Source organism: Schistocerca serialis, chromosome 6, assembly GCF_023864345.2.
Source record: "Schistocerca serialis cubense isolate TAMUIC-IGC-003099 chromosome 6, iqSchSeri2.2, whole genome shotgun sequence".
Lineage (NCBI taxonomy): Eukaryota > Metazoa > Arthropoda > Insecta > Orthoptera > Acrididae > Schistocerca > Schistocerca serialis.
Window position 1 is genome coordinate 60,268,951 of NC_064643.1, and position 144,179 is coordinate 60,413,129.

Consider the following 144,179-nt stretch of genomic DNA (forward strand, 5'->3'; position numbering starts at 1 on the left):
TTGAAGGGTTCTGTAATATCCTCAGAATTCATTGATAGCATCGTTCAGACAAGATTTGTCCTTCAAAAACCAAAGTTATTGGATGAAATAACGTTTCCTACAGAGACTGCATACACAGGAAAAATACACATAAATGAAAAAAAATCAAGACGTAGAGAAGATAATCACCTACATACCTACAGAAAAAAAAAGACTTCTACGAGGACTTAATTACCTGGTCTACCACCTCAGATCCAGCTTATCATGATGATGAGTGATTTTTTGTGTCCAACTTTTTTCTCTAAGACCTTCTGCGCATTCTTGGGGTCAAATAATCGATGCCCTTTTAAACTTTTCAACTATATACGTTTTTCCAATAGCTTACAATGTTTTCACAATTTTGGATAAAATTTGAAAGACATTATTGACTTATTTCTTTATTTTTAGTCACGTTTTCAATCAATTGGAAGAAGGAAACAAATCCATCAATTTTTATTTTATTTTACGAGTCCAACTAGAATACCTGGAAATTGTCTGAACACTGCAAACGGATGTAAATGTCGTTCTGTATGTGCAGTAAACAATAATTTTCGGTTCAATGAAAAGTGCATAAGACATACAGTCTTTTTTTTTTAATTTCCCAACAAACAGGTTTATGGAGTTATTTCCTTCTTCCAACTGCCGATTCAGTTATGCAATTAGGAAATGTAGTTGCAGGATGTGTGCTTTTCCAGCCAAATAAAAAGATCCAGCCACTGAAAATCGAATTTCCTAAATAAACAGTATATCCTCTGTTATGTAATTGACATTGACTTCAGTATCGTATAATGAAGTCCTCCCTCTCCAGCACAGACTAAATCATTTTCCCGCCAATTTCCAGATATGGGAGAGTGAGGGGAGTGGGGGATGGCTGGGGGATTTTCAAGAGGGGGATAGGTTAGTTAATTGATCAATTTATTAAATTACTCAATTATTTGATATCAAATGTGTGGCTGTATTATCGAGGTGGAGGGTGACGGATTGGAGATTTCTCAGAGGAGGGGGTGAGATGGAGGGAGAAGGACTGATTATCCTAAGGCGGCTTCAGTCAACCCTCAGGGGATCAAGAAACACTTAGCAGAACTGTAGGTTAAGTGAAACGGAAGAGGTTGCATGAAAAGCACTAAGCAGAACAATTGGTTAAGATCATAAATCAATCAGGTGTCGCAATTTAATTAATTTGCTGATAAATTTGATATCAAAAGTGGCACAGAACATAGTTTACCCCACTGCTGACAGTGAGTTGGTCGAGAAGGGATTCATCCAACATCACAGGGAGAAAACGAATGGCGCCAGTGATTTACCGACTCACGACCATGCGACATACTACTATCCACTGGAAAAAACACTTCAATTGAAGATTTTATTCACACTCTTCCAACGACTGGCCTGAAGAATTATTAATGATCACTACAAATATGAGACGAACCAGGAACTGGACAGACTTAAATTGAAACGGCAAGTCGGTTGGAATCAGTGGTATTATTGGACTCAGAACATCCTCGCTTTTGTACTTATCTACAATTATCGTTTTTTCAGTCACGTTGTTCATCAGCTTTTAACACCGAGTCTCGTTCCACTGCATAGTTTTGGTCGCAACACAGGAAATTACCACGAACTCACATCAGTTCAATCTTTACAACACGCCAAAGATGTGATCACCACGCTAACATGCTGAATTATTGTTTTCAATCATATTTTTGGTTTCGCAAAATATCAATATTCAATGCGTAGTTTGTTGTTGTTATGAAAACATGAGATAGCAGAACTGTCAAACTTTTTTTCTGAATAAATGTGGCAGCAGAACTGTCTTTTGTTGAGAGTTTCGTGCATAAATACCATATAGATCCCCAAGTTTTTCGGTGAATTTTCCAAAAATTTTCTTTCATACACTCTTTGCCCTGACATTACAGGGAAAAAAATTCCAAGGTGCACTGGTTAAGGATGTTCAGTTTGACGTTACAGTATCGTATACATTCACTAGAAACTACGTTAAATATTTTACATATTTCATATAAGATTCATTGTGTGTTTCAACACATAAAATTTCCGACATTTCTGTTTCTCAATTTATTACTCAGATTTCTTGAATAGGAATCTTTCTGTAGTGCATGGAACAGATTTTTTTTTTTAATTCGCAGAAAACTGAAATCAAGTCAGGGGCAGAAAGTGTGTTTCAGTCTTTACTTATACATGTTACGCTTACACAACATTTGCAGGCAAACAGACAGATCATTCTGAATTAAAACTTCTGCATTCTGCATTCTGAATTAGATTATGGATTATATAAAAAAAATTTTTTTCGTTTGTGGTAATGATTTTATTTTCTGAGCAAAGAAATTAAAAACAAAATGTGTAAAGCATGATGCTGCTTTGAAAAATCCGGCATAATACATATAACGGGCTGGATTATCAAGTTTCATTTATTCGTCAGTGGAACTTGGTCAGTCAGTATTACAGAGTGTTTCCTAGCGAAATGTAGCCAACTTTCCGAAAATATGACTGTTCTTGGGAACTGCTGTTGAAAAAATCTCAGGTGATAACTCAGTAACTGTAGCTTCAACTCTAACTCTGTACCAGAACACGCCCAACCAACAAGTATCATTGCACATAGGCATCGCCTCTGGATGTTATACGTGCGACTTTAGCTGGGCCGGAGGACCAGCGCTGCCCTATGTCGCTCAGTCACTCTTGACCTCCTGCCGCCTCGCTGCTCCGCCCCTCCAGAGAGCCCCCAGCAGGCAGCGCAGGCCGGCGTAGGCGGCCGCCAGCGCGAGCAGCAGCGTGGCCAGGGCGGGGGCGGCGACGTCCAGCAGCAGGTGCTGGTGCCAGGCCAGGTCCAGGGAGGCGGGGCGCAGCTGCGGCGCGCCCCGGTGCCTCAGCACGTACTCCACCCAGTAGACTGCCTCCTCCAGAGGCGGCCGGGGGCGGTCCCGGAAGAGCACCGACAGCTCCATCATGCGCTCTCGGTAGCTGAAACAGCGCCGATACGAGTGACGGCGTTCTACGAAAGAGAGGAGGCAAATAATTCTACATTTACATCTACACCTACATGGTTACTCTGCAAATCGCACTTAAGTTCCTGGCAAATGACTCATCGAAGCACCTTCACAATAATTCCCTATTATTCCATGCAGGCAGTTTAAAACGAACCAACGGCCTTGCCGCAGTGCATACACCGGTTCCCGTGAGATCACCGAAGTTAAGCTCTGTTGGGCGTGGCCGGCACTTGGATGGGTGACCATGCAGCCGCCATGCGCTGTTGCCATTTTTCGGGGTGCACTCAGCCTCTTGATGCCAATTGAGGAGCTACTCGACCGAATAGTAGCGGCTTCGGTCAAAAATACCATCATAACGACCGGGAGAGCGGTGTGCTGACCCCACGCCCCTCCTATCCGCAACCTCCCCTGAGGATGACACGGCGGTCGGATGGTCCCGGTAGACCACTGGTGGCCGGAAGACGGGGTGCTATGTATCTCTACGTGCGAGTTCCGATTCTCCTTTTATTATGTTGCTGATCGTTTCTGCTTGCATAGGCTGGCGTTAACAAAACATTTCTCCATTCAGATGAGAAAGTTACTGACTAAAATGTGATGAGAATATTCCGTCGCAGCGAAAAACGCCTTTATTTAAATTCTATACACCCCAGTTCCTGTATTATGTCAGTGATACTCTCTCCCCTATTTCTCGATAAAGCAAAACATACTGCTCTTCGTTGAACCTCCTCGATGTACTCCGTTAATCCTATTTGGGAAGGATACCACACAGCGCATCAGTACTCCAAAAGAGGACGGCCGAGCGTAGCGCAGGCAGTCTCTTCAGTAGAGGTGTTGCATCTTCTAAGTGTTCTGCTAATAAAACGCAGTCTTTGGTTTGCCTTCCCCACAGCACTTTCTATGTGTCCTTCACAGCTTAAGTTGTTCGTAACTGTAATTCCTCGCTATTTAGTTGAATTTACATCCTTTAGATTCCTTTTATCACTCATGTCGATGGTGTAAGACTTTTATTATTTAGGGACAGCTGGCAACATCCGCAACATAGAAAATTGTTTTGTAAATCGTTTTGGAATTTCTGTTGATCTTTTGATGATTTCGATAAACCATGAACGATAGCACCATCTGTAAACAACATAAGATGGCTGTTCAGATTGTCTCCTAAATCGTTTATATTGATGAGGGACAGCAGAGGGCCTATAACACTACTTTGGGGAACGCTAGAAATCATTTCCGTTTTATTCGATGACTTTCCGTCCGCTACTACGAACTGTGATATCTGTGACAGGAAATCACGAATCAGGTCGCATAACTCAGACGATATTCCACAACCACGCAATTTGATTACGAGCCGCTTGTGAGGCACGGTGGCAAAAGCCTTCTGGAAATCTAGAAATATGTAATCAATCCGAAATCCTTTGTCGGCAGCACTCAACACTTCGTATGAGTAAATACTCGTAGCTAGTCGTGTTTGACGAGAACGATGTTTTCCAAATCCGTGTTGACTGAGTCCAAATAAATCGTTCTATTCGAGATAACTCACAATGTTCGAACACAATATATGTTCCAAAATCCTGCTGAATTTCGACGTTAATGGTAAGGAGCTGTAATCTGAAGTGCACTGTTCCTGCTACATTTCTTCAATACTGATGTGACGTGTTCAACTTTCCAGTCTTTGGGTACGGATCTTTCGTCAAGGGGGTGATTCTGTATGACAGTTAAGTATGGAGGTATTGTATCAGCGTACCCTGAAAGGAATCTAATTGGTATACAGTATGGACTGGGAGACTCGAATTATTAAATGTTCTAATGCGTACTGTGACACTGTGCTGTGTATTTTCCTTTAGTTATTTACTGTTGTAAGGGAACTTGCAGTTTCCATCAGTACAGTGGAAGCTGCAGCTTCCGCGAGAACACTGGAACCCACAGTTTCTGCTAATATGACGAAAGCAGCGGTTTATACTAGTATGTTGAACCCTCCCGCTTTTGCCAGTACATTCCAAACCGCAGTTTCTGCTAGTACGACTGAATCAACACATTCTTTAAATGGTTCTGAGCACTATGGGACTTAACATCTAAGGTTATGAGTCCCCTAGAACGTAGAACTACCTAAGTAACCTAAGGACATCAAAAACATCCATGCTCGAGGCACGATTCGAACCTGCGACCGTAGCGGTCGCGCGGTTCCAGACTGAAGCGCCTAGAACCGCTCGGCCACACCGGCTGGCAACACATTCTCCAAAGGCAGTGTAATCCACAGTTTCTGATAGCAGCATGGAACCAACAGTCTCTACCAGGTTGTTGGAACCGGCAGTTTCTGATATTATACTTTGCGATGGAGTTTCTGGTAATATGTCTGAACCCACAGTTTGTGTTAGTACACTGCAACCACACTGTCTTCCTGTACAACCTGAGCCGTGTGCGAGGTCAGTGTTGCCTCTGGCCACGTGGAGAGCCAGGACGCCGTGACGGAGGGACGGTGGAGGTGGGAGTCGAGCAGAGCCTCTAGGACCACGGCGCACGGGGCAGAGCGCACTCGTTTCTGCGTCAGCGTGGCCAGCTTGCCCGGTGTGCGCACGTTCCAGCAGGGGGCCCCGTGCACTGGCGCTGCTGGTGCACACCTCTGGGGCAGTCACTGTGGCGCGGCGGCCGTCTGACAAGCAGTCGGAGCGAAAATTTGCCCGGCTTGCTCGCCATAGTCGAAAACAGAGTTTGTGATCTGCCGCTACCTGTTTTGATGGCGAGCGTTCTTTGACACTTCTATGACACTCGTTCCGGCCGGTGGCTTCGTGTTCAGTTCTCCGCCACCCATTTTGTACCCCTGCTTTGATAATGTCTATTTCTGAACTTTTGTCGCGTATGATCAACCCTCTTCCTCGTAGGCAAACTACTGGAACTATTGTAGCTGATCACTCTGAAACTAAAAAGGCAGATACTGCAGGGAGATCAGTCTTTTAGTTTTATTATTTCTTAATATTTTGTGACCTGTATGTGTTCTCTTATGTTAACTGTTCAGTTTTTGTTTATCAAGAAGGGAGCTTCCGCTGGTAACAATAACAACGGTTGGGTGGAAGCATTAGTGATTTGTAACTCTTGTGAAGTTTTAGTTAATAATCGCGAGAGTGATCCTTTGGACGTACTCAAGTGCTCGATACTTGTTATCCTATTTAACTCAGATTCTCTAGCTGAACATTTGTTCACGGTTAGTAATCGGTAGCAGTTGCATTGCTCCCTGGATGCCTGATTAATAAGAAATTTCTTGGAGAATACGGTTTAGGTTTGGATGCTGCTAAATTCCTCGTCCCAGCTTCTGCTCTAGCCTTGAGCAGATGTTTTCTGACATGAGCCAGTTTCATCCCTGCTTTATTTGATCCTAAAACTGTCGGGCTTGGTCTGTAAGACCCACTTTCATTGAATTTATTTCCGGTTAGTTGCCGGTTTGACTCGAGCACTTTTCTAGCTTCCTATAATATCCGAGAGAAAGAGTTCACGTCCTCAGTGAGGTGTTCTTTGCTTCCAAAAAGCACACGGGTGTGCCAGACCAAGCCCGACGGCTAACGTTACTGATTTCTGCCAGTGCTGTCTCATTTTTAATTTGGTGTAGGTCGGTCATTGAGTTACTTTGCGGACTATTTGTGATGTCCCAAAACCGAATTATCATTGTCAATAGTTTACAGTTTGAAACGGCAAGACAAAATTTTCATACAGTCAAATTTACAAAATTTTATATGATGATGAGTGTGAAGTAGACGATTCTGACACGCACTCAGACTTCGAAATAAACAGTGAGCATGACAGTAATAGTGTAATAACTGGTGGTGAAGAGGAAGATGTTCAGTTATATTGCCCAGCATCGATGCACATACTGTTGCTGCATCCGGTTCATCTGCAATAACTGACTCAGATGCATCACGTATGCGGCTTTATAAAGGAAGGAACGGAGCAACTAGCTGGAGAAAAAGTTGTTTCCCACAAAGTGTTCGAACAAGACGTCAGAATATAGTTATCATCCATTTTCCTGGAAGCATTCGAGCTGTGATGGATCTAGATTTGCCGTTAGAATCAGTCTACTGATTGATTTAGTTCTTGCATCAACAAATGTTCAAGTGGCCCAAATATGACTAGGCCTACACATTTTGATGAATTGAAGGCATATTTTGACCTATACTTAGCCGTAAGTAACAAATCTTTCGAGCAAGTATGTCATTGAAAAGGTTCAGATTTTTGACTCGCTGTCCCCAAACGAGGAAAGAAAGAAAAGCGCAAGACAATCTTGCTGCCATAAGATTCGTTCTTAATATACCTGTCTCCAACTTCAACGCATATTTTTCTTTATCAGAAAACGAAATGCAAGTTCCATACAGAGGTAGGTGCAGGTGGTTCACGTTGTGTATGCCAATTAAACCTGCCAATTATAGGATCAACGGTTTCATCATGGCTTGTTCTAAAACATACGATGAAAAATATTTGGAAGTCTGTGCGCGTGCACAGATACGAGAACCGTAGAAAATCAGTAATAAGGCAGATGATCTTGTTTTGCGTCTTGTAAACTCAGTAAAAGGGTCTAGAAGAAACCCGACAATAGATAATTGGTTTACTGCTTACTCAATCGTCAAAAAAGTGTTATAAGAAAAGAATACTACTATTCATGTTAAAAAGATAAGCCGGAAATTATAGCTGATCTTTTACCCAAAAGATCTAAAAAAGAGTACTCAAGTAACTTCTTGTAATACTTTTGGAACCTAAGGCAAAATTTGGATTTTCACTGTGGGTTAGCCTTTCCTAATGTAGCACTGTTTCAATAGAAAAAGAAACAAATTCTTTGAGCTAGTAAATGTTTTTTGCCAAAAGAAAGGAACTTACCAAAATTTGTAGTACATTTATTTGCAGTATTGTAGTAATAAATTTGTGAAGATGTTGTTTTGAAGAATCCAGCAATGTTTAATTTGTTACCCAGTCCTTACATTAAGACGTGTTGATTGTGTCCTCTCATTAATTAACGTCCTTGTTAAAGCCATATCACCACGGAAAGCACAGTGTCTGCTAGTGTATTGGAACATTTTGAATCTGCTGTTTTTGCTAGCAGAATGGAATCTTCAGATTTTTATACTACATCTGAAACTTCAGCTAGTGTAATGGGACCTTTAGTTTGTGCTAGTACATTGGAAAGTGCAACTTCTGCAAATACAGGTAAGCCTGCAGTATCTTCTTGTACGGTGGAACCCACAGCTTCTGCTAGAGCGATAGAACCCGGAGGTTTTATATACATCCACAGTGATGAATTTCTTCAGTAAGTACAACGGTGTTGGTTGTATCGTTCCCAGGGACATTCCCCGGGTATGATGACAGGTGTGGGAACACTTGAACAACGCATGCGATCTTGAATTTCAAGAGAAGACGACGCCGACACAGGAGTGTCATCCTCAAAGCCATACTAATCCGTTTTCCGTCCCACAACAGACTAAGAATTGTCATTATTTTCATCACACACCCCGTACAAGTTTTCTTTTCGTTTATTTTTTTAAAAAAATGAGAGATACGGTGGTGCAGCGTAGCCTGAGTTTCTAAAAAGAATGTTTTCGTGGCATCAAGTTTTCCAAAATTCATCGCTGCTGCGAAGCAATGTAGTACGAATCGTCTGAGTAGGTTAGCCAATCTGAATCCCGCCGGCACCGCCCCAGGTCGGAAACGTTGGCCCACAAAGCTGATGGTACGCAAATAAGGACATACTGTTACGTGTACATTTACGTCATACTTAGATGACGTTTTACATTGTGTTGCGGAGGGTACTTTTGTTGCTCATATCATCTGTCGCCTTCCCTGTTGCATTCGTAAATAGTCCGTGCTATGCACAGTTGTCGATAAGGGTCTGTGCGCAGAGCCCTGACTTATCCGATTTTCTCGTTGAACCCACAACGCGAGATGTGCTTGTGTGGGAAGAATCAACAGGTTTCCTCATTCTTAGCGGATTTCGAAATTTCAAAAGTAAACGTTTCTGTGCTGCATAAAAACTGTCTCTGCACGACGCCTCTCGTTTAGCATCAGCCAGAGGAGTTTGTTGAGCAACTTCGTAAAGCCCTTGTGCCTACTAAACGGGCCTGTCATGTAAGTCTCGGTCCTTCGTTGGATCTTCTTCCTCCATTAGTCCAACCTGGCAGGGCTCCACCAATGGTGAGCAGCACTCAAGAATCAGTCGAACTAGTGCCTCGTGAGGCATTTGTTCAGTGGACGCATCACACTTACTGAGGATTCCTCCCACCAATCGCAGCTTGCATCTGCAATTCATACAATCAGTTTTATGTGAGTATTCCAGTTTAAATGGTTCCTAGCTGTTTTATGGTTTGTTTCAGTGGCTTATATGCAGTAGTGTAATCGGACAGCAACAGACCTCTTTTGTCTCCAAATGATCAGTTTGCCACATTTATTTTCCCTCAGCATCATCTGGCAGTCATCTTTACAGTAATGTTTACAGTCATCTGCAGTTGTCCACACTGTTCTGGCTTTGTAGCTCATAGACAACATCATCGTCTGCAAACAGTTTTTTGGAGTTTCTGATATTTTTCACATAATCATTTATATGCAATATAATGAATTACGGTACCATAGCCGGCGGGTTAGCTGCGCAGTCTTAGGCGCCTGATCACGGTTAGTGTGGCTTCCCTCGTCGGACGTTCGAGTCCTCCCTTGGGCATGGGTGTGTGTGTTGTCATTAGCGTAAGTTAATTAAAGTTATATTACGTAGTGTGTAAGCTTAGGGACCGAAGACCTCAGCAGTTTGGTCCCATAGAACTTATCATATTTTTTTAATGGTCCCATTGAATAGCGCGGTGTTACCACGTACTTTCTTTCCCGTTTGTCAGTTTCTTCCTGTCAAGAACGATGTTTAGAGTTTCATTTGTTAGGAAGTCCTGGATTCAGTCATAAATCTCGTCCGCTTCGAATTGCACCGTATTTTGTTGCATCTGCAGACACTTGAGTGTGAATTGCAGTGTATTCTTGTAGACAGTCTGTTGGCGCCTGTCTCGGGATCTTCAGCTGACTGTCATTTTCAGTTTTTCCTGTCGATTCGCCTGCCATCGCCAGAGGTTCACCCTCTATTACTGGTGGCTGACTAGCATCGAACCCGCGGCCTGTGGCAATACGTACAACAACGTCTGAGAGCTCTTCGCTGATCATTACCACTGTGCTTCTCGCCCTGCTACCTGCAACGATAGTTCGCTAGCACAGGGAACCGGGATTCCTTTGCCCAGAGACTTTCTTACACCTCTTTGAAACTGTTGTTATGTTTTTGAATTTGTACTGCTTCCGTGAACAAGTGGGCGTTTTACTCTTCTCCACAGTGGGAACCTCTGTGTCAGTAAATTTTATCATGCGGTCGGCTTCAGAGAGCGTATGCTCTGCAGTAGCTTGTTTCCTCGTTTGCCCCAACCTTTAATACTGTTTATTTTCGGTGAACTGGTTCTGATGGATCCTCCAGGCGTTGCATTACAGACTTTCCCACATGTTCTCGGTATGTGGTATACTCTCAACATTCCCCTTATACTGATCTGAAGCACTCTTTGATCTTCTCGCTCTTTATACCACGTTTGCGAAACATACGACCGATTATTTGTCTCACCCTGGGATTGTGTGGTAGAATTGCCACCACTAACCAATAGAACGCCTCAGGGTAAATAGGTCCTGGGGCCTCATTCTGCAGTGCCGGGTCATTGCAAGAAACAAAGGAAGAGCATCAGCTGTAGTGATCGGGGAAAAGCCCTCAGGCGTTGGTGTGACAGGTACAGAAAATCTCTGGCCACGAGATCCACTCTAGCATACCACCAGCAACGGAGCACTAATCTTAGACAATGAGAGCCAGTCGATCCAGCGAAAAGACAGGAAAATCGTTAAACAAACGTTGGCAGAATGTCCTGGGACTGAAACTAACAGGCAGCACGTTAACAAGTGATCAGTATACTATCAACAATTTCGTAGTATCATATCAGCTAACGGCCAAATCATCAGACGTTGGCGTGATGGCAGCTTTTTGAGTTAGCGATGGTGCCCCAAAAACAGAGTGAAGTAATCTGGAGTTGTTGTCGAACCTGTCCAGAGTTTCATGAACTCAGGGCCCGGCCAGCTGTTACGAGGGCAGGGTCGAGGCCACAGCGCCCCAGTTAATAGTGCCGTCACGTAGTGTCATTGGCGAGACTGCAATGAGCTTCGTGCAGATTGTGCTCGGTCACGTGTCACGCGGCCAGGTCACGGTGGGCGAGTGGTTCTAGGCGCTTCGGTCCGGAATCGCGCGACTGCTACTGTCGCATGTTCGAATCCTGCCTCGGGCATGGATGTGTGTGATGTCCTTAGGTTAGTCCGGTTCAAGTAGCCCTAAGTTCTAGGGGACTGATGACCTCAGCTGTTAAGTCCCATAGTGCTCAGAGCCATTTGAACCATTTTTCGTCAGGCGCGCTCACCTGGTGTCGTTGATGAGGCTGTCCAGAGCGTCACGAAGGCTGTGCTCCGTCAGCTGGCCCACGGTCAGGGTGAGGGCGACGCCGCGGCGGCTCATGGCGGCGGCGTTGTGGCGCTGGTCGCACCTGACGGGCACCACCAGCAGGGGCACCCCTGCCCACACCGCCTCCTGCAGGCCCAGCTGCCCGCCGTGCGTGATGAACGCCACCGTCTTGGGGTGGTCTGCCACACAAGTACAGTCACGTGGTACCGTCTCTCACTCTTGATTCGAAGGTGCCGAATACTGTCGACATGAGTACTAAAATTTCAGTGCTAGGTTTAAGTGATATTTGTGTTAGACACCATCGAGGCTGAGAACGAAGTGTACGGATCGAAAAGGGTGTAAGAGTGGGAAAGCAAAAGAGAGCCTAAAACTGAGGGTGAAAAGATAACAATAAGACACTTTGATGACATTGTTACCATTAGTGAAAGCGAAATTGAACTATAAGACCCGTGGAATGGAATTGACAAGTTAATGAAGATAGAATTCAGCTTCAGAGGAAATGAAGAAAGAGGAAGTCATGAGAGGTAGCAGAAATGAGCTTATTATTCTAGTGATAAACTTCGCATTTACATAGGGGATCATGAAGTGCAAGAAGTGAAGGAATTCTGTTACATTAGAAGCAAAATAACATGATGTAACAAGGAAGCAGGACATAGGAAGAAGGCTTGCGCAGGAAAGAAGGGAATTCTTGGTTGTAAGAAGCATATTAATAACAAGCATTAGCCTTAATTTGAAGAAGAAATCACCCATTTGGTGAGTAGGTGTTTGCGTACCTCTAATGAGCCTCTGCATCGGAGTATTTCCGCACCCCTCCGTTACAATATTGTAAAATTAAGCGCAACAGAACCTAAACACGAATGAAAAACGATTTTGGCCGTGAGCAGTGGCACTAAGGCAGACATCATGTACTCTACTCCAAGAGTATTCCTACTGTTCCCCAAAAATAGGTTACTGAAATTTACAAAGGAATGCTGGCTAGTTGAAAAACAGATGACATTCATGATAACGACATTTTTATTTCCAAAAGACATGAACGACATGGGACATAGCTCAACATCGCATGTCGATTATATTCAAGCTCCCGTTTAATAAAATGAAGTGTGTATCGATGCACTGTTGACGAAGGGGTGGTAAATTGAATCTACTTCTCACTGTAACTGTGGATAATGGGCTAGTACTGCAACTAATTCGTTTGAAGTGTATGTGAACTGCCAATCGGGAAGCTACCACCATATCTTTAAGTTAAGACAGTGATTGCTGCTGTTGTAAGGGCACGTTGCAGTTGGTACAATTCACCTTAAGGATTCCTAATGCCGCTGCTGCGAACTGCTCGCCATGAGCATGTAGATGTCCAGAATGTGGTGACTATAGTGAGCCTCTGCGTCGGCTCCAAAAGTGGGTGTCCGCCTCTTTCTCTCATGTGAATCCACCTTCGCGCCCTGAGTCTCGATCGATCTCTCCTTGTTCAAGGCCACTGCCCGAATCTACTCACCGACTCTCCGACTGTCCCTCACATCCATCTGACCAATAGTGGAATCCTAACACTCCTCTCAAGTCCGAAGAACAATCCACATGAGGCATGCACAAAGAGCTAAAAATCACCAGTCGTAAACGGTAGTGCATCAGTCGCCTATGTCTTTACGGATCGTCCAGTCTCCCTCGAGAAGATGTGCAAAATCGGTTCCTCCAATTCTACCACATCTCATTGCGTTGAACAGGCAGTCACCGGTATGCTTTCTGGCATAACAACTAGCGGCAAAATTAAAACACTGATGTTATGCGCAGTAGGGAAGGAGATTGGCTTGGTTGCCTAAGTGCCCTGAAAAAACGCAATGGGTATCCCGGCGACACAGTGTTGGCCGTCATGCAATGCTGACCCATTTCTGCCACTGAGGCGAAATATTTTCACGAGCCTAGCTACAATAATGTCGCAGGAAGGTTCTCAGAAAACATCTTGAGAATACCCGCAGAATCGGAGGAATGTACTCCCCTTGGTCGAGAACAGGTGTCCGTGTGTCGGACCGTCGTCGTAAAACGTTCCGTTGCTGGCCTCTGAGACAGTGTGACATAGCCTGCTACAAAAGTGAAGGAAAGGTGACTCCAAAGGACTCCCAGTATTTCTAAGACTATATTCCGGGAGCACAGTATTGTTTGGTGGTGAATAGTGGACTGTGGGATAACTTGAAAAAGAGGAGAATCGAAGGGATTATTATGTACTGGTATTGAAAGATGTTGAAGCTCAGGAGGACCAATAAAATAGGAAATGGGAGGTTCTCTAGAGAATCGGCGAAGAGAGGAACATATGAGAACCATTGGCGAGGAGAAGGGGACGGACGATCGGACATGTGTTAAGACATCATGGAGTAACCCTCATAGTACTCGGTAAGCTGCACAGGGTAAAAACTGTAGGGAGAAACAGATATTCAAATAAATGCAACAAATAATTGAGGACGTATGTTGCCAGTGCCACTTGAGATGATGACGTTGGCACAGGAAAGGAATGTGTGGCGAGCTGCATCAAACCATTCAGAACACTGGTGTCTCAACAAACAACATTTTATCGATAGTGTCTTAAGCAAAGGACTGCTATCAGTAGTATCACAAGATATGGGTTACTTCTTTACAGATATTGTAGCTTTCTTTTCATTGTTACAGCACACACGATATATCTCTCTTGCCTTTATGCCATCCAAAATTTTGGAAAAAATATTTCCATCTCAAATTAAACAAAAAGTAATCCAATCTTTAGTCCTGCCAATTTTTTATTACTGTGATGCAGCTCAACATGGTACATGTAGTGGAAGACGAATCGACGTAGCTACGAACGCTTATGTAATATACGTGTGCGACATTCGTAGTTTGATCACATCAGCCCTTCCTAAAGTCAGGTTCGATGCGACTGGATAAGCAATATGATTTTCGCATGCTATACCATAACGGATAAAAGAAGAATCCTGGCTATATCTTCGCATAATATGAAATCCTCCTTCGTCTCCTTCTCTATTCACCCATACGACTAATAGAACCAACTACCCTGTGACATGTATCCTGATTGAAACTACTCTGCATTCAAGAGGAGATTAGAGCTTTCCCTCTTATCATCGCCGTAGCATCTCTTTCTGCACATGCAGGCTGTTTCCTTTCTGTCAAACATGATACCAGTATCCTTTCCGCAGTATACACTACATATTTTTTTTTTTTTTTTTTTTTTTTTTTTTTAGCACTCCTCCCCCATGACTGTCTGTCACGACAACTCAGCTTACAGTTTCGTCCGTCTTGTGACACAGAGGATTACCTTTTCTACTCGTTCACTGTACGCGGTATAAATTTTCGTATGATGCTTCTTGAAGTAACAAACACTCTGTTCTTGGTCACGGAGATACGGACCGTGGAGCACCGATAACTTGATCGTATTCGATTTTTCTTAGCTTCCACATAATGTACTCAAAACTACACAGAAGACTGCTCTGATCATGGCTGACACACTGCACAGATGTCGTTCACTGTCACATACAACAGCGCATCCTTCATCTGCATTTATGTTGTAGGATGTGTTTCTCGCGATGTTTCCACGTTCCCTCACCACTGTCGAGGCCAGCTGCAGCTCCACACCTCATCTCACCTGCTCCTACCGCTAGACTGTCTTCTGGAGTGTCATGAATGGTCCTACAAACCCTGATGTTTCCATATAAATTCTGCAAGGTGTTTATGGTGTCTGGTGTGGGGTTCTGCGTGTACCACTGTCAGTTCCTCCATTTGCGTCTCTCCCACGAATGGTGCGTGGGTAGAAAAACTGTTACTAAGTCTCGTATTGTGCACTAAGTAGTAAAAATATATCTGTATGGTCCTCTCACGAAATATAGGTATGAGGAAGCAGTAAACTGATTCTTCTAAAAGTTCGCTTGCGGAATATCAAAGTAAATCACAGTGTCGCGTAATTCCTTTCTTGTAGCATCCACCACTGGACCTGGACGAGCACCTAAAAAACGCTTTCGGGTTTACTATACGAATCCGTGGGTCTGTACTTTCCCTAACAATTCTGTCTGGTTAACATCCTATACCGAGGAGAAATATTTGAGCACTAATAACATTCGTTTCCTATACGTTCTGCATGTCACCCCACTACTCCTATGAGGGTACTTGGATTGTCTTACCAAAAAGGTTTCTTTTCGTACACTAACTTTTATATGCATGGAGTTTGGTTTAAGTTTCCCTCAGTGGTCCAAAGCTGTGTAGCAACATACACACACAACATATATACTGATAAGGCAGAACATAACGACCACAGCCCACCGCGAGGGTGAATGCCTACTGGTGGTGGTGTGAGTAGCTGACGCAGTAAGCGAACAGTGTTACCGGGCGAGACGCGAATGAGTAATCATTATAGTGAATGTACTGGCCGCGATAGCAGAAATCCGCTGAAAAAAGCAGTTTCGTCAAAGGACACAATGTTGTGGTTCTGAGGCTGGAAACGAATATCTCTGAAACGGCAAAGCAGGTCACCTGTTGGAGTACTATTGTCATGAGCACCTATGGAAAGAGATTGAAGGATAGTGAAATAAAGAATGGGCTGGACGACCACGTCTCATCACAAAACATGATGTCGGAGGATCCCCTGCAGGATAGGCAGCGATCTGTGGCATATCTGACCAGTACACTACTGATGCAGGTGCAAGTGTTACAGAACACCGTTCAAAGGCCATTGTTGAACATGGGGCTCCATGTCACACGACCCCTGTGTGTTCTTGAGTTGACTCAACGATGTCGTCAGTTACGACTGCAGTGGGCAGAGCTTCACTGAGTTTTCACCATGGATGAATAGAAATGTGTCGCCTGTCGAATGAGTCGAATTTCTTGCTGTACAAGGTCGACGGCTGAGTACTTATACGCTGTCGTTCAGGCGACTGGCTGCACGAAACGTGCACAGTGTCACAGATGCAGTCTGGTGAGGGTAGAATTGCGCTGTGGGACACCTTGAGTTGGGGTTTCATAGGATCTGTGGTGATAACTGAAGGCATCGTGACACCAGTGAACTGCCTGGAGACTATTGCGGACTGCCTGAAGTCATCCCCTACGATGATAACATCTTCCAGTAGGATAACTGCCTGTGTTGCAAGGTCAGGACTGCGCAACACTGATTTAAGGGGGATTATAATGAACTCACATTGATGTCTTGGTCAGTAAATGTACCCATTTGAACATAACATGTATCAGTTGTGGGCCGGTAAACAACTATCCCATAATCTGCGGGAATAGCTTTACCTATGTCTATTGTGTTCGCACAGTGGACCAGCAAACTATTAAACAGATGGTCATAATACTTTGGCTCATCGGTGTATGTACATCGATTTTTAAATAGAACTTGTAATCCTGGCTGTCACGAGCTGACAGGGGACAGGGGTGAGAAAACAGCTGATGCACAAAACTGGGCTATATCTGTGGTATCATACAGAGATCGCATTGCCACACCAAAGTTGGCACCGCCAGTGGATGTGACAGACAGCAATGAGGGCGCACTGCAGTCTGCAGCGAGGTATGAGAAGTGCTAGTGAGGACCACCACTCAACTCTCAGAACAGCCACGCCCTCACACTGAGGTCAATGTAGTGTCCAGCTAGCAAGGGCTCTGCCAAGTTCGAGATGTCAGCTAAAGCTATCGACGTCTTCATCTAGGACTAGTAAGTAGTTAAAGCTTCAGATGATACTGTATGGTTGTTAATGTCGAATATTGTAGAACAGTTTGTTAATAAGTGGATCAAGTGATAGATTGCTAGTCCGTGAGTGTTATGAATTGTGCAATACTCCTGTGGCAAAGGAGTTTGTCGAAGTTAAGTAAATCTTTTACTTACTTGTGTAATGAAATGATCTAATATTTCACGTGTTCTAGTGTGACGACCATTGTCCCAGAGAAATCAGAGAACCCACACTTGTGTCCGGACGAATGTAGTTCCGCCTGGTCACAACAGTATCCTATACGACTGTACAGCCCCGACCCGACGCCTGTGAGCAGTGGCGGCCCCCGTGTAGCGCAGCTGTCGGACTCACTGAGGACGTCGTTCTGCGGCAGCCAGTCGGAAGTGTGAACGTTGGGCGGGAGCGGCGGCAGCAGCGTGTGGTCGGCCCTCCAGAGCACCTTCTGCGGCAGCGACGCGAACGCCCGCAGTATTCCGCGCAGCTGCTCCTGGGGCAGGCTGTCCACACGCAGCAGCGTGCCCATGCTGAAGTACACCACGCCGTGCTCGCTCGAGTCGAACAACTGCTGCAGCTCCTGCCACAACCACGAACAGTAGTCCGACACTGAGGCTGCACCAACCACACCCCACGTAACGAAGATACAAGAATTATTTACATTAGCAATGTTTCTCTTGAGACACATGACGGGATATAATCTCGAAACTTTCTATTTACCTGGAAATGAGGCGCCGAAAATTTCGAGAATTTGTTACTCTTTCGCGACACATTCAGTTACAGGCAGCTGTTCTAAGAGTCCAAGTACATGAAAGGGACGCAGTAACTGGTAATGAAGTGTGAAAGGATCGTAGGCTATCCCAAATGTTTCTGTATAGCAGCCAGAGGTTAAAGAGAGAAAACAACCAACGAGGAATTTGGAAACACTACTAAAGTTCAGATAGGAGAAATAAAACCTTTAAGCTTTGCCGATGAAATCGTAATTCTGTCAGAGACTGCAAACCACTTGGAAGGTTAGTTCAGTGGAACACATAATGGCCTGGAAAGAAATGGGAAAATGGATGGCAGCAAAAGTTAAACAAGAGTGTAAGAGTGTAGTTCAATTAAATCAGGTGGTGTTGACGAAATCAGGTTTGGAAATGGGTCACTAGAACTAGTAGATCAGTTTTGTTTTGTGGAAGAAAACTACCTAAAATGGGACAAGTACAGACATTACAATATGTAACCTATCCAAAGAAAGAAAAACTTTCTTCAGAATGTACAACACATTTGCGAAAACATATTACATAAAAGTGAATGACGAACAGCAGAGAAATGTGACATAGTTCTCTCTAAGCATTTGTCTCCAGTGTCGTCTTGTGTTGGAGTGAAACATAACCTTTTGAAGGCACACTGAATCGAGATAGAGGGGAAAAGACCCTTTCGGCAAAAACTGACTTGTAGAACCTGTACTGAGGTACAAGGAAAAAATAATTTGATTATGGAGAGACGAGAATGGGGCGAAGAATTTTAGGAGACCAACACTTCATTACAGTAAACACGCTCATATGGTGTAAGTGGTTGTAGATACCCAGATATGAAGAAATCTACTCAGGATGGGCTAGCATGGCCAGCTTCATTAAACTTGTCTTCGAAATTGAAGACCCAAACAACAACAATTTTGTTACAACTGTCAGAGCCATCAAATGCAACAGGCTCATCAAAAGAGCTACGAATAAGCGATAGACGGTATTGACATGCTACTTGAAGGTCACACCAAGAAAATTTTGTACAAATTTGATTTGCGCAGAATAGTTACGTTTAAAGCTAAAACACTTTATACAACGAGTTCTACACAAATATGTGACGTTAACGCACAAAAACACGGCATACACTACTGCAATAAAAGGTAATTCTGGGGCGCTATAAGATCAAAATTAATGGAACTCGTACATCAGTAAAAAGGGAAATGAGTGAATACCGCAACAAGTTCCAAATTCAGATCTTAAAGAAATATTTATCTGGAAATCCTGGTCCTCTGTAAATTCAATGAGTGGAACTCAAGTCTTGTCTATCACAGTTCAGTCCGGCATTGATACTAACGAGAACAGACAGAACGTCGAAATACTGAATTCTATATTCAAGAATACAGTGTTGTACAAGAGAGTCGTACTACTACACTAAGTGATCAAAAGTATCCGGACATGCTGGAATTCAATATGCTGTTGGCCCACCCTTAGCCTTGATGACAGCTTCCACTCTCGCATGGACTCGCATTCGGGAGGACGACGGTTCAATCCCGTCTCCGGCCATCCTGATTTAGGTTTTCGTGATTTCCCTAAATCGTTTCAGGCGAATACCGAGATGGTTCCTTTGAAAGGGCACGGCCGATTTCCTTCCCAATCCTTCCCTAACCCGAGCTTGCGCTCCGTCTCTAATGACCTCGTTGTCGACGGGACGTTAAACACTAACCACCACCACCATCCACTCACGCAGGCGTACGTTCAGTCAGGTGCAGGAAGGTTTCTTGGGGAATAGCAGCCCATTCTTTACGGAGTGCTGCGTTGAGGAGAGTTATCGATATCAGTCGGTGAGGCCTGGCACGAAGTCAGGGTTCCAAAATATCCCAGTGGTATTCTATAGGTTTCAAGTCAGGACTCTGAATAGGCCAGTCCGTTACAGGGACGTTGTCGCGTAACCACTCTGCCACAGGCCGTGCATTATCCACAGGTGCTCGTTCGTGTTGAAAGATGCAGTCGCCATCCCCGAATTGCTCTTCAACAGCGGGAAGCAAGAATGCAGGCCTGTGCTGTGATAGTGTCACGCCAAAGAATAAAGTGTTGGCACTACACACGCTGGCATATGATTTTCACAGGGCATTCGCCGTACCCACACCCTGCCATTGCATCGCCACATTCTATACCGTGATTCGTCACTCCACACAACGCTTTTCCACTGTTCAGTCGTCCAATGTTCACGCTCCTTACGCCAAGCGAGGCATCGTTTGGCATTTACCGGTGTGATGTGTGCCTTATGATTATCCTCTCGAGCATAAAATCCAAGTTTTCTCACCTCCCATCTAACTGTCATAGTACTTGCAATGGATCCTGATGCAATTTGGAATTTCTTTGTGATTGTCTGGATAGATGTCTGCCTATTACACATTACGACCCTCTTCAACTGTCGGCAGCCTCTGTCAGTCAACAGAGGAGGTCGGCCTGTAAGCCTTTGTGCTGTACGTGTTCCTCCACGTTTCCACTTCACTATCACATCAGAAACAAAGCGCCTAGGGATGTTTAGGAGTGTGGAAATCTCGCGTACAGACGTATGACACAAGTGGCACGTAATCACTTGACCACGCTCGAGCCGGCCGCGGTGGCCGAGCGGTTCTAGGCACTTCAGTTCGTAACCGCGCAACTTCTACGGTCGCAGGTTCAAATCCTGCCTCGGGCATGGATGTGTGTGATGTCCTTAGGTTTGTTAGGTTTAAGTAGTTCTAAGTTCTAGGGGACTGATAACCTCAGATGTTAAGTCCCATAGTGCTCAGAGCCATTTGAACCACGCTCGAAGTCCGTGAGTTCCGAGGAGCGCTCCATTCTGCTCTCTCACGATGTCTGACTATTGAAGTCGCTGATATGGAGTACCTGGCAGCAGGTGGCAGCACAATGCACCTAACATGAAAAAAGTATGTTTTTGTGGGTATCTGGATACTTTTTATCATATAGTGTGTATGGCTGTATAACTGGTAAAACTCACAAATAATAGACACTGAAGCACTGCAGCTAATGAAAAATAGTTAAGCATTCTTAAATTTCATTCTACAGAAGAACCCATGGAATCCATTCGACATTTTAAATTACTCTCTTACCCAGCTAAAATCCAAATTCCAAGCCGTCTGTGTCATCATTAGCAGAACAATGGGCCATAAAGTACAAAAAGAAACCATCGTGAAATTCTACAAAGGAATGGCAGTTCCGGTGTTATCCTACGAAAGCAAAAGCTGGATTAGGACAGAAAAAAAATCAAACAGCAGAGATGAGGTTCCTAAGACGAAGGGCTGCACAAGAAGGGATCTGATTAGAAACTATCATATTACAACAGAATTAAACATTTTCAGCATGGATGAAAAAATTCAAAAATACCGTGGAGATTGGAAACGGCGTCATGAGATTATCCGGTCACAGAATTCCTCAGACGATCCTGAACTATAACCTGAATGGGAAAAGAGATATTGGAAGGCCTAGAAAAATGTGGGAATGATTCGGAACAGGCAACAGTCTAATTCTTGAAGGGAAAATGATGATGATGATGATGGTGTGATGACCTAGCTCATATTAGTCAGGTATATCTCAGAAATCGAAAACATTGGTATGACGGGCAAAGAGCGCACTTTCCTTCTCTCTGAAGTCAGGTATAATAACGTTTGTACAGGACTTCAGTGTAGTATCATAACCTTCATACGTTTATACGAGCTTTGAGTATATTCTACACTTGGCTTTACAGTGTTCTTGGAGGAGAGTATACTTCTCTCAGAGAATCGTTAATGCTTCTTTTTCTTATATTTTCTCATATATATTTTTAAAAACAGTACATACAGTTAAAGAAATAAATTTCGTTTTCATAGATCTCTGAAAGGGTTTCGAAACTGATTTTTTTAGGAGAAGTAGCGTATCTTTTAATATTCTTAATATATTACCTTGTATATTTTTGCATTTGCTTGATGACTTTTCTTACGTTTCGAAAGCACGAGCGACTGGAATTATCAGACCTCATTCGCCATTGCTGGTGGTGTACTGTCCAAGAACGGCGGAAGAAGCTTTGACAACTCCAGCCACTTGGCTGGCAAAATATCAGAAAAATCATCAAACAATCGTCGGCCGGAAACCCGAGACAGAAGCCAACAAGCAGCTTGTCAACAAGTGGTCACGGAAGCCTTAACAATTTCGTTCTTACTATACATAATTGATTTATCATGTAGCATCAGCATCGCTATCACACTGACACTGGCAGTGTTGTGAGCTGGGAAGTACCGCTGTAGAGGGTCATAAGGAAAGGCAGAGTTGCTTAGGTAGTAACCTCGATCAGTGTGCTAAATGTCAGTTCTCTTTGAATATGGATAAACGGAATATAACGTCCATAACAAAGAGAAACAACCAGAGAGTGTACTACCACATCTTTAGCGGTAACATTCCAGAGCCTCATTGCAATAATTAGGGTTAATGCTACAGGTCATGATGGAGTGGGATGAGCAAGCACAACCAGTATTAAGAATGAAGAATGGAAGAATTAGGTTCATTGGGAAGGTTGTGAAGAAGCGAGATGTATCTGTTAAATGAACGACATAGCAGATGTGTACTCCAAGGTTTCGAATCTTCAGCAAGTAGTGACAACATCACTCATAAGGACCACATAGAGATGGTGGAGTGAGAAATTCTGGATATATACTTCAAAATTTCGGGTCTTCAGCAAGTAGTCACGACAGCACACGTGAAATTAATTCAGAAATTCGGTGATTGTATTGTAACGAGGCGGTACAATGCACACAAAAATGGAAAGCAGATATCAGGAAACCCAAACTTAATGGGCCTCTCTGGAAGAAAGAAGTTGCTCTGGCGAAACAGAAAGAGATAGTTCGGTCGGGCACAGATGGTGATACGAATCTGCTGTTGTTGTGGTTTAGAGTCTGAAGACTGGTTTGATGGAGCTCTACATGACAACTTATTTTGCACAAGCCTCTTAATCTCTGAATATATGCTGTAAACTCCATCCATATGAAACTACTTACTGTAATTGAGCCTTCATCACACTGCAGTTTTTACTGCACACACAAATCTATCCGTTACCAAAGTGACGACTTCTTCATGCCTCAGGATATATGTATAGTGGCTGTGCTGGTGTGAGCCCAATGATTTATGAGTACCATCCTGCTTGTCACCTCCAAGGTTAACCTAATCCCTCTCACCCAATCGTCCAGACCTATTGCGTTACGTATAAATAGAGAGCTGTTATTCTACTGGTTGAAGAACACATACAGCTGTATATTTAGGGTCTTTATCGATATAATTTATTGCCCAATTTATTATCATTATTTCTATAATTTATTCCACAGTTATGGTGGGCTATTAGTCAGTCGGCTGGGTGTGATGTATATTTAGGATACCTATGACTATAATTTATTAGCACTCTCTTACACACCCCACTCCCCCTCTCTCACCCCTTTATACTACTGATTGCCTCACTTGTACATGCAAGAAACTTTTTTTAAACAAAGTACACTAATGAAAGATAACAATTATGCTTTGTACATGTTGTGGTTCATTTTTTATTGAAATTACACTTTTGCTGCTTTAGAAATTACACTGTGGAAGTGTATTAAAGCACACTTTTGCTACATAAAAATTACACTATGGAAATGTTGGGATTTATTTGTTCTAAGTACAACTAGCTAAGAAACAACCATAATGATAGGTTGCAGGCTTCATTCTTTTTAAACATATTACACTAATAGCTCCAGACTCCATATTTAAGAATTACCACTGGTGCTTTTTATGTGGTCGTGGTGTATCAGTCAATGTTGTAGGAAAGATATGATTACAAGCTTTTTATTATATGAACATTCGCTTGGTCTTACCTACCACTAACAATCAGTGAATGCAAACACTTGCAGGACTGTCCTCGCCCATGCTGTGGTCACTACGAGTGATGCTATATGTTTGCCGTGCAAGTGTTGCACCAGGTGTTGAGCCCATTTCAGTGCTCACCACACCACCTTGCCACCAGATCACAACACATATACCGCCCTGCAGTGTCTGTGAGACATCACGACACAGTCTTCGGGAGCTATGACATCGCAGAAAGTCACGCACCCTGAAGTGTATGCTGTGATGCGATTATTGTCTTGTTATATACTGAAGAGGCAAAGAAACTGGTACACCTGCCTAATATCATGTAGGGGCCCTACGAGACACGGAAGTGCCGCAACACGACGTGGCATGGACTGAAATACTTTCTGAAGTAGTGCTGACACCATGAATCCCTAAGAGTACGAAGGGATGGAGATCTCTTCTGAACAGCACGTTGCAATGAATACCAGATATGCTCAATAATGTTTATATCTGGGGAGTCTGATGGCCAGAGGAAGTGTTTAAACTCAGAGGAATGTTCCTCGGGCCTCTCTGTAGCAATTCCGGACGTTTGAGGTGTTGCGCTGTCCTGCTGGAATTGCCCAAGTCCGCCGGAATGCACAACAGGCATGAATGGATGCAGGTGATCAGACAAGATGCTTATGTATGTGTCACCTGTCAAGAGTCGTATCTAGACATATCATGGGTCCTACATCACGCCAACTGCACATGCCCCACACCATTACAAAGCCTCCACCAGCTTGAATAATCCAGTGCTGACATGCAGGGTCCATGGATTCATGAGGTTGTCTCCATACCCGTAGACGTCCATTCATTCCATACAATTTGAAACGACATTCGTCCGACCAGGCAACATGTTTCCAGTCATCAACAGTCCAATGTCGGTGATGACGGCCCCAGGCGAGATGTAAAGCTTTGTGTCGTGCAGTCATCAAGGGAACACGAGTGGGATTTCGGCTTCGAAAGCCCATATCGGTGATGTTTCGTTGAATGATTCGCACGCTCACAGTTTTTGATGGCCCAGCATTGAAATCTGCAGCAATTTGAGGAAAGGTTGCTTTTCTGTCACGTTGAACGATTCTCTTCAGTCGTCGTTGGTCCCGTTCCTTCAGGATCTTTTTCCAGCCGCAGCGATGTCAGAGATTTGATGTTTCACTGGATTCCTAATATTCACGGTTCAGTCGTGAAATGGTCATACAGGAAAATCCCTACTTCATCGCTACCTCGGAGGTGTTGTGTCCTATCGCTCGTGCGCAGAATATAACACTACGTTAAAACTCACTTAAATCATGATAACCTGTCAATGTAGCAGCAGTAACCGATCTAAGAATTGTGCCAGACATTTGTTGTCTTATATAGGCGTTGCAGACCGCAACACTATATTCTGCCTGTTTACATGTCTCTGTATTTGAATACGCATGACTATGCCAGTTTCTTTGGCACTTCAGTGTAGTGTGTTTTTGCATAAAGAGGATGTTGTTACGTTTATACTCTACTTAAGCACAGTACAGTCTTCAGCAGTTTCCACGCAGGGTGACATATCACACCTTCCAGTAACACGGCATCAGTGTTTCTCCGTTTTATGTGCAGAGACTCAGACAGGTCCTTTCAACTGTAATTGAATTATAATTTCCATTGTATCCAACGGCGAACAATGGCGGTCAGGTGGAAAATGGGATCAGATGCATAGCATAGATTTCTTGTATTCCACTAAGAGTATATCCTTTTGTCAGCAGTGATAACGCTCCTCATTTAAGTTAGTAATAAATAAATATAGATTCCTTAGTGTGTTTCATGTCCTAAATAAGATCTGTAATTACACATAAATGTGTCCTGTACAACAGTGTTCAGGTCAAGGGAAAGAGACAGCGGAAGACGAATTTTTGTTGCCTGAACACTTAAAAGATGCAGAAAATTTGCTGAAAGAGATTGTCGATACGACATACATCAGTTCTCGTTTACTGTACTCCTGCATAGTAAGGAATCCTTACCAAATAGCACTGATAGATACTTATAGGACACGACAGATTTTTCACCTACCTATTACTTATCTGCGCTAGCATTCCCTCTACTGTTTGCTGCAGATAAACAGCGTATGCTCTATAAAGCTTCTCCCCACAGGATTCCATCGTCAATGCGAAAAATGTTCTGAAAATCTGATGCCAAACACCCACACGTCAAGTTAAGGTATGTGGAGATGAGTATTTCTCGTATCTCCATCATTTAACTCCCGTTGCTCCTTCTTCCAACAACGGCTTGAGGAAAATGTTATCGTCAGTAAAATTGTGTATCGCCTCTAATTTCTCGTTGTGGTTATTTTGCAACTCGTATGTTGGATAAAGTTCCTGGAACGCTCTCATTTCTTTCAACAGTAAACCTCTGCGTGACGTACAACATCTCTCATATAGCGTCTATCAACGGAGTTTCTTTAGCCTCTCAATAATGCTCGCGTGTGACAAAATCGTCGCGTGCGTGTCGCTCAGTGTTGGATCTCATACAGCTACTCTTACTCGGCTCGCTAGAAGTCTGAGACTGACGAGTGATACTCAAGGTCGGTCGAAGAAGCATTTTGTAAACCACTTCTTTCATGGATGAATTGCTTTTCCTCCCATGTATGTAGCCTGTCACCTGTTTCCCTCCACATTGTGGTCACTGTGGTCATTCCACTTTAGTTCGCTCCATACTGTTACTTTCAGATATTTTACAATTGTTACTGTTTCTAATGATATTTGTCAATAATGTAAACGTACAGAACTGGATTTGTATTGCTATTAACGTGCTCTACGCCAGATTTAGTTACATTTCATATCTTCATACAAATCATATATTTTGCGCAGGTTTTCTGGCGTTGTTATCTCCTTATGGACAAACCCATCATTTGTGAACAGCATCAAGCAGCTGCCGACATTGTCCACCGGATCATTTATGTTGGTGCGGCTTCTTCGTGGCGATTTTATCAGCGGTGGCAGTTGATGATCTGTGTGTACCTTTTTACTGCTGTATAACAATCAAGTTACAATAGTAGTTTTATTATCATTTATTATGTATTTTGACAAATAATTTAATAGTTATTATAATAATTATACTTCATGAATCAATAATTTTATTTTAACACAAGAAGCATTTTTATAGTTTGCTCTCTGTGATCCGTAAACATTCTAGAGTAGTTACATATTGCAATATGTCACCTGCAGATGTCTTGTTCACATGCAGTTAATCTCCATCCCAAAATACCTACTTAAGTAGGTGTATATTCGGTGGTGTGTATTTGTTAAAGTGACATCACCCTCCACTTATACGCAGTGTATCACTCAAACTTACCACATTTCAAATACCAGGAACGATAATTACTGTATATATGATATGACACCATATCGCAGGGCATCTCAAAGATCTTATACTCGTATTCTGGCATCGGACGCCAACTACCGTCGCCAGAGGGCAGTACGATCATGTGGAAATTTTGATTCCAGAGCTATGCCTATGCGCACAAGCAATGGTGTGATTAGTGGAAACAAAATCGCCGGTTAGAGTTCAAAGAAATTACCCTAGGTTGTATGTATCTGAGCCTAATGTAAGAGCAATTAAGGAATGGTATTGTACGTTTCTGGCAAGTGAAACTGTTCTGAAACATTCTGGAGTGCACATCGTTGTGTTTCAGAACACACAATGGACAAGCATTTTTCAGTAGCTTGCGTAAGTCAATTCGGCAGGCGTCTAGGGAATTTAATGTACCCCGAGCAACATTTCATGATGTAGTACACCAGCGTCTTCAATTGTATGCTTGAAAAGTATCAGTTCTACAACATCTGATGGTAAATAACGAACCATGCCAACAACCATTTGCTACAGATATGTTGCAACTTTTTGGAAATATGTTTCTTTTCAAATCGAGCAATCTTTCACGTATCAAGAACTATTAATCGGCATAATGTTCCGATTTGGGGCTTGCGACATCGACACTCTCTTATTGAACACGCTTCTGATAGGCTTATACTGAACATCTGCAGTGCACCAAGGCACCACAGGATTGTGGGACTGCTCTTCTTCGCGGAAAACACAGTGAATGGGTTAGTGTACCTGGAAATGTTGTAAAAGTCTGTATATCATCAGATGCAAGACTGGCAACCCAACAACTTCTTTCGACAAGGTGGAGTTGTGCAATATTGATTAACCGCTAATCGGAAGTACTGGATACGAAATTTCCCATTCGCTGGATCAGACCCACGGCTTAGCCATCACGTTCCCCCGATGTTACCCCACTAGATCTATTCTTGTGGGGATTCGTGAAGGACTGTTTGTGTGAGACGAAACTGGACACTATTTCTATGTTAAGATATCGTATCACTGACGCGAATGCAACAGTAACAGAGGAAATGTAACAAAGAATACTGCAAGAAACTGAACAGACTCAATATATTTTGTGCTACAAATCATTCACATGTTGAGGTTTACTGCTGATTATTAAATAATTTTTTTGAGAGGCTCTAGTATATGGTGCAATTTCGCTATCGTAACTATTGTGGTTTTTGTCCTGTGCCTCTCGAATTTGGGAATTTTGGAAGATAACTGTTTATTGCAGCTTGACAGCTACTTTGTATCATACAGTAAAGTAATTCCTACTGCATAGCTGTATGTACGAGGCCTTTTCGGGAAATATGTTCCGATCGGTCTCAAAATGGAGATGCCTGTGAAAATCTGACGTAACTTTGCACATGTGTATTGGGTAGTGTTTCTAGCACGACTGTCAATCGCGGCAAGTCGCTCTTTTCAATTCTGAGCGCACAGTGAACACGTAAAAATTCCTACAAAATAGCGTCTCCCGCCAAGTATGAGAGCCTGCTGAAACATTTCGCCTAATGCCATGCAGCCCACGTAACATAACTGTCATGCGTTTCGTCCTTCGTGAAAATTCTTGTCAGGGAGCATTGAACATGCTCCTGCAGCGTTCCCGATGGAAGGTGTTTGACCCACAACACAGCCCTTAACTGGCTAGTCCTGAGTTTCATCTCGGCACACATGAGCCGCTGGCTATAAAGACAACATTTTGGCACAGACAACGAGCTGTAAATCAGCGTAGAGACATGGTGGAAACCACGGGCGGCTGCCTTCTATGAGAGGGTACTGGGAAGTTGATACAACGCTACTACAAATGTCATTTCGGAGCTGCGACTATGAAGAGAAATATCTGTAAGGTATAGCTTACTATTGCAAACAAAATATTTTCGATTTTTACAGTAGTTTCCATTTTGCGACAGATCGGAATTTACTTTCCGAATAGCACTCGTATTTTCAAAGTTTTTTGATAATTGTTATTTGCCATATTATGTGGTACCATCGTGTGGCACCCTACCAAATGTATCAGTATCAGCTGTAAAATGCCTCATCAGTGTTACACATTTCATGGCAGAAGTTTGACAGCTACATTGCATCCTTGTGCAGTAAAATGATACGTACTGTCAAAACTCAAATCAGGTTGCAACGTTGCTGATAGTTGTGATCTGCGATCCGTGAACTGTGATCAAATGTCTGTATTACGACAAGCAAATGTGTTCTTTATATACTTACTAACACGTTACGTACCAAAGCACCTGCTTAAGGAGAAAATTTAGTGGTGTGTATTTATTAAAGCGTCAGCCTCAGTGCCTTATTCATGCAAGATGTCACAGCCAGACAACTGAATAGAATAACTGCGTAAAAATCTAGGATACGTCAAATAACAGTTAACTGTCGAGTAGGTGCGCCGTCGTTCACAACACGAGTGGGCGCACGGCGTACTTTGTACACACGTAGAGAATAGCTGCCTTTATGTTATCAAGGTAACACTTATGTGCAAAATCACTGTTTAATCAAACAATAACTTCCCGTCTGGAGTTGCTAGTCTCCCATTGGGCCATTTGCAAGACAGGGGAATCCTCACCGGATATGGCGGTAATTAGGGAAATAAAATACCCGTGGTGCACCAAAATTAGCGGCTGCTGCTTTGTAGCGCGATATTGGCAAATCAAAGTGTTGTGTTTGGCAGGAGAGCCAACACCGTGTTACTAGAGGAAGCCGAAAGGAACGCGTTTTAGCTCACGCAGGCTGGCGTGAGGTCTGGAACAGGACAAGGAAATTAGAATTTAGAAAAAACGGACGTAGCTGGTGGAATACTTAACTTTAATCCATTAATGGTGAACGTCGCTCTTGACGGTACATTATTCACAGTATCAATAGTAACTGGTAATGGCGCCTTGCTAGGTCGTAGCAAATGACGTAGATGAAGGCTATGCTAACTATCGTCTCGGCAAATGAGAGCGTATTTTGTCAGTGAAGCATCGCTAGCAAAGTCGGTTGTACAACTGGGGCGAGTGCTAGGAAGTCTCTCTAGACCTGCCGTGTGGCGGCGCTCGGTCTGATATCACTGATAGTGGCGACACGCGGGTCCGACGTATACTAACGGATCGCGGCCGATTTAAAGCTACCACCTAGCAAGTGTGGTGTCAGGCGATGACACCACACAAAGGATAAAGAAATAAAACCTTGAAAATAAATTACCTGGTCCTCCAGGTTGGAGTTGTGCAATGGGCGAGCATCTAATTCACGTGAAGAAATGAAAATGCTAAAAGCCCTAATAATACACCTTCGAAGAAATGGAATCTTGGACGACAAACTGGCGAAGAAAGAAGCAAAATTACATTTGGATGCTGGAATGTGCAAGTTATCTCCATAAAACTGAATACATTATGAACAGGAGTTGACAGGTTAAAAATGGATGTGACCAAACTCTCTGAAACCAAGAGAATGGGCAAAGGAGAAGAACAACTTGGTAATTGTGTACATATTTGGAGTGGGGTGGCTAAAATGGTAAGAGCCAAACCAGGAGTCTCCATTATGATAAAGAAAGCATGGAAAAATAGAATCACAAATTGGAAATTTATTAATGAATGTATTACTGTGGTAAATATGATTCTATTTGCCAGGGAAGTTGCAATTATTGGTGTACATTCACCCACGATTGATGGAAGAGACCAGGAATGAGATTTTTCACTTGTGTGACCATAGTGTCCGTAGTTGCTTTACAATTCTTGAGGATATTTTTGTTCTGCCCTGCAGCTTAAAAAGCGAGTGATGTATTTTACCAGACGCCTTTCGCCTTATTGAGGTAAAGCATCATCAGTGGTCTGTGATTAAAGGGGTGGGGAAGTAATGGATTTTGGTCTAAAACCGATTTTTCAAAAATATTATTTTCTTGATCTACATAGTTTAATCTATGTTGGTGTGAATTTTATCGTGATAGCAGCTTTAGAAATGCCTGTCGGCCACTCCCACCTTTCCCGACATTTGAGGAACTGCTTGCTTCAGTGGAATTTTTATCAGTTTGAAATCTATTTGCTTTCAATGTCTTTGGCTGATATCTATATCTCTATCTTACATCCATATCTTTACCTAAAAACTTTCTTGCATGTGGTTTATTTACGTTTTGTCAATACTAACACATATTAGTAGGTTTAATTCGCAAACCTTTAAAGTGGAAGACAAGATTTATACATAATGGTGATGGAAAAACTATGTTTAGGAAATGGCGAGAAAAGTATGCAGTAGCATGCTCTAAAAATTATAGTGGCTCAAGTGGCGGCATGGAGGCTGCTGCAGTTGTGAGGATGTTCCCCAGATCTGAAGACCAGTATGGAGTTAAATATACTAAATACCTTGGTGATGGGGATTTTTCTTCGTTCAAAGCTGTAACAGATAAAAATCCCTAGAATACAACAATTGAAATGTTAGAATGGTAGGTTTCGTCGCTTGCTGAAACAGAAGAAAGGTGAAGATCTTGAGGATGCAAAACCACTAGCAGGAAAAGGCAGGCTTACTCTGAAAGAAATTGATTCTCTTCAGTTATTTGATGACAGAGATATCAGGAAAAACAAACATAATTTAGAGGCAACAAGGTGTACTGTGTGGGCAGTTCTTTTCCATGAACTGTCCACTGACCAAACACCAATGCACAATCCGTGTCTGAAAGACAATTAATGTAAGTTCAGTAACAGGAATGAGACATATTCACATAAACACTCATTTCCAGAACCTGTTGTAAATGCAATTAAGCCCACATTCAGGTTTGTAGCAAACCCTGATTTATTGAGGACGTGTCTTCACGGAAAGACACGAAAGCCTCAATAATTTAATTTGGATTGGATGCTCAAAATGGACATTCTGTGGATTTGAGGTACTCGTTATGGGTGTCTATGGTGAAGTTTTATTTTACAATAACGGAAATAATGGCAGAATTGAAGTACTGAAGAGAGTTGATATAGGTCATGGTGTGCTTACAATAAAAAAAAAATTGTACAGCATCGACGAGAACAGGGTCAAGAAAGTTAATAAATTAGTGTCTTAGCTGAATATACAGGCCAGGCAGATCCCAAGAGGAGAGAAGATAAACCTAGAGGATGACGAGTATCAGTATGGAGGATTTTAAAATTGAGATAAGCTTATTACACGTAGAAGTATGAGAAGAGAATCTTTGAACCTCATTTTCTCTGTTTCACATTTTTTGCTCTATTAGAAGTATTTTCTCAAAACGTATATGAGATAATGCAATGAAATTTTCAGGAAATGTTCGCAACGTGTTGCTGTCTTCCTAGAACTAAAAAATACGAGATCCTGCAAACACATTCTGATTTTTAGATGATTGTATATAGAAAAAAGTTAATTTTGGATGTGCAAAATTAGATACTCTGTTAATGCTACAATTTGTGCCATAAATTAATAACTGTAGTTCAGTGGGCTTATAGCCATCTCAAAACACTACAATAAAATTTTCATCTTAATTGCGTGATTAGAATTTGATTTATGGCTTCTTATAGAAAAAAAACAATAAAAACAGTAAAAATTCAAATTTATGGCAAAATAATAATCCTGCATTTTTTATTAGAGTTTGCCGTTAAAACAGATTTCTTTTGCTTTACACATGCAAAATTTTAGATTTGTACATTAATAAATATGGCTGTATTGATTTTTTAAATAAATGATTATATTTTCCGTAACATCCCTCCTTAAGCTATTTACATTTTGATTAAGTACAAATCAACATATTCTTAACGAACTGTTTTTCAATCTAAAAGCAAATCAAAATGTAAATAGCCTAATTACAGACCAATGATTATGCTTTACCTCCGTAAAGCGAAATGCGTCTAGTGAAAAAATCACTCATTTTTGTAGCTGAAGCGACAGAACAAAAATACCCTCAGGAGGAGAAAGACACTCTGGAAAACTCTTAGGGAGACTGTAGAAAAAATTTCAGAGAGGAGGGAACTGATTATCATGGGGTATATGAACGGAACTGTTGGAATTAAGGAATCATGTCCGATAGCGGGAAAACATGTACAGACACAATATAATCACAATGGAGAGCGATTTATTGAAATTTGTGAACAGTTTTTAAACACAAGGATATTCGTAAAAATACTTGGCAACAGAATACTAGATAATTTCGTTCTGTAATAGATTATATTACCATTAGGCAGACAGGTAGTTTCAAGGTAGCAGATGTCAGATCTTATAGAGGAAACCAGTGTGGGTCACACCATTATCTAGGAAAAATAAAGAGTTTTTCGCCATGGAAGAATGCAAAGAATGACCCTAACAACATTAAAACAAATTGTGATAGGAAAGCTCAAAATCTACACGTTAATATTGACAGACTACAAGATAAACGTATACAAACATCCTTTGCCGACAGAATGGAAGGAACATTGAAGAAACATTTGAAGAAAGTATAGAGGAAATACATGAATACATAAAATCCAATACTATAAATATAGCAATAGTTGTGCTGGACATAAGCGGAAACAACCACAGCCTTTCCGCAGAACAGCAGTCGGAAACAATAGAGATGACAGATAAAGAAAAGAGGAATGCATTCAACCAGCGGTTGAGTGGTAATTCGGGAACAAAAGACCAGTCTACAAGGAAAAGAAGAATGAAATGATAAAAAAAAATAAATCTAGGAAACAATGAAGCATGAGAAAGAACATGTGCCATTGTCAATAGTAAACTAGGATTCGTGACAGTGAAAGATACGTGGTCAATATTAAAAGAACATCGACAAGAGACAAAAGCCGAACATAGTCTTCAACTGATAACACCAAAGAATGGGAAGATTATTTCTAGAAGGTATTCAGTGAGGATGGAGAAGAGTATCTGAAGGAAGAAGCCGTGGACGAAAAGGAATAAGAAAGGGAGGAGATCCAAATTTTAGAATGGGAGGTTAGTAAGTTATTAAGAACAGGGAAGAATGGTGAATCACCTGGACTAGGCAGTATAAGTTTAGAGTTCTTAAAATATGGTGATGACAAAACTGTGAAACCAATAACACAGTTATTCAATTGAAAGTTGCATGGAGACTCAGTACCCAAGGAAGTGAAGCTGGGCTATGTTAACACTATATTTAAGAAAGGGGATCGCGAAAGATGCTCAAACTATCGAGAAATTTGTTATTAACACATTAATGGGAAATTTGAGAAAATAATTAAAGTAAACTGGAAATAAATTTTAAAACCCAGGAAGAACAACGTGGCTATACAGCTGGTAGATTATTTGTAGACCACATTTTCGTATTGCGACAGACTATAAACATAGGGAAAAACCAAAAGATGTAGGATTAATTTTCGTAGGTTTGGAAGAAGCTTATGATCCTGTCCTGAGGGAAATTACTTTGGAGAGCATTATATAAGGCTAACAGAAAGGGTTCTTCAATTAAAATAACACAATATAAAGATAATACAATATAAAGATAACATACATCAAGTGAAAATTGGTAGTACTCGTTCAGAGAAATTTAGAACAAGAAAGGGTCTGTTACAAGGCTGCTCCATGTCAATATCATTATTCAAAATCTGTATAGACGTAAGTCTTAAGACATGGTCTTGTAAATGCAGTGGGATGAAGCTAGAAATTAAAGATGGAGTTTATTTATATCTCCTGCTGTTTTCTGATGATCAAGTAGCTATAGCACAAGACAGGGAGCAAGCAAATTATATCGTAACCAGTTAATAATGGAATACAGAATCTGGAGACTGAAGATTAATAATCAGATACCAGAATACCTCACTAACGATCCAGATGACTTATACATAGAGGGAAAGAAAATTAAGAAGGACAATACTTTCTGTTATTTGGGATCCATTTGGAAGCTGTAGGGAAAATCGGAGGTATAACGTAATAAAACAATTAATAGTGGAAGAAAGGTCATTGGGACTCTCAGCTCAGTCTTATGGAGCAGAAATGTAATATATCGGACTAAACGAATCATATTGAAATCGATACTAAAGATCATAGTTGTGTGGAGAATGGAAACTTGCACTACTATACTGAAACACTTAAAAAAACTACAAGCAGTAGAAATCCATTTCTGGAGAAAATCAGAAAGAATTTCTAGAAAAGAGAAACTACTAAATAATTAAGAGAATGGAAGTAAGAGGAAGAATGCATGATGCGATGTATAGAAGGAAGCTAACATCGTACGCGCATGCAAAAGGAATGGGCGAACTCAGAATATCAAAAATGATCCTCGAATGGGAACCGGAGGGAAAGAAGAGAAGAGGTCTGGCTCCAAAACCTACTATTCACAACATCATAACATGGTACAGAAGAAGAAGACACACAAAATCGATGCACCTGGAAGGACATCCTGAGGAGATACATTTAGATCTTATGTAACAAATGTAATAATTTCTGGGTATTTGCTATGTTGGAGAGAAACCTCAATAAATACATAAAAATAATAAAATTAACTTTCATTACAAAAATGTTCAAATGTGTGTGAAATCTTATGGGACTTAACTGCTACGGTCATCTGTCCCTAAGCTTACACACTACTCAACCTAAATTATCCTAAGGACAAACACACACACACATGCCCGAGGGAGGACTCGAACATCCACCGGGATCAGCCGCACAGTCCATGACTGCAGCGCCTTTCACCACTCGGCTAATCCCGCGCAACTTTCTTTACACCTCTCTCTTACCACAGACAAGTGTTACCCTACAGTAATGAGCCACTCGAAGCACTTAACAGTGCAGTTGCATCAGATCACAAACAACCGCTTATTCGTTTACTAACGATCCTGCAGACATCTGCCTCTCTGTGGAATTGTGTTGCTAACTCGTAATTTGGATGATTTTCTTACAAAGGGTAGTAATTTCTTTCTAAGCTAGCTCGTTGTTTATTTTATATTACTGCTGCTGATTCCGACGTATGACAACACAATCTATCACTGCATTATATGAAGCGATAATGAAAGAATAGGTATGAGTTCACTATTGTAAAACAACAATGGTATGGTACAAGACACTATTATCTGTGATTGGCGCACTTTACACACAGGCGCGCCCTCCCGAGAGTTAATGTCACTCTAATGTTTGGTTGAATGTAATGTATGGACGGCTTTCATACTGGTTTGAGAAGAAGGCGAGACTTTTTGACAAAATAATACAGACAATTTAGATGTGAAAACAACATTTTTTACTTTGGTACAAAGATGAAGTATATGTTTTTCTTTCTAAATCAGACACGCTCTTGTATTACGATAAACAACCTTTATTTCTTTTTTATGCATGCTCTTACGCTGTACTATAAAATAACTGCTTGAGGGAAACTTTAGGATTTTATAGATTCTAAGATTCACATACAAAATGTAACATAAATAAAACTATTGCTTTTCCATGTATTATGCCTACACATACAGGACTTTCTATCTTTATTGAACTGGAGGACAGCATCCCTCTTCTAAACGTATGAGCTAGACTGGAAGTTGCGAAATGTTCATGTGACTGGAAGTGACTGCATCTTCGATGTTTACATTGTATAATAAACCTTGATAATCACAATTGTTCAGCCATTTGTGGTAGCAGAAAGTGTCAACACGTCTCAGACCAAAGTGCAAATATCCCTCAGCTATTAGGGAATAAGGTGAGACCAACTGACGAATGCTTTGGTTTGTGTCTATAACTGGAGAACCTGGACAGTTTTTCTACTGACGCTGGTTACATAAACTGCACAGAAAGTGGCACACTTCTTAGAAAGCAAAATTCAAATACGTGTCCATCCATTACCGAAGTTCTCTGTTACATTACGGAGGTTAAAATATGTGATCAGGCGCATTGACAAGAACAGTTAGGGAAGGGAAGATATTTAATATTAAAGAAGGACATTTGTCATGTGTTTAATAATTATCTGTGTGGTAAGTCTCCAAGTCTATCTTGATGAGACTCGGTGTCAAGGCAAAACCACCCTTTTTCGTGCATGGGAACAGTAATGTGACAGCAAGTGGCGTATTGGAAAAAAATTGGCAACGAAGCACTGGAAATCATTTCGAGAAAATATTAAAATCCTTTTGCTGTGCCATATAATATGATATTAGCCAACATTAGAGGTGTTCTAACAGGTCAAAAGACAAGAATATTGCAACAATTATGTGTACCTGGATATAAAGAAATATTTTACTGGAATTTTTAAGAAATTGGATTTGCTTGACTACCTAAAATAAACCCACAATTTTGTTTGCCAGAAGACTATTCAATGACAGCAACGTGATTCTAGAAAATGGTAAGAAAGTTAAAATAAACTTTTTGTTGTGAATGAGCACGAGTTATAATATAAAGCTATATAACAAATTTGTATTTCGTGTCACAAACTCAGGAGTGAATAAAGTTATCAGTAACCATCTCGTAGACTTTATAAAGTGTCCTGATAAGTGTCTGTGAGAAAGATTTTCATCTTCGTTACCTAAGCTACATAGTATTACAAGGCCATAAGATATTATTTATGACTGTGGTATGAATGATGTGTTTGAGCCTGTGGAAAAACATCTAGGTGTATCAAATGTTAACAAGCAGTCTTTACCGTATTCACCACTCTAGTCTGTTCCACTGACTTCTATGCTGTGTAAATCATCAGATAGCTTACAAAACATCTACTGCATTGTACTTAATACTGTTATGCAACTTGTCTACTGAGGCCACAAGAACACGCAGAAGTTGGCTGGTGTGTAGGTAACGCTTCTGGACAATCGAGATCGAGAAATTTATTATAAAGTACCCGTATGTTCCGTCTGCGAAAAGTTTCAATTACCTGTAAACTACGTGGATATTGTTAATACAGGCTCTGAGAAAGATAATGTCACATTCAAGTTGAAGAAACCTTAGCCACTGATCTGCACAACTCTGTGAAATATGTATGTTGTCGAAATAGGACTAGTGTCCATCAATAATGTTCGTCCACGGGTCTTAAGAAACAGGATCAGTGTACTGAACGGACTTAAACCATTACCTACCATATAGATTATTCTGTACACTACAGGTCACATATTGTGTACGGAAGCGAAAACAAGAAAACAAGCGGATCAAGTCAAAAACCGAAAACTGCAGTATATGTCGAAAACTGCAGCCGTGAAAGAAAGTCATAAACAGCTACTGGAAAAAAGGCAGGCCGCGGCAGGTGAAGTAGGGCTTACAAATCCCTTTGAATGCATTGCATGGAAAAACCTAGATACAACTCGGGAATACGACATACCCGTATTTACAATAAATAGCGATGGGAAGCACTTATATGTGGTTAAATGATGAATTCGATGACGTTTATTATGTTAAAGGATAAACGAAAAATCTATTTATCTGGATCAGCTTAATATCACATGCTAGTGAATCTGCTTCAAAAATTCGAATTTTTTTTCCGTCTTAAATCAATATTTAGGGTTTTGTGAACAAAATGGCAATTAAATGAATCCATTCGAACATCGGGAACATCTTTAAAAACAAATTTAAATATATGTCGGTATGCAGTAACGATCGTGTTTCCGCTGCGGTCGGATGTCAAATGGCGTCATTATTATTTTGCCACTTCGAACAGATACACTGCCTAATCGGTTTTTGAGTTTTCAACCCTGTTAGCACACACGTTTTCCGATGCCCCTTTGTTTTTCTTTGTATAACTATGGTTTTCGGGGGTTGTTTGTCTTCAAACTTCTGTATGTTGTTGAAATGGTTCAAATGGCTCTGAGCACTATGGGACTTAACATCTGAGGTCATCAGTCCCCTAGAACTTAGGGCTACTTAAACCTAACTAACCTAAGGACATCACACACATCCGTGCCGGAGGCAGAATTCGAACCTGCGACCGTAGCAGTTGCGCGGTTCCGGACTGAAGCACCTAGAACCGCTCAGCCACCGCGGCCGCCTGTGTTGTTGAGCTGTTGGTGCTGTGTCATTGTCGGAAGTAGTTATACCTCCAAAAATGTGTTTTGGTACGGAAAAACTTAAGTTTTATGGTAATGGGTTTACTTCGTCAGAGAGTAGAGACTGTTTAATTACACCCACAAACCAACTGGATGTTATGTCGACTCCACCAATTGCCTCAAGACAGAAGCTAAAATATTTGAGTACCCAGAGTGACATTTCTATAAAATATGATCAAAACACTATAACGGAGTTTGTTTCCATAATTGCTGAATTGAGTGCTTTATGTTCGCTTCTAAAGAATGCTGTTGTGTGTGCGCTTTGTGGAAAAAGTGGTATTAAAATTGTCGAAGATTTTGAAGGCAGGAAAGGTGTGGCTAGTAAGTTAAAAGTGTTTTGTGATTTATATGGGGTAACTAACACGGGGTATTCTTCTGGATTGTGCAAAGAAAAAGTTTATAACACAAATATCTGACTTTCATATGGAATGAGATGTATTGGGAAGGGTAGAAAGGCAGCTCAAACATATTGTGCTATCATGAATTTGCCGCCACCTAAAAGATTTGAGAAGTACACAGAGTTACTTCTTGAAAGTCTTGGTCAAGTGAGTGCCGTTTCAATGAAGATTGCATTAGAAGAAACTGTGTTATGCAGTGAAGGTGACAGTGATGTAGCTGCAGCCTTTGATGGCACACGGCAGAAGCGTGGTTACCTATCACCGAATAGTGTTGTCAGCGAAACATCCCTAGAAAATAGAAAGATGATCGACATAGAACATATGACAAAGTACTGCCATGGTTACAAAGGAAATCACCAGGATCATATTTGTGTTCAGAATATTTCTGGGTACAGTGGTGGAACGGAATCAGAGGGAGTTCTCAGAAGGTCAGAAGAGAATTATGGTGTACAGTATGTGAAGTACCTTGGAGATGGAGACTCGAAAGGGTTTGCAGAAGTGTTGGAAAATGTGCCTTACGGAAGAACTGTAAAAATTGAAAAGTTAGAGTGCATTAGTCATGTACAAAAGAGGATGGGCACACGTTTACGTAATCTAATAAAAGATGTGTAGGGGATGGTGATGGCAAACCAATTGGTGAGCAGGGTCGTCTTACTAAGGAAGAGTTATACAAACTGCAGCTCCATTATGGTTTAGCCGTATGAAGAAATTGAGACAATAATGAGACCACGAGGAAAGCAGCAGGGGCTACCTTTTTCCATAAAGCTTCCACGGATGACCAGCCACAGCATGCTCCCTGTGACAGTGACATAGACACACGGTGTGGCTACAAAAAAGCAACAGGAAATGGTGAGACTTATGCACACCAATAATCCCTTCCATTTGAGGTATTGGAAGCAATTAAGCCCATATACTGGGCTCTAAATGACACTAAACTATTTTCACGATGCTTACATGGAAAGACACAAAATGTTAATGAATGTTTCAACCACTTGATATGGGAACGAATGCCTAAAACTGTGTTTGTTGGTTTCAGTACCACGAGATCAGGTGTATTAGATGCAGTTATTTACTTTAATGATGAGGCAGTTAGCAGATGTGATGTTTTAGACCTTTTGGCACTAACTCCTGGTTTCAATATGAGACAAGCACTGATGGCAATTGATTCCTTGAGAGTGGCCGAAGGTGAAAAGTGAGCTCTCGAGGCACCTAAAGAGGCCAGAATAGCAAAGAGGAGCAAGAAAAGAAAGAGAGAAGATGAGGAACATACAAACCAAGAATATTATGCAACTTGAGGGTTTTAAGAATAACAGAGGTGAGTAACAGATGAAATGTACCTTTAAATCGAAATTCCCAAGAATCAAATTTTGTGACGTGTTTATTTTATGCAAAAAGAAACTATCTGAGCTATAGGTCTGAAATTTATTGTGATATTTCAGGCTACCATTTAGAGAAAAGTAGACTACAGACACCAGCTTACTGTCACCAGGAGGAAAAATATACCCTTATTAAATACAAAAAATTACCTTAGTTTTGATTATCTAATATACGTATTTATTGTATAAAAACTATTGATTGGAATCATTTGATTGTACTCTACGTTTTAGCTAACAATGTCATAAATGTGTGCACAAAAGTTTTAAGCATCTACGAAAAGTAGTTATTAAGTCTACAGACTTCAAACATAGACTGGCAGGAAAATTTTTAAATTACTGACTGACATAAATGGTTATTAATAAAGTTTATATCAAAGCTATTCTGATTATTATTATGCCAAAAACTTCATTCTTAAAACACTTTCATTGTCCTAAAATTTCTTTGCATTCAGAGTCCACATTATGTAGTTGGACCGTCATAAACTTTATGAAAATTCTTAGTGTTTTCCAGCCGTTCATTGGCAAGTTAGCTTAACAACATCTACATCTATGTTCACTGGACAAGCCACCATATGGTGTTTGGCGAAGAGTACCCTGTACGCCTAACAGTCATTTCCTTTCCTGTTAAAATAGCAAATAAAGTGAGGGACAAACAATTGTCTATATGGCGGGTTACATTGTCTCTAAATGTGGTGCACTGGATATTGTGCATCTAGAAGCAGAAAATTCGTTTGTGGAACATATAATTGAGGGAATGACGACATTTAATGACAGCTCTTCGCAGAAGTCGTAAACTTAAAGGTGTTCAGGGAAACTGCACAGGAACGTCAGGGAGAAGAGTTGCCAACGTACACCCAAGAGAATGTAGAATGCTTTAACGATAATGTAATGTAGGAAAGAAAACGAAAGTTAAAATTGCCGAACACTGTAGGCTTGAAGAATCGCAAGAATAAACAGAGCTAACAGTTAAGGGGGTAAGGTAGATAGTTTACATAAAAAATTAATACATGTCAGCAGTCGAGAACATACATTTTACGTATGCATCAAATTACTGCTTAGAAAGAGAATTAGATGATTGTGATATAGATTTAAATTATAGGCTAATATTGTCAAACTACGCGAAACAAACATTTCCCCTACACAGATTGCAAGAGGACACTGAATGTAACCAAATATAATGTAGTGTACATAGACTGGCCGAGAAATGCAATTCTGTATGATCGCGCACTAAAAAGAAGTGGGAGTAACCATATGGAGCAAACTAATGTGGAATGAGGACATAAACTAAAAGGTAGGAAAGAAACCGATAACAGCAGAGATACAGTGCAGGAATCCTGGGGGAATTTAATTCATCCATCGAAGAAGGGGATTACGAAATGTTTCCTTGATCGACTTTATTGCATTGCTCATCAGTCACAGACTCATACTAGGCCATACGTACAGAGTAAGTACACGATATCCAACACAGAGCAGCAAGCATGCGATCGTTCAGTTTGGAGTGATAGTGTCACAGAGATATTAAACAGCTCCAGTGGGAAACGCCACAAGAGAGGCGATGCGCATCACGGAGAGGTATACCGTTGAAAATCCGAGAGCTACGTTCTGGACATGCATCACAGCAAGTGACCACAACGGGGAAATACGGGAAATTAGAGCTTACCGACAATCTTTCATTCCCTGCGCCATTCTGAGTTGGAAGGGGAATGAGATATGTTGGGGCTACCAGACTTACTCTCCATCACACACCATAAGGTGGCAAGCAGTTGTTACACATCTCATTCTCAATACAGTCTACATACAGACAATATAATCGTGTAAGAAAAGCTTTATTGCTTATACAATGTTGTCTGTTGTAAACAGCTGGAGCCCAACTGCAGGTTTGGTAAGGATGCTGAGGAAAATTAGCTGTGTCGTTGTCAAAGGATCCATCAATCAGCTACATGTACAACTACATGATTATTCTGCAATTTACAATTAAATCCCTGGCAGTGGGTTCATCGAACCATTTTTAAGCTACATCTCTACCATTCCACGCTCGAACAGCCCACGGCAAAAGCAAACACTTACATCTTTCCCTGCGAGGCCTCCTATGTTATTTCTCCTATTTTATTATGATGATCATCTCTCCCTATGTATGAGGGCGCTAAAAAAAAAGATATTTTCACTCTATGAGGAGAAAGGTGTTGTCTTAAATTTAGCGAGACGTACTGTAGCAGCGAGAAACATCTCTGGTTTAATGGCTGTCACCCCAGTTCGTGTATCATATCCGTGACACTCTCTCCCATATTTCCCGACAATACAACAGGAGCTGCCTTCCTTGGACATTTTCGTTGTCCTCCGTCAATTCCTATCGAGATGTGGATCCCACAAAGCACAGGAATACTCCCAAAGAGGGCCGACAAGTGTCGTGTAAGCAGTCTCTTTAATAGGCCTGTTACATTTTCTAAGTGTTCTGCCAATAAATTGTAATCTTTGGAATGCTTTCCCCACAACATGATCTATGTGATCATTCCAGTTTAAATCCTACGTAATTGTAGCTCCAAAGAATTTAGTTGAGTTTAGAACCTAGTTATTTGAATGGTTTATCGTGTAACCAAAATTGCCGTTCGGAGTGGCCGAGCGGTTCTAAGTGCTACAGTCTGGAACCGCGCGACCGCTACGGTCGCAGGTTCGAATCCTGCCTCGGGCATGGATGTGTGTGATGTCGTTAGTTAGGTTTAAGTAGTTCTAAGTTCAAGGGGACTGATGACCACAGCAGTTAAGTCCCATAGTGCTCAGAGCCATTTGAACCATTTTTGAACTAAAATTTAGCGAATTCCTTTTACGAAAAAAATTTTTGGTAAGGTCTATGGCACCAAACTGCTGAGGTCATCGGTCCCTAAGCTTACACACTATGTAATCTAACTTAAACTAAGTTACTCTAAGAATGACACACACGCCCATGTCCGAGGGAGGACTCGAACCTCCGATGGGGGAAGCCGCACGGACCGTGACAAGAAGCCTCAGACAGCACGGCTACCACACGTGACGAATTCCTTTTAGTACTCTTTCGGATAACTTCACAATTTTTCATTATTTAGAGCCAACTGCCACTTTCTACACCATACATATAGCTCGTCTACATAACTATGCAATTGGTTTTCATCATCTGACGACTTAACTAGACGGTAAATGGTAGCATCATCTGCTCTGATTGACTCATAAATCGTTTATGTACATCAGGAACAACAGAGAGCCTAAAAACTTCCCTGGTGAACTTCAGATATTACTTCTGTTTTACTCGATGACTTTCCGTCAGTTATTACAAACCGTGATCTTTCTCACAGACAATCAGAAATCCGGTCAAACAACTGAGACGATACTCAACAGGAACACAGTTTAATTAGAAGTCACTTGTGAGGAACGATGTCAAAAGCATTCAGGAAACCTAAAAATACAGAATCAGTTTGACCTCCCGTGTCGATAGCACTCATTACTTTGTGAAAGTGAGGACCTAGCTGAGTTTCACAAGAACGATATTTTTGAATCCGTGTTGGCTATTTGTCAACGAACCTTTTTCTTGTAGGTGATTCATAATGTTCAAACGCAGTATATGTTCCAAAATCCTACCGCAAATCGACGTTTGTAATTTATATCTATAGTTCAGCGGATTACTCCTATTTCCTTTTTTGTGTATTGGTGTGACGTCTACAACTTTCCAGTCTTGGTTACTAAGTCTGGCGCTATTGAATCAGCATTCTGTGAAAGGAACCTGACTGGTATACATTCTGGACCGGAGGCCTTGCCTTGTAAGCTATTTCTGAGTTACTGATGTTGGCAGTTGTTCTTGATTCGAAATCTGGATACTGACTTATACTTTAATGGCACTGTCGTGAATAGCATTACCATCGTCATCACGCTGTGAAGGTACTGATTGTGTTCCCATTCAACCAGAATCACGTTCGGTTTCCTGCCCGATTTCGATACAGAGTTTCATTGTGGAAATTATTAAAAGCATCTCGCACTGAAGTTTTCGCTAAATTTCGTGCTTCATTAAAACTTCGCCATTCTCGGGAGTTTTAGGTTATTTCAAATTTGACATGCTTTTCTCGTTGCTTCTGCAACAGTTTTCTTAACCGTCTTGTGTACCAGAGAGGATTGGTACCATCTATTACTAATTTATTTGGTACGTATCTCTCAAATGACGTCGATATTATTTCTTTAAACGTAAACGCATACATAGTTTGGGAGGACAAGAGAGTATCTTTTAGGGAGGTGTCAAAAGAATTTTTATTTGCTTTTTCAAATAGACGTATTTGGCGTTTATTTTTGGTGGTTTCTGATGATACGGCACTCAGTGGAGCTACAGCAACGTTGTAAACACTGACCTCCGTGCCTGTCATGGTGCCCCTGTCTGCTCAGGATTATTTTTTGCTAACAGGTCATGTATGTTTTCGCAACCATTTACTCTATGGGTGGGCTTCTGAACTAGTTGTTCAAAACAATTTTCTGAGAAAATGTTCAGCACGATTTTGGATGGCATTTTATGTCGACAGCCGACTTTAAAAAAAGTATTTTTGCCAACTTATCAAATATAGACTGAAGTCACCACCAACTATAATTGAATGGGTGGGCTACCTATTTTGGAAAGAATTTGAAGCTTTCCTTTTAACTGTTGAGCAACTGTCTGAGTCGGGAGGTCAGTAAAATGAACAAGTCATAATTTCTTTTCCATTTGACAAACATAACCTTTACCCATACTAACTCACAGGAACTATCTACTTCAGTTTCGCTGTAAGATAAACTACTTCTGATAGCAATAAACACTCCACCACTCATTTTCGGCTCTAGCCGGCTTTCCGTACCTATAACGATTTGAGATTCTGTGGTATTTTGTTAGCTCTTTGAGCTCTGGTTCTTTTGCATCACAGACTCCACAATTTATAGCTACAATATTGATTGTTTCCATGTCTGCTCACTGTCTAGTAATGATTCTCTACCGTTCAGTAATACTCAAAACAGACAGTTACAGGTGTTGTGTATCAAATGTCTTTCAGTAGATCTGATGCGTCTAATACGTACTCCAGTAATATAATGCACTCTTCCCCCTTCCACACGACTTAGACTTTGTTGTAGAGGATAATCACGATAGTTTGCCGAATTTATGTGTATGTACAGATCTTATTTAGACCACGAAACGCATTAAGCTTTACATAGTTATTACTAACTTAAGCGAGAGAAGTCACAGTAAGTCGTACTAGTGACAACAGGATGTGCTCTTAATGGAATCGGAGAAGTCAGTGTCATGCTGCTGATACCATTTGCCAACTCACCAGTGGTGTCAGCTGATAGTGGTAATAAAAATATTGTTATAGCTGAGAAAATAGTCTGAATCTGTGGATTAAAAACCAGATGTCATTGATTCTAGTTACCACTAAGTGTTCTGCCTAAGCCTGTGTGGCAACTGGTGTAGACTGCTCAGAGTTTAAGTAAAGTGTAGACAGAACACCCATTCATTTTATTTCTCACATTTGGTTTTAACTACAGTAGCACCACACTTAAACATTAGACAGACTGTTTCTCCCATGTGCATTCTTTCTCCTGTTATCTAATTTTAAACAGAAATTGTATAAAGAATTATGTACTGTTTTGTACTCTTTCCCACAGTCTGTTTTGACAGAAAAAGGAACGTTATATTACTTGCAGATTGAAACTACGGGAGAGACTGGTCACTAAAGCTAATATCCTCACAAACCCTGCAGCAGGAGCAGTCTCTCATACTCCGCATACTAATGACCTCAACCAGTTTACCCATTCAATTTAAGGGACTTCAATTCCCAGTCGAGGTTTCATTGGCGATAATAACATACAGGCCTCAAGGGAAGTGGAAGCAGAAATGGCCAGAGAGGGGAAAGGGGGAAAGGACATAGAAAGATTCTGGAGGATGAGGAGGAGGAGCAGCTAAGTAGGAGGTGGAGAGATATAAAGTGGATGAGGATGTGGACAGAGATAGGGGGTGGAGGACACAGACAGAGAGAGCAGGGAGAAAGACATGAGCACTTACATCCAACTCACATGTATATTTAGCGATTGTGAAACACTGCTATCTTTGTTAATTACGTAATAAATAATAGCGATAAGGTTCCTAAATAATTTCTTGTCTGCCCTCTAGCCAGTTGCATAGCACCTCACCATTTGTATGTACAGCTATGTCTGGAGGGTAGGGAGAGAAGGAAGGGGTTAAACTGGAGGGTACAGGTGGGAGAGGGCATCAGAGACAATTTGGGCTTATACCTGTACAGCCATCATACTGATGTGTTCTATCAGCCAAACCCTTCTTTTAGTCAGGTTGTGCCATAAATTTCTTCTTTCCCCAGTTATTGTGTATCTCCTCATTTGATCTTCCAATCTAATCTTCAACAGTCTTCTATAACACGAATTTTTCAGAACCTTCTATTCTCTTCTTGTCTGTTCTGCTCATCATCGATATTTTACTTTTTTAGAAGGCTACGTTGTATACAATTATTTTAGAACGGACTTCCTAACACTGAAGTTTATATTTTATATTAGAAACCTCTCTTTACCAGAAAAGCTATTCTTGCAACTGCTATGCTGTTTCCGTACTCTCTCTACTTAAGCCATTGTCACTTATTTTGCCACCCAAATAGATAAACATATTAACAATTTTGAGTGTTTCGTTTCTCAGTATAATTCTATCAGCATCACCTTATTTAATTCACCTACATTCCATTACCACTTTTTACAGTTTTTGGTGTTCATCTTGTAATCTCTTTTCTATATACACATATTTTTAATGTTCTTGCAAGTTTTTTGCAACCTCTAATGTTGTTACCAAAAATCTTCAAAATTACTCGATGGATTTACTTTTGATTTTTACTTGATACTCTAATAAACATTTGGGGTGATATACACTGTATATTTGTGAATTATGTATATCGTGTATAAACATTTACATAATATATAAAGGAGAAACTTAGTTAACAGAAATCTCGAAGTTCCTAACCTAATGCTTGCAGTGTTTAAACAATATTCTAATAAACATGTGGACTGATATACAGGGTGGTACAAAAAGGTACGGCCAAACTATCAGGAAACATTCCTCACACACAAAGAAGGAAAATATGTTATGTGGACGTGTGACCGGAAACGCTTACTTTCCATGTTAGAGCTCATTTTATTACTTCTCTTCAAGTCACATTAATCATGGAATGGAAACACACAGCAATAGAACGTACCAGCGTGACTTCAAACGCTTTGTTACAGGAAATGTTCAAAATGTCCTCCATTAGCGAGGATACACGCATCCACCCTCCGTCGCATGGAATCCCTGATGCGCTGATGCAGCCCTGGAGAATGGCGTATTGTATCACAGCCGTCCACAATACGAGCACAAAGAGTCTCTACATTTGGTACAGGGGTTGCGTAGACCAGAGCTTTCAAATGCCCCCATAAATGAAAGTCAAAAGGGTTGAGGTCAGGAGAGCGTGGAGGCCATGGAATTGTTCCGCCTCCACCAATCCATCGGTCACCGAATCTGTTGTTGAGAAGCGTACGAACACTTCTACTGAAATGTGCAGGAGCTCCATCGTGCATGAACCACATGTTGTGCGTACTTGTAAAGGCACATGTTCTACCAGCACAGGTAGAGTATCACGTATGAAATCATGATAGCGTGCTCCATTGAGCGTAGGTGGAAGAACATGGAACCCAATCAAGACATCACCAACAATGCCTGCCCAAACGTTCACAGAAAATCTGTGTTGATGACGTGATTGCACAATTGCGTGCGGGTTCTCGTCAGCCCACACATGTAAAAATTTACAATTTGATCACGTTGGAATGAAGCCTCATCCGTAGAGAGAACATTTGCACTGAAATGAGGATTGACACATTGTTGGGTGAACCATTCGCAGAAGTGTACCTGTGGAGGCCAATCAGCTGCTGATAGTGCCTGCACACGCTGTACATGGTACGGAAACAACTTGTTCTCCCGTAGCGTGGTCAACGTTACCTTGTACAGCAGCAACTTCTCTGACGCTGACATTAGGGTTATCGTCAACTGCACGAAGAATTGCCTCGTCCATTGCAGGTATCCTCGTCGTTGTAGGTCTTCCCCAGTCGCGAGTCATACGCTGGAATGTTCCGTGCTCCCTAAGACGCCGATCAATTGCTTCGAACGTCTTCCTGTCGGGACACCTTCGTTCTGGAAATCTGTTTCGATACAAACGTACCGCGCCACGGCTATTGCCCCGTGCTAATCCATACATAAAATGGGCATCTGCCAACTCCGCATTTGTAAACATTGCACTGACTGCAAAACCACGTTCGTGATGAACACTAACCTGTTGATGCTACGTACTGATGTGATTGATGCTAGTACTGTAGAGCAATGAGTCGCATGTCAACACAAGCACCGAAGTCAACATTATCTTCCTTCAATTGGGCCAACTGGCAGTGAATCGAGGAAGTACAGTACATACTGACGAAACTAAAATGAGCTCTAACATGGAAATTAAGCGTTTCCGGACACATGTCCACATAATATCTTTTCTTTATTTGTGTTTGAGGAATGTTTCCTGAAAGTTTGGCCGTACCTTTTTGTAACACCCTGTAATGGAGGAAAACTGTTGGCAACAGTCTTCAAATTTTTTGACCAACTAATTTAAGCTATTGAGCTTTTTACATGATAGCTGAATAAACATTCAGATAACAGTATATTTTTTGAACAACAGTCTACAGGTTTTCTGTTAAAACCGACTGTACTATGCTGTGCTGAAAAAAAGTGTGGTTTCATTTTCTTTCTCACTGTCCACTTTAACTATAATAACAGCACATTTAAACATTTTACAGATTATTTCTTCCATATGTATTCTTTTTCCTTATATGTAATTAAAAGAAAAATTTATGTACAATACGCCAGTGGCAGTCTTAAATATTTGATTTGTTAACATATACCAAAATATCCATTCCAAAGCTTTTTCTGTTTTTCGTTTACTTTTTTCTGTTTCCTTTACTGCTATCTCAATATACAGGCTGCAACCCTGTCTCACTTCCTTCTCAGCTGCAACTTCTCTATCATGTCATATGATTCTTATACTTGCAGTCTGTTGTGAATAACTTTTCAATGCCTGTAGTTTAAACCTGACAATGCTCAAGTCAATATTCTCAAATGTTTTCTCTAATACTATAAATACTGAAAGTGTATATTTGTCTTTCCTTGTTCCATCTTTTAAGACAAGAGATTTCTAAAAGCTGTAATTAATGGGATGGTGATAGAAGAGAACGACAGGAACAAGCCTCAATATGAGTGTGTGAGCCAGCAGTCGATGGTAATGGAAGTACCAGTCGTGATGAAGTAAAGAGGATAATGGATAAAACAAATCTTACACAATTGTCAGTTACTCCAGAGGTGAGACAGTGGCACAGACCTTTGGCAGGGGCTTAGGCTGTTGTATGTGGAGACCCCCAACCTCGACCACGCCAGGCGAGAGCGGCACGGGCTGGTTGACGCTGGAGTGGCTGTTGAGCAGCAGCAGGCTGGTGCTGTGGACCAGCTGGCTGGTGGGCGGCGCCCCGCTGCCCAGCTCAGCCCGCTCCACGGCGTCGATCACCCGCTCCGACAGCCACCAGTTGCCCAGTCTCGCCAGCAGGTAGAACGCCGTGTTGGCCGTCCTCTCCCAGAAACCCAGTGGTGCCACCAGCGGCAGGAAGAAGTTCTCCATGTAGGCTGGATGGTCAGGGTCCCCCATCTGCAACACACAGCTGCCCAATAATGCCACCAGCATATCTCCTGACGTTTATTATCCAGCAACATTCATTTGAATCCCAACATTTTTAATCTAGGTCTAACTGTGACAGTTGTGAATGTCAGTAACTGAAATATCCATAGAGATGTAACAAGACTCCTTTACTGAATTTTACGCAGTGGGACTCATAAGATTTTTTTCCAAGACCGATTTTGTTTTCAGTTAGTAAAATCTAGTTGATTTATTAACACTATTTTGCTGGGTAACATTTGGAACTACCTGGCGGCGGAATACAAAACATAAACTGTTTTAGTTCATTTTGCTTTGATTGGATAGGATGCTACCAATATAAATAATTGTAATGGTCATGAGCTGCTTTCCCAATCACAGACTTGAATGATACTGGCATACATTACATGCCACGAAGTGACGAGTATAAAGAATAGACAGCTGTGCTGAAAAAAGTGGATGATTATAAGCACACTAGACACAAAATTAGCCACACCCTACCACCCCGATCCCCAGCGTTTAACACATACTCTATGCATTACAATGACCTCCAATCGGCGAAAAAGACATTCCACAGTCTTATGAATATGTTACATATTATTTCTTTTAAATCAGAACGCAGAGTAAACCAATGATCAAATGTCCCCATTGAATTTATTATTTATTTAAGCAGCAAAACACTTTTAGAATATGAAACACCACTTTAAAAAATATATTTTCTCATATCCTACAGAAAATGGGCGTTGCTGATGATGATTATGTAGATATCCTTCTTTGAGATAATATAATATTCTTGAAACAGAATGCCCAAAGTGGTAAGAAACATTTCCTGATAGAAGAACCTGAAAAGAGTTCCAATGCAGCACAAAGAAAAGGACAGCTGAATATCTAGCCCAGTCCATGATTACAAAAGCAAGAACGCAGGGAGGTACAATAAGACACTGATGAGGAAAATTTTTTGGTGAAAAATACCGAAAACATTGTTTCTCCAGACTCAAAGAGAAGGAAAGTTGATTATGCGATACAGCTTACAGATGTTATGGTAGAGCAGGAAGAAAATGCTATGGGAGATCAGAGTGAAGTACTGGACGATAATGGCGGTCTACTTGAATTCCCTGAACTTGCAAAGTGCAAATTTCAACTACGGAATGGCGTCTAGAAAGACGTAACTCAGTTTTGCATACTACTTTTGCTCGACATTGAGTATGGCGGAGAAATGCTAATGCCAATCGACATTTTCTGTTATAAAACAAACCTCAAAATGCTTATAACTGATATTACAATTCCTGGTAGAATTTAAAGTGCTGAACGAAAAGGAATTGTGTTCACTACTGACGAAACTGACATGAAAGCTTATATTTGCATGAATCTTGATATGGGGCATCACATTCTGCCAACATTCAGAAGGAACTAGTCCTAGCAGTTCCATATCTTGCACAAGTAATATATCTTGACAGGTTTGAGGTCATTCGGAAATACTAGGATTTTGCTAACAATGCAATCCAGTCTGCACAGATGATCCTGCCTTCAAAATTAGACCTGTCATATATTTTTTTTAAATAAAAACTTTCAGGGATCTCTGACTAACACAATATTTCAGTTTGTTGACGAACATGTGGGACTATTCATTCAAAATAAACCCATAAGTTGGGATTTAAACTGTGCTGTGAACGTACTCTTAAATTCTTAAACAGGAAAAATAGTGTCGGGAGGAATCAAGTTTGCAACTCTTCAGCTAAATAAAACCTCATTAGGACTCTTCCAGACAACTTCTTTGACTCTCTGACTGTGCTATTTTATGTGGCTGAGAAGATTAAATAACTCAGAGCAGCACGCACCAAAAGTAAATTTATGCCAAAATCATTGCCTCTCGATGAAGGTATGTAAAGAGGAGAAATATGGTCTCAGGAGCAGTAGTTTGACAGCCTTGATGTGGGTGGGTAATAAAGCTCCGTTTCTTCTGAGTAATTTTGTATCGCCAATCCCAATAGAATCAGCGAAATGGCTCTTCTCTTTTCTGGCAAAATTAGTGTTTCTTGTCCAGCGAAGGTACACCATTCCAGTCAGCACACGGGGTCATGTCTCACAAGGAGGTTAGATACGAGATTGATAAGAAAACAAGAGTATGTACTACTTCAAGCACCTTTTTGACCTTCCTTAAATTAAAGTGCACAAATCGTATGTAATACTTTAAAAATTACAGTCTACTGATTTGAATATCTAGGAGGCTATAAATTAATTGGAATTGAGGCATTGTGTTGCTCGAAGTCTATTGGGAAACTTCTCAAGCCGGATCGTGAAACGTTGTACTGCACTAGGCAGGTAGGCGAACGAATATATGAGACAAGTACTGCGTATGCTAAAGACTAAATAATGAACTGCAGATATAAGGACAAAACGGAAACTCCATAGGCAGCTTGTGTGAATCTGTAGTCACCACATAGAGGATAAATCGACGTACAAAGCACCAATCGGCCGTCACCGTGTTTCTGAAGTGCAGTTCAAAGACTCCTCTTCGTAATAAAATTTGCAGGGTTATTATGCCGTGGTCGAATGTATTTCACCTTAAAACCTGACGTTTCGTCGCCGTCTGTGAAGTATACCTTTTCCGAATGTCCGACTGGCACCCGGGATCGCTGCTGACAACAACAGAATTCCGCTTCTGCGAGCTTCCACGCAGGGGGCCGCCGTCACATGTTTCAAATACGCAAGCGCAATTGGCTGCTGTCGACTGCCGTCGTCCGCTGTTGCTCTCATCCCACGGTGAAAGATGTGTACCAGTCTTTTAATGGAATTGGTGTAATTAATCTCTGTACCAAGTTTCACTGGTATAGACATATTACTTTCAGAGGAAACTGTACTTGAAACTAAAAATTTCAAAGTTTTCATATATTTTTTCAACCTACATTGACAATTAAAACTGTCGTCATTGCGGGTTCCTGTATGCCCCAGATTACGTTTGGAGGCCCTCTTTTGAAATCTGTCCTCTTCTATCATTTGTAGGGCACTTTTCTCTGCGTCCCACACCCTCAGCTGGGCAATTGATATACGCACATTCTTCATGTTCTTTGTAGGCACTATAGGTATCACTGAAAACTTTCAGCTTGCTGGATAATCCATGACTGAAACACAATACTGCAGCCATGACACCAGCCTTTAGGGGTTTGAGACACATAAATCCTATTTTATCCAAGCGATGCCACATGTAGTTACTGAAACTTTCCTTGGGATTTGAGATTTCCCATGGATGAATTAAGCAAGCAAGTCTCAGTAGATAGCTTTTAAATTATATGCATTGGTAGGGGATGCTTACGTCTATATTCGTCACCAGCGGCACTAATGTGAACTACATCATGACTCAGGGTTCTTGGGCAGAGAGAATTATAGGGATGTTCTGTTACCTTTAAACCTATTCCTTCTGTTAAAAATGCTTATTTCGCCCATATTTACGATCTGCACGAATAAAATATAACTATAAAACAATAAGATAATCTCCTAAAATCAAGTACTATTTCTAATCATTGCGAAAAGTAAAACGAAAACACAGTGCTGAACTGATGTTCAGCTGTTACCTGCTTTCGCTTAGCACCCGGTTCATCAACTTGCAAAACAGTATTCAAAGAATAAATAAAGACAAAGAAAATCTGTAGCAGCCAGTATAAACAGCTCAGTTGACAGCAGACAGAAAGGAGAGTGACGCTGTTTAGAAAATGCTCTTTCTTTCCCATTAATATACAACAAACATCCAAAAACCACACATATTCTGGTTCAGGAAGGACTGTAGTGTATGTTAACACAATAACAAAATCCTTATTCCGACGGATTTTCACTTCATGTTCCCTTAAGATGTCCTGAATGATTCAACCCTTTGAGCGCTGCAGACGTGGATTCCCAACGCGCACCACCCTTTCGCAGGGGCTGCAAACGTCGCTAGCAGCTGCTGAGTTATTTCTAATGGGCGCTGCAGACGGCATTCACCGTCAAGGAGTGGCCGTACCTGATCCTAATGACGGCTTTTGCTGCCATCCCGTCCTGCTACCTGTGGAGCTTGTAATGTGACAATGTGCCTTTTAGAGAAGGCCAGACATAGTCAAGGCGCAACTGTAGAGAAAGTGGACGCTTATGCCATCTGTGGGCCAGAATCGAAGGCAAAGCGGAAGTGCTTCCGCCTGGTGGCAGCTAAATTAAAGAACGCTATGCGGGAGACAGTGTTGGTTTGTGCAGCACTCTGACAGCGAAATAACAAAAGAATTAAACTAAATAATATTGTTACATGTTGTAAAAATATAAATGTAATATTACTTTAATATATGAAAATGACTGTAATTGAGTATTGTAATGCTATGGTATGTTTAATCGTAAATAAAGAACTTGGCGTAATGTAAAATAATGTTTAGGTGTGGAGGGAATCCCAGAGAATGAGAACAGTGAACAGGTTGGCGCGTAATATTGGCGGTAGAAGTAAGTTGGCATACCTCTGAGGCAGGACAAGTGTTAAGTGGCGTAAAAGTGTCTGCCGGTGTGTGCTACGGTAACGTTGCTAACAGACTATTTAGAAGTGAGCTGAAAACAGATATGGACTATGTTTATCGTATGGCTACAAGCTAAATGGGCACTAAGGCTTGTAAGACGCGGTATTTCGACAGAGATGGACTGTGAGCGCCAAAATAGTACGGTTTCCCGCTCTGAGGTACATGGCAGTGCATGCTGCAATGCTGCGTTAATTGCGACGAGTTGCTTGTGCTAACGGCGAAGTGTGAAGGGACCAGTAGCCGCATCCAACGGCGTATTGTGATCTCAATAACTGATGAGGTGCATTGGTGAGCTCACTTCGGTAGCAAAGAACTAGAAGTTATCTTACAGGAGTATTATTATAAACAGTGGTGGTTATACCGACGCCGTTACCAGTACATTTATATTCTGTGAATCAGTTTGTGTAATCGTCAAACAAAGTTCCCTACAGTGTGTAAAGTTTGGAGGCAATAATAATTTTGTGGTTTAAATTGTATTGCCCGAGTGTAATCAATTATATAAAGGAAATAGTTCCAGTGATTTCTATGTGCTGAACATCAGTGAAAAGTTATGGTGCGTGAGTGTCGGCGTAGCTATGTTGCAAGAGAAAATAGTCGGAATTAACGCCGAAATGGCTAGCAGACGCCGCTTCATACAACAGATGGAAGATGCCAAGTACTGTTCCACCTTAATTACTATCCAGCTTGATGTGGTGGCTCTTCACTACATTGCCATAGTCAAAAGTTACTCGGTTCCGTCCGAGCAACGTGATTCTCAGTTAGTGTTTTCAGTAACTATATTTACATGCAGATCTATATTGTTCTTTAATTAAGCGTTCAAGGAAATTGCTGCCACCACATTACACATTGTGCCTTCAGCACAATGCAAGCTCAATAACATTAAATTCAGTAATTTTAATTTGTGTAGTTTACATTGACCTAAAACAAGTTCAAGTGTTTATCATGTGTGTTTATGTATTGTGAAACGATTTCAGGCTGTGGTAGTGTTTTAAATGAATAATGTCCTCCTGCTAGGCAATATCAAACATACAGAATTAAGTGCTCCCTGTTCAAAACTTCAAAGAGATTATCAGTGCCACTAATAATCAAATATAGACGTAAAAATAAGTTGGTTACGCGCCATTATCATTATTCATTCCAAAAATTCCGTGTAGTAGTTGGATCACCATAGGGTGTCGATTCAAACCAATTGGACGTGAGAGCCGCTTTCCGGAAGTCCAATGCTGCATGGTCTAATCATAATACAGTAAATTTGGGTAGTGGTATCACAAGCTGCGGACGTCTATAGCCGCTCAGCGGTATTTCTGTCGGATTTCACATTTGCTGTTCAACATTCATGGTAGCTGGTGCCTGTGATCATCTGCATTCTGCTTCCGTGGTGTTGTTTAGCTTTCTGCCTATTGATCAGGATTTTTACAATGCTGTCACTTTTGAGTTAGACAAACCAATGTCTCGTCGGCGTGGTTGCACTGACAGACACTGGAGATACTCCCAAGAAGTGACAGTGATACTGAATGTGGCATCTTCAATGACTGCAGTGATGATGATGGCTCTTCAGAGAGAGCTTCACCAAGTAGAGCTCGCCAAGATAGTTCTTCTTCAGATTCTGAAGGTGAAGACGAATCGATCCATAAAATGTCACACCTCAGTGACAAATTTGATCGGTAAAAGAGTGATTTCAGTTCAGCACTGTGTGAATTTGATGACTCATTGCCAACTAGTGCCCGATTCAAGAGTTTCATTATTTTTCAATCAGAAAATCTGATGAAATTTATGGCACTTGAAACGCACTGATTTTACACTGTTGCCATGGCAAATACGTCAGAATAAGCTCGTTTCGACTGTCCACCTGGAAAGATACTGGTTCTGAGAAACTGTATATCTTCGTTGGTATTTGGCTTATCATGCTCTGTGTTAAAATGTTGGGAATAAGGGAATGTTGGTCCAGAGATGTATTTCTGAACATTCCAATTTTCGGCGCAGATATGTCCCGTGACCGTTATATGTTGCTTTTGAGAATGTTGCAGTTTAGTGACAACTCAGCCAAACGTGCAGATGACAGTTTGTTTAAGATTAGAAAAATAAGTGATACAGTTTGTACGGCATTCCACAGTCCATTCAATCCATACAAAAAGCTCTGTGTCGATGAAAGCCTAGGTCACTTATCCTTTAAAAAATTCATTCCTTCGAAACAAAGTAGATTTGGATTCAAGACGTTTGTGTTGTGCGACTGTAAAATTGGATACGTCTTGGATTTCATTTAATACACATGCACAGCATCAGAAATTGATGTCCATAATTTGGGGAAACCTGGCGATACAGTGGCATCATAATGAAGCCATACTGTGAACGTAGACATGCTTAGTGTGTCAAGAGTTGGTATAGAAGTCCAGACTTCGTCCTCTGGCTTCACAACCATTAGAGCAGCATGCGGTTCTGTACATAGCAACAGGAGCAATTTGCCGAACTACAGAAGAAATTGAAACGAGGAAAAGTTGAATATATGTCAACTGATACAATGCTTCCCATCAAGTGGTGCGACAAGAGAGAAGTGTTGATGTTGATTACCTGTAATACTACAGGAATGCGTGACACAGGAAAGAGAAACAGGAGGATGAGAAAGTAATGAAGCCACAATGTGTCGTCGACTATATTGCAAGTATCGGCGCAGTAGACCTTTCTGACATTCTATTAAGCTCAGTTGAATCTGTGGGTGGATAGGTTAAATGGTACAAAAAGCTTCTTTTCATATCGTGGGCGTTGAATGCTCACACTCTTCGCAGATCGGTCACAGGGAGAAAAATACCATTAGGAGACTTTCATTTGCGTCTGGTACGAGAACTCGTGGAAGAATTTGCTACAGAATGAATAAGAGGCAGGAAAGGAAGACCTCTGATCACGAGAATAGTCTGCACTTTAATGGAAGGCACGTTTCAAATGTCATCCCAAGTGAACAGCATAAGAAACGCGTACTATTCCTTAGATGTGCAGTCTGCTCGAAACAGAATGTGTTACACAAAACCATGTATGAATACCAACCATGCAGCGTTCCGTTATGTGTTGTACCACGTTTTGAATCATACCACACAATGAAGAACTTTTAGCCGAGTTGCTACATCTGAAAGATGAAATAAAATCCTTCCTTGTGAAATAAGTATTTAAAACTTAAAAAATAAAAACAAAAAATGAAAAATAAGTACGAAATCACTGCCATTGCCTGTCCACAGCCCGGAGGAGGAAGAATGATTGGAGATATAACAAGAGCAAAATAAATAAATATAAATAAATAAAAATAAAAATACACACATTAAAAAACGTTTTGTGTCTTCCCAGTTCCTAGAACTCCTGAAGATAGACGTTCACTGCGGACATTGTGTCACAGACACGGTCCCTTTGACTGTTTCAGAGATGTCACTACTAAACCCGCCCAAACATGTAAAAACCATGCATGAGCAGCGCCTACTAGATGGAGGGGGTCCGACAGCCAATCAGTTCTAATCATTCCACCAGGAAGCAGGTACACGGCTCATGTTGTCTGTAGTTCAACCATGCCTAGACTGTCAATACTGCAGTTCGATCACGTCAGCATTATTACTTTGTCCCAGGAGAGGCTCTCAATAAGGTAAGTGTCCAGGCGTCTCGGAGGGAACCTAAGCAATGTCGTTCAGACATGAAAAAGATACAGAGAGACAGTAACTGTCAATGACAGGCCTTGCTCAGGCTGCCAAAGGGCGACTATTGCAGCGGATGACCGCTATCGACACCATGTAGCGTAGTACAGATGGGCCCAACAACATGCCGAATGGACTGCTCAGTATTGGCATTACCTTCTCTTCATCGATGAGTGTTGCATATGACAGACAATCGTTGGAGAGGTGTTTGTAGGCAACCCCGTCAGGCTGAATGCCTTAGACACACTGTCCAGTGACTGCAGCAAGGTGGAGGTTCCCTGCTGTTTTAGGGTGGCATTATGTGGGGTCGACGTACGCCGCTAGTGGTCATGGATGGCGCCATAATGGATGTACGATACGTGAATGCCATCCTCTGACCGATAGTGCAACCCGATCGGCAGCATATTGGCGAGGAATTCGTCTTCATGGACGACAATTCGCGTCCCTGTCGTGCACATCTTGTGAATGACTTCCTTCAGGATAACGACATCGGTCGACTAGAGTGGCCAGTATGTTCTCGAGACACGAACCCTGTCTGACATGCATGGGATGGACTGAAAAGGGATCCACTCCGAATCGCCATTGAGGAGTGGGACAATCTGGACCAATAGTGCCTCGATGCACTTATGGATAGTATGCCACGACGAATCGAGGGATGCATCAGTGCAAGAGGACGTGCTACTGGGTATTAGAGGTACCGGTGTATACAGCAATCTGGACCTCCACCTCTGATGGTTTCGCTGTGTGGTGGTACAACATGCAATGTGTGGTTTCCATGAGCAATAAAAGGGGCGGAAATGATGTTTACGTTCATCTCTATTCCAAATTTCTGTACAGGTTCCGGAACTCTCGGTACCAAGACGATGCAAAACATATTTTGATGTGTGAAAATAAATGAAAACACAGAAATAACCTGAGAGTCTGTCCAGATGAATTACTGTGCTGACAAACACCTTATGTACAAACATGTGAAACATTCAGTCTGTGCTGACATAAGACCTTTATGGACACAACAAAAAACGAATTACTCATATCGATCATTTGAGCATGTGAATAAAGACAATCTTGAAAATTCTGTAGAAGAAAGCTCTTTCAGTATTTCCATAATTTTCCAGTTCTCTAGGCAACTTTTCCAAGCTTTTCTGTCGTTTAAACCTTTCCTTAATAATTACGAATGCAACAAAAACAGAATCACCAAATTGGTTCAGCCATTTTTGGGTTTTAGTGAGACTAACGCACAGCAGTTCTTTTTTATGTACAGAGATGTTACATACTGTATGAAGGTTAGCTTTATTAGATGATGGTCAGTTGCACACACTCACCTGTCTCTGAGACACAAATGTTCATTAGGAATTAAACGTGACATTAGATACTGTAGAAAGTTTAGTATTTCCTTATCGAATTCATAAACATCAGTTATATATCATCGTTTATTTCTAATGCATGATAAAAATTGCTGCCCCTATAAAAAGAATTCGGAAGCACTGGCTTCTTGGCATTGAAGTTACCCTGAGGATAATTTATTGGGTTAATGAGTTCAAAATACATAGTGATTAGCTTCGAAAGAGTATCTTGGCATCCAGATGCTTATCTCGAAAGTTGTCTGCGGGCGAATTACTGCACTAGCACAGATGAGTGTCAGTGTTTGTCCATTGTGGATTCTCCTCCATTTGTGCCTAAGTTAAATAGTAAAAGCTGATAATCAAGTATCAGTATGTCAAATAAAACTCCGTATGATCTTATTATGTTTTGCAAGAACTTATTGCAGATGAAAGAAAGCCTTTGATGGGTAGTTACATGTTATCAGCATAGGCAGTTTCAGTGTACATTATGTCTGTCGAGCAGTTCATCTCCAGATTCAAAGCTATGAAATAAGTGTCCAGATACACTGTGTGTATTTGTAACATCGATGACGAGACTAAGACTTCCAGACACTCACATCCACCCTGTCTCCAGAAACACTCAGCACAGGGCGAGGACAGCCGAGTGAAGAGCTCAGTCACAGACGACAGTCCTGGGAGATGGCTATTGGCGCAGGTACGTGGGTCAGGTGGCCTCGAGGGTGCGCTGGACATGGCCAGCCAGACGCACAGCTGCAGCAGCCAAAGTGTAACCAGCGATATGTGGTTAACCAACTTTTAACTATAATTAACCATATAAAAAACGCATTTTCGAGCTCAAATCAGTGTGCTGGTGCTTTGTAATGACATATATTCACACGCCAGCCCACTTCGCGGCTGTACTGACCCTGTCGCGGGCCCATGGCGGGGCGACGCAGGAGGCTATGGCGACCAGCGGGGCGCGGAAGCGGTGGGCGAGGCCGGCCATGCAGTCCCCGGAGAAGACCTCGACCAGCAGCAGGTCGAAATGGGCGGCCGAGGCGAGCAGCCGGCGCACCGCGGGCGAGGCGTACGCGTCGCGGCAGTAGTCGGCCATGAGCGACCATAACTGCACCCAGTTCCGCACCCCGGACACCAGGGTGGCCTCCTCCACCGGCAGCTGCGCAGGAACCGCGGCGACACTGTACTCGAGCGCAGCGTGGTACCAGAGCTACTTCAGCACATTCGACGAACAGCACATTCAGTGACAAAGACAAAATTCATCATGCCATACTGTGATGCAGGATGAGCAAAGTAAAACAGGCCCAGAAGACATTTGTAAGACTGGCTTGCAACTGACCCTTTTCAATGTTTAAAATGGCAGTACCCACGAGTTGCCTATATTTATTATTTTCTTGTAACCAATAATGTCTGCAACTGTGGTGAAAGTCAACTCTTGCAACATAGCTACACTGATTAGCCAAAACATTGTGGCCACAGACCATCGAGACATTCGATGCAGCTTTGCAGCGTGGTGTCAACCTAGCAAAGATAAGTGCTGCAAATGCGGAAATCCATTGACGGCTTTGACAAAGGGAAGATTTTTACTAAGCAGAGCCTGTAAACGAGTATCTCGTAAACGGTGAAGCTGGCCAACTTTTCGTGCGCTAATGTCGTGAGCATCTACAGGAAGAGATGGAAGGACAGCGAAACTGCTACTAGGTTCTAAATGGTTGGACGTCCACGACTCTTCACAGAACATGTTGTTCAGAGGTTTGTCTGCTCTGTAAAATAGGATACATGCTGATCCGTGACGTCTCTGCCGAAAGAGCACAGGTGTTTCAGAGCTCACTATTTCAAAATGGTTCAAATGACTCTAAGCACTATGGGACTTAACATCTGAGGTCATCAGTCCCCTAAACTACTTAAACCAAAATAACCGAAGGACATCACACACATCCATGCCAGAGGCAGAATTTGAAGCTGTGACCATAGCAGCAGCACGGTTCCAGACTGAAGGGCCTAGAATCGCTCAGCCACAGTGGCCAGCAGCACACTAGTCATCATACATTGTTAAACACGGAGCTCCGCAACAGAACACACCTATGTGTTCATGCATTGATCAACAACATCGTCAGTTATGATTGCAGAGGGCATGGGACCATCGAGATTCGATCATCGATCAATGGAAATGTGTTGCAATAGTAATCAAAGACGCGCTTAAAGCTGCGAACCACCTGCAACCATTGATGCTTGACATCGGGAAAGACGTCAAGCATCTTTCATCAGTATAACTGTCTGTGTCTCGGTGCCAGAACCGTGCAATTCTAGGTTCACTTCTATCAAAGGGAAACCCAAACCTCAAACTGTTCCACCACACGCCTGACTCCTTGATGAGTTGAAGTGCTTACAAGCTGTTGGGTCCTGCCACTGCACTCGTGCCTTTTGATTCAGTATGATAGCTTTGTTCCGCTAGCTGCTGACTGAATTTGATAGAAACAATAGTACGCCAACCGTTTTGCACAGCGATTCAACATTCACGACGGCCACTGCGTAGCGAATAGCCATAGTGCTTTAACACACAAACTTTCCTTTTTAATTAGTAGTTTTATGAAAAAGTGTTTTTCCTGATAAAATGGAAGTTTGTGCAAGGTAGGGAAACATCATATAAAAAAACCAAATGTTCATTTTTTCTATATATTTCTACTACTAAATACAAATCTAATATTAAAAATACAAATATGATATTCAAAAGTTAATTCCCTTGGAACTCCCATTCCTCTACTTTTGTATGCCTTTCTTTTATTCATAATTAACATAAGATTTAAAAACAATAATCAATCTTCAACAAATATGGCTCATGAATTCCAACTAAAAGGCTAATAATACATGATGAAATAAAAGGATAACATAGCTGAAAAGCGTTGTTAATGCAGATTATTTGTTAATTCCCTATAATGTTCTTATATTTTTATACTAGATACTGATTTGCTATATGAAATTGCTTTATTTAGTGATTAACCACGAAAACATGACTCTCTAAAAATTATGAACAGTATTTGCGAATTTCTTTACTGTTGGATAGCAAAAATGTTGAATTTCAACAGAAGTTGAAAGAAATGCCTATAGCGAAAATCGAACAATAGCCTATTGATTACAAGACTAGAAAACTTCATGTTAAGTTTTTTATTGAAATATTTTATACTGCTGAAATACAATGAACTACAATATTGTGGAAACGCTAATATGAGACTTGATCACAATCACTACATCCTTGGAATTGTATATGATAAGCAAAAACATTTTTTGTTTAAAGAAATAGAAAAGTGACAATACCACACTATGTTTTGTATAGGCAGCTGTGTAATTTTGTTATGGTCAATCTGGGTGCATAGACAAACATTTCGTTCTTAACAACACTTGGATAGCCTCAAAGTCGATTATGTCGAGTATGTTTGGTAATTGCATTGTACTGCAGTAGTGCAGACAGCAAGGTACTTCTGAGGGAGAAGGGAAGGAGGGGGTTAGAACAGTAGCGTTGGGCCACTTTGGATGCTAGGGTAGGTGTGGTTCAACAGCTGAAATGAAATGATCGTACAGCATTGTTGGCCAGGAGACCCTATGTGGGGTGTTCGTCCGCCGAGATTGCAAGTCCATTTTAGCTGACACCACTTCGGCGACTTACGAGTCAGTAATGATGAAATGATGATGAAAGACACACAACACCAAGTCATCTCAAGGCAGAGAAAATCCCTGACCCTGTGTGCGGGAAGCGAGAACGCTACTGCAAGACCACAAGCTGCAGATGGTTCAACATCTGGAACCTACACATGAATGCAGATCTGTCCTAACTTGTAAGCTACAGCTAGCAGGTGCACATATGATGATATGAACAAGTAATGACAGTACTATTACATATCGATCAATATAGTCGTTCAGAGTCAATAGTTACTCACTAAGAACATTGAAAAAGAAATATACGCATAAAGAAAGGATCAAACAAAGATAGCCAAGATCGCCCAGGCACTGTCAGAAGCAAATCTCACACAACTAAAAGGGGTAAAAATTTAGTTTAGCAGACACTATCACATATTATGATTCTTACAGTGTAAAATAAACGACATGTGTCATGTGGAAGCTATGTCAGCTCTGTAATAAGGTGTTCAGCAGTATTACATAAAAATTAAATTTTCCTTCTCCTGCACCTTTATGAAGTTGGTTATACTTATACAATTAGCTACATATCCGCCCTTCCTCTTTACTTTGTTCATGGTTCACTAGAATAGCTACCAGTTCCTGTACTCTCCATAACAAAATTTTTAAAGAGATTTTGGCTTCTTGGTCTCTTTCTTCCGACAATAATTTAATGTCATTGCATACTGAGCCATGGCTGCCTCATGCTATGCGCTGGATTAAACCTTCGTTGCGATTCTGTGTTTAGTCTACCACGGTTATCACGATTATGCTGTTATCCTCTCCTTTCACAGGTGGCAGCAGCAGTGTGTATCGATGTTCGCACCTTGGTCTATCTTTGACCTGGCGCTTATAGTTTCCAGCTGGGCAGGGTGCGACCAGTCAGTCGGTTGGCGTGGAGCAGCGAGTAATTCTCCATGGGACATAGTTCGGCTGGGGCCGCTGGCAGTCTCTATGGAGTGTCGGAGTGTGGGGGGCTGTTCACATTGCTACGAGGACTGTGGCTTACCGACCATGGACACGAAAATTGAGTTTTGATTAAATCTACCAGCAAGTCAAGACTGTTCACAATGTGCCGTTTGGTTCTCATTGTTGGCTGCTGAGACATTCCCGCGAGCAACAACGTGTGTGTTCGAGTTGGCGAAGATTTAGCCACTGTCCGGTGGAGTCTAGCTGTATCTGGTTACTTGCAATTGAATTGCACCAACGGAATTTTCTGCCTTGTGGTCGTTAACGTTTCGGTTACTTGCCCTGGCCGTTGACGTAAATTTAGGCATTGTCCTTTCCTCACTGTGTGGTCGCTGTCCAGCACAGTGTGTAGTGCGACAGCTTAATGTATGCTGTCTTGTGGGCGTCCATTCCTTTTACGTTTCTATTGAACTTCCGGTTGTGTGCTGGTCGAGTGGAGCACAAGACACCTTGTCGGTGGGTCCGTTGACTGTCTGTTGGTTGGGTTGTTGTCGAATCGAGAATGGTTGGGCCAACTGCTTGTCTCACCTAAGTGAACATTAGTATTTCAAGTGCTGGCCGACCCCAGAAACTTCTGAGCGCCGTTAGATGCACTGCCTTTTCTTATTTTCTGTTGTGTGTATTTTTGTGGCTCATATGTGATGGTTTTGAATTAAAGTTAAATTCCAGAATGAGATTTTCACTCTGCAGCGGAGTGTGCGCTGATATGAAACTTCCTGGCAGATTAAAACTGTGTGCCCGACCGAGACTCGAACTCGGGACCTTTGCCTTTCGCGGGCAAGTGCTCTACCAACTGAGCTACCGAAGCACGACTCACGCCCGGTACTCACAGCTTCACTTCTGCCAGTACCTCGTCTCTTTTTTAAAGTTAAATTGTTTGTTAGTGTTTTTTAACTCATGGGACTTCAGCCCCTTTAAAATTAAAATTTCTTGTTCGTCAAATGTTAGATTGCTTGTACCTGCAGCCTGATTAAAATATAGTTCAGAGATAAAGCCTCAGGCCTACCTGCCTACTAAAAATTATTTTAGTTGTGTTTTAAGTCATGGGTCTTCAGCTGCTTTAAAATTATAATTCCTTGCTGGTCAAGTGTTCGATTGTTTGGGCTTTCAGTCTGATTAACATATTGTTTAAATAAAAAGTATTGGGCATTCCGCCTAATAAATATTATTTTAGTTGTGTTTTAAGCCATGGGCCATCAGTGCAGATTGAATGGGGCCTTCAGCCTAATTTAAGATAAGGCTTTGTTGTTTAAATTTATTGTACTTTCAATTTTAAGTCATGGGGCCTTCAGCCATTTTTAAATTAAGGATCTTTGTCTTTCGTCCATCAGACTGTTTGGGACCTTCAGCCTAATTGAAGATAAGGCCTTCTGCCTTGTGTTCTTTTATTTCATTTTACCTTGAGTCTTATATCATCGGCCTTCAGCCGTCTTTAAATTAAGGTTGCTGATTTTCAAGTGTTAGATTTTGGGCCTTCAGCCAAATTGTAGAGATTACATAACATGAGGCCTTCTGCCCTATAAATATTCTCTTTACTTTCTGAATTTTGAGTTAATGGCTTTCAGCCTTTTTTTTAATTAAAATGGTTGTGCCCTTAAGGCATACGATAGTGTGGTGTATTCAACCTATAACCAAGTTTAAGAATTTGTACTGTAATGTCTGGTCAAATAAATTAAGTTTGAGTGTAACTGACAGGCGCTCACTTTGCCCCCTTTCCGCAATTCCAACTAACTGTCCTGTCCTGCTGATTTAGCAGGACGTTTCAGTACCTGTCCTGTCCTGCGGCTTTAGCAGGGCGTCGCACATACAATAGTAGGTGCCTGATTATAAAGAACTTTCCCCGACTCTACAGTTCATGAAGACTGCAGAGGCATGCTTCGTAGTAAGGAGAGAGCAACGAGATAGCTCGATGTGTGCAGATAAGCAGATCTGTACGCCACAGTCAGCTGAGATAGCCACTACTTCGGGACGAAATGGTGGACTCACCCAGTACTCATGACGCGAAAGAGTTTCTGAGTCAGTGTCATCTGATTTTGTGCGAGTGGTAGGAAAGAGGGCCGCCTGGCAGGCGACCCTACTAGAGAGAGTATGTCGTGCAAATGGAGCTGACGAGAAATACGGTTCACGCAGCGAAACTGTGATGTCACAATAGCCGGCTTGCCTGCCACACATTACGAATGCTCGGCTCCATGCAGGACCCATGGGAAATCCATATGCAGTTGAAAAAGTACCCGCTACGTGTTTTAACTTGGTCATATGATACCGTGAGCTTGCATGCATTTAAATGTGTGATTATGAATTATTAAAATCGGCTGAAATACCCTGATCAGCCAGAACATTATGACTACCTACGTAATAAACGGTATATATAAATTTTGAATGGATAACAGTGGCGAATCATAGTGGCATGGAAGCAATGAAGCCTTGGTAGGTTGCTGGAGGGAGTTGGCACCACATCTGCACATGTGCCACCGTCAGTCACATCCCAGAATAATGTGTTCGATCGGGTCACCTCTGGCGAGTTTGTAAGGCAGTACATCAACGGAACTCGCCACTTTGTTTTTAGAACCACTCGATCACCTACTGATCTTGTGACATGGCGCATCAACTTGTTGAAAAGTTCCAGTGCTATGGGAAAACATAATCATGATGAAGTAGAGTATGTGGTGTTCAACTAGCTTATGATACTCCTTGGATATCATGGTGTCTTGTACAAGCTCTACTGGTCCCATGGATGCTCACATGAATGTTCCCCAGAGCTTAATGGAGCTGCCACAAGCTTTCTTCCATCCCACATTACAGGTGTCAATGAGCTGTTTGTCCAGAAAACGACTGATTCGCGCCCTCACATCAGCATGATGAAGAAGATATCGCGATTCAGAAGACCATTTAACGCTCTGCCACTGCGCCAACATCCAGTGCCGATGGCCACGTGACCTTATAAGTTCTATTGGCCAGTGTCATTGTGGTAAGATTAGCGTATGCCTGGGTTGTCGGCTGAGGATATCCATTGTTAGGAGTGTTCAGTATGCTGTGTGTTCAGACACACTTGTGGGATACAAAGCATTAAAGCCTGATGTTCGTTCCACCACAGTTCATCAACTATCCTGTTTTACCAGTCTGCCCAGCCTAAGACGTTCGTCATCTGCAAATGAGGGGTTGCCGCCAAACCGCATGACGTCTGGACGTGGTTTCACCTTGGTTTCACCATATGTTGAAGACACTCACCACAGGACTCCTCAAACACCGGAAAAGTCATGCAGTTTCCGAAATTCTCGTGGCGGACCTCTAAACCATCACAGTTTGCCCTCAGTCAAACTCAGATAGATCGCGACCCTTCCCCATTCTACATACGGATAGTACACTCACCGTTACTACGTGCACCATGCGTGTGCCTGACAAGCAGTCGTTCCTCTCCAAGTGACGCTAATATCGCCTGGTCGGGTTTATGGCGATATTAGGTCGGCGGTCATAACGTTCTGGCCGATCAGTGTACCCCAGCCAGAAATTGTACTGACTCTCGTAAAACCTGTAGTGTGACAGGCTGGTACTACAGCCTCTCTTGCTCGTGGTTCGCGAGCAGGAAACTTACGAAAGGCGGTGGAACGTGGCCTTGGTAGTCGCCGCGATTGAGGCTGACGTCGGTGTAGTTGGGCAGTGGTGGCTGCTGGGGGAAGTGTGAGATGACGGTGAGCTGGTGACCCCTGGCGGCCAGCGCGTGCAGCAGCGGCTGCACCAGCCGGAAGTGGCTGGCTGCGGGCAGCGGCAACGCCACTAAGATGCGCGCGCCGTCCACCGGCGCGGTCGCAGGGCACAGTAGTAGGACCAGCGCCAGGCGCAGTAAGGCGGGGCCGGCAGTGGCCAGTGACATCTGTAACAAGTGGCGGCGCCTGTAGTACCAGCCGCCTGGCTGCAAGCATTACCGGTACTGAGAGCACATTCATTATCTGCAAGTTCCTTTTAGGGCCAACAAGACTCTGGTGCGTTGCGGAGGCTCCTTAGTCTCGCTTCCTTCATCTTGATGGTGTTCATTGCACAGCACTGAAGGCTTGTACACAAAGTTATCTATTTCCTGGATATCAAATACGTCACCTCGAAATGTGCGAGACATAGAGGAAAAGTCACATGTCACTGAACAGAGCATCTCTCCGAGTTTAAATCGTATGTTTCTGGACGCACACCCACATCTACATCTACATAGATACTCCGGAAGCAGAGTACACTTTACCACTACTATCAATTCGTTTCTTGTTCCACCTGCAAATACAGCGAGGGAAAACTATCCATCTATATGGTTCCATACGAGCCCTAATGTCTCGTCTCTTCGTGATCCTTATACGTAATGTATGTTGGCGGCAGTAGAACCGTTCTGCAGTCATCTACAAATGCCAGATCTCTAAATTTTCTCAGTAGTGTTCCTCGAAAGAGCACTGATTTGTATCCCATTTAAGTTCGCCAATCATATCTGTAACACTTACGAATTATGTGAACCTACCAGATACAAATCTATCAACCTGCCTTTGAACTCCTGTGATGTCGTCCTTTAATACGACCTGGTACGGTCCCAAACACTCTATCAGTACTCAAGGATAGGTCACCCTTGTGTCCAATATGCAGTTTCCTTTTCAGATGAATCACACTTTCAAAAAAAGTCCTCACAATCAACTGAAGTGGACCACTCGCTTTCCTACGCTACAGTCCTCACATGCTGGTTCCATTTCATGTCGCTTTCCACCTTTACACCCAGACATTTAAGGGGACTTGGAACGCCCTATCCCAACAATGTTAAATTTAGTGGCATCGCTTCCTTCTGTTTCAGGAACCACTGTAGCCATTGGCATGAAACTCTTACAGGACATTAAACTGTGTCTTCTCAGTCTACTGAACCACAATAACTGCATTTCAGCCACTGCTTTCGGTGTTTTTTAGCTGCAAACTTAAAATTTTTTGTAGTTTTTGTATGTTATCCTGAATAATTTTAATTAAACATAACATTATGTTCTTCTTTTAGTTCAGTTGACTCAGGATATGTATGCTATTACTCCCATAAAATCTGAATACTGTACTCAAAGTGGTTTCTGAGATTTAGGGAAAAATCCAACAGAAAATGTAAATTTTTATGAACGGCTTCTAAAGTTTCAAAGGACTGCAACTCAATATATGCTTATTTTTTTTTTTTTTTTTTGATCACTCGGAAGCACCTTGCATCATACTGCATATCATTCTCTTGATCTTTTTCAAAGTTTTTTCTTCTTTTCTTCTTTGTGGACTCCTTAGTGGTTCTCTGATGCAGATTGCTCCAGGATTAATTCTCATATGATGTAGCACTTTCACCCTACCACTGTTGCCATCATTAAAAGCAATAACAGCATGACTGACCCCACACTTTAGTGTCTTCATTCCAACAAAAACGTTTTTTGGTCATCAAGTCCATACAAGATTATTGAATGACTCATTGGGATTTTGAGTCTGACCAAGCAGACACTTCTTCAGAAATTCAGGATTTTCCATGTCTCTGTAAATAGGTTTTATGATATCCATGACTGCTGCTAGGATGAAATGTTTATGGTTGTATAAAGTACTCATTTTTCATCAGTTGATTGTGGAAGAAGGTAGCCCATACTGTCTCCTTCATTTTCAATAAATCTTCAGTATTATTTCTAGTGGCCATCCCATAATACTGCTGCAGTTCATCAATCATTTTGTCTGTCAGCCTGCATCTTATGGTTTTATTATCAGAAAGTTTATTGTCTCTCAAACTTTGTTTCAATTTCCTCAGTCTGGTGCCCATCCTCTTCTGGACCTCACCAATACAAACATGTAATTTAAATTTTATAACGTCCGCCCCGGAAGCTGAGTAGTGAGCGTGATGGAATGTCATACCTAACAGCCCGGGTTCGATTCCCAGCTAGGTCGGAGATTTTACTCTGCTCAAGGACTGCATGTTGTATTGTCCTTATTATCATCATCCCCATGGCCATGCAAGCCGCCTAAGTGGCGTCAACTCGAAAGACTTGGACCAGGCGAACGGTCTACTCGACGAGAGGCCCTAGCCACATGGCATTCTACCTTTATAACACAGCAAGCCACAGCCTTCTATATAAAAAATTACCGATTTTATTAGATCTTGAAGTAATGCATGTAAAAATTTTGACATTTGCAGCTGATGTAGATTATATTTATAAAATAAAATAAAATACTTCCCATGTGAGTTTATAAGTGATACATACATACATACATATATATATATATATATATATATATATATATATATATATATATATTATTCAGAAAATTGCAAATTTTATAATACGATAAAAATTGGAAAATGTGAAAAAATATTTTTTCCATTCTAACTCTCCTTAAACCATGTCACAGTGACAAGCAGTGACAAGCAAGTAATGTACCCAAACATTATGCAATTATCTTTCCTACTCATCTGCATTTACTTACATGTTTCTACATTTAGTACTAGCTGGCATTCTTCACATCAACTACAGATTTTGTCTAGGTCATCTTTTATCCTCCTTCAGTAATTTCACTTCGTACCTTCCCATACACCATAATGCCATCAACAGCTATCGCAGATTGTTGCTTACCTGGTTCGCCGGATCGTTTATGTATATAGAGAATAATGGCGGTCTTATCACAATACACATATCTGAGAACCTATTCAATATGGTCTTACCTTTACTAACAGTCTACAGTGCACACCATGTCAAATGCTCTCTGGAATATAGCAATATGGAACCCATCTGTGCCTTTCATCTGTAGTTCACAGTATTACTATTATTATTATTCACCTATGGGCCCAATAGGACCATGCGAGGCGCAGTCCATCAATGTCACATTAGTTGGTGGGCCTTCATTCGCATCCAGATCTGTCTCATCTTTTCAGAATGAAGCCTCTTTCTTTTATCAGACCACCGTGTTCCAGTCAATTTTCTAATTTCCCTCTGACCAACTTTCCAAGCAAATACCTTTTGCCTGAATGTTTTTCTATCTATAACCTCTGCCTTAGTTACAACTGCTGCTTTAAGATTTTCCTTAATTGCAGCAATCCATTTAATTGGTTGAGTTTTGGTCTTGTTTCTGTTTCTATAGAATTCTACTGTTTGTTTTGTCAACCTAGTGGATGTCATTCTTTTAATGTGCCCATAAAGTTTCAGTCATCGTTTTCTCATGTCATCATGTATGTCTCTGTATACTCCTATTTCCTTATTACTTCTCAGCCTATAAGTTTCTCCATAAGTAATTTTGGGGCCTAATATTTTTCTAATAAACTTTCTTTTCTTTTCTTTACTTTTCTTTTCTTTTGAATTTCTCCAATATCCCTCTTTCCATTTAAAATTAAAGTTTCTGCTTCAGAAAGACTTTCAGTTTTGCTGTAATGGCTAAGTTTACCGAATTTAGAAAGTGATTTTTTGCTATAAATATTTTGTGTTAATCGGAATGCAGTTGCCATTTCTTCACTGCGATCTCCATTTGCAGCTTTTCCAGTACATTCTCTTCTGTAATTTCCCCCATGTATTTAACCTGAGAACCCCTTTTTATTCTTCCATATTTTCTGTTCAAAAACTTTGGTGCTTGTTTGTTGCATGTCATATATTCCGTTTTTTCGAATGATACATGTGGTCCTACTTTTCCCGCAACTTCTTTTAGAATTTCAATTTGTTTCTGAGCTATGGTAACATCACTTGTTAAAATTGCCAGATCACCTGCAAAGACGAGGCAGGCTACTCTAATATTACTTCTGCCTAGCTTGATTCATTGATCTATAATTTGAATCGACCTTTGCTCTCGCCATTCTGTAATCACCTTTTTCAAAATACAGTGGACTAATAATGGGAAGAGTCCATCTCCCTGTATATTACCAGTCTTTATATCAAATGGTTCAGAAATTTCTCCAATGAATTTAATTTAGAGCCAGTGTCAGTTAAAGTTTCCTTAATCAGTGTTAGAGTTTTATTATCTATCTTTCGCGCATTTAAAATTTGGACAAGAGATTCATGATCAACTGAGTCATAGGTCTTTTTAAAATCCACAAATGTGCATAAAATATTATTCCTAATAATTCTTTGGTGCCAAAGGATTAGTTTTAAATTAAGTATCTTTTCCAGACAGGATCTGCTTGGTATTCACTAATTTTAGTTTCTAACTGTTCTTGGGCTGCATCGAGTAAACAATGTGAGAGGATTTTTTGTTTGACTGAGAGAAGAGAGGTTCCTCAGTAATTATGAGCATCAGTTCTGTCCCCTTTTTAAAACAATGGATGATTTAGTGTCGTTTTCCAGTCATCAGGTATTTTCTCTGTTTGCCAGGTATGTCCTATTACTTGAGTGAACTTATTTATAGTGTAAGGGCCAGCTGATTTTTGTAGTTCTGTAGTTATACCGTCGTCTCTGGATGCTTTATTGCTTTTAAGTCTTTTAATTTGTTTAATTATTTCGATTTTGTCAGGTTATTTAGAGTCAGAGTTGGTGTTATTAGTATGCTGTTGTTGGAATTTACTGCTGGTTCTGGACAGTGAAACACTTTTTCAAAATAATTAACAAGTACCTTACAATTTTCCTTGTTATTAAGAGCCAAAGAGCCATTTTCATTTTGGAAGGAAAGACTTTGTGGTTCGTAACCAGTTACTTTTACTTTGAATGTCTTATAAAAGCTTCTTGTGTTGTACTTTTGGGAGTCTCTTTCGATTTCTAAAAGTTGGGCATTTTTGTAGTTTCTTTTAGTCTGTTGGGTTAATTTAGATGTTTCTTTTCTTTCAGTTAGAAAAGTGTTGTATGTATTTTCAGTTTTTTCACTATTCCAATTCTTGAATGCCTCTTGCCTTCACTTAACTGCTCTTTCACAATCCGCTTTTCACCAAAGACGTTTTTCCTTCTGTCGAAGTAGAATTAAATTTTTTACTGTTCTGATGAACACTTCTTTTAGACTTTGCTAATTGCTGGATTGTTTGTTGTCAATTTGGCTTGTTAGACATCGGGCTATTTTAGCAATGTCTAATTTTGGGATAACTTTTTTAGTTTTGAAGAATTTTTGAGGTTGAAGTTTTACTTTTATTCACGTTAAATAACTGTCAGAATCTATAATAGCCCCTTTCCTAAATTATACATTTGAAATTTTTTTGTAGTTATGGTATTAAACTGTTACATGATCGATTATAAAGTCCCCAATAAATGTATTGGGTGCCCACCATGTTTTGTTTAGAAGGGTTCTTTTTAAAATCTGTTGACACGATTTTAAGTTAAAATTTTTGCACATTTCAACAAATCTTTGGCCAATTTGGTTTGTCCCTTTATGCGCTTTAAATCCACCCACAGTTTTTTTAATAGTTTTTCTCTTAACTAATTGAGCATTAAAATCACCCATTAAAATTTTGTTGTGGTTTGAGGAAATTTTCGAGATGATTCTTTCTAACGTTTCCGATTCTCATTAACTTCTTCAGATTTTTTACGATTATCCTCATTGACTGGCATATGGATATTACTTAAATCGAATGCCGAATTTGTGCACTTAAGAGAAATTGTCAATAGTCTGTTATTAATGGGTGTTTGCTCTGTCATCGAATTCAAAACATTTTGCCTTCTGAAAAAGCAATTCCCATATGTGGTATATGATTAAGTATTCTTTTATCAAATTCACTTTTAAAAAGACGATAATTACCAAATTCCATGTTGTTATTGTCCATCATTTGTGTTTCTTGACGTGCAAAAATTTGAATCTTCTGTTCTTTTTTATGTATCTTCCAATTTAAGAAGTTCACATCGTCCCAAAAGTGCAGCTAAAGATATGTTTGTTTTGCTTTTAAGTTGGCTAGAGGACTCCGACTGTTGAATCACACTGCATTTGAACCTGACCGCCCCACAATCCGAAAGACAAGTTGCACCAGGAATACTGCCTGTGGACTGAGCACCTGGGGTAATATTGTGATTATTAAAATGCTCCATGATGATTTTACCTGGAGTCAGGTAGGGTTGAGAAGATTCATTGAGTACACCCAGAATGTTAACACTGGAAGGGTTAGTTGACTCTTAGTTACAAAGTCCTCAAGACTACAGATTCACAGTAAGTTATGCGAGAAAAGGGCACGCTGAGTTTCGGCCAAACGACGTTTTCTAAAACCGTGCTGATATGAGGACATAAGCTTCTCAGTCCGAAGAAAATTTATTACACTCCAATTGAGAACATGTTCAAGGATTGTGCAGCAAATCAACGATAGGAGTATTGCTCTGTAACTTTGGAGGTCCTTTCTTGTATCCTTCTTGCATAGAAGAGTCATTTGCGTTTTTTCAAGTCGGTTGGGACTTTGCGCTGCACGAGTGATTCGCAATGAACGTATGGGAAGTAATCAGCCATTGCTGTTGAGTACACTTTGTAAAACCGAATTGGGATTCCATCCAAACTTTACGACTTATTTGTTTTTAGCTCCTTCAGTTGCTTCTCTGGTCCATCGATGCTTATTACTGCGTCTTCCATATGGTCGTCTATTCGATGGTCAAAGAACAGTATGTTTGTACTAATTTCCTCTATGAATGATTTCTTAAACACGAAATTTAATACTTTGGATTTCGTTTTGCTATCTGCAACTGCCATCCCAGACTGAACAACGAGCAACTGGTTGGAAGCGTTAGACCCTCTTAGAAATTTCACGTTGGACGAGTATTTCCTTGGGTTCTCAGCCAGGTATTTTTCTAAGCTTATGACGGTGGTCCTCCCCCCATGAACCATGGACCTTGCCGTTGGTGGGGAGGATTCCATGCCTCAGCGATACAGATAGCCGTACCGTAGGTGCAACCACAATGGAGGGGTATCTGTTGAGAGGCCAGACAAATGTGTGGTTCCTGAAGAGGGGCAGCAGCCTTTTCAATAGTTGCAGGAGCAACAGTCTGCATGATTGACTGATCTGCCCTTGTAACACTAACAAAAACAGCCTTGCTGTGCTGGTACTGCGAATAGCTGAAAGCAAGGGGAAACTACAGCTGTAATTTTTCCTGAGGGCATGCAGCTTTACTGCACGATTAAGTGATGATGGCGTCCTCTTGGGTAAAATATTCCGGAGGTAAAATAGTCCCCCATTCGGATCTCCCGGCGGGAACTACTCAAGATGAAGTCGTTATCACGAGAAAGAAAACTGGCGTTCTACGGATGGGAGCATGGATAGTGAGATCCCTTAATCTGGCAGGTAGGTTAGAAATTTAAAAAGGGAAAAAGATAGGTTAAAGTTAGATATAGTGGGAAATAGTGAAGTTCGGTGGCAGGAGGAACAAGACTTTTGGTCAGGTGAATACAGGGTTATAAATACAATATCAAATACGGGTAATGCAGGAGTAGGTTTAATAATGAATAAAAAGTAGGAGTGCGGGTAAACTACTATAAACAGCATAGTAAACGCATTATTATGGCCAAGATAGACACGAAGCCCATGCCTACTACCGTAGTACAAGTTTATATGCCACCTAGTTCTGCAGATGACGAAGAAATTGAAGGAATGCATGAGGAGATAAAAGAAATTATTTAGATAGGGAAGGGAGGCGAAAATTTAATAGTCATGAGTGACTGGAATTCGGTAGTAGGAAAAGGAAGAGAAGGAAACGTAGTAGGTGATTATGGATTGAGGGGAAGAAATGAAAGAGGAAGCCGCCTGGTAGAATTTTGCACAGAGCATAACTTAATCATAGCCAACACTTGGTTCAAGTATCACAAAAGAAGGTTGTATACATGGAAGAAGCCTTGAGATAATGACAGGTTTCAGATAGATTATATATTGGTGAGACAGAGATTTAGGAACCAAGTTTTAAATTGTAAGACATTTCCAGGGACAGATGTGGACTCTGACCACTATCTATTGGTTAGGAACAGTACATTAAAACGGGAGAAACTGCAAAAAGATGGGAATTTATGGAGATGGGACCTGGATAATCTGACAGAACCAGAGGTTGTAGAGAGTTTCAGGAAGAGTATTAGGGAACGATTGACAAGAATGGGGGAAAGAAATACAGTAGAAGAAGAATGAGTAGCTTTGAGGGATGAAATAGTGAAGGCAGCAGAGGATCAAGGATGTAAAAAGAGGAGGGCTAGTAGAAATCGTTGGGTAACAGAAGAGATATTTAATTGGTGAAAGAAGAAAATTCAAAAATGCAGTAAATGAAGCAGGCTAAAAAGGAATACAAATGTCTCAAAAATGAGATCGACAGTAGTACAAATGGCTAAGCCGGGATAGATAGACGGCAGATGCAAGGATGCAAAGGCGTTTAACACTAGGGGTTCGATAGATACTGCCTACAGGAAAATTGACGAGACCTTTGGAGAAAAGAGAACCACTTGTATGAATATCAAGAGCCGAGATAGAAACCCAGTTCTAAGCAAAGAAGGGGAAGCAGAAAGGTGGAGGGAGTATATAGAGGGTCTATACAAGGGCGATGTACTTGAGGGCAATGTTATAGAAATGGAAGAGGATGTAGATGAAGATGAAATGGGAGATATGATACTGTGTGAAGAGTTTGACAGAGCACTGAAAGACCTCAGTCGAAACAAGGCCCCGAGAGTAGACAACATTTCATTACAACTACTGACGGCCTTGGTAGAGCCAGTCCTCACAAAACTCTACCATCTTGTGAGCGAGATGTATGAGACAGGCGAAATACTCTTAGACTTCAAGAAGAATATAATAATTCCAATCCCAAAGAAAGCAGGTGTCACAGATGTGAAAATTAGTCACATCTGCAAAATACTAACGCGAATTCTTTACAGACGAATGGAAAAACTGGTAGAAGCCGACCTCGGGGAAGATGAGTTTGGATTCCGTAGAAATATTGGAATATGTGAGGCAATACTGACCTTACGACTCACCTTATAAGAAAGATTAAGGAAAGGCAAACCTACGTTTCTAGCATTTGTAGACTTAGAGAAAGCTTTTGACAATGTTGACTGGAATACTCTCTTTCAAATTCTAAAGGTGGCAGGGGTAAAATGCAGGGAGCAAAAAGCTATTTACAATTTGTACAGAAACCGTATGGCAATTATAAGAGTCGAGGTACGTGAAAGGGAAGCAGTGGTTGGGAACGGAGTGAGACAGGTTTGTAGCCCCCCCCCCCCCCCCCCCGATATTATTCAATCTGTATATTGAGCAAGCAGTAAAGGAAACAAAAGAAAAATTCCGAGTAGGTATTAAAATCCATGGAGAAGAATAAAAACTTGTAATTCTGTCAGAGACAGCAAAGGACTTGGAAGAGCAGTTGAACGGAATGGAGAGTGTCTTGAAAGGAGGATATAAGATAAACATCAACAAAAGCAAAACGAGGATACTGGAATGTAGTCGAATTAAGTGTGGTGATGTTGAGGGAATGAGATTAGGAAATGAGACACTTAGAGTAGTAAAGGAGTTTTGCTATTTGGGGAGCAAAATAACTGATGATGGTCGAAGTAGAGAGGATATAAAATGTAGACTGGCAATGGCAAGGAAAGCGTTTCTGAAGAAGAGGAATTTGTTAACATCGAGTATAGATTTAAGTGTTTCTGAAAGTATTTGTATGGAGTGTAGCCATGTATGCAAGTGAAACGTGGACGATAAATAGTTTGGACAGTAAGAGAATAGAAGCTTTCGAAATGTGGTGCTACAGAAGAATGCTGAAGATTAGATGGGTAGATCATATAACTAATGAGGAGGTATTGAATAGGACTGGGGGGAAGAGGAGTTTGTAGCACAACTTGACTAGAAGAAGGGATCGGTTGGTAGTATATGTTCTGAGGCATCAAAGGATCACCAATTTGGTACTGGAGGGCAGCGTGGAGGGTAAAAATCGTAGAGGGAGACGAAGAGATGAATACACGAAGCAGATTGAGAAGGATGTCGGCTGCAGTAGGTACTGGGAGATGAAGAAGCTTGCACAGGATGGAGTAGCTTGGAGAGCTGCATCAAACCAGTCTCAGGACTGGAGACAACAACAACAACAACATGACGGTGGTAGTTGTATGTTTCGCCAATAGATCTTTTGACGCACGAACCTGCACTAACCTTTGCTTTGTAGTTTAAAACAATACTATTAGAGGACATGAACACATATAATGCCCCTTGATTGTCGAGTGGAATTAGTTCACTCATGCTCGCTGATCAGAACTCCAAAGCAGGCTCAGGCTGTTGCGCCTTGCTGGGCAGCAGCGACAGCGGCGACTTGACGCTCTCTTCCATCCGCACTGACGATCGGCTCATCACAGACGATTCACATATTCAGTACCTAGAAATGTCACTTAAAAATTTTCCCAGATGCTCTCTCCACTGATGTGAGTCATTTGTCTGTAAGTCTCGTAGCTCTTGTTAGTCGTCTTCTTGAACCCCAGTTATGAATATGTACATCAGAGTGCCAAAACACATAGAATACACACTCACAAGTGTGCTTCCAAACACTGAAGACATCTGCAGCCGCACACTTCACAGCTCCCCTCGTGCCCTGGAAAAATGATTCCTGCAATAAAGAAGTTTCAATATGGCAACTTGGTGCAGCGACCACACAAGTGTTTAAATTTTAATGTGAACTGGAGCCGTATCTATTTGACTTCAGAAATACACATTACCACAACAGGAAAAAAACATGATTCTGAATAAGAAGAGAAATGCTGTAAGCAAGAAAATGTCGGCCGCAGACAACAGTGGAGGGAATTGGAAAGAAAGTAAAAGCTATACGTCCACTGCCGAAAAAGGGGCGTGACTAAGACATCGAAGATAAGTAGTGCTGGCACTAGTGATGTTTCTATTCCAAAACTGTAGTTCTTGACAGAATTCGATTAAGTTGTGGCACAAAATCATAGAATAGTCCATATTTTCTTGAAGGATGTAATTCATTTCCTCATCACAATGGTTTGCTTCGTTAATGTCTGTTGTACAAGTACCAGTAAGAACACACGATTTTACTCCCTAACCGTCAACTAATTTCCAAACAAATATTCATTCTCTAAAAGAAGTTTAAGGAAATGTCAAGCTTGCTTTCATCTCCCGTCTGCTCACTCATTATAACCGTTTTCTGCTTTTCATGATCACTGCCACTGCATGCAATGAAAAGTCTGCAGATAAAGCAAGAGCTTTATGCCATGATATTTTGTTCTCTATGTGTACAGTAGCAATGTGCATTTTGTGGCTCATCTATTCACACGTGACATCCCGCGTTCAATTGAGTACACGCTTTCTTTTGACATGTAAATGAATACCAACACAGTATTCCTTTTCCTCTGCACATCATGCCCCCTTCTTCTCATTTAGCATCTGACCATAGATTTTTCCATATTGGCTGCCACGGGCACAAACCTATTAAACGACGTTTCCATCTTCTGCCTTGTCTGTTTTCTGATAACAGTCATCTACATTCACATTGTCAGCTGATTTCAGGGATGTGCTAATTTCAAGTGCTTATACTGAAACCAACGTATGACACATATTACACACATGATGAAATGAAATGATCGTATGGCTTTTGCTGGAAGACCCTGTCTAGGGTTGTTCAGGCGCAAGGTGTGATTCTGCGAGTCTCCATTTGAAGCCATTTTGACGACTAAGGAGGATGAGATGAATGATGACCACAGTACGCAGACCGATTCCCAATCAGCGAAAATCATTGACAGTGTTGGGAACCTGTCGACGACCATCTAGAGGCAGCGACGGTCACCACTGTACTACCAGCTGCTGACGTGTACTTATAAATCAACTGTACAATCCGTTAGGTATATGTAAGTAAATATGGATCTCATGATACTTCACACAGAACACCAAGGCTGATGTGATACTAATAACAATAAAACGACCGCAGCCTCTTTATATCTAATAATTAGGCACTATATCTTTTCCACACATTAACAGGTTCGATCAGTGGTGGTTATTGTGCTCTGCACAATGTATCATCAGTTTTATACACTCCTGGAAATTGAAATAAGAACACCGTGAATTCATTGTCCCAGGAAGGGGAAACTTTATTGACACATTCCTGGGGTCAGATACATCACATGATCACACTGACAGAACCACAGGCACATAGACACAGGCAACAGAGCATGCACAATGTCGGCACTAGTACAGTGTATATCCACCTTTCGCAGCAATGCAGGCTGCTATTCTCCCATGGAGACGATCGTAGAGATGCTGGATGTAGTCCTGTGGAACGGCTTGCCATGCCATTTCCACCTGGCGCCTCAGTTGGACCAGCGTTCGTGCTGGACGTGCAGACCGCGTGAGACGACGCTTCATCCAGTCCCAAACATGCTCAATGGGGGACAGATCCGGAGATCTTGCTGGCCAGGGTAGTTGACTTACACCTTCTAGAGCACGTTGGGTGGCACGGGATACATGCGGACGTGCATTGTCCTGTTGGAACAGCAAGTTCCCTTGCCAGTCTAGGAATGGTAGAACGATGGGTTCGATGACGGTTTGGATGTACCGTGCACTATTCAGTGTCCCCTCGACAATCACCAGCGGTGTACGGCCAGTGTAGGAGATCGCTCCCCACACCATGATGCCGGGTGTTGGCCCTGTGTGCCTCGGTCGTATGCAGTCCTGATTGTGGCGCTCACCTGCACGGCGCCAAACACGCATACGACCATCATTGGCACCAAGGCAGAAGCGACTCTCATCGCTGAAGACGACACGTCTCCATTCGTCCCTCCATTCACGCCTGTCGCGCCACCACTGGAGGCGGGCTGCACGATGTTGGGGCTTGAGCGGAAGACGGCCTAACGGTGTGCGGGACCGTAGCCCAGCTTCATGGAGACGGTTGCGAATGGTCCTCGCCGATACCCCAGGAGCAACAGTGTCCCTAATTTGCTGGGAAGTGGCGGTGCGGTCCCCTACGGCACTGCGTAGGATCCTACGGTCTTGGCGTGCATCCGTGCGTCGCTGCGGTCCGGTCCCAGGTCGACGGGCACGTGCACCTTCCGCCGACCACTGGCGACAACATCGATGTACTGTGGAGACCTCACGCCCCACGTGTTGAGCAATTCGGCGGTACGTCCACCCGGCCTCCCGCATGCCCACTATACGCCCTCGCTCAAAGTCCGTCAACTGCACATACGGTTCACGTCCACGCTGTCGCGGCATGCTACCAGTGTTAAAGACTGCGATGGAGCTCCGTATGCCACGGCAAACTGGCTGACACTGACGGCGGCGGTGCACAAATGCTGCGCAGCTAGCGCCATTCGACGGCCAACACCGCGGTTCCTAGTGTGTCCGCTGTGCCGTGCGTGTGATCATTGCTTGTACAGCCCTCTCGCAGTGTCCGGAGCAAGTATGGTGGGTCTGACACACCGGTGTCAATGTGTTCTTTTTTCCATTTCCAGGAGTGTATTTACTTGTGCTTACTGCTAAGGAGTAGTGTTGTTCAAATGGTAAACGAGTGAAGGAATTTATTCTCATTTGAGTTTAGTATGCTATGAATTATGCATGTATATTCATAAATATAAAACATGGCCGCCGCCAGCCACCTGAAAGAGTAAGTCCGAGTCGCTCACTGAAGACTCCAATGACACCAGCCCTGCTTCATCATTCTGACTATAGCCGTTTGCAAGATGTGGCAACACTGTATGATGAGTAAGTTCTAGAGAATGTGTTGTCTTTCACTCGATCTGTTACACAGCTGTGTCTCCCGGTCGTCTAGCGATATACGCTGCTCAGTACAAACTGGAAGGCGAGAATTCGAGTCCACTCTTTCACTCTGCTTTTTAACCAAATTTCGGCTGCTCTTATTGGTAGTAATCTGATGGAGCCTCGAACATAATTCACTTCACATTCTAACCCATCAGCGCTAGCAAAAACTTTCAGAAGGAATTCCAAAAACCCTCTGGTGGCTGCTTCGAGATCAGAACAGATTTTTTTGGCCTCACATTTGTCGCTGGCTGCCAGCCAAAGCCTCCAGTCACTTGGCGGAAGGTGCCTTCTGATCAGGAGAAGATGGCGGCGCGTTCCTTCAGCGCATTCTGCTCTCGCATTGGCAAATTTAAAATTGTTTGTTGTTATGCTCTGAAGTGTCAAGAGTCATGGGATAGCGACATACAGTTATACGAATGGCGGAAGTGTAGCGTACACGAGGTATAAAAGGGCAGTGCCTTGGCGGAATTCTCAGCTGTACTCAGGTGATTCACATAAAAAGGTTTCCGACATGACTGTGGCCGCACGACAGGAGTTAACAGACTTTGAACGCGGAATGGTAGTTGGAGGTAGGCGCAAGGGACATTCCATGTCGGAAACCGTTAGAGAATTGAATATTCTTCGATCCACAGTGTCAAGAGTGTGCCGAGAATAACAAATTTCATGTACTACCTATCACCACGCACAACCCAGTGGCCAACGGCCTTCAATTAACGACCGAGAGCAGCTGCGTTTTTCGTAGAGTTATCAATGCTGGCGGACAAACAACACTGAGTGAAATAACAGCAGAAATCAATGTGGCACATAAGGTCGAACGTGTACGCCACGACAGTGTGGCGAAATACGCCGTTAATTTGATGGCAGCAGGTGACTGACACGAGTGCCTTTGCTAACAGCACGACATTACCTGCAGTGCTGAATACATCAGCTGAACCCTAGATGACTGGAGAAACGTGGCCTGGTCAGATGAGTCCCGATTTCAGTTAGTAAGAGCTGATGGTTTGCTTCGAGTTTCGCACAGACCCCACGAAACCAAGGGGCCGAAGTTGTCGACAAGGCACTGTACGAGTTCCACAGTGGAGTGCAGTGGCTGTGTTTAGATGGAATGGACGGGATCCTGGTTATGTTCGGCTACTTCGGGACCATTTGCGGCCATTCGTGGTCTTCACGTACCCAAATAACGATGCAGTTTTTGTGGCTGAAAGTGCACCATGTCACTGGGCCACAATTGTTCGCGACTGGTTTGAAGGACATTCTGCACGATTCAAGCAAATGGTTTGGCAACTCACATCACCTAACACGAATCCCATTGAACATTGTAATCGGGAGGTCAATTAGTGCACAAAACCCTGCATGGGCAATACTTTCGCAGCTATGGACTGCTACAGAGGCGGCACGACTCAGTTTCTCCGCAGGACATTTCCAACGACTTGCTGAGGCTGGGCGAAAGGAGGTCCGGCATGATATTCGGAGGTAATTTGATATTCCGTGTGAGATAACGACGATAAAACGAGTAAACGCTGTGCAGTAACACAAAATGCGTAGATTCCTGGAAGTGTGTATATCAACTGTCATTTTCTTATTCGTATTCTAGTAGTCCTCCTGCGTCTATATATTTACTTTTGCATACTTGAAACGTATGAACGTTTTTTTACGGCTATAAAAAGGAGCAGCAAGTGGAATAAGATCTAACATCAGGGACATCTTGTTTGCCTTCAGTTTAAAAGAGGGGTGAATGCAGTGCAGGCACCTCGAAACATGTGAGGTGCATTTGCTGTTAGCCAACTAACATCAGATAATTATTTCAGAAAAGATCGCTCTGGCATGAATGATTTTCCACATTCAGAAAGTCTCGAAAATTGATATATGTGATAAACTGCCAGCATTTAACCTTCATGTGACATCTGCATTCAGTCGGCGAGATTTACAAGTCTTGTGTGCAGGTACTGTATGCCCTATTTTCAAAGCAACAAAGATGAAAGGGGTTATTGTTACTACATTTTTACCTGAACTTAATCAGTTCCCTCACAAGTAATACAGACCTTGGACAAATTCAGAGTGGCTGATAAAAGAAGTGAATCAGGCACTTGTCAGAAGACATGGTAGGATGCAAGTGTAACTTTGTACACATGCACACTGTTAGGGGTGTGAAAATGATCAGAATTGCAGCTCACTATGACAATCAGAACAGCCACCACAGTGCGCTAACTTTATTCATGTTTAATGTTGCTATTGAGCATAGTATGGTATAAAATGGGCTTTAACAGTGTAAGATACTGAGTGATCATTATGAGTGACCTGGAGATGTTGTGTATTCATGTGAGACAGTATTGCCACCACGTGACAGAGTATGGAAGGAGCCTCATGCTGGGTCTCCATTTGGTCCATAGGTCGAATAGTTCAATATTCAGATTTGTGGGGCCGTTAGAGCAACAAGAGGACAGGCGTACCCGTCCTGAAGGTTCCAGCTGACTAACCACCACATACTCCATCGCTGCCATCTTGTCTCCTTTGCCATTGGGTTAGTGCACAAGTCTGCAGAGTTTTTACATACGTTTAATAAACACAACAGATCTCATAACAGAGCCTTTTAGTCGTCAATAATATATGCCATTTCACTGTTTACAACAGTCTGCTAATGCTGGGAGTAGACAGAATTCGTAGATTCAGACTCACTTGGCTCAGTGGCTCATCCTGAACCTGCAAATTCTGTTTACTATCCCTTTCCTGATTTCTGATCACAAGTAGGTACAGTGACTGGATGACTGTGAAATATGACATAATAGTCATTTTGGGTAGTTGTAACCTATCAGCAAAATAAAATTATTCACGTTTCCCTAAAATTAAACCAAAGGTAAAAAGGAAGCACTTTACATCGATTACAGCACTCTGTTATTGCCATTAATATTTTAGATTATATACGTTTTGTTGTTAATAATATCCATTGCCCATGAGCTTATCATGAATTAACAAAGGTTTTGAAATAATTTTAAATATTAACTAGAAATTCTAGGTCATAAAATTCATTGTCATTATTTTCAGTTTTTTTCACTCCCCTGTATCTCAATTTAATATTACTATCATCAAAAAACTGAAAAACCCAGCAACTAATATCTGTAACATAAAGTAATTTTAAATTCCTTATTCAGTTACAAGTATATTTTCTCTCCTTTGCTAGTATTCAAATATTCAGAACCAGTAATATAATATGAAACATTTATTTGCAGCTCACTAATCTTTTTAAACAAATTAGAACTGCTACTCTCATCATATTTTGTTACTATAACTCTGTAATGAAGATCATGCATCAGTACTTTACATTAATCAAATATACTCATTCCAATATAAACTGGTATTAAAAACAATATTTTTATTCAAATGGATAGCAGCAAGATTTTCATTAAATATTGTTCTCCCCTTAAAGTCTGGATTTGCTATGAGTTTATCACACCTTTCTACATCTGAAAATAATTTTACATTTGCTATGTTACTTATATTTTCCATAATTTCTCCAAATACTGAATTATTCATCAATTTGTAGAAACCTTTTTCAAAATCATTCTTTTCCTTAGTCGTTATTTCTGTGTCCAGTCTATATATTTCTTTCAGCAATCAGACTGTTTAAACTGTAACACTTTCTGTATTTTTGTTATCTTCATTCCTGGAGACAGATACTGTTTAAGATTTCTGTAGTGAAATACATAATTACACTTGGGCAAATGATAAATCTGTATGGAAACCATTTAATTTTTCTGGATATTGTAGATCTAATTCAGATATGTATCCAAGTGATGATGTGCTAGAACTTTCACTTATTTCTGTAGAATTAATTGATTTTGTATCATCCCACTGAAATCCTCCATCTGGTAAGTACTGACTTATAGCTCATCTACATAACTATTTGCATCTAAATATGCTAATAATTCAACATCTTTATACCTCATAATCTTTTATATAGTTATTATTTGCTTTCATAAATGTGCTCCCTATTATTCCTATTCCAATAATTAAAATCATATTTAATCATCTAATAATGGAAGTAATTGTTCAGTCATTTAAGGACACTATCAAAAGATAAATCAGGCACACTAAATTACAAATATCGATCTAAATCATAAGCTTTTAAACAAGTTTTTCCAAAAGTTTCGAATACTTCAGCCAATAACGAAAACATCACTTTTAAGATATAGATCATGGTATTCACCAAATTTTTGATATTAAATTTTTCCAAACTAATTGTGGATGTTTATAATCTTCATCACTTATTTCACTATCATTCAGTTTTCTGTAAAATTTTGTCTGAATGATAGCTGTGCTTCTTCAAATTACTTCCAACTATTCATGTGATCATAATGACAGTCACCATTCTTGATTACTAGATTTACTAGAGATTCTAGAATAAACATTTCCATGTTTTTATTTGATCCCTTTTCAAATTTATTGGAGGTTTATCAACACTTGAACCCATAAACTAAGCATGTCAATAAACCCAATCTTTAAATTTTCTGTCCCTTCATAAACAAGTTCTCTTAGAAACAAATATGGAGCATACGCAGATAAATTATGTAAATTAGTAGCTACAAACATTTCATTGTAAATTATAACAATTATATAGTGAATTTATAGATTTTCCAGTCAAATGTACATGATGATAAAGTATTTTGTTTGTGAATAATGACATCTACATAATACACAAGTTTCTGGCCTTGTATGTCTTGATTGTTCTTCAGACGTTAACAGTCTCTTTTCTTCAGTTTCAGAGTACATTCTTCCAAGTCCATAAATCTCTTTTTTCATATATTTCAGAAATTATTTATGACGACTTGGTCCACGATAAAGAATTGGATCTTTATAATGTCTATTTATACGAGGGCTATTCACAAAGTGGGGAACATTTCTGTCTGACGCCGCTAGGCGAGCGCCGATCGCGTATATTTTGGTATGTGTGCGCTCAGCGGCTCAGATGGCATCCATCCATGACAGTGGGAATGTCTATGTGCATCTGGTTTTCTCGATTTTGAATTTGAAATGTGCGCTGCAATCGAAAATCCCGCTAGTTGTGAGCTACAGTCTGTGATAAAGTTTTTTTGACAAAAAACCAAAAACCTACAGAAATTTATCGTGAACACTGTGAAGTGTATGGAAACAAGGTAATGAGTGAGTGTTCCGTCCATAAATGGTGCATTCGGTTTAAAAATGGCAGAACCAACGTTCATGATGAAGAGGAGAGTGGACGCCTGAGCATTGTGACTGACGATCTTGTCGCTTCACAATAATGGAGCTTTCGATTTCTTTCCCACAAGTTTCTCGGATTTTGTTGTTTGAAATTGTCACTCAAAACCCAGGCTACCACAAATTTTGTACCCGATGGGTGTCCAAAATGCCTATAGAGCACCATAAATAACAGCGAATGGGGGCAGCATTGACATTTCTGGAAGCCTACCACAAATATGGTGATTCATTACTGAATCGTCCGCTCGCGGTAGCTGAGTGGTCAACGCGACAGAATGTCAATCCTAATGACCTGGGTTCGATTCCCAGCTGGGTCGGAGATTTTCGCCGCTCAGGGACTGGGTGTTGTGTTATCATCATCATCACTTCATCTCCATCGACGCTCAAGGTGCCGAAGTGGTGTCAAATTGAAATACTTGTACCTGGCGAACGGTCAACCCGACGGGAAGTGCTAGTCACACGACATTTACATTACTGGATCGAATCGTAACCGGTGACGAGACTTATGTGAAACACGTCAATTGCGAGACAACATTACAGTCCATGGAGTGGGGGCACACAAGGTCCCCGCAAAAACCAAGAAAATGTTTGCAACCCTTGTCAGCAAGGACGTTGATGGCGACAGTGCTTTGGGATGGGCAAGGTGTGCTTCTTAGATATTTTCTCGAATGTGAAGCAACCATAATTTCTGCCCAGTACTGTCAAACTTTGCACAGCCTTAGAAGAGCAGTTCAAAACAAACTCAAAGGAAAGCTGACGACCAAAATTTTGTTTTTACACGACAATGCCCGACCTTACACGGCAAACCGCACTACAGAACTCCTTAATTCATTCAAATGGGAAATTTTCTCTCGTCCGCCCTACAGCCACGATCTTGCACCAAGTGACTTCCGCTTGTTTCCAGGGATGAAAAACTGGCTTGCAACGCAGCTCTTTGATGACGACGTGGAACTGGCTGAAGTCTCAGGCGGCTGAATTTTACGACGGTCTTTCAAGGCTTGTCCACCTCTATGATGAGTTTGGTGACTATTTGGAAAAGTAGTATGTCAGTCGCTCTTTCAAATGTATATAATAAAATGTATTTCTTGCACTTAGATTTTTTTAATTTACCTTCTGAATAGCCATCCTATATTTAATATAATAACAGAAACCTCCTGATTCATGTATTTGATACTTCATTGTATATGAATTTTATAGATCAGGTTGTGTATTACCCATTTTAAGCAGCACTTTCAAAATCAACATAAGTACGAAAGGAACTTTCTGTGCGAGCCGATGATTTTTAAAACTTATGTATTCACCTTTCTTTAGCAATTCAACTTATAATCGTTTGCTAACTAAGCAGCTTGCCGTGTGACTATATAATATTTCTTTACATTGAACTATAGTAAATGCAAATGAAAATGGAATGCATATTAAAGAAACACCGAGTCAAAACCGTCTTTTTCTTCCCGATAAAACACGAGTGAAACATGATCTTGGCTTGCGTAAGGCCGGCGAGTGCCAGATTCCCTGTCGGTGTGGTAACACTTACATTGGACAGACAGCGTGCACCATCGAAGATAGTTGCTGAGAACATCGAAGGCAGACACGGCTGAAGTACTCTAACAAGTCAGCTGTCGAAGAGCACTGTTTGTTTGGAAAACACGAGATGTATTATGAGCGTACCAAGATCTCGGCCCAGACTTCTAAATACTGGGACAGCGTTGTCAGAGAGGCCACCGAAATTCGCACCAGGGACGAGCTCATCAACCGAGACTGCGGTTATAATCTTAGCAAGGCATGGGATCAGGCACTGAGTATAATTAAGAAGACTCTCAGCAATGAAACGATTTGGCGAGGTGGGCAGACACAAGAACTACTCCGACGCTGCCACAATACCTGACCCCTGCGTCTTCGCGGCTGCGGTCGTGGACCTAGGAGAGAACGGCACGTGGCGGGAGGGGATATAAGGCGGCCACCCGCCCTCAGGAGTTCAGTTCGTCAGCGCACCTGACGATGGTGACGTGTCTGATCGCCGAAATATTGTGCCCATTGGACACTATGAACCAGCAGTACACCTGTGGAGTCATCGATACCCATGCTGCCAGTCAGAATGTATTCGTAATTGTGAAACGGAAAGACGGCAGTTTCGACAAAATTTCACCTTTCTGTATTCAAAAGGGCTTGCAGGGCATAGCAGGCTCCCTGACAACAGCCAAATGACTGCATGATGTCATCCTGTTGGTTGAAACTGCTAATTCCCAACAAGCAACGAACCTCCAGGAGGCTAAACGCCTTGGAGAACATGCCACAGAAACGGAGCTCCACAACACCTTGAACTATAGCAAAGGTGGTGTGACCCGCCGAGATGTTGTCGACGTTCCCGAGGAGGAACTGAAGCACGACTGGGCTCAGGAGGGCATCCTTGATATGCAGAACATATTGGTGATTCATTCTTACCTTCAATAGCCCTAAACTCCCAGGGCACAACAAGGTGGGATTTCTTCATCTCAACAAAGGGCGAAATGTTCCAAACTCAATGAGCTGTATAAGTGCAGCACTTTGGGCACACGACCTTAGGATGAAAGGCACATATGGCATGGCCTACCGTGATGGTGTTGACTGCTCCTCCTCTCCAAAATGTGTAAATTGCTCTTTGGGTCACCATGTCTAGAGTAGGGCTTGCAGTGTCCTCCATGAAGAGCGGAAGATGCAGGAGATTAAGACTTTAACTACTTGGGGACACTGCAATCTTGCACAACTGTATCAATGTAGCTTACATGGCCACCTCCCCATCCTCATATGGTATTTCCTGCCTCAACGATTTTTTCGTACCTGGGTTGGTGACTCGTTGTCAGATCGTTTTGAGCAGAAGAATAGTGTTCCTCAGGGCAGTGTTTTAAGTGTTACCCTCTTTGTGATAGCCATAGACAGTGTCATGTCTATGGTAAGGAACCCTGGACGATTATCTGTTTTCTGTACCTCCCCCAGTGTTGCAAGAGCAAGCCGTCACTTGCAACTTACAGTGCCGAGGTTGGAGAAGTGGGCTGTAGAGACGGGTTTTCAATTTTCTGCGGATAAGTGTGTGTGTGTGTGTGTGTGTTCATTTAAATCGTTTTGTCGTATCTTTAATTTACCTGTCTTGCGCATGGGGGACACCATCCTACATTTCAAACACTGAGTGTGGTTTCAAAAAAATATTCAAATGTGTGTGAAATCTTATGGGACTTAACTGCTAAGGTCATCAGTCCCTAAGCTTACACACTATTTAACCTAAATTATCCTAAGGACAAACACACACACCCATGCCCGAGGGAGGGCTCGAACCTCCACCGTGACCAGCCGCACAGTCCAGGACTGCAGCGCCCTAGACCGCTCGCCCAATCCTCCGTGACATGTGGTTTCTGAGCCACATTTTTGAGTCGAAGTTGTCGTGGTTGCCACAACTGAGAGACTTGAAAGCCAGAACCCTGAAAGCATTGAATCTCTTAAAGTCCCTCAGCCACAGGTCTTGGGGAGCGAACAGGGTGCGTGTCCTCCAGTTTTATAGGGTTTTCGCGCGTTCGCGGCTGGACTATGGGTGCACAGTGCATAGATTGCGAGGTTTTCTTATTTGAAGATCTTTGACGCTATCAACCATGAGGGGTGTCGGCTGGTCACGGGTACTCGTAGGACCTGTTCGAAATGCAGCCTCTGTACTGAGGCCGAGGAACCGCCACTTACCATCCGGCGGCAGCCCCTCATGGTGCATCAGGCATATGAGATCCTTGCAGCTCCATCTTCACCCGCACACCGTACTGTAGTTCGTCCACCTCTCGAATGCCTTTTTCCAACGGTCCACAGGCCATAATACTGTTTGGGAGCCGCGTTCAGCGTGTGCTGCAGTCTGGAGGAAGTGAACCGTGACGAAACGTCACGGTTGGTTCTTTGCATTTGCTCCTTGTCTGTAGCGCGTTCCTTTTCAAGTTCCCGCTTCGCGCTCTGCTGTTTTCTTACTCTAGCCAGAGGGCGCTGTGGCGTTGCGGCGAACGGCTGCCTGCCGAGTTTGCGGGAGAGCGTCGGTCGGGAGGAAAAACTCTGATTGCGGACGGCTGGGAGCGTACAGGAGGCCACGCCGTTTTGTTGATGGTTTGGCGTGACTCGTGTCAGGTGTGATGCATCGTTAAAGCCATGATAGCAGCCAATGTTATTGTCTTGGTCGCATGTGGATCCAAGGGGATGAGGCTTGGTTGTCCATTGAAACTCTTGTCCTACGGATGTCATCGGACGTAAAGTAAGACGTTTCGACCATTATTTGCGTCATTTGCAAGCAACTGGGGATTCCGGCGTCTGCAGTAATTCGGCGAAGAATATTTGTTTCGTCGGCGTGTAAATGAATGAACAAGGAGCAGTTTATTTAATGTTCACCTTATGCTCGTCTTCCGCGTGGGCTGCTTACGAGTGTAAACTTGACTCTCACCTTGGTCTGTTGATTTTGAACGCATCGTCAAATACTGAATCCAAGTAGTGACTTTCAATTAATTAGCAGGATTCATTCTTTCCTCGTCAAGACGTGTGTTAAATTGCAAAGTAGAATTGTAGACCTTAACTTGCTACCTCATTTGCGTGGCATCAGTAACAGAGCCTAACCTGTTAACTAATTGAGGCTTGTGTTAAACAAAGGTATTTAGTATGTTGTTTTAAAATATTATCTGAAATGTGTCAATGATTTATGTTGCGCTAGTTTATTCTGGGGTATGAACGGAAGTGTTGAGACAACTGCTGTGTAAGGAAATCGTGCTGGTTTTGATTGTTTTGTAAACTATAATTGAGAGAGAAACTAGTGTGCTTTAGTCCTGCCTTAGGTAAGGCTATATTCGGGCTGTGGTATTTGTACTGCAAGCTGCAGTATCATCCTGTGGTTTCATGTTTGTTTTGTACTCAAACTAGGTGTTTACGCTAAACATGGTTTGGGCTGGGCGTTTCGCCCCTCAGCGTTATACTTGGATTTCAGCTGGGTGTTCAGTCTATTGACTGTCCATCGTACGCCACATCGGTAATGGTCAACCTGTCATCAGTTGATTTCAGTGCTGTAGTTAGTTCTAAATTAGTAGTTGTTCCATTACCTTCTGACCAGGGTTCATGCTCGACGCTTGTCTTTTAAGTACGCCGCTAACCTTGTTAGTTGTCAGTTAACCACCGCTCAATAGCCCAACACAGTTTGTCGGCCGTCAGAAGCCGTGTGCGTGTTATTTATTCCTTTATTCTAGTCAATCCATAAGCATGCTATTCTTAATTTTGTTACTGTAGGTAGCCATTAAGTTGCCATTTTTGGGGTGTTTAGATGCAGTGCGGCTCCTTTGAGTATAGATTTGTCAATTTCCAATTTATTATTTTTCCACCAGTTTTTAATTGTGCTTATGCGCATGTATATATAAAGGAGGAATTATATGTTTTATTACTGTTGAGCTATATTTAATGCCATATTGTAAACAAAGGAAATTTTTGGAGGTTAACTGAGGCCGTAAGGTGTTGTGGACAGTGCACTTTCCTGTTATTCACCTTAATGTTCGCCAATGTGTAAACTTCCTAATTATTTTCCCTTTAAATGGAGTGTGCCTGCATTGATGTTATAAGTGACTGTTTCATAAGCACTTCTTTAATACTCCTACGCGCATATTTATATTTATGGGAGAACTTAAATTGTGTTCGCCTGTTGAACTTTAACCAGAGGTTTATTATTCTTCTAGCGCTATTATCTTCCAAGTGTAACACGTGACATTTTGTTGATCTCTTATCAAGTGTTAGAATAAATGCAAATTGCAATGAAGTAATGTCCTATTTGAGTTGTTCCCGTGATTTCCTATCTCTGCATACAATATTTAATCGTTTGATATAAGACTGTCTAAATTTTGATAAATAATCAGCATTGCCGGCCGAAGACTTCCGGCATAAGAAGTCAGCCTCATTCTGCTAACGGCCTTGTCAAAGAGGGCGGAGGAGCGGATAGAGGTTGAGGGCACTCTCTTGTCCTAGGGGTGGGAAATTGCCCCTAAAGGCGGAAGAATCAGCAATGATCAACGACATGAGGATGCAGAAGGCAATGGAAACCACTGCATTAAAGACACGTAACGTGTATCCACAGGACATGTGGCCTGTAATTGAAGAAGTGTCATGATGATCTCTCCATTGGCAAAAGATTCCGGAATAGTCCCCCATTCGGATCTCCGGGAGGTGGCTGCCAAGGAGGAGGTTACCATGAGAAAAAGATTGAATAATCAACGAAAGGATAACGTTCTACGAGTCGGGGCGTGGAATGTCAGACGTTTGAACGTGGTATGGAAACTAGAAAATCTGAAAAGGGAAATGCAAAGGCTCAATCTAGATATAGAAGGGGTCAGTGAAGTGAAGTGGAAGGAAGACAAGGATTTCTGGTCAGATGAGTGTCGGGTAATATCAACAGCAGCAGAAAATGGTATAACAGGTGTAGGATTCGTTATGAATAGGAAGGTAGGGCAGAGGGTGTGTTACTGTGAACAGTTCAGTGACCAGGTGGTTCTAATCAGAATCGACAGCAGACCAACACTGACAACGATAGTTCAGGTATACATGCCGACGTTGCAAGCTGAAGATGAACAGATAGAGAAAGTGTATCAGGATATTGAAAGGGTAATGCAGTATGTAAAGGGGGAAGAAAATCTAATAGTCATGGGCGACTGGAATGCAGTTGTAGGGTAAGGAGTAGAAGAAAAGGTTACAGGAGAATATGGGCTCGGGACAAGGAATGAAAGAGGAGAAAGACTAACTGAGTTCTGTAACAAGTTTCAACAGATAATAGCGAATACCTTGTTCAAGAATCACAAGGGGAGGAGGTATACTTGGAAAAGGCTGGGAGATACGGGAAGATTTCAATTAGATTACATCATGGTCAGACAGAGATTCCGAAATCAGATACTGGATTGTAAGGCGTATCCAGGAGCAGATATAGACTCAGATCACAATATAGTAGTGATGAAGAGTAGACTGAAGTTCAAGACATTACTCAGGAAGAATCAATACGCAAAGAAGTGGGATACGGAAGTAGTAAGGAATGACGAGATACGCTTGAAGTTCTCTAACGCTATAGATACAGCAATAAGGAAGAGCGCAATAGGCAGTACAGTTGAAGAGGAATGGACATCTCTAAAAAGTGCCATCACAGAAGTTGGGAAGGAAAACATAGGTACAAAGAAGGTAGCTGCGAAGAAACGATGGGTAACAGAAGAAATACTTCAGTTGATTGATGAAACAAGGAAGTACAAACATGTTCCGGGAAAATCAGGAATACAGAAATACAAGTCGCTGAGGAATGAAATAAATAGGAAGTGCAGGGAAGCTAAGACGAAATGGCTGCAGGAAAAATGTGAAGACATCGAAAAAGATATGATTGTCGGAATGACAGACTCAGCATACAGGAAAGCCAAAACAACCTTTGGTGACATTAAAAGCAACGGTGGCAACATTAAGAGTGCAACGGTAATTCCACTGTTAAATGCAGAGGAGAGAGCAGATAGGTGGAAAGAATACATTGAAAGCCTCTATGAGGGTGAAGATTTGTCTGATGTGATAGAAGAAGAAACAGGAGTCGATTTAGAAGAGATAGGGGATCCAGTATTAGAATCGGAATTTAAAAGAGCTTTGGAGGACTTACGGTCAAACAAGGCAGAAGGGATAGATAACATTCCATCAGAATTTCTAAAATCATTGGGGGAAGTGGCAACAAAACTATTCACGTTGGTGTGTAGAATATATGAGTCTGGTGATATACCATCTGACTTTCGGAAAAGCATCATACACACAATTCCGAAGACGGCAAGAGCAGACAAGTGCGAGAATTATCGCATAATCAGCTTAACAGCTCATGCATCGAAGCTGCTTACAAGAATAATATACAGAAGAATGGAAAAGAAAATTGAGAATGCGCTAGGTGACGATCAGTTTGGCTTTAGGAAAAGAAAAGGGACGAGAGAGGCAATTCTGACGTTACGGCTAATAATGAAAGCAAGGCTAAAGAAAAATCAAGACACTTTCATAGGATTTGTCGACCTGGAAAAAGCGTTCGACAATATAAAATGGTACAAGCTGTTCGAGATTCTGAAAAAAGTAGGGGTAAGCTATAGGGAGAGACGGGTCATATACAGTATGTACAACAACCAAGAGGGAATAATAAGAGTGGACGATGAAGAACGAAGTGCTCGTATTAAGAAGGGTGAAGACAAGGCTGTAGCCTTTCGCCCCTACTCTTCAATCTGTACATCGAGGAAGCAATGATGGAAATAAAAGAAAGGTTCAGGAGTGGAATTAAAATACAAGGTGAAAGGATATCAATGATACGATTCGCTGATGACATTGCTATCCTGAGTGAAAGTGAAGAAGAATTAAATGATCTGCTGAACGGAATGAACAGTCTAATGAGTACATAGTATGGTTTGAGAGTAAATCGGAGAAAGACGAAGGTAATGAGCAGTAGTAGAAATGAGAACAGCGAGAAACTTAACATCAGGGTTGATGGTCACGAAGTCAATGAAGTTAAGGAATTCTGCTACCTAGGCAGTAAAATAACCAATGACGGACGGAGCAAGGAGGACATCAAAAGCAGACTCGCTATGGTAAAAAAGGCATTTCTGGCCAAGAGAAGTCTACTAATATCAAATACCGGCCTTAATTTGAGGAAGAAATTTCTGAGGATGTACGTCTGGAGTACAGCATTGTATGGTAGTGAAACATGGACTGTGGGAAAACCGGAACAGAAGAGAATCTAAGCATTTGAGATGTGGTGCTATAGACGAATGTTGAAAATTAGGTGGACTGATAAGGTAAGGAATGAGGAGGTTCTACGGAGAATCGGAGAGGAAAGGAATATGTGGAAAACACTGATAAGGAGAAGGGACAGGATGATAGGACATCTGCTAAGACATGAGGGAATGACTTCCATGGTACTAGAGGAAGCTGTAGAGGGCAAAAACTGTAGAGGAAGACAAAGATTGGAATACGTCAAGCAAATAATTGAGGACGTAGGTTGCAAGTGCTACTCTGAGATGAAGAGGTTAGCACAGGAAAGGAATTCGTGGCGGGCCGCATCAAACCAGTCAGTAGACGGATGAACAAAAAAAAAAAAAAAATGATTCTACTTATCAGCATGGCATTGCACCCTCTTCGACTCGGAAGCCGGCTGTAAATCGGTTGACTCCTCTCCGCAAGCAAGCAGGCTCATAAACACTGTAACTGGTCACTCATGTCCACGATGCTGCCACTGGAACGCAGTTGACGTCCAAACCCACCACACGCAAGTTTTATCGGGTACAGATATGGGGTCTTTCTGGCCACGAGTCTTCCTCAAAACCACATAGACATTTCATAGAGATACGTGTCGCGCGTGCAAGAGCATTCTGGATTTGTAAACCAGCACCATGGTACTGTGCTATAAGAAGTAACAGATAAAGACGCACATCACCATGACGTACCGTTTTCCTGTCACAATTCCCTCAGTAAGTACCAGCTGTGAACTGAACTCACACCCGATAGTACATCACACGACGATGTCTGATAGCACATGGTCAGTTATAGTAAATGGCCTTTTACATTTCACGAGACACGTTCAATAAGTAATGCAAGACATTTTCATCTGAAATTGGGTTAGTTTTATGCAGGGTCCCAATACACCCTACTATTCCCCACTCTTTTGGCCACAAAACCCTATTTTTCAACATAATCTCCGTTCAATGCGACGGCCTTACGACATCTCGGAGAGACTCTACGCTCGCATGCTACCACGCTATTGGTCGAATTCTGAGCCAACTTCTTCGTGCATCAACTACGTACTGCTTTCTTCGGAGTGCATTCTACATTGTATTTGTTGTTGTTGTTGTGGTCTTCAGTCCTGAGTGTGGTTTGATGCAGCTCTCCATGCTACCCTATCCTGTGCAAGCTTTTTTATCTACCAGTTCTTACTGCAACCTACATCCTTCTGAATCTGCTTAGTGTATTCATCTCCTGGTCTCCCTCTACGATTTTTGCCCTCCGCGATGCCCTCAAATGCTAAATTTGTGACCCCTTGATGCCTCTGCACTCTGCTTCTGTTTTTAATTCGATGTCCTCAGACATTTTTATGAGCACCACAACTATATGCTGTCTTTACAGATGGGTATAAGCACGGCTACTCCGCTGGTTGGTTCGTCATTTTTCTGGATCTTGTCCTCAAGAATTTACTGTCTTTGATGCAGAATTATATGCGATCTTTAGGTCACTGGTGCAGATGATACGACCTTCCTGTGCTAAATTCTTCTCTGAGCGCGCTTTACTCTCTCCAGCAGACAAAGTCATCCAGGATGCCCTCCTCCAACCCCAACGACGGCAAAAAGAGGATTGTGTCTGCTGGGTAACTGGGCATATGGGAACTCCGAGGAGCGAAAGGGCGGTCCGAGGAAAACGAGTGGCTGGAAGAGACCAACGTCAAGCTCCATGTCGTAAAGGCCACAACTCGACCGTGGCGAACTTCCTTCCAGCCACATCGACGGGCGAACGCCTTCTTAGCCGTCCGCATAGGCCTCGACCTCATCACACATTGACTCTTACTCAGGCGATAGGACCTCCCAATGTGTGGTGTTTGTTGGGTGCAGATCACTGCGCTCCACATTTTATTGGACTGCGTTTTATTTGCCTACGAGCGGACTGCGGGCGATTTGCAGACGAATCTTCCCTCTCTTTTAAGCAGTCTTCAAAGGAATGTGTTCAACTCCTACATTTTTTTGAATTGTCCAACATTTTTAACAAGATTTTAGGATGATGTTTTTAATGTGTTAATAGAGTGACTGGCTTACCCGAATATTTTTGTAAGTGGTCAGGGAGTCACATTTTTATTGTGCTTCTCTTTTAGCTCTTCTGTGCTTTGTTTTCTCTATGTTTTGATTTCGCGTATAACTATTTTCCCTTATAATTGGTTCTAGTGGATGTGTGAGAGAGCGTCTGTGTGGTCTTTCGAGTGCATGAGTCTAAAACAGTTTTAGTTCATCTCCAGATTCGTTCGTTTTCATAACCGTAACGGCGCTGATGACCTAGCGGTTAGGCATCCATAAGATCCAAACACAATCACCACACTCACACACACACACACACACACACACACACACACACACCACGTTTTTCTTTACTACATACTCTGTTAGCAACGAGGGAAAAATCTCTTGTTTATAAAACGTATAGAAAGGAGCCCTACACAGTGTTAGTTGATTGTGTACCACGTTCATAAGCAATTCTGTTTCCTATTGTATTATAATATGTTGAAACATAATATGTAAGGGATATTTACTGATGATGCTTCAATAAAAACAAGTCTGGTGTAACTCTCTTAAGAATATCAGTACGGTTAAGGCTGGAGAAAGAAAAATAAGTCCCACGTTGCTATTGTGGTCTTTGGTCCGATGCAATTCTTCGCGCTGCACTACAGTGTGCAAGTCTGTTCACCTCTCTGTAGCTACCACAACCTACACCCACTCGAAAGTGCTAACTGTCATCAAACAGTCTCCCTCTTCTTCTTTGAACTTTTTATCCTTCACGTCTCACTTTCCTATAAGGCTACACTCCAGACAAAATACTTTAAGAAAGATTTCGTAACATTTAAATTTAAGTTAGATAGTAACAAATTCCTTTTTTTTCAAAAATTCTTGTCTTCCAAGTCTACATTTAATAGCCTCTCTCCTTTGGATGTCATCATTATTTTGCAGCCCAAGTAGCGAACCCCATCTACCAATTTCAATAGACTCTAAGAGAAAAAAAAGTTACATCCCCTCTGCCCTCGATCCATGTACTGATTCAGTGGGAAGAATGTCATAATGCCGTTGCATCTCCTCCAGAGGTGACCTGGAACACAATTGGTCCTTGATATTCTGGATATTGGCACCAGCATGGTGTTGAAGTCCGAGATGCTGCAGCACACTTTCTGTCGCGGACAGATCGGGGATCTGCCCAGCCACAGGAGTACTCGGACATCATGCAGACTGTTCTTGGAGGCACATGCGATGTGTGGACGAGCACTGACCTGTTGAAAAATGGCACCTCGGTATTGTCGCGTGTGCTCTACCACATGAGGGAGCAGGATGCCCATGACGCGCCGTTGTCACAGTTCTCGCAGTCACTCTAAGCCTCGAACTGAAGTCATACCCGATGATTCTGCACACCTTGATGCCAGGAGTAACACCGCTGCGCCTCCCCAAAAAGCTGGAATAATCGAACTTCTGCGCAGGCCGCCAATATGCTCGCCGATGATAGTCATTCTGGGTACTTCAGAACAGCGATTCATAGGTGAACACAATGCAGTTCCAATCATCACGCGTTTACACTTCTTGGTCATGGCATCACTCCAAACGAAGAGGTTTGTGCTGTACTGTTGACGCCAGTCTGTGCATGGGAGCCGTCCGCGGTAGTCGACGAGAGGTTCTAGGCGCTTCAGTTCCGAATCCTGCCTCGGGCATGGACGTGTGTGATGTCCTTAGTTAGGTTTAAGTACTTCTAAGTTCTAGGTGATTGATGACCTCAGATGTTAAGTCCCATAGTGCTCAGAGCCATTTGAACCATTTTATGCATGGGACGGTCATTTCCTCGTTGAGCTGCTGCTAGTCTCCAGAACTTTGCACTGAGTCCATTAAATGGTTCAGGTTGCGTGCGTCACGTTCCGATGCAGTCCGCCATCGGGCCATTACCTCATTTGAATGCCCCAAAAATCTGGATACTGCACGATTCCGGTAACCAGCCAAATGCAGACAAACGATGAGGCCCCTTTCAAACACTGTCAGGTGCTGATAACTCTGTCTCAATCAAGAATACGACGCCTCAATGAACAGTTCACACTCATTATGTAGCCTGCCACATGTGATGACAATACTAAAAACGGACAACATTAATGTAATCTCGCTCCCATTCTACATCTCTAAGTTTATTTCAATTCTAATCGTTTACATTCCGCCGTAGATGTGTAAATGTAAGAAGTTGCAAGTATATCCGATCATGTCTTGTGCATCCTTTTCTTTTTTTATCAGGCAGTGTAGTGTTGTTTCATCACTCACATCATGTGACTTGGCACTGCAGCACTGTCGGCGTAAGAAAGAGGAAACCAGCATGACTCTCAGAGGGAAACATTTACATAAAGGGGCAGAGGTAGATATCACCCGGCCGTTCGTGAATTCTCCATCCTTGGCAGACGAGGCCAGCAACACGAAGGCCATATCTGAGCAATCACCTGCAACAGTCTACACTATCAACAGTACTGCCCAGAAATGCTGCCGTCAATTGTAGCCACTTTGCGGCAACATTGGTGACAACCATACTGCGAGCACACGTTTGTGGTCCATGTGAACGCAGCTTAACACGTACCTGTCAATGTGGAGGGACAGCCGCGTCCGTGTTACGTTGGTCGAGCTTCAGCGGTATGTAGCGTGCTCTGGCTACCTGCTCACCAAAACGTGTAAGAATATGAGCTCGTGGACCTCTTCCCGAAGCACGCAGCGCAGAGAGGGCTCTTTCTTATACCTGATCTCGATGCACCCATCTCCGTCTCAGAACTGAACGGGAGTATTTGACGTGTTAAAAGAATAATGGGGAAAAACACAGTCGCTTGATATCGCAATTAGTAGCCTCTCCTCTACCGGCCCCGTCCTCCCTATCATATCGTGCTTTACAGGTTGTGCATGCGGTTCACGATACCTGACGTCCGTCGGAAGTCACTCTCCAGTTACTCCCATAAGAGGGTCTGCAGCTTTTTTGTACAACTCAACATCAGAAGGGAAGTGAAATGACAATTGGCTTTATCCGAGTGTTATTGAGAACAGAAGGGAACTTTATCCAAGAGATTACAACAACGCTATGGCAGAATGACACTTAGTTCCTTTTTGGCTTAAGGACAGCCACGAGGGTGATGCAGCCGTCAGTGGTAACACGTCCACTCTCAGCCAGAGATTTAGTTACATAGAGAATAGAGAGTAATAAAGAGCAAGGCCTTCCACAGCTTTTACAGAAACCCATCTGCTGTTATAAAAATCTGAAGGGCATCAAAGAGAAACAGTAGTTGAAAACTAAATGAGAGAGGGTTTCAGGCCCTCTCTGATATTATTCAGTCTGTAAACTGACAAGCAGTAAAGGAAGCCAAAGAATAATTCTGAAAGGCAATTAAAGATCATGGAGAAGAAATAAAATGTTTAAGATTTGGTGATGACTTTGCAGTTTGAGTCGAGCTGTCAAAGGATTTGTAAGTGTTGTTTAAGGGAATGTATAGTATCTTACAGAATTTCTAAGACGAACACCAACAAAAGTAAAACAAGAGTAATGGTAATCAAAATATCCACGGGTGTACTGGTGGTCTAAAGTGTCCAACGGGCACAATATTTCGGCGATCACACATGTCGCCATCATCAGGTGAACTGACGGACTGAGCTCCTGTGAATGTGCCGGCACGGAGATCCGTACGCTGTGGCTGCTCAGGGGGAACTGGGTTCGGTCGCGGCGGCGGCAGATTTAAATACCCTCCGCCCGCGGCGCGCTCCCTCCACTGTCCGCGCCCCACGCCACGGTCGCGCGGTGGAACAGATTGCGACGGCGTCTGAGATGACGTCGGTGTGTTGGCTCTGTCCGCCGTGGTCGTCACAACTGTACGTTTGCTCGATTTACTCTTGATTAACCCAATCGCTGGTTCCCAAGCCTTCCTAAGATTAAAGCCACAGTCACGGTTTATGAGGTCGTCATTGATGCGAATTTCGATGGCATCTCTAACAACGCTGTCCCAGTATCTCGACGTCTGTACCAGAATCCTCGTGCGTTCGTACTCCATAGCGTGATTTTCCGACAAACAATGTTCAGCGACCGCCGACTTGCTCGGATACATCAGTCGAGTGTGCCTCTGGTGTTCACGGCATCGCTCCTCGACGGTACGCATCGTCTGACCAATATACGACTTGCCACATTGACACGGAATCTAGTACACGCCGGCCTTCCTCATCTTTAGCGCTCTCCGCCAGTGCACGAGTTTTATTCGGAGGACAAAACACAGTTCCGACCCGGTGTTTCTTCAAAATGCGGCCGATTTTCCCCGAGAGTGCGCCTGTATATGGAATAAACGCAGTGCCTACCTCCTCCCTCGAGATTTCACCCATCTCCACAGATTGTGCTGTAGTGGTTGGGCGGAGAGCACGTTGAATCTGCCACTTTGAGTACCCATTTTTTCCGAAATACAGTTCCACGGCGGACAGAGCCATCACACCGACGTCATCTCAGACGCCGTCGCAATCTGCTCCACCGCGCGACCGTGCCGCGGGGCGCGGACGGCGGAGTGAGCGCGCCGCGGGCGGAGCGTATTTAAATGGGCCGCCGCCGCGACCGAACCCCACACAGGCAGTTATATGGGCTGCCCCAAAATTAAGTCTTTCAAGGCAAGCCAGAAACGGTTTGCAGGGACATCGGCGGCGGCCCGCCCGGGCACCAGTTACTCTGGTGCGCTGGTCGGGTCGGCGTCGCGGGCCCCCCCCCCCCCCCCCTTGCGTCTCGTTCCCGTCCCGCCCCTCTGGGCTCCTACCCACCCCCGCTCCTCTCCCTCCCCATCCAACCCCCTCCAACAGCCTTCCCTCCCCTCCCCACCCAGCAGGTGTCAAGCACTGCTTCCCCCTCCTCCCAGCGGGTGTCACGCTCCGCTGTTCCCTCCCCATCCCCCCGGCAGGCGTTAAGCACTGCCTCTCCCTCTCCCATCCCGGTACACTCTCAGCAGCACCCTCTCCCCACCCCCTCCTCTGTTCCCACCCCCCTTGGTGACCTGATCGCCACTGTTGTTGAGGCACTGACCTCAGCCATCTCCGCCACCTTCACCTCCCTCCTCCAATCCCTCCCACACCAACTTGCCACCGCCCTCTCCCAATCCATGTCCCCCATCGCCCTTCCCGCTCCCATTCCGACCAGTCATGGCTGTTAGACATCACGGATTGACAGCCATGATCTGGAATGCCAACGGTCTCCCCAAACAACAGGGCGAGTTCCGACAGTTCCTCCTGGATGAGAGGGTTGATGTTTGCCTTTTTGCTGAGACACACCTCAAACCCGGTGTTTTTGTCCATGTAGCAAACTACTCCTGCTACCGGACAGACAGGCCCACCGCCTATGGTGGCACGGCAGTGTACGTGCGTAATTCCCTCCGCCACCACCCTATTCCCCTCCCCCCACTTCACACTGTGGAAGCCACTGGCATTGTCGTCCACACGGTGAGGGGTCCCATCACGTTCGTGGCTCTCTACAGGCCACCACGAGGCCTTCTCGAAACACCGGACTATGAAGCATTGCTGTCGCTCGGCAACGACGTCTTCGTTGGCGGTGACTTCAATGCCAAACATGCTGTCAGACATTCTCTCCAATTCGAAAGACGGCACTCGACTTGTTTCTCGTCTACGAGGAAGTAGAAGTGGTGAGAAGAGAGAACTATGAATTCCAAAAAATGTGATGTGCAGATCCACCACGATATCTGTGGAACAGATATATATTGCAACCTGTAAAAGGACTTTCTCGCCCTTACGATTGTAGCACATCTGCAGTAGTAAGCGGTAACTGTATTCTACGTAGGCTCTCAACACTCTAATGATGCTTCATGAGCGTTTCCATGTTCATGGGAAGCAACGTGCCAATTGTCTCTCTCTATTTCGTTTTTTGTACAAGTTATTTATGGCGTCCTAAACGCGGGCGATAGATGCATCAAATTTACGATATCTGTAGTTATCTCACTGTACTGGTCACCCACTGTCAGATAAGATAAACGCTTTGTTATTGTTATTATTATTGTTTCAAATTACCTTGAGTCCTTCCAACGAAAGGTGACAAAGTATAGTAAAGAGGTAGTCCAAACTTCTCTATGAATCACCAGTAGCCATACCCTGAAGGATTGTCACCTATTCGATTCTAACTGGTATACATTTTTTCGTATTGGTATTGGCTTTCCGATTTGTAGGACGTATTGATTTTACGAAACACCCCAAATCATTTTTCAAAACTGTGAAAAAATAAGTATCCACCATTAATTCGCGAGCCAGATTTTCGGGTGTGATTCGCTTATTTAAACGACAAACCATCCACAAAGCACTTGTTCTCTTTTTGTTGCTAACGGTCTTCCTTGTGGAATACAAATCCAAGGGAGCTTCACTTACTTCTGCTGCCTCATTTACGCTTAGTTCGACGCCATACCATGGCCCATGTGAGCATTTCTGGCCCGGAAATTTACTGCCGTAAACATTGTCAGCAATATTGCTGAACATGTGGCTGCAAGTTTTGTGGATGACAATGATGCTGGGAACTTGACGAGTCGTGTTATTGGCGCTATGTAATTCCTATTATATGTATAGACGCTGCCAGGGTGACTGTCATATTGCTGGCAGCACTGCTGAAGAATATAAGAGAACAAACGAGTGCATTACTGTGCTGGTTGGAGGTGCTCTGGTATACAACATGTTGCCTCGACTCCTACGTATTGAGGGCAATGTCAACAGCAGTCGAAACGTGCGGACGATCTATGACCGAGGAGCTCTTGAGGTAATTTAGCACAGTGTATTTCAGATGAACAGTTACTGGTGTCATGTGGAGACATACGTCCGACACTCTTACAAAATATAACTACTTCCTTGGCAAGCGTGTTCGCTTAACATATCGCTCATGGGTCATGCCTGGCAAATGGTCCGCCAGAAACTACTTTACTGGGGTCCTCAAGTAGCAGTTGGTGCTCCGCGGACTGTTATAGGAACAGCACGGAGGATCACTCTCCAGAGTTGTGCCCATGTGCCCCCTAATCCCACGACACAAAGCTTCTAACCCTGGCCGTAGGCTGTAACAGCTGCAAGCAGAACTTAATTCTCAGAGTTCGGTACCTATGAATCTGTAACTCCAGTCCCTTCTGCATTTTCATGTAGAAAGCCTGCGATGCGAAGCTCATTCCCTCCCAGTGTATCCTTTTTAGAGCAGGCAATTTCACATATCTTTATGTATGGGACTGACACCAAACACCAAAGAGTTTACCGTTATACGTTCAAATACGCGCCAGCTTGTTTTCAGAGATGCCATACATAGATGTTTTACACTGTAATATGCTCAACCTAGAAGAGATTACAAACCAGTGCTTCACTAATCTCCACCATTCTAAAACCTAGAAGCTAAATGTTAAAACAAAGTAATTTTACATAAAATAACTACATGATTTATGTTTATTTGCTCTCCGGTACAAATCAGCCCTTTGGTCAAAAGTGTAAGCTATAAACAGTTGGTCAAACTGACTCTTTAAAACAAACGACTTTCTGTCTATGGATGAAAGTGAAAGCTATTATCTTTCTATATTAGACACGAATGACAGATAAGTTATCTTATATTTTAGAAACAACGCCTCTAGACCAGACGATATGCCCTCAGAAATATTAAGATCGTTAGGAGACCCAGTCATGACACAAATATTCTGCCCCGTGTGCAAGATATGAGATGCACAAAACACCCTTGGACATCAAGAAGTTTGTAATAAAAAAAATTCCCAAGAAAAGGAGTTGATAGCTGTGAATACTGCTCAGCTATCAGTTTAATAAGTTATTATTGCACAAGTAGACAGAAAATGTTTACAGAAGAATGGCGAAATAAATAGAAATCGACCATGGGGAAGATCACTATGGATTCGGAAGAAATGTAGGAACACGCGAGTAAGTACTGACGCTACGACGTATCTTAACAGGTGGCTTCCCAAAAGACGAACTTAAGTTCATTGTATTTGTAGATATAGGGAAATTTTTTGACAATGTTGACTGAACTACACTCTTTGGAGTTATTTGTGAAGGAAGCAGGGATAAAGCACAGGGAAGAAAAGGTTACCCGCAATTTGCATAGAAACCATCCTGCAGCCGTAGAAGAATATGGAAGGGAGGCAGAAGTTGAGAAAAGAGTCGAATTGGGTTGTAACCTACTCTGATGTTATTGAGTGCATACACTGAGTAAGCGGTAAACTAAACTCGTGACATTTTGGAAAGGGAAATGAAGTACAAGGAAAAGTAACAAAAACTTTGTGGTTTGATGGCAATTTCTATCGGGCATGGTAAAGAAGTGAAATAGCAGTTCAGTGGGATGGATTGTTTCTTGAAATGAGGTTAGAAGATGGTCACCAAGAAAAGTGAAACAGTCAGCTAATGCTTAGGGAATTAGCTTTGGGGATGAATCACTCATGTGTTTAGAGGACAGCAAACAAGTGATAATGGTCACAGTATACAGGATTCAAAATATAAGCTTGTAATATGAACAAAAGCGTTTCTGAGAAAGAGAAACTACTTTAACATTGAAAATAGATTTAAATTTTAGAAAGTATTTTCTGGAAGAATTTGTCAGGAGCATACTCTTGTACGGAAGTGGAACGTGTTAGGAAACCAGTTCAGAAAAGAAACGAATAGAAGCTTCTGAAATGAGGTGCTGGAGAAGAGTGCTGAAGCTCTAATAATTAATTAGGAGACTCAGAACCGAATTAGCAGAAAAGAAATATGTGGACAACAAAATAAATTAGTCAATAGGTTTGTTTATAAATAAATAAATCTTCTACTACCAGTCACGATTTTTCTTTACTTTACTATTCGCACGACGCGTTTCGCGAAATAATTCCCATTTTCAAGTGCGTTTTTTTGATGTGTGTTAAGCCATTTCTTTTGATGTTGTCAGTGTGTGTGAGTCTGCTTCATTTTGTTGACTTTTACTGTAATACATAAGAAACGCGATTTTTAGTTGGGTATCAATTCTTTGTGGGAGGTTAGTGGCTAAAGTTTGAGAACAATTTGTACTTACAGTTTTCTAATGGTCCATTTGTGTAGAGTCTCACACACACACTAAACATCACACACAACTTGTACACTTTACACATCGAAAATATCGTATATAAACAAAACAATTACAAAGATCTTCTTACAGGTAGTTCACAGAGATAACATTATAGGTCTTCCACAGATTATGATATGCTTTTGTACAGAGGTTATTTATCTTAACAGTTTGGCTCATGAATTACTTATATTGATTTTACAATTGTGCTTATTTCTATGTTTTACTATTTTTATTTAAGTATATTATCGAAATATCTGAAGAAATTCACTGATTCACTTTCAAGTTTTTCATTTAATGTTTTATCTTCATATTTTCTGTAATGTGAATATATCTCCAGTTCTTCAAGCAAATCCATTTTATGTCCTTTATCTAGTCGGTGGAGTACTTTGACATTTTGCTCTATTTTTCCAAAGGGGTGTCCTGTATTATGTATCTGTGTTGCTATTGCTGATGTAGTGTGTATGGTGTGTGTGTATGCTCTAATGTGCTCTCTGTACCTGGCGTTGATATTTCGATCTGTTTGTCCTACTTAGAACATGGAGCATTCCTGGCATGTTACCTTGTATATTCCAGAGTCTGAATATGGGTCATGATTACACTTTATATTATGTATTAGTTTTGGTGTAGTTTATTGGATGTAGAAACCCCAATTTTTACTCTGTGATTTTCGAAAATATTTGCAATCTTCCGTGATACATTGCCTATGTATGGAATGCTAGATATATATTTGTTTTTCTCTTTTTCTTCTGTGGTGCAGTTTTTACCTGGGTTACTCTTCACTTTGTCTAAGAATGTGTCAACCATGGAAGCATTGTAACCATTGGCAACTGCAATCTTCTTCACTATGTTTATTTCTTGTTGCATATTTCCATGGTTCCATGGTATTTTTGTTGCCTTATGCAGCATTGACCTGTATGCTGTCAAAAGCAAACACACATTTTACAGTAGAGTTGTGAACAACACTGACATAAAGTTCAACCAAAGAGGAAACGATCTACTCCAAAAAGGACTAAAATACAATGTAAAACCTAACCTCCACAACGATACACTGAAACAGGTTATAGCTGCAACTAAAAGTGCAGCAGATGCTGCAAAATTAAATCCAAATACAAAAGCAGCAATAGGTCACAAAGTAAGCAAGCTTCTTGAGAAAGAAATGAATAAAGATAAGTTTACATCTAAATATACAATAAATGATACAAAAACTTTAAAATCTATAAATAATAAACTGGAAAACAACCAATCCATAGCTGTAAAGTCAGACAAAAGTAATACATTAGTTGTGATGAAAGAAAAAGAAAACATAGACCAAACAAATGAATTTTTTGCTGCTAATAACATTCAGCACATTGAAAAAGACCCAACCAAACAATTCCAAAGTAAAATTAAGGAACAATTAAAGAACACACATTTCCTGTTGACAGAAACTGAAAAGAAATATCTTACATGTATGAATCCAAAAGCTCTACACCTAAGAGCACAGCCGAAAATACACAACAATGGAAACCCGATATGTCCCATGTTCAACTCTATAAACAGCCCAGCATACAAACTGTCACAAAAACTGAATAACATACTGGTGAAAAATTATATATGTGAAACAACATAGTCCATAAAAAACAGCATGATTCTAGCCAAAGAACTAAGAACCAGAAGGCTCCCCCAAGATGCACAGTTTATATCACTTGACATCACCAACCTTTATTCAAACATACCCATACAAGAAGCTCTAACAGTAATACAAAAGAACCTTATGCAACACAAGAAACTTTCATACACAGAGATTGTCGAATTTATGGAACTGCTTCAGCTAACTCTAAGTTACAACTACTTTACCTTTAATGACAACATTTATAAGCAACCAGATGGAAGCATTGTAACCATTGGCAACTGCAATCTTCTTCACTATGTTTATTTCTTGTTGCATATTTCCATGGTTCCATGGTATTTTTGTTGCCTTATGCAGCATTGACCTGTATGCTGTCAAAAGCAAACACACATTTTACAGTAGAGTTGTGAACAACACTGACATAAAGTTCAACCAAAGAGGAAACGATCTACTCCAAAAAGGACTAAAATACAATGTAAAACCTAACCTCCACAACGATACACTGAAACAGGTTATAGCTGCAACTAAAAGTGCAGCAGATGCTGCAAAATTAAATCCAAATACAAAAGCAGCAATAGGTCACAAAGTAAGCAAGCTTCTTGAGAAAGAAATGAATAAAGATAAGTTTACATCTAAATATACAATAAATGATACAAAAACTTTAAAATCTATAAATAATAAACTGGAAAACAACCAATCCATAGTTGTAAAGTCAGACAAAAGTAATACATTAGTTGTGATGAAAGAAAAAGAAAACATAGACCAAACAAATGAATTTTTTGCTGCTAATAACATTCAGCACATTGAAAAAGACCCAACCAAACAATTCCAAAGTAAAATTAAGGAACAATTAAAGAACACACATTTCCTGTTGACAGAAACTGAAAAGAAATATCTTACATGTATGAATCCAAAAGCTCTACACCTAAGAGCACAGCCGAAAATACACAACAATGGAAACCCGATATGTCCCATGTTCAACTCTATAAACAGCCCAGCATACAAACTGTCACAAAAACTGAATAACATACTGGTGAAAAATTATATATGTGAAACAACATAGTCCATAAAAAACAGCATGATTCTAGCCAAAGAACTAAGAACCAGAAGGCTCCCCCAAGATGCACAGTTTATATCACTTGACATCACCAACCTTTATTCAAACATACCCATACAAGAAGCTCTAACAGTAATACAAAAGAACCTTATGCAACACAAGAAACTTTCATACACAGAGATTGTCGAATTTATGGAACTGCTTCAGCTAACTCTAAGTTACAACTACTTTACCTTTAATGACAACATTTATAAGCAACCAGATGGACTAGCGATGGGATCACGTATATCCGGTACCATAGCTGACATATACATAAATCACTTAGAACAAAAATTATTTGACAGCCAAGAACCTTGCCTAAAGAAAATAGAATTTTGTGCAAGATATTTAGATGACACACTACTGTTAGTGAAAGGAGATACCAAAGACATCACAGACATTCTTAATCATTTCAATAATCTAAATGAGAAGATAAAATTTACAGTGGAACATGAGCAAAATGAAAGTATCAACTTTCTGGACCTGAATATTACAAGACACAACAACACATGCACATTCAAAATTTATAGGAAAAACACAATGACTGACACCACAATCCCTGCAACCTCATGTCACCCAAATATCCATAAACAGGCAGCATACAGGTCAATGCTGCATAGGGCAACAAAAATACCATTGAACCAGGAATATATGCAACAAGAATTATTTCTTGTGAAGAAGATTGCAGTTGCCAATGGTTACAATGCTTCCATGGTTGACACAATCTTAGACAAAGTGAAGAGAAACCCAGGTAAAAACTGCACCACAGAAGAAAAAGAGAAAAACAAATATGTATCTAGCATTCCATACATAGGCAATGTATCACAGAAGATTGCAAATATTTTCAAAAATCACAGAGTAAAAATTGGGTTTTCTACATCCAATAAACTACACCAAAAACTAATACATAATATAAAGTGTAATCATGATCCATATTCAGACTCTGGAATATACAAGGTAACATGCCAGGAATGCTCCAAGTTCTACGTAGGACAAACAGGCCGAAATATCAACACCAGGTACACAGAGCACATTAGAGCATACGCACACAACAAACACACTACATCAGCAATAGCAACACACATACATAATACAGGACACCCATTTGGAAAAATAGAGCAAAATGTCAAAGTACTCCACTGACTAAATAAACGACATAAAATGGATTTGCTTGAAGAACTAGAGATATATTCACATTACAGAAAATATGAAGATAAAATATTAAATGAAAAACTTGAAAGTGAATCAGTGAATTTCTTCAGATATTTCGATAATATACTTAAATAAAAATAGTAAAACATAGAAATAAGCACAACTGTAAAATCAATATAGGTAATTCATGAGCCAAACTGTTAAGATAAATAACCTCTGTACAAAAGCATATCATAATCTGTGGAAGACCTATAATGTTGTCTCTGTGAACTACCTGTAAGAAGATCTTTGTAACTGTTTTGTTTATATAAGATATTTTCGATGTGTAAAGTGTACAAGTAGTGTGTGATGTTAAGTGTGTGTGAGACTCTACAGAAATGGACTAAATTGTTCTCAAACTTTAGCCACTAACCTCACAGAAAGAATTGATACCCAACTAAAAATCGCGTTTCTTATGTATTACAGTAAAAGTCAACAAAATGAAGCAGACTCACACACACTGACAACATCAAAAGAAATGGCTTAACACACATCAAAAAAACGCACTTGAAAATGGGAATTATTTCGCGAAACGCGTCGTGCAAATAGTAAAATTAAAAAAAAGTCGTGACTGGTAGCAGTAGATTTATTTATTTATAGACAAACCTATTGTATCTACAGTCGCAGGCTTTCAAAAACCATTTATAATGGATCAAATCAATAATTTAGTCGATAACACACATCCTAGGGCATGAAGGATCGTCAATCTGGTAACCTACGGGAGCACAGAGGGTTAGAAATGGATGTAGGTTGCAGTACTTATAGAAAAATTAACAGAATTGCACATGGTAGGCTTGAGTCTTTGGACTGAAGATTATAAAAGCAAAAGTTTTCATATTTTGTCATTAACGTTAAAAAATAACTATTATTGTTATGCGTACACCAATGTCCTAATTTTATATTCAGAGTTATATGAACTTCTATGTACGCCTGTCCTAGAAAAGTTTATAAGTAAATTGACCTTCCATGAATTCTGCATTTTTAACTCACATTTACAATGATTGTTTCGTAGATGTGGATAAAACAAATAAAAATGGAGTGCGCGAATACTGATCGCTAAATGTAAGAAGTTCTGAGTAGCAAAAGTGGCAGACTGTTGGTGCTGCAATTACGGAAACTTCGTTCCCACTCTATCTCAGCTGACGCCTGGCGAAGGCGACCTATTGCTCATTAAGAAATGTGCTTGCTGACCTGTAGTGAGATATGAGACCGTAAACAACGCAACTCGTTATCTTCGTGACGCTTCGAGGACTGCGCACGTCGAAAACGGAAAGAAGGGCGTTACGTACCCGTGATATACGGTCTACGAGAGAACAGTGAAATAAGATATCAGGAGGGAGAGATACCCAAATATAGGTCTCTCAAACGTCAAAACATTTTCTGCTATCGATGGACGTTTAAGAACGAAAGAATTATTCGTACTATGTAAATTTAGGCCCGCGAAGCATACAACCAACGAAAGAGAATGTGGTATATGAGGTAGATAAACGCCCCCGACAAGCGTTCACATCGTTTCCTATACTGACATTGTTAAAGAAAATCAGTGACATGAGTGTGATACACAATATGTTCAAAAATGTAAGCCAAACCACCACCTAAAGAGTTGTAATGTCTTCAGTTCGGTACATCCCATACCTTTGCAAAGACAGTTCTCAAACAGATTACCAGTTTTAAAAAAAACTTCACTGTATTGCGCCAAAAGGTGCTGTACCCTCTTCTTCATTTGTCGAATCCGGTCTCAGTCACCTATTATCTTCAGTACACGATGTTCTGCTTTAGCAGCGAAGGTTAGAAGGCAAAAACTTTGGACGAAAAATTATAAAATATTAGTGGAGAGATTTCACCTTGTAAGCTTCACCCCTAGAGAAAAATTCGTCAATTGAAGCTGATCATCTGACTGGAACTAGTTTCGACGAATGACGTAGACAATAATGCCGTTTTCGACGAAATTCAATGATTTTTTTCAGGAACATTGAAGCAGTGGAGTACAACTCTCCTCAATTGTTTTGTACTTTCCATATTGTTGTGGAACTCAGACCATCGACTGCTTTGATGCAACTTTGGAATCTTCATTTCATCACAGCTAATGCAACCTATGTCAACTGAACCTCCTTTCCGTAGACTAGCGTAGGTCTCCCTTTATTCTTCTGCAAAGAAAGGGAGAACCCCGGTCATCTCGCCTCTAATCGCTCGTCACGTACCTACCCTCTTTAATTTTTACCAGCTTTTCTTGTTTATGGCTCCGTACATCTTGCAGTCAGCCACATTTTAGCTATCGATAGTGACAGTGTATCTGTCGCTAGTTGAAACGTCACAAAATTAGGAATCGGCCCAGTATTTATAATAGACACGTTCCGTGAATGAACCTTTTGTAACATAAAGCCGTAACATGTGGATTTATCCTTTACAGATATTTTGACGAGTCTTAAAGATAGATTTATTCCATTTTACTGCACCTAAATTTAAAGCATAACATGAAGAAGAGAACATAGTATATTCATTCTGAAAATCGTAAAACAATTCTTAAAATGTAAAATATTATAATGACATATTTCAACATAAATAACATCTAAATTGTCGTCCTCAGAAAATTTCGACGACGCTACGCACAATCGATTTCCTGTTTTGAAAATGACATTATTTGTAGTTGGACTGGACGTTCCAGATTCGTTTCAAATGTCAAAATCCTTTTTTAAATAAATGTTCGTAAAGCTGGGCATAATTTACCTTCAGCGTTTAGTAATGTAAGTCGTTGTAGATATTTAGAGCGTTCAGTATGTATTTTCTGGAGAAAATCTCTGCATATTAACTAAGTTATAGCTGCATAAAACTTTGTTGGTCGTTGTTGTGAGGAAGCTAATGGAGTAACACACTTTCCATTTTGCAAGATGCAGGCTTTCTCGGGTCATCAGACGGGTGGCGACGTCGGCGTGAACCGGGCTAGGTCAGTAGAAGTTCCCTGTCACAGTGCTGGCTGCTGCCTTGAGACTTACGAGTGATTCCTTCTGCTGACGTATATGTCTATATCAACCCAAGTACCCTAAATCCGCATGTTTCACTGTGTTCCATCAATTTATTGCGACAGACCTATTTCGGCTACATCTGCCATTGTCAAGGTGTCTGTGAATTACACGCTGAATTTTATCACTATTTGCTGAATTTTTTGTAGTTACTTGTCATGGCTACATGGTGTTGTTGTACTTGCGTCTAGCTATTCTTGACCTCATATCACTGTCGCTTCTTAAACTGCTGTCTATGATTTGGTGATCTATGTTCGTGACAGTTTGTTGGTCCCTTATCACATCATAAGATCCTGTGAAAGTTACTTTACCTTACACTTATACGTTAAGTAAGATTTAGAAACTTACTTTATATAGGCAATAAAGGGTTAATAAAATTTTCTATATACTTTTTGTGTTTAAAATCTGTTTATGATATGTTGTTTGCTTCCTTAAATGTGTCCATATATATATTTCCATTTCTTCAAGAACTTTCATCCCTAAACCCTTCGGTATCATGTAGAAGATTTTCATCGCTTTTATGTAACTTCTGCTTTGTGGTTCTCAGCCTCTAAGTATAAGGAAAAAGTGAAACCATTACTCTCGTAATCTCTAGTGCCCTCTCGACAACAAATGTCAAAATATCGTTCTGTTTGACCTATGTAGCATTTTTTTACAAGTTTTACGTTCAATTCTATATACAGGGTGTGTATCACCTAACTCTGTCACCTCAAATATCTCTGAAACACCAATAGATATTCAAAAACAGTTTTCACCAGCATGAAGGTACGGGCGGGGCTTAGGAAACGAAATACTATGCGAAATTTCAAAACGTAAAGAGATAGTATTTCTAACACAAACTTGTGTATTTTTAAATAGACGCCCCCGATTATTTAGTATGCAATCAATAGTACGAAAAATCGCAAAAATAATGGCGTTGGTTGCATCGCAATGCGTCAAATACATCCCGAGAGACTGCGAAGCGAAACTGACGCTTAAAATAAATGAAGCACACAGCTAGCGCACGTCCTGAGATTCAAGCGTGCCCCTCACGCTGCCGGTAATCGTGATGTGATTGACGTACGACGTCAGTGGAGTGTTAATGTATGGTGTAGTATTGTATGACAACACATCAATGGCCCATATTTCATTGATGGCACTCCTAAAGGGCGATAGTTCAGCCCCACCTTGAGCTGTACCTTACTTGAACCGGTCTACCTCTTATAATGTATCAAATATTGCAGCATCAAAATAATGGATGTCCTGCGCATGATGTTTATTGTTGAGAAATGACAACTAGAGGTACAATTGGTGGTAACACACTTGGTTTCACTTTTCTAAACCTCATAAGTTCTGAAATATGTGGCTTCTAAAGGATAGCAACGGCACTACAGTTTTTGGCGTAATGCATCACATGTAGTACTATGCTCAGAGCAGGGGTTGCCTGCACGGCGCCTTTATCCTGCCATAAAGATACCAATATCAGCACGGCATGCTCTACTTTCAGTGTACAGTGTCTCCTAATCTGGTCTGCTGAACTGCTCTGATACTGTAACGTAATTCACATACGTTGCCACATCAAAACCTATTTTCTTGTGGCTTGTTACATTTGCCGTCGTCTAGTCGATATGCTGGCCTTCATTAATGAAGAAAAACTAGATATTAAATTAATTGATGGCGAATGTCACAGAAATGCAACCACAGCTGTGACACTGTATGCTGGAAGCTACCCAGATCGGTGGTGTCCGTCACGTCGAACCATTGGCAACATCTGCAAGACAGTCACGGAAATAGGAAGCTGGGCTCCCACAAGACGTCGACGTACAGCTCCAGCGATTGGCAATGGAAACGAAATTGCTGTTCTGGCTGCTGTTGCACACAATCCTCAGGGGTTTGTACAAGAAATTGCAAGAGGTGTAGGAATAAGACACACTAGTGTGAGCAGAATCTTGCGTCGGGATCGGTTTCATTCGTTCCATATCTCACTGCACCAAGAATTGTAAGGGAATGACTTTGAATCCCGCATTGCATTCTGTCGTTTTGCACTTCAGCAGTTGCAAGGTAATCCAGTATTCCTAAGCAATACTTTGTTTGCGAACGAGGCTTCATCTACAAATCATGGTAACGTGAATCTGCGGAACATGCATTACTGGTCCGTGCAAAATCCCCACAGGATTCGCCAAGTTGCTCACCAACGACAGTGGAGTGTCAATGTTTGGTGCGGTACCATTGCTAACTGCATTGTAGGTCCCTGTTTTTACCGTGGAACATTGAATGGACAGCGATATCCATCATTTCTTCAACACACATTAGCGCACTTCATGGAACATCTAGCACTGGAAACTCGTCTATCAACGTGGTTCCAAGATGATGGATGTCCCGCACACAATGCAAAAGTTGCCAGAGACGTTCTAGATGCGACATTTCCAAATAGGTGGATGGGGTGGGAGGTACTGTGCGATGGCCAGCACGGTCCCCCGACTCGACGCCATCAGACTTCTTTTTCTGGGAGCAGTGAGAGACAGAGTGTACAAAAAAAACCAACGACAGTAGAGGATATGCAACGCCGTATTACTGCGTCATGTGCGGCAATAGAAAGTCTACTATCTATGCAACACTTTCTGGTTACCCGTCTGAAAACGTGTACTGATGCAAACGGAGGGCAATTTGAACACATGTTGAAGTGACACGGTTTCCTTCGTCAAGATTTGGGTATACTTTCTATGTTGGATGTAATGCACTACAATACAGTTCCTGTGGGCTTCAGGCCACTATTAATGTGTTTAGCAAAGTGAATTCAAGTGTGTTATCTCTAATTGTAGCTCTAGTTGTCATTTCTCTAGAATAAACATACATTTACAATTTGAAAAGCGTAACTCTGCGTTGGACGTGTTACTTGTTTATCTTTGTGGATTGTGCAAAACTTCTCATTATGTGAGCCCCTGACACAGGTAGAGTGAGATGCACGGTTGAGTCTCAGGACGTGCGCTAGCTGTGCGCTTCATTTATTTCAAGAGTCAACTTCTCTTTGCAATTTCTCAGATGTAATTGACGTATTGCGATGCAACCTACGGCATTTCTTTAAAAAAAATATCATGTTGTTGTTTTCATACGAAATAATATGGAGGTCTCCATTTCAAAATACACATGTTTCTATTGAAAATAGAGTTTGTTAACATTTTAAAATTTCATATAGTATTTGGTTTCCTAAGCTCCTGCCGTACGTTCATGTTGGTGAAAATCGTTTTTGAATATCTTTGTTGTTCCAGAGATGTTTGAGGTGGCACAGTTAGGTGACACCCCCTGTATATGTCTGGGTTGGTGTGAACTGACTGGATTTGTTTCAGTTTATCCCTCATTTGGTTAGCGAATTTTGCTGTTGTATTTTTCAGTGATGCATTCCATTTATTAAATTCCTAGATACACCATCACTATGAATGGGGTTTTATATTTCGTTGGTGGTCCTCCTACAAATTTTATGAACTTATGGTGTTCGTTGAGTGTGATTTTAGTGTGCTTCTCAGAGAGCTAAAGTACCATTTGTGGGATGAAATAATTATGTTGGGCTAGATATTGGAGTACTGCAATTTCTTTATGTATTTCTGACTGTTCTGACGGTGAATTGATCACCCTATTAATTACTGTGTGAAAATATTCATATTTATATGATTTAGGATGACAGAATTATCAGTGGAAATGTTATATGTTGTTGTGGGTTTCCATTACATTTCAAATTTGCGAATGTTGTTGATGTTGCTTATCGACAGTTCGAGAAAGTTTATTGATTTGCTAATGTCATATTCCATTGTACATTTCATTTTTGGATGTAACTGATTTAGCGTTTTGTGTATTTCTTTTACTAGCGGTTTTGTGGCATTTAAAATCGTTCGTGTAAGGTATTTAAGAAGATGTCTGCTATTGCAAGGGCAATGCTATATCCCATAGCTACTATATCATTATGTGTACAAACGTTACTGTCGAATTCGAACTGGTTTAGTGTTAGAACGAATTTCAGTAATTCTGTGACTTTCTGAGCAATTGTAATAGATATTTTTTCTATATTAGGGTAGGTTATTTTCTGTAGTTAATATAAGAACTTGGGCAAATATGTTAGTGTACAGACTCATCATGTCTAATGATATGTATTTTTCGTTTCATGGTATTCATATATCTTTAATTTTGCTTGGCTATGTTTGTGAGTTTTTTGTTGTAAATTTGTGTTTAATATGTGTATAATTCTGTAAGTAGATTATTTAGTTTTTTAGTGATGAGATTACTGGGTTAACACTGCAACTAACAAGTCGGTGTATTGGGATACGTGTTTTGTGTATTTTGGGCTGGCCATTTAATTTAAGTGCTCTAGGGTTCCTGACAATGTATCTCTCCCTATTGTAATCAGTGAGTAATCTCTCAAAATGTTTTATAATTCTCTTAGTTCGTGCTGAATTTTTGATAGTTGAATACCTTGATATTTCTCTGATGTTGTTAGCTGTGAAAAAGTCATTTACTTCTTTGACGTATCCGTTCTGGTTTATTATGTATAGTTTATTCCCTGTGACTGATGTGTTGACTATTGTACAATTCTTGGTTTATGTCAATTATGTGGTTGAGTTTGTCTTTGATCTCTTGATGCGTTCGTGATTTTGCTCTATACCTCAGAAGAAAAATCAACTACTTATCAAAAAGGATTTTTATAACGGAATCTTAAAAAAATAAGTCAGTAAACGTTCTAGACCTGGCAGTTAGCAACAACTACAATATATAAAAATCTGAAATTTTCAGGAAACCACCTTGCGAGGTAACATTACCAATCTAAAATCCTCTCATCCTAAAGCGCACAGATATGCATATTTCCACACAATAAAAATAGAACGATCAATTTACCGCCATAAAAATCAACCATACAGAAAGAAATTTCCATACTCCAATGTGTAGCCGAACAAATCAAACATAGTAGCTCAAGTCTATGAAAACAGACTAAACCACACACAACGAAATCCATAAGGACATATCATTTTTAAGAGAATCACGAATGAAACGTAAAACCTCGTACATATCAAAGATATATGTAGAAAACATATCTAATATATTAAATGCATTACTAAACAATACAACAGCAAAATTCGCTCACTAAACCAGTGATAAATAACAATGAACCACTCAGTGAGAAAGCTGTTAGCAGTTCGTAACAACCACACATATATGAAATCAAATGTAAAATTAGTAAAAAATAATGTACGAAGTTTTGACATTAGACGTCGAGAGCGAACGAGGGATCATTAGATTAAAGTTTCCATTTTTCCCTGCAACTTAAAGACTGAGAGACACAAAGCAGAACGCATAGGACAAGCGACGAAAATCCTCGACGTAATGCTGAAGGGATTAATGGTGAACGTTCTTGAAGAAATGGTGATATATATGCCCACCATTAAGTAACCAAAAACTGTACTAATCGGAGAAACAAATTTTAAAAGTAACAAATATGTTGAATATTTTAGTGAAACCTTAAAGTAGGATAAACATGGACATTTCACAGTCAAAGACAAATTTAGCAGCAAAAATTACACGATTAACCAACTTACTTCATTGCCTGTACAAAGCAAGTCTGTAAACCTATATCATCGCTTGTTCAGCTGTCAAATATGCTGTCAGGAATTTGTTAACATATAATTATAGACTAAAGTACCTTCGACAGCATCCACTGAAGTGAAAAAGGACCAACAAATTGTCAAAAACATAGATTACCAAATCATAGACAGCAATTTAACAAGCGACAACGCCTACCGATGGGAAATGGGAGTCCAGAATAATTAGATGTAAGGGAACGTATACACACAGTACTTAGCCATAACACGTCACTAAAAAATGTGAAGGGGCTAATGATACAATTCTATATACTGACGGTGGTAGTTGTAGACAGAATAGGCCAATTGGAATAAAGAAATACAACTGAAGCAGCGGACTTGGATTCATACATGTATAAAGTCACCAGCTACAAATTTCATGGTGGAGGCCCAGAAGAATGTACATTATCTTTCTCTTGATTTCATGAGATTTCTTTTTAGCCAGCCTCCTCTTTCCTCTACGGTTCCTGCTCATCGGTACATGAGATCTGCCTAGTAGTGGTAGAACGGTGGTTATCCCATCGCTTTTCCAGTTCAGAATAGTATCAGCAAGAGTGGACTTTGGTAGCTTTAGAAAAGTTGAGATGCCCCTGATGGAGCTGTTACTCGCCTGACACCGAATTCCTAGTCCACATTTAAAGTCGATAAGATCTCTTGACAGACTCGTTCTGGCGCTGCAATTGCACCACTAACAACCCAGTACTGCCCGCCTCGTTTAATACTGGCGGGTTCGCCTACCGTGACGTGTAGTGGTCCCTCCCGCATTACAGAGTGGTGTGCGGATATTCACGCTGCGATTTCAGCACTCTCAGATAAGGATAACTGCGCCATTAGGGGTGCTACGCAGACACTGCAGCGTAATTCCAAGAAGTGACGTCGTATTAATCGTACACCTGAGCAGTGTAGTGGAACCTCAAGTAAACCTGTCTGGGACTCTATAAAAGTCCCATAACTAGTTGAAGCAGTAACAAGTGACTGGAGGTGACGGGGAAGGACTTGGAACGCAGTACTCACGGTGAGTTGCCAGCGGGTGCAGGCTCGTGGGCGGCGGGAGCCGGCGGAGTGAGGCAGTGAGGGGCCCCCTGTCTGCACAGTGGGCGCGATCGGCGGCGGCGGGGCTGCCGCTATCTGGGCGACCACGACCGGTGGCGCTTGTCAGACCCGGGAACAGGTTTTTCTGTCCGCGTAGTTAGAGGAGCGGAGGAACGTGTGAGGTCATCCACATGAGTGTTAAAAGGAACTCGTTTAACTTCGGTTACACGATAAATCAGTCTAATCTAAAAGCCGTAAATTCAACTAAATACCTAGGTATTACAATTACGAACAACTTAAATTGGAAGGAACACATAGAAAATGTTGTGGGGAAGGCTAACCAGAGGCTGCGTTTCATTGGTAGGACACCTAGAAAATGTAACAGACCTACTAAGGACACTGCCTACACTACGCTTGTCCGTCCTCTTTTAGAATACTGCTGCGCGGTGTGGGATCCTTACCAGATAGGACTGACGGGGTACATCGAAAAAGTTCAAAGAAAGGCAGCACGTTTTGTATTATCGCGAAATATCGGAAAGATTGTCACAGTAATGATACAGGATGTGGGCTGGACATCATTAAAAGAAAGGCGTTTTTCGTTGTGACGGAAACTTCTCACGAAATTCCAATCACCAACTTTCTCCTCCGAATGCGTAAATATTTTGTTGACACCGACCTACATAAGGAGGAACGATCACCACGATAGAATAAGGGAAATCAGAGCTCGTACGGAAAGGTATAGGTGTTCATTCTTTCCGCGCGCTATGCGAGATTGGAATAATAGAGAATTGTGGAGGTGGTTCGATGAACCCTCCGCCAGGCACTTGAATGTGATTTGCAGAGTATCCATGTAGACGTAGAAGGAAAATGAGACATCTTCAGTTCTGTGTGCTCGGGCAATTGAGGTTAGTGTCGAACTCAACCCCTGAAGTTACCAGGAACAAAAAACAGAGACTCAGAGGCTATCTACAAGAGAAAGCAGACTGCCGTTTTAAGAGCCGTAGCATATAAAAGGGAAGCAGAAGTAGAGAACGGGATATGGGTTCAGTCAATCACCGTGTTGTTTAATCCGTACAAAGAGCAAGAAATGACGAAGCTAAGGGGAAATCTGGAGAGCGAAACTTTAGGGGAAGAAATAAAAACTTCGACGTCTCCCGACGATACTGTAATTCTGTCACAGGCAGCACAGGACTTGGAGAGCCAGTGCCCTCGAAAGAGCTTACGATATTAACATCAACAGATCCAACACTACGGAAATAAGTGCAGCCAAATTTTGTGACATAACAGAGCAGATATTAGATTAGGAAATGAAATATAGTACTAGATGAATTTTCTTTTTTTTTTCTCATTTGAGAGCGAAGTAACTGACGATGGTCAAAAGAAATACAATACAAAATAGAAATTGGCAGTAGCGTATAATACTCACCTGAAATACGCTGAATGACACCGAAAGTCAAGTAACTGGGAAAGGACGAGGCAACGAAACGAAATTTCAAGGGTGGAGAGGGCAGGCTATGTACTTTTATTTCAGCGATTACAAAATGGAGTCAAATCTACAAAAATACTTGGCTGTATGATTCTACTTATCAGCATGGCATTGCACCCTCTTCGACTCGGAATCCGGCTGTAAATCGGTTGACTCCTCTCCGCAAGCAGGCTCATAAACACTGTAACTGGTCAATTATGTCCACGATGCTGCCACTGGAACGCAGTTGACGTCCAAACCCACCACACGCAAGTTTTATCGGGTACAGATATGGGGTCTTTCTGGCCACGAGTCTTCCTCAAAACCACATAGACATTTCATAGAGATACGTGTCGCGCGTGCAAGAGCATTCTGGATTTGTAAACCAGCACCATGGTACTGTGCTATAAGAAGTAACGGATAAAGACGCAGATCACCATGACGTACCGTTTTCCAGTCACATTTCCCTCAGTCAGTACCAGCTGTGAACTGAACTCACACCCGATAGTACATCACACGACGATGTCTGATAGCACATGGTCAGTTATAGTAAATGACCTTTACATTTCACGAGACACGTTCAATAAGTAATGCAAGACATTTTCATCTGAAATTAGGTTAGTTTTATGCAGGGTCCCAATACACCCTATTATTCCCCACCCTTTTAGCTACAAAACCCTATTTTTTAACATAATCTCCGTTCAATGTGACGGCCTTACGACACATCGGAGAGATTTGCTACCACGTCTTCGTGCATCATCTACGTACTGCTTTCTACGGAGTGCATTCTACATTGTTTTTGTTGTTGTTGTTGTGGTCTTCAGTCCTGAGTATGGTTTGATGCAGCTCTCCATGCTACCCTATCCTGTGCAAGCTTCTTCATCTACCAGAACTTCCTGCAACCTACATCCTTCTGAATCTGCTTAGTGTATTCATCTCTTGGTCTCCCTCTACGATTTTTGCCCTCCACGCTGCCCTCCAATGCTAAATTTGTGATCCCTTGATGCCTCAGAACATGTCCTACTAACAGGTCCCTTCTTTTCGTCAAGGTCTGCCACAAACGCCTCATCTCCCCCATTCTGTTCAATACTTCATCATTAGTTATGTGATCTACGCATCTAATCTTCAGCATTCTTCTGTAGCACCACGTTTCGAAAGCTTCTATTCTCTTCTTGTCCAAACTATTTATCGTCCATGTTTCACTTCCATACATGGATACACTCCATACAAATACTTTCAGAAACGACTTCCTAACACCTAAATCTATACTCGATGTTAATAAATTTCTCTTCTGCAGAAATGCTTTCTTGCCATTGCCAGTCTACACTTTTATATCTTCTCTACTTCGACCATCATCAGTTATTTTGCTCCCCAAATAGCAAAACTCCTTTACTACTTTAAGTGTCTCATTTCCTAATCTAATTCCCTCAGCATCACCAGACTTAATTCTACTATATTCCATTATCCTCGTTTTGCTTTTGTTGATGTTCATCTTATGTCCTCCTTTCAAGACACCCTCCATTCCGTTCAACTGCTCTTCCAACTCCTTTACTGTCTCTGACAGAATTACAATGTCATCGGCGAAACTCAAAGTTTTTATTTCTTCTCCATAGATTTTAATACCTACTCCGAATTTTTCTTTTGTTTCCTTTACTGCTTGCTCAATATACAGATTGAATAACATCGGGGAGAGGCTACAAACCTATCTCACTCCCTTCCCAACCACTGCTTCCCTTTCATGCCCCTCGACACTTATAACTGCCATCTGGTTTCTGTACAAATTGTAAATAGCCTTTCGCTCCCCGTATTTTGCCACTGCCACCTTCAGAATTTGAGAGTATTCCAGTCAACATTGTCAAAAGCTTTCTCTAAGTCTACAAATGCTAGATACGTAGGTTTGCCTTTCCTTAATCTTTCTTCTATGATAAGTCGTAACGTCAGTATTGCCTCACGTGTTCCAATATTTCTACGGAATCCAAACTGATCTTCCCCGAGGTCGGCTTCTACCAGTTTTTCCATTCGTCTGTTAAGAATTCGTGTTAGTATTTTGCAGCTGTGACTTATTAAACTGATAGTTCGGTAATTTTCACATCTGTCAACACATGCTTTCTTTGGGATTGGAATTATTATATTCTGCTTGATGTCTGAGGGTATTTCAACTATTTCATACATCTTGCTCACCAGATGGTAGAGTTTTGTCAGGACTGGCTCTCCCAAGGCCTTCAGTAGTTCTAATGAAGTGTTGTCTACTCCTGGGGCCTTGTTTCGACACAGGTCTTTCAGTGCTCTGTCAAACTCTTCACGCAGTATCGTATCTCCCATTTCATCTTCATCTACATCCTCTTCCATTTCCATAATATTGTCCTCAAGTACATCACCCTTGTATAGACCCTCTATATACTCCTTCCTTCTTTCTGCTTTCTCTTCTTTGCTTTGAACTGGGTTTCCATCCGAGCTCTTGATATTCATACAAGTGGTTCTCTTTTCTCCAAAGGTTTCTTTAATTTTCCTGTAGGCAGTATGTATCTTACCCCTAGTGAGATAAGCCTCTACATCCTCACATTTGTCCTCTAGCCATCCCTGCTTAGCCATTTTGCACTTCCTGTCGATGTCATTTTTGAGACGCTTATATTCTTTTTTGCCTGCATCATTTACTGCATTTTTATGTTTCCTCCTTTCATCAATTAAATTCAATATTTCTTCTGTTACCCAAGGATTTCTACTAGACCTCGTCTTTTTACCTACTTGATCCTCTGCTGCCTTCACTACTTCATCCCTCAAAGCTACCCATTCTTCTTCTACTGTACTTCTTTCCCCCATTCCTATCAATAGTTCCCTTATGCTCTCCCTGAAACTCTGTACAACCACTGGTATAGTCAGTTTATCAAGGTCCCACCTCCTTAAATTCCCATCTTTTTGCAGTTTCTTTAGTTTTAATCTACAGTTCATAACCAATAGATTGTGGTCAGAGTCCACATCTGCCCCTGGAAATGTCTAACTATTTAAAACCTGGTTCCTAAATCTCTCTCATACCATTATATAATCTATCTGACACCTTGTAGCATCTCCAGGATTCTTCCATGTATATTTGCTTCTTTCATTATTCTTGAACCAAGTGTTAGCTATTATTAAGTTATGCTCTGTCTAAAACTCTACCAGGTGGCTACCTCTTTCATTTCTTAGCCCCAATCCATATTCATTTACCATGTTTCCTTCTCACCCTTTTCCTACTCTCGAATTCCAGTCACCCGCAACAAATTTTCGTCTACCTTCACTACCTGAATAATTTCTTTTATCTCATCATACATTTCATCAATTTCTTCATCATCTGCAGAGCTAGTTGGCATATAAACTTGTACTACTGTAGTAGGCATAGGCTTCGTGTCTATCTTGGCCACATTAATGTGTTCACTATGCTGTTTGTAGTAGCTTACCTGCACTCCTATTTTTTTATTCATTATTAAACCTACTCCTGTATTACCCCTATTTGATTTTGTATTTATAACCCTGTATTCACCTGACCGAAAGTCTTGTTCTTCCTGCCACCGAACTTCACTAATTTCCACTATATCTAACGTAACCTGTCCGTTTTCCTGTTCAAATTTGCTAACTACCTGCCCAATTAAGGGATCTGACATTCAACGCTCTGATCCATAGAGCGTCAGTTTTCTTTCTCCTGATAATGACATCCTCTTGAGTAGTCCCCGCCCGGAAATCCGAATGGGGGACTATTTTACCTCCAGAATATTTTATCCAAGAGGACGCCATCATCATTTAACTATACAGTAAAGCTGCATGCCCTCAGGAAAAATTACGGCTGTAGTTTCCCCTCGCTTTCAGCCGTTCGCAGTACCACAACAGGCCGTTTTTGATAATGTTACAAGGCCAGATCAGTTAATCATCCAGTCTGTTGCCCTTGCAACTACTGAAAAGGCTGCTGCCCCTCTTCAGGAACCACACGTTTGTCGGGCCTCTCAAAAGATACCCCTCCGTTGTGGTTGCACCTACAGTACTGCCATCTGCATCGCTGAGACACGCAAGCCTCCCCACCAACGGCAAGGTCCATGGTTCATGGGGGGGGGGGGGCATTCTACATTGGGCCAAACATATCTACATATGTAAATGTAGATCCACCGACTTCGATGTACATTCTACATTTTGAGAGGCACCCACTTACCTTGCTCATACTGTGGCATCAAGCAGTCAGGCCTGCAAGATGAGTGGTCTGCCAAACGAGTGGATTCATTCTTATTTATCAAGTAACATGAGCTCTAGTACTCACAATTAAGTTACAAATTATTATCCTGTTTGAATATTACGCAACGGATAACGCACATCTGACTATTAGTAATTTACACAACTCTGACTGTTCACTACACACTGGCAATACCACATTTTCTTTCTTACCCAGCGGCTTTGATCAACACGTGACCATCGCACTGAATATGAACGGCGCACACATTATAAATTCTGGATATCATGACAACATACAATTCGAAGGAACTGGCCACCAATCTTTTTCTTTTCACTATCTTTTTTATTCCGATAAATTCTATAACCTAAACACACCATTACCTTTTCTACAACAATTGCACATGAGAATCTCCGCCCAGTGGGCATGACCTTACATTGGTGATTCTCTATCCTATGGTCTCGTAATTATCTAACACTACAGTGCACTTTCTGGATAGGATGGCGGATCTTTTCCTATATCTCACACTTCGACTCTCACACACATCATTACGAAAATTTCCTCCAGACCGAGCGGTACAAAAGGAACATACATAACCCACTACCTCTGAACCTATCTTGCTACTCTCCCATGCAAACCACACATACTTAAATTACATGAAATGCACCACACTGGCAACATGGAATACAACACAAGGAATAGTTACAACGTTATAATCACATCACTTTCAGATTTCCCACTTCAATTAGAATTCATCCCAGTTTCACACGACACTTCCCCACTTCGTAGCTTTTCTTTCCTACTATGAACTCTGGAGGATATATGCACGTCTTCCTGTGCAATCCAAGCCAAGTGGCGTTGCTGGATAGACGGCTTACTCACCTTGCTTCACTCTCAGAGTATTATAGTTGAATCAAGCGTCACATGGAACCATAACACGCAAAGTAATATTAAGAACATATTCGTCACACACGCGAGTCCTCAACTGATAACATGGACGAGTACTTCTCTTTATCCTTTGTCTCATACACAGATTGAGACTCACACAGTACTCACCACGTGGAAGTACTCGTCTCTAATTTCAAGCCCTGCACACGCCATTTCTTAAATATTTCCAAATTATAGTACACACGCCAGTAATTCAGCTTAACTTAAGCACTCGGAAGTATTTCAACTTATTGCTACACGTGGTTTCATTGTGACCGTTGGTCACTTCCGAAGATTACTATGATCCCCTTAATATTACCTGCCTGACATTTAATTCTCCACACAAAAGTTCCTGAAATAGAGAAATTATTATTCCAAACTACTCATAAGTATTTCACATGCATACCATGTCTCCACTCTTTTGTCTTTATGGAGCACACCTAAGACAAGTCTTACCAACACAAGATCCAGCACAAGAGTGCTGAAAAACATAGCCGTTCTTCAGGTCATCTTGGGGAACAAGGTGTGTAAATATGTGATTGGTATGATTAATTCATCCAAATAACATAAATCTTAATCATATAGGTAGAGCGATTGCAAATGTTAATGCTAAATGTCTTGTTCTAGTAAAGATGTAAGGGAATAATCCTATGAAATTATTAAATAGTATTATAATAAAGATTGAAATGAAGATGAATGTTGTTCCATTAAATGATTTTGGTCCTAGTAATGTTTTAAATTCATTGTGTAAGGTTAAGTTTAGTTTATTTCAAATAATATTAATTCGTGATGGTGTAAGTCAAAATATTGATGGGATTAATAATAATCCTAAGAATGTTCTAGTTCAATTTAATGATAAATTGAAGATGTTAGTTGATGGATCAAATGTTGAAAATAAGTTTGTTATCATTTTCAATTCACGTTCTTTATATTAATTGTTCTTTTTTCTGCTCTTTTAATAAGGTTTGGTTTAAATGAGAAAAAGTTTATTTGATTAAATAAAATTAATGTAGTCGAAAATATAATAAATAGGGAGAATCATATGAGGGGGGATATTTGAGGGATTTGGATTGAATTTCCCCATCAGAAGTAGTCGTTAATTTACTATTTTTTGGTTTAAGAGACCATTACTTACTTTCAGTCATCTGATGTATTTCAAGGTGTACTAATTATTTAGTTATTTTAGATTGACACTCTAATGTTATATATTTTAACTAACTCCTTAGATTATCTTAGATAATCACTTAATAAATAAGTTTACTGAAGTTCTTTCAATTACAATTGGTATGAATCTGTGGTTTGCTCCACAAATTTCTGAGCATTGTCCAAAGAACAGTCCAGGCCGGTTTATTGTAAATGTTCCTTGGTTTAGTCGACCTGGCGTTGCGTCAATTTTAACCCCTAATGCAGGCACTGCTCATGAGTGTAGAACGTCTGATGCTCTTGTTAATACTCGTACTTCTGTATTTATTGGTAGAATTGTTCGGTTATCTACATCTAGAAGTCGAAATCCGTCGTTTTCTAGGTCTTGTTCTGGTGTTATATAAGTGTCAAATTCTACATCTATAAAGTCTGAATATTCATATATTCAATATCATTGTCGTCCAATTGTTTTAATTGTAATTATTGCGTCTACTGAATCATCAAGTAAATATAGTAGTCGTAATGATGGGAGTGCAATAAAAATTAGTGTAATTGCTGGTAGTGCTGTTCAGATTGTTTCAATTAAATGTCCGTGAAGTATATTTCGGTTTGTATAGGCAATGAATAATATGTAACTTAGGGCATAGCCTACAATTACTGTAATTAATAATAATACGACCATAGTATGATCATGGAAGAATGATAGTTGCTCCATTAATGGTGAAGCTCCATCTTGAAGGGATAAATTTGATCATGTTGCCATTAATGAATTTTTCTAATAAAAGGTCAAACCTTTATTTGTAGAGCTTAAATCTACTGCACTAATCTGCCATATTAGAATCTAGAAATTAATGGTAGTTCTGAGTAACTGTGTTCTGCAGGCGGATTATTTTGTAGTCATTCTGCTGATCTTCTTATATTAGCTCTAAATATGATTGCCCAGTTTGTAACCATTCTTTCTCATATAATTACAATGAATATAATGATTCCTACAATAGAAATTGTGGATCCGATTCTTGATACTACATTTCATGATGTATATGCATCTGGATAGTCTGAATATCGTTGTGGTATTCCTGCTAGTCCTAGGAAGTGTTGAGGGAAGAATGTTAAGTTTACTCCAATAAATATAATTGTAAATTGGATTTTTAATCATGTATTATTTACAGTTAATCCTGTAAATAATGGGTATCATTGAATAACACCTCCTATGATTGCGAATACTGCTCCTATGGATAACACATAATGGAAGTGGGCTACTACATAATATGTATCATGTAATACAATGTCAAGTGATGAATTTGCTGATACTAATCCTGTTAATCCACCAATTGTGAATAGAAAAATAAATCCTAAAGCTCATAATAACGGTGGATTGAATTTGAATTTAGTTCCATATAGTGTAGCTAATCATCTGAATACCTTAATTCCTGTAGGTACAGCAATAATTATTGTTGCTGATGTAAAGTATGCTCGTGTGTCAACATCTATTCCTACTGTGAATATATGATGTGCTCATACAATAAATCCTATTAGTCCAATTGATAATATAGCATAAATTATACCTAATGTTCCAAATGATTCAATTTTTCCTCTTTCTTGACATACAATGTGAGAAATAATTCCAAATCCTGGCAGAATTAAAATGTAAACTTCTGGGTGCCCAAAGAATCAGAATAGGTGTTGATATAGAATTGGGTCACCTCCTCCTGCAGGGTCAAAGAATGATGTATTTAAATTTCGATCTGTTAATAGTATAGTAATAGCCCCTGCTAATACTGGAAGCGATAAAAGGAGGAGAAGGGCTGTAATAGCTACAGATCAGACAAATAAAGGTGTTTGGTCTAGAGTTATACTTTCTGATCGTATATTAATTGCTGTTGTAATGAAGTTTACTGCACCAAGAATAGATGATACACCTGCTAAGTGAAGTGAAAAAATAGCTAGGTCTACAGACGCCCCCCCCATGTGCGATAGCTCCTGCAAGAGGAGGGTAAACTGTTCATCCTGTACCAGCACCATTATCTACTATAGAAGATGTAAGAAGAAGGGATAGTGAAGGCAGTAATAATCAAAAACTTATATTATTTATTCGTGAGGACGATATATCTGGTGCACCAATTATTAATGGTACGAGTCAATTACCAAATCCACCAATTATAATAGGTATTACTATAAAAAAATTATTACAAATGCGTGGGCTGTAATAATGACATTATAAATTTGGTCATCTCCAATTAGAGATCCTGGTTGACCAAGTTCAGCACGAATAAGTATTCTTATTGATGTTCCTACTATTTCTGCTCACGCTCCAAATAAGAAGTATAAAGTACCAATATCCTTATGGTTTGTTGAGAATAATCATTTTTGCGGTAAGATGGCTGAATTTAAGGTGGTAGACTGTAAATCTACTTACAAGATGTTTCTCTCTTACCATGCTTTAGGTCTTATATTCAATTATGATTCTAGACTGCAATTCTAGAGGTGTAAAATTTTACTAAGGCCTAAAAGATTATTCTTTTAATTATAACTTTGAAGGTTATTAGTTTGGTTAACTTAAGTCCTTAGTATAATGAGATTAAGGTTGATGTTGAGATTAATCCTATTGTTGAAATTATTACTGTTATAGGAAGAATAATTCTTGATTTTTGAGACTTTATTTTTATAGATCACGAATTTTCTGTGTATGACATAATTAGGGCTGAGAATCTAATACGTATATAATAATAAAGTGTAATTGTAGTTAATACAACCATAATTGTTATAATAGTTGTTATGTTATTTTCTATCAATGGTTGTATTACAATTCATTTTGGTAGAAATCCAAGAAATGGTGGTAAACCACCTAAGGATAAAAGGGATAAAAATATTATGAATTTAATTTCAGTTTTTATATTTCTGGTTGAATAAATTTGGTTTATAAAAAATAGATTTATTTGCTTAAATAATAAGACCATAATTAATCTTAATAGTGAATAAATAGTAAAGTATAGTTCTCAAATGTTTTCTCTAACTGTTAGGGATCTAATTATTCACCCTAAATGTCTAATTGAGGATGTTTGATTTAAACCACCTATTGCCCCAATAATAATTCTTAGAATAATAATTGTTCAAATGAAAGTTCTTAGTTGAATACAATAAGATAGTACCATTATTGGGGCAATTTTTTGCCATTTTATTAGTGTTAAACAGTTATTTCATCTTGAAGCTCCTATTACTTCTGGAAATCAGAAATGAAAGGGTGCAGCCCCGATCTTTAATAATAATCTAGATCTAATTATTATTGATGGAATAAATTCTGTTTCTCATCCTATTGGATACTTTATTTGAATCAGCAAAATTGAAAATAATAGTATTGTCGATGCTATTGCTTGGACAATAAAATATTTAATTGATGATTCATTTATTATTATATTTTCATTTCTTGTTAGGAGTGGAATAAATGAACGTAAGTTGATCTCAAGTCCTAATCAAACTCCAAATCAGGAGTTTGATGAAATGGACAGGATCGTTCCTATCATTAATGTTGATAGGAAGAGAAGTTTTGTAGAGTTGTTGGTCATTAAAAAGGAGAGGATTGATACCTCTATAAATGGGGTATGAACCCATTAGCTTGTTTAGCTTACCTTTTTACATTAAGGTGTATGATGCACGTTCGTTTTTTATACTAAAGGAGGTAGTTTAATTCTGTCTTATGTAATTTTTCATGAAGGTAATTTTATTTACTTGATTTACCCTATCAAGGTAACCCTTTAATCAGGCACTTCATTTATATTTAATATATAAATTAAAATTTTTTTTTTAAATTTGTTTATGTATTATTTTGGTTATTTCTAATTAATTTATCTCGTTTAGGATAATCTGAATATATATTATATATAATAAATAATTTATATTAATATACTACATTTAATTAAATTTAAATACCTATAATGTTATTTTATAATTATTAAATGATTATTTTAATACATTTATTTACCTAGGATTATAGCTACTTATGTTTTTAGCTTAAAATAGGTTATTATATTATAATTTATATAATAATATGTAAATTAATATTAAATATTATTATAATTGGATATAATAAATATAATTAATATTATTAAATATAAAATTTTATATTAATATAAATAATTATATTAATTATAATAATATAAATTAATAAATTATCTATAATTAGATTATTTAACTAATTAATATTTAAGTTAACTTAATATAAAGTTAATTTTATATTAATACCATATTACATTAATTTACATAATTGTATAAAATATATTTATTATATTATTTAATCTTTCTTTATTATTAGTGAAAAGAAAGATTAAATAAGAAAGAATATTATACATTTATTGGTATACATGTTCCATATTAATCTTTATTTATATATAATAGAGAAGTTGTTGTGGTCATCCTAGGGCGGGTTTCTTTTTTTTTGTCATTTTTGTGTTTTTTTCTTTTTTTTTCTTTTAATATTTGAATCTTTTATTTTTCATTATTTTTATATATTTTTAAATTTCTTATTTTGTTTCCAAAAGTTTTATTCTTGCTTAATTTATTCACTTTTTCTTTGTATTATATGTAAGTTTTGTTAAACTAAATGTTCTATTTTGCAGTAATTTGATTTAATTATCAAGTGATTTTGGATTTAGCAATTGATTTAGTATCGGCATAATTCGTGCCAGCAGCCACGGTTATACGATTGATACAAGTGAATATTATTGGTTAAAACAGTTATTTATATTTTTAGGGTTAAAATATAAATTTGTAAGGTGAAATGTTAAAATTTATTTATAGCTCTTTTTATGAATCTGTGAAATTTGAATAATAAACAAGGATTAGATACCCTATTATTTTAAATGTTAATTATATTTACCAGGGTACTATTACTTAAGGTCTTTAAACCCAAAGAATTTGGCGGTATCTCATTCCATTCAGAGGAACCTACCCCGTGATTGATAATACACGATTTACTCTACTTAATTTATTTGTTTGTATATCTCTGTTATCAGACAATCATTTTAGAGTTATAATTCTCAAGATTTATAATTATAAAATATTTCAGGTCAAGGTGCAGCTTATAATTAAGAGGAGGTGGGTTACAATAGATTTTTGTTTATAACGGATTTGATGGTGAAATACTATTAATGAAGGTGGATTTGATAGTAATTTAATTTATTTAATTTAACTGATATTGGCTCTGAGGTGTGTACACATCGCCCGTCGCTCTCATTATTGACTATTCTATTTTATTATTTTAATTTAGCTTCAATTTAGATGAGATAAGTCGTAACATAGTAGATGTACTGGAAAGTGTATCTAGGAAGAGTTTCAAGATATAACTTATTAGTAAAGTGTTTCATTTACCCTGAAAATTTTTCTGTGCAAATCAGGATTTCTTGATTATTTATTTTATTATATTTATTTTTTGTTTATTTAATTATTTAATAAAAATAATTTTGTCGAATTTTGTCTTAGTATATATTGTAGAATTGATTTTTTAGATTATAGTTTATTGGTAATGTAATTGTTGTACGAAATATTATTTTAAATTTTTAAAAGTAGATTTTATTTATTGTACCTTTTGTATCAGGGTTTATCAAAATTTTAGTATTTACTTTACTTGTCTGGATTTGGGTTGATTTATAAATAATTTATAGTTAATGTATCATAAGTATTATTAAATTATTTATAGAAATGAGATGTTAATCGTTTCCCAAGATATCTAGTTTCTTAAGAAAAAATCTAATTTTTTGAAGGTAATTGTTTTTATTTAATTTTTTAGGTATAAATATTAACTTATTTATTCTTTAAGGGATAAGCTTTGAAGTTAATAACCTATAATTTGTTTTATAAAATATAATAGTAAGCTTTAAACCAGCTATCTCTAAGATTACGTTTTAGTTCATTATTTTTATTTTTGATTTTATAATTATTTTAGGTTTTTTATTAAGATTATAGATTTAATTTTGAAATTTTTGTAATAATGATAGAATTAGTATATTTATTTGTATATAATTTTTACCTTGTGAATTTATTATAAGGAACTAGGCGAAATTGATTTCCGCCTGTTTATCAAAAACATGTCCTCTTGAAAATACTTTGAGGTCTGGCTTGCTCACTGAGCAGATTTTTAAAGAGCCGCGGTATTTTGACCGTGCAAAGGTAGTATAATCATTAGTCTCTTAATTAGTGGCTGGAATGAATGGCTTGACGAGAAATCAACTGTCTCTTAATAAATTTTTGAATTTAACTTTTGAGTCAAAAGGCTTAAATTTTTCTTTAGGACGAGAAGACCCTATAGAGCTTAACATTTTATTTTTATATAGTTTTTTGTTTGTCTTTCTATATTTAATGATGATGTTTTGTTGGGGTGACATGAAGAATAAATAAACTCTTCATTAGTATATCATTTATTTATGTTTGTTGTTTTGATCCATCATTTATGATCATAAGATTAAGTTACCTTAGGGATAACAGCGTAATTGTTTTTGAGAGCTCATATCGACAAAGCAGATTGCGACCTCTATATTGGATTAAGAAAAATTTTGGGTGCAGTAGCCCAGTAATTAGGTCTGTTCGACCTTTAAATTCTTACATGATCTGAGTTCAGACTGGCGTGAGCCAGGTCGGTTTCTATCCTAAGATTATTAATTCATATTAGTACGAAAGGACCATATGGTTGAAATATTTTTTATTTTATTGATTAATACTAATTAAATTACTATTTTGACAGATTAATGTGTTGAATTTAGAATTCATTTATGTAGATTTTTTCTACAAACAGTATTGATACTTTATGATTTATTTATGTTTATTTTGAATTTTCTTTTATTAGTTATTTGTGTTTTAATTAGTGTTGCTTTTTTAACTTTATTAGAGCGTAAGGTTTTAGGTTACATTCAAATTCGAAAGGGTCCAAATAAAGTAGGTTTTGCTGGAATTCCTCAACCCTTTAGTGATGCTACGAAGTTAATTTGTAAGGAGCAGCCAATTCCTATTATATCTAATTATTTACTTTATTACTTTTCTCCTGTTTTTAATTTAATAATTTCCTTGGCTGTTTGAGTGATTTTCCCTTACTTAACTTATATATGTTCTTTTTTTATGGATTTTTGTTTTTTTTATGCTGTACTAGATTAGGTGTTTATACTGTTATAATTGCTGGTTGATCTTCTAATTCAAATTATTCTTTACTAGGTTCTCTTTGTTCTGTTGCTCAAACAATTTCATACGAAGTTAGTTTGGCTTAAATTTTATTATTAATTTGGAATGAGTGGAGATTGTCTCTCAGGAAGGCGTCAAGTGAATTTTTATCTACTTTTTTGAATAGGTATATTTCTCGAGGATTTGGGGATTGCAACATTCAATCTCGCTACGACAACCCTGTGTTCACTAATCCCTGAATCAGGTTTGATGCTCGTCATTAACTCAACATTATTTGTTGCTAAGAGGTCAAGTGTGTTTTCACAACCGTTTACTATTCGCATGGGCTCATGACTAACTGCTCGAAATAGTTTTCAGATAATGCGTTTAGCACAATTTCGGATGATATTTTATGCGTACCTCCGGAATTAAATATGTATTTTCGGCAACATATCAAAGGTAAATTAAAGTCACCACCAACTATTATCATATGAGTCGGATACGTGTTTGAAATCAAACTCAAGTTTTCTTTGAAACTTTCAGCAACTGTATGATCTGAATTGGGAGGTCGGTAAAAGGATCCAATTATTATTTTATTCCGGTTACCAACAATAACCTCTGGCCATACTAACTCAAAGAAAGTAACTAGTTCAATTTCGCTACAAGTTAAACTACTTCTGACAGCAACAAACACGCCACCACCAACCGTGTTTAGCCTATCCTTTCGGAACACCGTTAGGTTCTTCACAAAAATTTTCGCTGAACTTACATCTGGCTTTATCCAGCTTTCAGTGCCTTTGACGATTTGAGCATCAGTGCTTTCTACTAGCGCTTGGAGCTCTGGTGCTTTCCCAACACAGCTACGACAACTGTTATACCAATGGTTCCTGTGTTCAGCCTGCACCCTTTGTGACCGAAGCCCTTCTTGGGTTTTCCCGAGACACTCTAACCTAAAAACCCGCCCAGTCCACGCCACACAGCCCCTGCTACCCGTGTAGCCGCCTCCTGCGTATAGTGGACACCAGACCTATTCAGGGGAACACGAAAGCCAACCACCCTTTGGCGCAAGTCGAGGAATCTGCAGCCTACATGGTCACAGAACCGTCTGAGCCTCTGATTCAGACCCTCCTCTCGGCTCTGTTCCAGAGGTTCGCAATCGGTCCTGTCGACTATGCTGCATATGGACAGCTCTGCTTTCATCTTGCAAGCAAGACTAGCAGCCTTTACCACTTATGTTAGCCTCTCGGAACCAGAGAGAATCTCTTCTTTTCCAAAGTGACACAAATCATTAGTACCGACGTGATCAACCACCTGCAGTTGGTTGGACCCTGGGCTCTTCATGGCATCCGGGAGGACCCTTTCCACATCTGGAATGACTCGGCATGCACACGGAGTGCACATTGGTTTTCTTACTCTTCAATTCAGAACATCTTTGATGACACTCTTTGTCTGACCATAAAAATAGACTTTACGTGGTTCCATTAGTGGAGTGCATCTGGGCGAATCACTTTAATACTGGGCCATGGAAATCCTTCTTAATCTTCAAAAACGTCATCGTGTTGTGGATTTTTTTCTCGCCCCCATGAGTCAGTTGCTACAAGCAATTTGTTCTCGTGCATTAGGGCTTCACGACATCAGTCAAAAAGTTTTTCTTGAGTAAGGCTCTAGTAAGTTACTCAGATTTTGATGAGGTAATGACGATTTTAGTGTATTTTACCGCGTAGTCGTTCCAAAAGAGGCCCTAACCTCTTGTAGGCATACGTGGACTGTTGACAATAATTTTTCAAAAGGGTTTATAGCATCTGGTGCTGTATGGGAGGGGTCTACATTGTTCAGTCTGCTGTTTCACGAGAACTACTGTTGCCTTTCTCTAGTCCATTTTTCGGTTATAAATCGAATGTTTCCAGCAACCTGCGAGGAGAATATAAGAGACTGGCATCGATGAATGAGAATTGATCAGATGCTTTGATTACAGTGACTTCTGGAAAAATTATTCGCAGAGTCCTCCTGAACTCTGTAAGTACAATCCAGTCTTTTCTTTCCATTCGTTTCCTGAAAATATTAATAAATAGAATGTATTGAGCATTATTTCGGTTTGTTTCCAGTGTAAGTGACGTAAAAAAGAAGAGAACAAAGTAGTTCTCTCAGACGTGGAACCCAAGATCATCGGATTATCGTTCTGTACTCCTTTTTTCTATTCCGCGACTTTTTTTAAAAAATGTGAATTTATAACCAGGGTGGAATCGTATGTTGTTCATTTTGCGTAACCAGAGGTAAATAGGATTTACTAATGCCTGCTGAAAACCTTCGTCTGAAGTGGGATCGATTTCTTTTTACTGAAAGTGCAGCAACGAATAGATACAGGACAAAACAGTGCCTAAACTTGGTTTTTCCCCAGAGAACAGGCGAAACACCCCTCCGTGATAGAGAAGAGAAATGATAGAGGTCAGTATACCACATAGGGCAGCTCGAGATCTCTGTCAGATAAGGGTCACACCAAGCGACCACCTTTACCAACATTCAGTCCCGTAAACGAGAGATTTATCATCTTAGCAAAAGTGTCTGATATTTTCGCAACTGCGTACCGTCCCTATATGCAACAATCACGTACTGCTGAAACGTAGAAAAGACATTCCCCCACACGAACGACAAAAAAATTTACCAAATGAACAGTTAACCACACCATGGAATTTGTCTTCGATTTCGGAAAGCAAACGGAATCCAGCCACATGGTGATGTCGTTGGCGTAAACAGTGACAGAAGTCCTGGTGTGAAAACCAAGTTGATTCTGCAGCTAGAGCCAGTTCGCCAGCTGACCACTGCAGGTGCGTAAATGCAGAAGCGTGTTCAACAGCATGTAGCTGTATCATTAAGTCCAATGGTAACTAATAAGTTATTGATTACTTTGTACCAATAGGAAGCCACTTACATTCTGTGAATCGGGAGACTAATGCGGGTCCATACAACCTTCGAATGCACACGCGGTGAGAACAGTTCCAAGGGATTGAAGTAGACCACCCTGTCCTCATGAACAAGCAGGAATTGTAGCGTGACTATTTTCCGTGTCAAGATAGCACATAGAAATATAAAATTCTGAAATGTGACGGAATTTGAAATGAGTGTGTCAACAGCTGAAAAAAGAATCACTGGCTGTACGAGGGTGAAGTCTTGACGTGGTAGTGTGTAATTCACAGGTAACGACCAGTATCCTGCCTCCGACATACGATGCAGCCCCCTTCCGTGCACGGCTTCGTCAGAATCTCGTAGCGTAGTTTAACTATATGGCGTTTCCACACAAAACAGCAACACTGGTGTCTCAATTTCTTCTCTACCGTTTTGGGAAGGAGGCAGATCTGTGAGATATAATATAAACTCTCCGTCCCAACTGGCCAAGAATGCCCAACGGTACCGACTGGCCGCCGTCTCATCCTCAGCGACAGGCGGCATTGGATGTGGACATGGAGTGCATGTGGTCAGCACACCGATTTCCCAGCAGTATGTCAGTTTACGAGCCGCTACTTCCCAATCAAGTAGCTCCTCAGTTTGCCTCACAAGGGCTGAGTGCACCCCGCTTGTCAACAGCGCTCGGCGGACTGGATGGTCACCCATCCAAGTGCTAGACAGCGCTTAACTTCGGTGATCTGACGGGAACCGGTGTTACCACTGCGGCAAGGCCGTTGGCAGAGATATAATATGCCTTACACAAAATATATGTACCCAGTATCCATATTTTCATCAAAATGATAAGCGAGCTTCGTACAGCACCCTGAATTTTATCAGTAACAAATTTCCAATTCAACCCCCCCCCCCCCCCATCTTCAGTGGACAACGCTCAACGACCCCCAGAGATGTATTCCGATTCACATGACGTGCCCAAGAAAGGACTGCGTCCTCGAAACAGCGTAGGTCGAGGAATTTGCATTTTTCTTCATTTACCGAAGTATGACAGAAACCACCAATTGTCACTTTTAACAAGGGAACTTCCTCACTCGACGAAGAAGAACGACAATGTCATTGACATATGCCGTAACTGTGAGGTTCCCTCCTGAGAGTTTTAAACCTGACAGCAACTTGCCGCCACAACGGTTCAAGATACAGCACGACGAACAAAGAGATAGAGAGCGGACTGACCTGAGGCATTCCACGACGGAGAATAACTGAGGGCGTCAGTTCTCCAGTGACCAACAGTGACGCTGCAATTTTCTCGTAGAACTTCAAAAGAACTTCATGTGCAGGAGATGTAAAGCCAACACGATACAACAGCCGATTGACACTATCAAACGTTTTAGCAAAATATGAGAAGGTAAACGCGCATAGAAACCACATCACCACACAATGCCACAAAAGTCAAAATTGTACGGCCTGGGATTGCAACATGGATGTTTACCAATCACACAGCCAAGCGGTAAGGACACTCTGCTATTCGCAGCTTGTGCCAAAGTTTTGTGGTCAAAACCGAGTGCATAAGGGAAAGAAATCAGTTGCTGTTAAACGGCAATGATGCTTCAGAACGAGAACAGATATCTTTACCTTGAAGCTCACAGGCTTAGCTCTCCACCACAACATCTCGTTTTAAATGGAAATAAAACCAGAACCAAGTGATGCCTAAAATTTAAATGAAATTCTTTCGAAAGGCCTTCCGGACTAGGGAATTTGTTCTAGGAGGGATGAGAAACAAAGAAAAAATTTCATCCTCCTGAAAATCCGCTAAAAAATCAATATTCTGGTCAGGCGTAGTCATCGCACAGAGAGTCGCAAAACTAGCATCGGAAAAGCTGACCTCGGTGTCATCTGATGCATAAAGATTTGTATACTGTTGATCTTAAAGGCCGAGGCACCTCACATTGTGCAGTGGGGGAGGCAATACGAGAGCGACGCTGGCGAGTCTGATGGCGAATCATATCGTACAAGCATGTCAGATCATTGTTAACTGGAGAACGTGGCATATCCATCACCCTCAAGACTTTAATCTGTTGCTTAATAACCACCAGCAGCTTAACTGAGTGTCATCGACCCTCAAAGGGATATCACCTGTTCATTCACAAACAACTATGTAATAAATCTCATAAGTGTTCCGAATGTCTCTCACACTTTCAGCACAACAGCATATAATCGTTTCATGGATTCTCAGCTTTGCATATTGAGACCATCATCGCAATAAGGAGGGGAAATGCTCTACCGAGCCCAGTCAAAACACTAACTCAGCTGCAGTCACGGGATCAACGGACTATCAGCAAGACGGGAAACGTTGAGCATTCACTGAGCACGGCAATATTTAAAGGGCTGTGAGGTGTCACTGATAGCCGCTGCAACCGTACAATGATCAGTGTAAGACGCAGAAAGAATCTGATGGCGGAAAACATCGGACATATGAAACTTGTCAATTCTGCTACCATACGAAGCAGTGAAAAATGTGAATGCACTGGCATTGTAAATTTATGTTCGAGACACACTTAAAACACATCATATGAACCAATTCACAGAGCTCACGACTAAAATTAAAATGAGGGCACAGGTCAGTGGAATGCACCACGCAGTTGAATTCACCAACCAGAAGAACGATCCGAGGATTCTTATGCAAAAGATAAGGGAACTCCTCTCTGTAAAATTTCGAGCACGCCACCGTTTAACCAGTGGCAGAAGGTGCATAAACCACAACTAGAGTACGGTGTAAAATATAGGGTGTGTAGATAAAGTTTCAACACTAGTCTCAGAACACAATGTTTATTGGATACTATGATACATCGGACTAAAATTCTTCAAAATAGGTGCTTCGAGAATCCACACACCGCTGCCAACAAGCTTTCCATCGCCGGTAAGCTCCCTGAAAATGCTTAACCACAATGCTACTCAAAACTGTCGTCGAAGCCTTATGGACCGTTGCGATGCTGTCAAACCACTTCCCTTTCTGGCCTCTCATCACCCGAGGGAACAAACAGAAGTCACTGGAGGCGAGGTCGGGGCTTCAGGGTAGCTGCGGCAGCGTTACCTCCTTGAACCATGTCAAAACTTCAGTGACGGCGAAGCAGGTGTGAACGGTCGCACTGTCATGGTGGAGCACTCAGTCGTCTTTCTTCTCCGGGCACACTCGATGGACTCGATCCCTCAAACGGCGGATCACTCCAGTCTGACCACTGACAGTCTGTCTGGCAGGCACAAACTCTTTACGGATCAGTCCTTTTGAGTCAAAGAATACAATAAGGATCCTTTTGTCACGTGACTTGCGCATGCGGGCATTCCTCGACTTTGGTAATGCTGAGGTGTGCCATTCCAAACTTTGCCTCTTCGATTCTGGATCGTATTCGAAGACCTAGGTCTCATCACCACTGAACATTTTGTCCAAAAAATCAGGTTCAGCTTGTAAACGATCAAGCCTTTCAAGCGAAACACCCAGGCGCCATCCCTTCTGTTCATCCGAGAGCGCTTTAGGGACAACTTTCGAGCATCCTTTTCTCACCATTAGATCTTCCGTTACTAGCTGAAACACACTTAGGTGATTCAAACCTACCTCATCTGCAATCACTCTGATGCTGAGGCGTCAGTCACAGTTTAAAACGTGACGAACTTTGGCCAGATTTTCGCCGTTCTGCTCGTTGAAGGTCTTCCAAAGTGTTCATCATTCGCCAAGTCTTCACGGCCACCTTTGAACCTCTTGTGCCACATGAAAATCATGGCACGTGACATGGTGTATTCTTTATAGGCCTCTTGAATCATTTCGAGTGTTTCCGTACCAGTGTTACTGTGTTTTACACAGAATTTGATCGAACACCGCTGCTCCAAGAGGCGCTGCGTTTTGGAAACTCCGATTTCTCGACGACGTTTCGAAACAGACGCTCCCAACACTCGCGATGATTTCACACCAACGTTTCGCCAGCGAATGCCGATGCTTGACTTGCTTAGCCAACACCCCCTACCACCTGGCGTAGATGGTGAGACCTGTCTGCGCACGCACCGCTGCTCAGGAAACTTTATTTACACGCCCTGTAAGACAACTGATCCCGTGACCAGAAGCGGGAACTTCAGTGTCTGTGAAAGTAATACCTTCACGATAGAATAGAACAGTGCCCGTCGAATCCTCAGGCGCTACATTATAAAAGGCCACTAAGCGACTGCTGAGACCACAAGCGAGTGAGGGGGACTAGTAGTTCCACTCTCTGAAGAACACTTACACCATAATTTCTTGCACGATCCGGTTCGACGTGCTGTGTGCGCCAGCCGTGACGTAGAATCGCCTCAGGAACCAAAATGGTAGAAGGATCAAACACAAGATTTGAATCTGCCCTCCCTGGACAGGGAAGAGTAAACTGCTCCACTGGATCATCCAGCATGGCAGACAGGAGCAGAACATCAGGCTCACGAGGGGGAAAGACTGTAACAACGTGGGGTAACTCTTGCAGTACAAGATTCAATGGCAGGAACTCCGAAGATTGCGTAAACCGTCGATGGTAGCAGACACGAAGACATGAAGACGTCGTTGCTCGTCAGACTGTAATATCCGGGATGGTTTAGTGGTGGGAGGAAAGGAGGGAGGGGGAGAGGCGGCAGCGACGATGACTGTCGGACATACCCGATCCCTGCTGCGACTCTATCAAATTCGCTCCACAGGCACAAAAAACTCCTGTATTTGCCGCTGACAGAGTCTTCACCGAGAGAGATACTTGACACAGGAGCGGGTGAAATGAGGGACTCCACATCAGAAATAACTGCATCCTATGTACGAAGTCGCTTATGTTTCATGGCTGCAAATGGTTTCCAGGCTGCCAGACATAACCATTTGAGTCAATGATCGACTTAGTTGGTCCAGAGGACACTGTCCATTCCATGTAAATACACTCCACATCATTGTGGTGCCCCCACCAGCTTGTACAATGCCTTGTTGACAAGTTTGGTCCATGGTTTTGTTTGTCTCTGCCACGACAACCTATTTTAATCGGTACTCATATCACCAGCTCACGATTTTCCAGTCGGCTAAGACCCAACACGTAATGATCACGAGTCCAGGAGAGGCGCTGCAGTCGCTGCCCTGCTGTTAGGAAACACAATCGCTTCGGTCGTCTGCTGACGTGGCCCACTGACGCCGAATTTTGTCACACTGTCCACTGTCCACGCTCCACATTAATTTCTGTCATTATTTCACACAGTGTTGCCTGTTTGTTAGCACTGACACTCGATCGTTAAGTGAAGGCCGCCGGCCACTGCATTGTCAGTGGTGAGAGGTAATGCCTCAAATCTGCAAATTC

General features: G+C 41.0%; 1 protein-coding gene across 1 annotated transcript; it reads right to left on the reverse strand.

Annotated features, from left to right (window-relative positions):
- Nucleotides 1-2,314: 2,314 nt before the first annotated feature.
- On the reverse strand, nt 2,315-121,109 carry LOC126484361 (UDP-glucosyltransferase 2-like). The gene is made up of 7 exons (XM_050107830.1): nt 121,052-121,109; nt 68,399-68,677; nt 61,073-61,324; nt 50,296-50,616; nt 17,550-17,772; nt 11,465-11,684; nt 2,315-2,991 (listed from the first exon to the last, which is right to left on the reverse strand). Exons 2-7 carry the CDS (start codon nt 68,675-68,677, stop codon nt 2,700-2,702), a joined length of 1,587 nt encoding a protein of 528 aa, XP_049963787.1. The 5' UTR covers nt 121,052-121,109; the 3' UTR covers nt 2,315-2,699.
- Between the last annotated feature and the right edge of the window lie 23,070 nt (nt 121,110-144,179).

Bases quoted from the DNA above. Each gene is read 5' to 3' on its own strand.
- LOC126484361 (XM_050107830.1), bottom strand. From the start codon at position 68,677: ATGTCACTGGCCACTGCCGGCCCCGCCTTACTGCGCCTGGCGCTGGTC. The intron at 61,325-68,398 runs GTAAGTTTCCTG...GTTCCTGCGCAG, and splicing joins GCCACGTTCCACCGCCTTTC to CTGCCGGTGGAGGAGGCCAC. The intron at 50,617-61,072 runs GTCAGTACAGCC...TGTGTGTTGCAG, and splicing joins CGCCATGGGCCCGCGACAGG to ATGGGGGACCCTGACCATCC.